The sequence below is a fragment of the Thalia democratica genome, chromosome 5, assembly GCF_965202585.1.
Source record: "Thalia democratica chromosome 5, ktThaDemo2.hap1.1, whole genome shotgun sequence".
NCBI lineage: Eukaryota > Metazoa > Chordata > Thaliacea > Salpida > Salpidae > Thalia > Thalia democratica.
In genome coordinates, this window is record NC_139169.1 from 48352985 (window position 1) to 48497163 (window position 144179).

General features: G+C 25.9%; 5 protein-coding genes across 5 annotated transcripts in view; 2 read left to right on the plus strand and 3 right to left on the minus strand.

Moving 5' to 3' along the window:
• The window catches only part of LOC145835731 (PACRG-like protein), a 9224-nt gene extending 7229 nt beyond the window's left edge, over window positions 1-1995 (minus strand). Inside the window, exon 1 of the mRNA XM_082943437.1 lies at window positions 1905-1995. Coding sequence (XP_082799563.1) covers window positions 1905-1982 — 78 coding nt within the window. The 5' untranslated portion in view covers window positions 1983-1995. The remainder of the gene's footprint in view (window positions 1-1904) is intronic.
• A 16283-nt stretch (window positions 1996-18278) lies between these two features.
• LOC145835867 (uncharacterized) lies at window positions 18279-26233 on the plus strand. The gene is made up of 5 exons (XM_082943610.1): window positions 18279-18433; window positions 21221-22060; window positions 23651-23755; window positions 24071-24242; window positions 25712-26233. Exons 2-5 carry the CDS (start codon window positions 21238-21240, stop codon window positions 25926-25928), a joined length of 1317 nt encoding a protein of 438 aa, XP_082799736.1. The 5' UTR covers window positions 18279-18433; window positions 21221-21237; the 3' UTR covers window positions 25929-26233.
• Window positions 26234-50216: 23983 nt separating this feature from the next.
• LOC145835382 (ethanolamine-phosphate phospho-lyase-like) lies at window positions 50217-68157 on the plus strand. The gene is made up of 12 exons (XM_082942944.1): window positions 50217-50314; window positions 51036-51154; window positions 51799-51958; window positions 52260-52425; window positions 54020-54133; window positions 55506-55588; window positions 57025-57118; window positions 57927-58052; window positions 59941-60095; window positions 66249-66338; window positions 67580-67688; window positions 67950-68157. Exons 1-12 carry the CDS (start codon window positions 50262-50264, stop codon window positions 68031-68033), a joined length of 1353 nt encoding a protein of 450 aa, XP_082799070.1. The 5' UTR covers window positions 50217-50261; the 3' UTR covers window positions 68034-68157.
• A 3369-nt stretch (window positions 68158-71526) lies between these two features.
• Window positions 71527-87790, minus strand: LOC145835588 (syntaxin-6-like). Its single transcript, XM_082943254.1, has 7 exons — window positions 87719-87790; window positions 84976-85145; window positions 82617-82774; window positions 80082-80207; window positions 77674-77747; window positions 74776-74903; window positions 71527-72403 (listed from the first exon to the last, which is right to left on the minus strand). Exons 1-7 carry the CDS (start codon window positions 87751-87753, stop codon window positions 72327-72329), a joined length of 768 nt encoding a protein of 255 aa, XP_082799380.1. The 5' UTR covers window positions 87754-87790; the 3' UTR covers window positions 71527-72326.
• An 18616-nt stretch (window positions 87791-106406) lies between these two features.
• LOC145836203 (coatomer subunit alpha-like) lies at window positions 106407-130769 on the minus strand. Its single transcript, XM_082944020.1, has 26 exons — window positions 130710-130769; window positions 128806-128869; window positions 127380-127493; window positions 123379-123452; window positions 122404-122520; window positions 122086-122236; window positions 121277-121395; window positions 120231-120361; window positions 119961-120101; window positions 119512-119709; window positions 117809-117951; window positions 115794-116010; window positions 115424-115648; window positions 113227-113359; window positions 111704-111880; window positions 111317-111506; window positions 111072-111145; window positions 110528-110723; window positions 110233-110381; window positions 110008-110146; window positions 109854-109939; window positions 109124-109345; window positions 108715-108828; window positions 108080-108280; window positions 107341-107516; window positions 106407-106950 (listed from the first exon to the last, which is right to left on the minus strand). Exons 2-26 carry the CDS (start codon window positions 128843-128845, stop codon window positions 106809-106811), a joined length of 3669 nt encoding a protein of 1222 aa, XP_082800146.1. The 5' UTR covers window positions 128846-128869; window positions 130710-130769; the 3' UTR covers window positions 106407-106808.
• Between the last annotated feature and the right edge of the window lie 13410 nt (window positions 130770-144179).

Here is a 144179-nt window from a genome sequence, read left to right on the forward strand (position 1 = left end):
AAAATGTACAGATAAATAAAGTTCCAAGCGGAGTAAAAAATGAAACTTTAGAAAAAAAACCTTAAATTTTGACTTTTTCAAGGAGTGAATAAACAATTAAAAAATATATCTAATAGAAGCTTTTAAACATGTCTACATAATGTTTTTTACTTTAATGAAGTTCAAATGTTGAAGCTTGCACAGTGGACTGAGAAAAAGGGGTCAAGCAGCAATTGACTACAAAAAAATTGGTGACTTAAATAAAAACAAGAAGTTATACATACTTGGATAGAACTGGACTTCTAGTTTTTAATACTGGTGTTGTTTAATTATTGCATCAAATAATTTAGAATTTTAAAAATTCGAATGCAATCACTTTTTGATATTTTCCAGTAGAAAGTTATATAAATTTCATCATAAATTTGTTAACTTGCAAATACCACATAACAATACATAAAATACTTAATTATTTATATTTTTATTTATTTTTTGTTAAATATGGTATAATGTTGTTTTTCATCATTTTTTTTTATTATAGTAAGTCTTTAAAATACTGCTTACAAAAACAATTTAATTTCTTAGCCTAAAATCTAAAACTACTGTGTACGTTCTTTATCATGTATGCCTTAGTCTGATTAAAAAAAAAAAGTTTTTCTCTAGGTTTTTGACTCATAAGACCTTTAGTATGTATTATTTATTATTCCTTAAAATTGCCAAAAAAATAAAAAAATAAAATATCTTGAGTTATCTTATTACTCAAGTAGTTTTCAAAAGATACCACATTAGATAAAAAAGGCAAAATATTAGATGTATTTCAAATGTTTCATGTATTTTTTGCAGGCTTTAATTTTGACTTAACATATTTTGGGTAAGTTTTTAACAAAAAATTAGCCACATTTAAACTTGCATAACTTCTGAAATACTTAAAGCAGAAAAGAAACAAAACCAGTTTTGAAAAGAAAAAAACAGGTTCTACTTAATAATGTATAACACTAAATTTAGTTTTTTAGTCACCAAAAAAGTCAATTACCGCTTGCCAGCTCACTGTGGCTTGTTAGTTTTTATAATTTTTGTATAATTTACTTTTTAGTTTTAAGTTATATTTAATCAAGTTTTATTTGATTTTTTAATAAAACATGAATTAACTAATTTTTAGTATTTTAAAACTTCAGACAGAAAAATCTTTTAAAATATTATCTTCTTACAAAATCACTTCTAAAAATGATCACTTTAATAATCAAGAAAATATAATAGAAAGTACTAATATAGTTGTTTTGATTTTTTGAATAAAATACAACCATATGCTTTATTTATTGTACAGGTACTAAACAAAATGATTGTTTAGTTAATATTAAAATTGAAGGTAGATGTACTAAATGCAACCTAAATTTTCAACTTAAATTAAAACAATAATAAATTAATTAACCAATTTTATGGCTTTAAATATAAATTCATAATAATACTATAGACTGTTTCAATGCAAGAGTAGTATTAATATTTTAGAACATTACTTGTTATACTTAGACAAAAAAGAAACTACATTTAAAGCTTACTTTATTTTAAAATTTTAATTACTACTTTAGATAAGTAAATAAAATATACAACTATAGTTTTTTTTTTTTGTAAACAAGAAATTTAGAGACTTTTTTAAAATTTATTAAGTTACAACTAAAGTTATGTTTAACTGAAGAATAATTAAGATTTTATACAATAAAAATTTTTAAATGATTTTAAAGAAACTTTTATCTGAATTTATCTGATTAAGGATAAACATGGTAATCAAGGGTATAACTACCACTCTAAATAACAAATCGAAAAACAACTCTGATCAAAAAAATTGAAAAATAAAGTAAAAGGATAGTTTTAAAAATTAATTTTAGATGGTAACTTTCTTATAAATAATTAATTTTAGGAAAAAAAATTACTGGATTTATAGTTTTAGGATTAAGCTTTGCAGATGGCATTAACTTCTTTCCATTTGATTGCTTTGTTTTGTTATTCATATCAAATTTAAACTTAGATCCTGTAAAAATACACCAAATATTATTTATAAGCAATACTTTTCTTATAAATAATTTATTCTTAAAATGCTTGGACTAAACACTATAGTACATAATGGTTAAGTGTTAAAATAAAAACTGTATTACATTTTAAAAATGTTTAGAAACTGTACACACATAATTTTTTTAAATTTATTTATGGTGGTCATTGGTTTTAAAGAAATTTATTCATGACTAAAAAATAATTTTTGTTGTCCCTTTTTACTAAAAGATAAACTAAAGGTTAAAAATGTTTGTAAAAATAAAATATTACAGAAATGATACTAAAACCTATTAATTTTGTTGACATAATTTTTATTATATTCTTAGAATATAAGATCTTTTCAAAGTAAAACTATGTTAATGTCACCCAATATACAGATGTCCTTATTTTGAAGTTTATTGATTTTAATACAAACTCTAAAAATTGGTTTAAAAGTCTCTTATAGAGAGTCTGTTATAGATTTTAAAAGTCTGATTCTACTAACACTTTTTACTATTTACTATCACTGATAACTCTAACTAAATTCATTCATCACTAGTACTAGATCTGTTCTTTGTGAACATATTATTATTTTTTTATTTTACACATAGTCCATCTCCTCCTGCTCTTGACATAGAGTCTGTAAAATGAAATGTGTATCCATTTAACAATATATAACATGTTATTTAACTTTGTCGAAGTAACCCTTTTTATATCAGGTAAAATTGTATAAGATATCATTAGTTCTTTAAGAAAAGATATATTTATTGATCAGCTTCTAATATTCACATTTTAATATATCTAGTGCAGGGTTTCCCAAAGTGGTCCATGACAGATACTCAGGGGCCAAGAGCAGTAAAGGAGCCACAGGGGGGCCATGAGGCCATAACTTGAAACTTACACAAGATATAAAAAAAAGGTATTATGTGTATTTTAGAAACTTACACTAGATATTCTTTAGATATGAGAGCAAAAAAAAAAGGTCTTTGGTGTTTTTTATTGTAGTTTATGAGTAATCTTGTTGAAGGGGGCCATTGTTTTTTCAATTTCTTTAAAGGGGGCCATTTGCAAAAAAGTTTGGGAAACCCTGATCTAGTGTATCCATTGTAAATTTCAAAAATTTGGTTTACCTGTCCTAACACATTAACTATACAAGCTGGACAATATTAAAATTACTGACACATGTTTGACAAAATCTAATGGACTATTCGTTTGAAATTATTAGTTTAAAATAATATTCTTAAACATAAAAAAAAACTATCCTATAACTGTTTTCAAATGATATCCCTTCTACTAATGATGCTATTCTTCATAATGAGTTAATTTAGCCACATAAATCTGAAATGCTATATAATCAAGAACTTTTTAAGTAAATGGAGATATCTATGACAAAATACTTCTTAACTTAGGTGCTCTTGTTGAAGAAGTTTGTGAGTACTCTCTGTTTCCTTTACTAACAAACCCTGATGCATTACTGATTGTAGGGGCTTCTTCCTCTAACATTCACAAAAAATGTGTTGTGGTAGGGCATTATTATGCCACATTAATTAGTGAAGGACTATCAGACAAATGGTAGATTGCTACTCGAGAAGGTGAAAACAATGATAAGACTTACAAGATAAACCAAATCATGAGAGTTAAAAGAATTTTCAAGTGGAAACCGTACCTAAACGTGATTTGCTGAACTTTCATTTAGCTTCTATTGTTAATTGTAAATGTGATAGGGATTAGAATGCTGCTAAAAAAAACATCTTACAAATTTTTACTTAAAAATCATACCCAAAGAGCATGATTAGAAGAAGGGTTTGAAAAACTGTTAACGAATAGTTTTTTTTTTATGTATAACTATTCACTAAAAAAGTAGTCTGTTAGATTCTATCAAACATGTATGAGTTAGTAATATTTAAAAAAGTATTAGTCATTTTGCACCACTGTTGAGTGCTAAAACTAAATGATTCAGTGCAATGTTCATTTTATTTTGCAATATTCTTTAATATAGTTTTTATTTTGCAATCAATAACTTAGTGTTTAATACAATACAGTATTATCTTGCCAATAAAAAAATATTAATTTTAAACATTTTGTTAATGTATTGTAATTCATATTGAAAAATTGTTTTAGGTTTTTTTAAACATAGAGTTGCCACTGGTTTTAATTTTCTCCAAGTATTCATAACTTCCCCAGGTTTTTAAAAGTAAACTTTGTGGGTCTATTTTTTGTTTTAATATAAGTTAAAGGTGAAAAACTGTGTTAAATATTATATCAACATTTAATGTTACTGTTAAGCTACTTTAGATGAGTTTTTTAATCAAAAATATTTTTGATGATGACAATTTTTTTTACCTATATGATAGATTTATTGTTTTAAATCATAATTTTAATACTTAAGTTGTAAAAATTGTTCAAAATTCTAAGTTTTATTAGTAATTTTGTTCAAAATTTCTCACAATTCCAGGATTTTAGATTTTGTGGAAGCCCTGTAAACATTTAAAGCGCAATAAATTATCACATCAAACATCCCACTAAATACATAACACATCACCTAAAGGTAAGTAAATATAACTATGAAGTTTAATTTTACAATAAAAATAATAAATTGACCTTGACCACAACAAATCATCTGTTTAAAAAACTGGTGTGCTAAAGTTAAATGATGTGTATAAATGGCAAATTTGTAAGTTGATGCGTATTAATGTAACAGGGTTTGATGTAAAGCACAATAGATTTACACTTGCTAGTTCTGTTCACTCACACAACACAAGGTTTTAAAAGAAAATGAATTGTGTAAACAAAAGACCTAGGACGAGACTTGGCCTAAACTGATTTGGGTTAAAAGTTTTGGTCTAGTGTCCCTGAAAAAAAGATTGTTTTAAACTTAATTATTTTTTTTTTGTAAAATAACTACAAGGAGTAGATCTAGCATGCTTTTGTATGTATGTTTTATTTGTGTTGAAATTTGATTCATGTTATATGAGCAGCAGATTGTGATGGGTCTTAAAAAATATATATATTAAACAACTAGAAATTTAAACAAGTACTTTTAATCTTTTCAAAATGTACTCTTTTACAGATTTTTTTTGCACATTTTGTGTGATTATGATGTCATAATACACCAAAAGTAGTTAAAATGTCTTAAAATGTAAGTATAAGCTTTAAAATAAGATTTTAGTCACATGTTTAGGACATGTATAAGTGATTAAAATACTGTTTAAGTAGAAAAATCAAAAAATTTGTGATTTTTGGGGGTCAAATCTGTTTTTTGGGTAGCAATTTTTGTTTTGCATTTTTTTTTTTTTCAGATGCTTTTCAATGAAGCCAAAACACATACAAATCATAAAGTATCATGTCAAATTAAAAAAACGATCAAAAAATGTGCTGTACTCACTACCCCTACTTGTTAGCTACAGTTTTACCTTTTGCAGACCAGATCCTACTTAAATAAAGACCTCAATTTTTGAAAAATAAACATTGTTATAGAAAACTTGAACATTTTTTATTTTCAGACTTGAAATTTGTTTAAATAACCAATTACTTTATTACAGATTTAATTAAAATTTCATATTTTTATAATTCCCTGCTTAATAAATTACTTCTCTGTTTGTATTAAGGAAAAAAAACAGTGTTATACTTAACCTTTTGCAAAAATAAACTTTTTTTTTTGGCAAAGTAGTAGTTTTACTAGCCCCGTTAATATTTAAATTAACTAAAATAAAGAAAAAAATAAAAACTATCTTTTAGAGAAATAAAAAACCCTTGGTGGCACTCAATTTAGAGAAGACTCAAAAGGCTTAAATAACAAAATTAAACTTTGAAGTGTGGGAAAATCATTAAGCTCTAATCCCCAATCAAGTGTTCACTGGCAGTGCTACAATAAAAATCACACTAACAATCCAAAAATGTGTTTCCTGATTTTTGGATTGGGTAATTCACATAATAAAACTTTAAACAGGATTGCCACTTGTTTTTTCAAAAATTTTTCCAGGTTTTCCAAATTTCCTCCAGGTTTTTAAAAGTACACATTTTTGGGTATATTTTTAGTTTAAAGTTAAGTATAAGGTAAAAAACTGTGTTAAATAGTACAAAAACATTGAAAAGATACTGTAAAGCTACTTTAAATGTGTTTTTGAAAAAAAAAAAAATTGATGATGACCAAAAAAAATTCTATTTGCTAAACTTTTTGTGTCATGTCAAAAACTTTACTACTTAACATGTAAAAATTATTTAAAATTTCAAGTTAAGCTTGACTTTAGGTGAGCACGCTTTGTTTCAATATACAGGAATTTTCAGCTTTATTTTCAACGATTTTCAATTTTATTTTGAAATCTATTTATATTTATTTATATTTCTGAATGCAATTTTAGCTGGCACCTTAGGTGACTCTCCAACTGTATATAACAGTGTCATTTCAACAATGCAACTTTTATTCTTTTAATATTATGGTTTATGTATGTTACATATTGGTGTGAACTTAGTATAAAATTAACTCGTTTTGTCAGGCTTTATATAACTCTAACACTAGTGTCATTTCAACTTCGTGTCATTTCAAATTTTACTTTACATTATTATAAAAATTAAACAAAGGTTTTTATAACAAAACAAGTTAATACTAAAATACTAAAAGAATACAAAATGCTTTAAAACATGGATTGTTGAAATGACACTGTTATATACAGTTGAAGAGTCACCTAAGGTGCCAGCTAAAACTACATTCAGTAATATTTATTCTTATAATAAAACTAAAAATTATTGAAAATAAAGCTGAAAAATTCCCGTATATTGAACCAGAGCTTGCTCACTCAAAGTTAAGCCTAACCAAATTTCAGGTTTTTTAGTGATTTTTGTTCCATGTTTTTTTTGCCAAAATTGTCAAATTCCAGGTTTTTCCAAGTAAAGTGGCAACCCTGTTTAAACTTTAAAGACTGTCTTAACAAAGATAGTTATTTTTTTCTTAGGACGAAATAAGACAGGACAAATATAGGTGTTTTGAAGGTGAATTTCAGATGGTCAGAAATTTTTAATAGAATAGTATTAAAATCTTTTTTGCATTTTTTTTTTTTGTTTTTGATAACTACAAATAAAGTAAGTAAGAACTTTAAACTGTTTAAAAATAAAGTTAAAAAATAATAGAGAAAATTTATGGTTGATTGGTAAAAATAAAAGCTTAATTTTTTTAGCATTAGTAAGCAATTTTAATAACTCCAAAACAGTTCAAAAATTGCTTAAAAAGTAGCATCTGGTAGCTATGTTAAATATAAAAGTTAAAAGAGATTTTTAAAATCAAGGTAGATCCCCTAACAAAAATTGTATTTCACAACGGTAAAAGTTAAATTATTTCTTTATATGCAAATTTTAGTAAAGATCTTTTTTGATAACCTTGACACTTATACACTTTAAATTTAAATTTTTTTTTTTATTGTAATGCAATTTTTTTTAATATCTTGCTCAAGTAATTTTTAGGGTAGGGATTCTAATGACGACATATAAACTGTAAAATAAGAAAAACTTAATTAGTATTTGCCGAATAACAACAATTTGTCATTCTTATCAACAATTGAATGTTATAGAATCAAAGCCCGCTAGTCAAAATATATAATTTCACAGACAAACTGTTTTATTTTTCAAAAACACAGGTCATTGTATAAAAAAAATATGAAGCTGTTAATAACTTTTAATTTAATTCGGTAAAACAAAACACATAAGTTAAATTTCGAATATGATTTAACTAATTTTGTAAAGTATAAACATAAAATTATCAAGCTTAAAGGTAACTGATCAAAATTAAAGTAAACAAGCTTAAAATAGTTAACTTTTGAATGGTAAAGTTTAAAATAAAGTTAAGGATAACAATAATAGTTGTTTGTTTGTTAAAAGTAAACATAATTTGTAAAAAATATTTTTTTATTATTTTTAACTGATGTTTGAGCACATTCTCCATACATTGCTGTATTTAAGACGAGCGTCATTTCATTTACGGTTTTTACTAAGGTTCTTTAGCTTTGACGCTCATCCGCATCCTAATCGTTACTTCTACAATATCGTTACTTCTACAAATACATCATCTTTTAGCTTAGAGCAGGGGTCGGCAGGCAGTTGGTGGTCGCGGGCCAAATTTCAAGTTAACGAAGTCCTCGCGGGCCGCAGTTTTAGTTTTGGTGACATTTGAATAATCTTTTGGTTTTAGTTTTAGTCACACGAGAGAAAAGTTTTACTTTTATTCACCTTATCATTTTAAATGACTTTTAGTTATACATAGAATGCTTATTTTAATAAACATTTATTAGAATAAAATTTACATTGACTAATATACTTAAGTGTTAATAACTATGTACTTTCATAAGCATTAATAAGTTAAACTTAATACTTTTGTAACTTTATTAACAACCTAACTCTTTATAAAAAACAAATTTGATAGACAATTTATGGGTTACTTTTATATATTTGTTATACTATTAACCCCTTTTTTCATATTTCTAAGAATATTTACTTCAAAAAAATGTTTTTGCGTGTTAAATAGTTTACATTCATTAAAAAATTTAGTAATTAGTTTACTTAATAAAATTAATACCTGTTTGTATTCCAGAAAGCTAGAACAAATTCTTTAACATAATTAATTTTCGAATACTTAAATAAAATATCTTATTAGTAACTAGTATTTTACATAGTTGCCACTTAAAACGCAAAAATGTCTGAGTTGTATCAAACCAGCCTAAGTTTATTAAAAGTTGAAAAAACTAATAAATCGTTGTTAATTAAGCTTAAATACCTAGTAAAAATATCATCATCATCAAAAAGTACACATAGTGTAAGAAAACAAAAAAAAACTACAATTAGTAAACTACACTACAATCATAAAAACTATTCTGGAAATTAAAAGATTTCTTTAAAGTGTTTGAAATAAAAGTTTCACACAAACCTAAGCTTTTAAGCTTTGGAAATAGCCTGTTTGTGTAGCAACCCAGTTAAAACAAAGTTCACAGCATAAAGAAATAACGAAGGTTATTAACAGTAAATAAATTACATGCCAAAAAAACTTACAAGTCAGCTGGAATGGACAATTAAGTTTCTTAAACAATTTTAACAAAAGTATTAAACTTTATTGAGTCATTAGCGAAATAGAAAAACTTGTTTTTTATTAAGCATTATAGCAATTCTTTATCTGCAATAAGAATATTTCATTTAAAAATATTAATTGCAAAATATAAGACGAGCTACAAAAATAAAAAAAAAGTTAGTTAGGAGTTATTGCGAGAAATGATAAAAAAACAAATCACCAAAATCAGTTCCAACAAAGCACAAGATTATCTTTAGTAACTACAGAAAAAACAGAAAAAATTGTTAAGGAAAGTTATAAAGTAGCAAAATTTATTTTTTTAAATGAGATACCGTTTATAATTGAAATTTTTTTTTAAGAATTTATATTGGTAGTAATGAAAAACTTTTGTTTATTTCTTCAATGACAACAAAAGGTCGTATTTAGGAAATGCATTAAGGTTATAAAGTCGCATAAATCAAATTAAGACTTTAATCAATATGTTAACAAGAGAACACTGATAGAAAAACTATTGCTCATCTGAGAATTTTTATTAGAGATGTTTATACTAACTTTGACATTTTAGTAGAATTTCTTGGTTTAGTTCCAACACGAAGCACAACAATCGGTGAAATTTTACAAGTAAAGCTGCAATGCACCAATACAAAGGTTTTAGAAGTACAATTCCTTCTTTTTATTTTAGTATAAAGTTTAATTAAAGTTTATAATATGTTTTAAAAATATATCAATATTAAAAAACACTGTTAAGCTACTTAAGTATATTTTTTAATAAAGAAATGTTTATTTGCTAAATTTTTTGTGTCAAATCGAAATTTCATTACTTTACATTGAAAAATTGTTTGAAATTCCAGGTTTATTCAAAAAATCTCAAATTCAAGTTTTTTTCCAGAACTTTTAAGCATTAATTTTCAAGTTCAAAGCTTTTCCGGGATTCAAGTTTTTTTGGCAACACTGATTGTTCACACTTAAATGTACACAATAATATAAATAAAATATTGAATTATATCAGCTGCAAGACTTAAAATTTAACATATATTATAACTCAAACTAACACTGTGGATTGAGCAAAACATACATCATAAGTTTAATTTGCCACTTTTTCAAGCAAAAAGCCAGCCTAAGTCAACAAAAACATTTATGATTTTTTTGTATACAAAAAACAGTTCTAGGCAAAAACTTATAAAATGACTTAGTTAGCTTGAGATTTGAAGTCTACAAATAGCGCTAGTCTAAGTGTGTGTCAATGATTAGTTGTTTATTAGCTTAAATTTGAACTATTTTGATTAACAGTGTACAACCTTGATAAATTTACCATCCCTAAGTCTAGTTTATATTAATTAGGTAGCTCCAAAAATCAGCAAATGTGTGTATTGATATGCAAGGCATAAAAGTTAACTTAGTTCTACAAAAACAATGTTTGAAAAATGAAAATGTATACGTAACAAAAACTATATTAATTTATATCATATATACTGTTTTAAATATGACTGTATAAATTTAGATGATACATGTAGAAACAACAATGTTAGAGAATTTTGTATAAACTAAACTTAGACTAACTAAAGCATTAAATAAAAAGTGGTTTAAAATATGAGCATCTTTTTAAGTTGGTGTGCATATAAATTAATTTAAGTGCAAAACTTCTAAAAAATTAAAATGTGTCAAAAGAAAAATTAAAAAAACCTTATTTCTTATTACTATGTTATTTTAAATGTTTTTACATTAAAATATAACATTTACAAATTAAAAAATCTATAAAAGAAACTTAGGTATAAAAAACAGTGAAAAAGAATATCTAAGCTATAAAGAAATGACACTTTAGTTAATTACTGTGAATTACTTTTGTACAAAAAAAGGAAAACACTTGCATTTAGTTTATTTAATAAATAGATATTATATAACTAACTTATTAAGTTCAAGCACTCTTTACACTCTTTTTTCAGATAATTACTTGCTGTTTTAAAAAAGAAGTTATTATGAAACTCAGAAAAATATCCTGTTAAAATGCTAATTTGTTTTTTTCATATTTTTAAACTAAAGCAGTAATTTCTTCTAATTATTTTTAAATATTATGCAGACTTAAAACCAAACTAATCAAATTAAATCGAGTTACCAAAAAAAAATTTAACTTGAAACATATTTTTGCTCAGCGGGCCACATTTACATGCTCGCGGGCCACCAAATTTTCTTTCGCGGGCTGCATTTCATTCAAAAAAATAACGTGCTCGCGGGCCGCAGTTTGCCGACCCCTGCTTTAGAACAATTATCGTTGATTTGAATTTAGTTAGACAATTCTAATTTCAAATTCAAACTTAGAATTATTTTATAAAAGTTCTTAATAAGTGATTATACAATTAATAATACAATTTATTTGTTTAATAACAAATTAAGTTTAATCAACAAAAATTAGCAAAAAACTTATAAAATAGTTAAAAGTTAATACTTTATTACATTTTTGTAACTACTGTACTGATTAATTGATCGAGTTAGTTAACGTCAAATACTTTTTTTGGTAAAAAATTTACTTTAAATTACAAAGTTTGCTTAAGAACAATTATCGTTGATTTATAAATATCAAAACGATTACGACTTTACTTTCTGTATCAAAAATATTAATTAAGATTTTAATAATGTTTAGTTATTATTAAATTAAACTAGTTCTAAAAAATTAACAAAAAAGTCAAAAAATTGTTAAGAGTTAAGATTTTATTATAATTATATAATAATCAATTATTTGATCAATTATGTTAAAATTAACTTAAAGATTCATAACACATACATTGATTAGATAAAAAATAGAATTATTTTATTTTTTGTGGTACTTCTTTTAGTCTATTAATGGTTTGTTTAAAGTTTATTAAAATTAAAACCTTTACTACTTATTTATGTTTTTAAGCCCTGTTTTTAATATTCACAACTATCGTTGTGAACAGTGAGTTCTGATATAAGTGAAATATACAAACCGAGGGTTAGAATCTTTCCCTTATATTACTTGTAAAAGGTGTACTTCCATAGTTATAAACTATACTTTAGCTGTTATGTTGATAAAAAATAGCATTAAGTTATGTAATAAATTAGTTTAATATCTTTAGCGCCACTTATTAAAATATTTTTAAACTAATCATTTACATTTGTTTTGTACTACAAAGACTAAGCAGCTCACAGTTACTTAAAAAAGAATTCAGTACTCAATATTTCTGAAAATATTTATTTGCTAAATAAAAAACTGTGCATGGGCATAATGCAGAATAAATAGTTTTGTGTGGATTTTTTAACAATTTTTTTAAAGTTCAATATTTAGTGAGATATTACACAATATACTGAAAACAGTAAATCGACGATATCTTTAAAAATAATTTGTTTTATAAAAAATCGTACATAGGGAATGAGCAGAATATTGTTTTATACGTATAAAAAAAAATATCAAGTCAAAACTATTTGTTTATCGTTAGATTTTCTAAAAAAAACTAAAAAAAGCCATAATGTACCAAAAGGGTCCGATTGTAGATGTTCCGGAATTCCCATTTTTTTGCTAACTCAGCAAGTATGTAATTTTAAAACTGTCAAGAAATTGTTCTTAGTAACAACAAAATAATATTAACAAAAATAAAAAACAAGGAGTATTAACTAGTTATTCTAGTGACAACAGGGTGATATAATGTGAGATTGACCCTCATACTATTTATCTTCTATACAAGATTATACATTTATGTTTTTAAGCTATGATTAATTAGAAAATTTTATCATAGCTATTTATTTTCAGATTTTGTTTAGAATTTAAAAATGGCCAACAACTTCATTAAATTTATTGTTGAAATTAAAGAAAAATTTCCAGAAGGTATTTCAAATAATGATTTTGAAAAATTATTGTTAAAAAATAAAGGGATGGTACCAAATTTGCCAACCTCTTCTAAAGTTTTTTAGCCACTGAATATCCTAGGTAAGAGGGTTCTAGGTACATCAAATAGTCAAATAAATGTCCCAGGTCCAATTTCGGTTAAGAAAGGGTTGATACCAAATTTATTCAACTCTTCTAATGTCTTTGAGCCACTGAATGCTTTAGGTAGGAGCGGTCTAGGTCCAATTAAAATGAATGTCTCAGGTCCAGTTTTGGTCTAAGGAAGGTTTGGTACCTAATTTAGCTAATTCCACTGAAGTCTGTGGGCCACTGTCACCTTGTCATAATAGAACAACTAGGTTAGTGTCTTCTCCTGAGCCATCAACTAATACTGCTTCTAATGGTATTGGTGTAACAGTGTTTAAATTTAATGAAGTAGATTTGAAAAAAGATATAAATTCTCTTGCTAAAAATATAAACTAGATAATATTTTTGTAGCTAGTATGTAAACTAATTCTGATATACCTAATGCACAAATTAATAATATAATTGCTAGTAACTGTTATTTTAAATTGGATGATATTAATAAATTTAAAAAAAAATTTAAAAAAAAATTTGTTGTATAAGTAATTTTATTTTGAAAAAAAAAATTTTGCATGCATAAGCAAGTCAAAAAAAAAAAAAAAAAAGTTGTTTAAGCAATTTTTTGTTAAAAAGTGTAATTTTTTTCAAGACATACAGTTTAAATCTTTATTGAAATAGCTAGCTTTTATATTAGTCAACTTTATTTTATTTTGTTTTTAGATTATTTAGGATAAATTTGCAGATTACCTTTTTTAAAATAGTTTAAGAAAAATTCTCCTGTGATTTTTTTGTAAGAGTTTTTTATTTCTTATATTTATTTGTTAAAAATAAAAATAAATGTTGATTTTTGTTAGTATTTTATAATTTAAAAATATTTTTGTAGAGTTTTTAATAGTTTTAGTTAGATATTTGTTGGTTTAAAATTGCAACAGCTGATTGTGAGTTCACATTGGTGGCAGTGACCACACAATTGGATTGTTGTGTATTTTTTGTTTCAGCGTCGGCATATACTTGCTTGGGAATTTAATCTTCATGATTTTCCCACACTTTGTGGTTTTAATGTTGAGTTTATAACCTTGTGAGTCTTTGCCAAATGACGTGTCACCAAGGGATTTTTATTTCAGTTAAATAGATAGTTTTTTTTTGGTTAGTTTAATGTTATTTTAAAGGGGAAGGTAGAATTACCGGTGATGACAACTCACTTAAAAATACGTTTATCGTTGTAGGAGGAACAATGAGACTGATGTTTTTCTACTAAAATTCTATTTTGACTTTTAGTTTTGGGCTTATTGATTTTCCCACACTTAGTAGATTTTAATTTTGAAATTTTAACCAAGGATTATCTACAGAATAACGTTCCCACCATGGGATTTTTCAAAAAAAAGTAATAACTTTAATAACAGACATGCACCATATTTTATACTAATTAATTGTAGTATAAACAAATGGACATGACTAAAACGCCAGAGCAAGTTATGGAAACAGAGTACAGACAGCATTTGCCATCACAATTTGGGAGCCTATAGAATCAAATCTTTGACCATCTCTAATGGTTACTCCTACTTGTAGCGGCGAAACAACTAAAGTACAAAAGACTAGAGAAGGATGATGAGCCTTGGAACTTGCCCAATCAGTACCAGTTAACTGCAGATGGTTGACACATACAGAGGATCAAAAATAGCTATATTCATTGACAATGATACAAAAAGTATTAAGTTTAAAAAGTTTAAGAATTATAATTCTGTTTATTTATGTTTTATTTTGAAAAATTTACTACGTTGTAGTTCATCAAATATATATTTTTATAATTTATTGTTATTTTTCTGAACAAATGAACAGTTGAGATTACTTAACAAAAATATTTCATTCATTTTGTAAATACAATTTTGTTTTAACATAATTTTAATCAAAACAATGGTCTTGATTAATTTTTTTTTTATCAAAAAATTATATTTATTTGAAAAGACTATGCATGTTAATTATTTTCTAGAAAGTTTTCTCGTATACTTGATTAATAACTTACAATATTTAATTAAAATTTTTGTCTTCATTTTTAAACTTGTAAAGCAAGCTTTTCTTATGGTCATAGAGTAGTCTAACATTTTTTATAATATAAAAAATATTGGTTATAATATGCAAAATTCAACTATAAACTACAGTGCATATTTATTTAACTAAAAAGATTTTCTGTATTTTTTTAATATGAATTACTTTTTTTTTAAGTCATTATGTTTGTGATTTTGTTATATTTTTTCTTGAATCGGAGTACTACTTTTTTTCATTAATTTAAAGTTTTATAAGGTATAGTATTAACTCCATTAGAACCTATTGAGTTCACTAACTTTGATCGCTCATAATTCAAAAGTTACTTTGAATTTTCTTAAGCCTTTAAAAACTTCTGGTAGCTAAGTTGAAACTCTTAAAATTTGATTAACTAATGGTGGATCCCCAACCCCTACTGTTTTAATTTATAAAATATGATTTACATTTTTAAAGGGTCGCTTTTCAACCTTGTTACATTTTTATGTTAAACAAAACCGAATTGTATAATAGACTCATAGAATTAAAATATATTATCAAATTTTTTATAAATTTTCCAATAAACTAATTTAAGGGCATAGGGGGACTAAATTTTTTTTTTTCAAATTTTGTCTGTTTTTGTTTATAATCAGATAATATACTTGTTACACTTTACCGCTTGTTAGATATAAAAGTAGCTAAGAAGATATAAGGGACCAAAGTTAGATTCAGAGTAGTTGTTTATAAATTTTAAACAACATGTTAGAAACAGATTTTTAATTTTTTTTTTAATAAAAAATATTTCATTTTTTAATAATTTCTATTATAAAATTTTTGATGCCATTTTGTTTTAAACAAAAAAAGTTAGAAATTTAAATTATGAGCTAAAATCACTAATAAAATTTAAACTAGCAATAGGTTGACTTATTTTATGATTATTAGTATTTTTTATCTTAATATTATTGTTATTTATTTATTTTTACTATTTATTTATTTTTTTCAAAAAGAAAAAAATTATTTACTATTTTCAGTGTTTTTTGTGGTTGTTTACATTATTATTTTGGTATAGTTAAACTCATACATTTAAACATTTATTCAAGTTTGTAAAAAAAAAAAAAGATAGTTTTATACTATTTTTTAGTTTAAGCATTTATTTTTATGGAAACAGCTTTATTTTACTTTTTTTTTAATATTGCAGCTTTTTTTCTTTAATTTTTTTTTTCAATGTTATAGCTTTATTTTACTGTTAATTATTTTTGGATAATTTAAAATAAGTTGGTAGTAGAGTCGAAATTCTTAAACACACATAAAAAAAAAAAAAAAATATTTTTTTTTTTGAGAAAAATATTAAATGTTGGTTGTAAAGTTTAATAATCTCATTTTGCATAGAGCTCTTCGTTTTAGAGTTTAAATTTCTTTTTCATTTTTAGCCCATTATAGTTTTTATTAAGTTTGGGTATGCAACTCGATGACCGAGAGGTATTTTTGCTATCCAGGTCATTAAACCAAAAAAATTATTGATCAAATTTTAACCAAGTTTGTTCTAAAATACATTTCATGATATTTTAAATTATTTTGCTTTTAAAATGAAGGACGAGATAGGTTTTCAATGAATTTGTTTTATTTATGAGAAAATTGCCCTTAAAATTTTCAATTCTTTATAGTTGTATCCGAATTATTTTACAAAAATTGTTATATCTCAAAAGTAATTAGTTATTAGTTTTGTAAAAACTATCTTATAGTATATAACTTAAGCTTTGAAATGTAAGGCTTATTTATTTATTTATTTATTTAAAATGTTAGTACCCCTTATGCCCTTAACATTTAAAAAATTTAATAATTAATATTTGCTAGTTACTTCTTTCAAAATTAATGTTATAAATTTTTCATGTTAACAAAAAACTAGCTTTTGAAAAAAGGAAGACAGAATTTTAACCTTTTACAATGTAAATCGTTCGATAACCTTTAATCTTGGTGTCAAAATTCCAAAAAAAAAAACCGGTTAGGACTATTTAAAAATTAAATGCTTTTCTTTCTATCAAGCTGCAAGCTATAAATTAAAGTTTTTAATCATTATACATTTATTACGGCCAAAATGAAACCTAAATTTTTCTTTTTATTAATATATTAAAATTAACTTTATATAAAGTTGTTTATGTAAAAAATATTAAGTATAGTGTAAAAAGTGTAAATGTTAAGTATAGTTAAAGTATTATAATGATTTTGAAAATAATTAAAACAAATTTTACAAATTCAATAAAAAAAATACTAAAAATTTGTAGTTTTATGATAATTTTTATGTTCAATAGTTAGCCTGGCTTGTATCTTATATGCTTAAGTTGACTAGGCTATTTATTTCATAAACTATACAGTTTTAGTTTAGAAAATAAGTAAAATAATAATAAAAGTCTAAATTTTAGACTGTATATTAAATTTTAAGATTTTTGTTTAATTTAGTACAAACTTGATTTAATTAGCTTTATAATTAAAAATAAACTTAATCTTAATTCTTAAGTTCTTACTACAAAAGAGTTCTTATTGATGAAAATCGATTTTAAAATGTAAATACCAATAATTTTCTTCTAAATTTTGTACTATAACCGAAATTTTAATTTCTAAACGTCAGTTTATTTCTTAAATAAAAATGTTAAGTCTATGTCATAACATTTGCTTTAAAAAAAATATCGTTGATTTAAAATTTGTTTGTCAATTGTAATTTTACTTTAAAACTCAAATTTAATTTTTACTCATTTTTATTATCTGATCAAACTATTAATATTTAATTTTGTTTAGTTATATATTTATTTTTCTAAATTTAAGTTAAACTTATTTAAAAAATTTAACCCTAAAAAATAATGAATATTTATGTTTCATAGTATGAACTTGATATTAGTGAAATATGCAAACTGAGTGTATTATCGGTTTGTATATTTAACCTTTCGAATTTATTTTTTTCTTCATTTAACCCTCAATAAGCGGTTTTCAGATTAGATTTTGCGATATGATGATAAATATTACAATAGATAATAATTATATTTTGTCTCTGATTGTTCAGTTATAATTTACTATTTAAACATTTGAAGTTTTGTCACTGATTTGAATTTTTTGAGCTTGTGTTTGTCCCTGATATTAAATTTTAATAAACTAATGATAGTAGGGGATTTCCGGAATTTCTACAAAATGACTCTTTTTTCTATGGATTACAGCACCATTTATACCAACCCAATATAAAAATAAAATAATATTTCATAAACTAGATACTCTAAGCTAAAAGATAATGTATAAAACATTATTGTAGAAGTAACGATTAGGATGCGGATGAGCGTCAAAGCTACAGAACTTTAGTAAAAACCGTAAAAGTTGTACCTTAAATGGAATGCTGCACTTGAGGTTTTGCTTACAAAATCCCCTTCTATAAAAGTTAATGTGAAACAACTGGGGTGAGTTAATTAATTTTCAAAATATTGGGTAAAGTGGGTTAGGGATAAGGAAATGGATTTACAAACTTAAATGAGTTAAATAATTATAAAATAAATCTAGTTTTGATAAATGTAAATTATATGCATGTTTTTCAATGCACCCAAACAGTATAGCATAGCAGTTAACTACTTATTGCTTTTCATTTCAAACTCCAAAATAGCTAGTATAAAATTGAAGTTGTGGCCCACTTTGGGAAGCCCTGGTCATGTGTAAGTTTCAAACTTTCCTGTCATACTTTGTGTTTCAGAACTACCCTTAAATTTGCCAAAGATCATCTTTTTTTGCTCTTCATTATGAACTCAAGAATATCTAGTGTAAATTTAAAATGATAGCATTATGGCCCCTGTAGCCCCTTTGCAACTTATGTTTGCTAAATTTTTTAAATGGCCCTAATAATTAAACCCTTGTATAGATAGACTTTGTTTAATTTAGATTTTAGTACCACACTGAACATGACATTATTCAAACATTAAAAAAATTTTAAATATATATATTTTTAAAATTTAATTTTACAATTTACATATAAAACAAACTGAAATTTTTAAATTGCTAGTGTTACAAAAAAAAAGATATATTTTTTTGCAAACTTTTAACATACAATGTGGTACATTTAAGATGCATCCACTTAAAGCAGCTCTCACAAAATGGTAAGCTATCTAGACAAGTAAGTTTTTTAAAACAAGTTTTGAAATAATAATCATTGTAACAGGTTTTAAATCTAGTTCATTTACATAAATGATACAAAAAAGATTTTCATTGTTAGCATACAAATTAAACTAGGGCCAAGATAATCCACAACTATTTAAATTAACTTAACTATACATTTATTAGTATAAGTAGAATCCACATGTAGAGTTTTTAAGTTTTTATGATATACTTTACAGACATTATCAACATCAATAAAGGCAGAACTAATTGCCTCATGTTTTAAACAACTCATGTAAAAAAAAACACTTTTTATTTAAAAACAATGAAATAAATAACTATTTATCTATTTTGAGAACTTTTTAAGACTTTCAATAAAGTTAAATACAAAAGCTTGTGAATCATCAGATTTATAGTTCATAGTACATTTTTCACCCAAGCATACTTCCAACTATTTTCCTTTTATAACTTCCTAGCATGACCGATTAAATTCCTACTAGCTATTGTCAGACTCTCATTAACAAAACCATACTAGCATTTACACCCCTAAAAGAAGATTAGCCAAATTTTTTGTTCTTCATGATATTTTCCTTTAGGTCCCCTAATAAATACCACTTTAATAGGTTTAAGCCTAAGGGGTGGATCCAACAGTTTTATTCACAAAATTAACATTGACTCTTATGAAAACCTTAAGTATGAACTACAAGCCAGTTTATTTAGAATTTTAATTTAACTTTTGAGACATTGTAATTTTCATAGAATGTTTCCAATACAAATGTATAAACCACAAAATTTTTGTTGTTAATTTTGTCAAAAGTTTTGAAATTCATAAAAAATTTATCTTCCCTGTTATTTTTTGAGCTAATTCCTCAAACTTTTAGGAAACATTTCTTTTCAAATTTTAAAAGATTTTCAGTGTTTAGATTACGAAATAAAATAAAAAACTTTTAGATGAAAAAAAAGGTAGTTGTTTTAGTGAAACTTTTATTTTTAAAAGTTATGTAAATTCCTGCATTGAAAACCATTAAATACTAGTACAGGACTTGATGTAAAAATTTGAAAAATGTTGGTTAAAAAGTGAAAAAGAAAATAGGTTTTTAGTGAAGTAGTTTTTTTTTTGCTTTACAGTTCACTGACTTTGATCTCTTATATCTCAAAAGTTGCTTTAAATTTTATTAAGCGATTATAACATCTGATTGCTAAGATGAAATTCTAAAAATAAGACTAACTTTAAGAAATAAAAGTAAACCCTTTATGGCCTTAAACATCCCACATCCCATCCTTCTTTTTTTGTTTGGTAACAGCTTTGATTGATCTCATTCTCCTTAAGCTACCAACTTTGTTTGTCTCCACCTTTGCATCAACTTTCTTAAGTAAACTCATTAGTACACAATTTATTCATTATGTTAGCTTATTATGGCTGGTTAAATTAAGTGTAAAAATTGTGAGTGTGTACATTTTTTCTTTCTATACAAAAGAAATAAGTAAGACAAATCTTTTTTTTGTTTTTGAATATCAGCAATTTTTTAATTTTCTTTTTACCACTTTTGAATAAAGCATATAGAAAAAGAATTTCAAAAGTTTAATCATCTACATCTGGAATGATTTATATTTTTTTTTTGCATTTCAATATTTTTTAATATTCTAAAATTTAGTTATCTTTTTCCTGAAAGTTTAATATTTTACAAAACTTATATTAAATAAACTACTAATAATTACAAGGTTGGCATTCAACCTGAAATTTGAAAACTAATGTATAAAAAACTTGGTAAACCACAAATTTTGAAGATTTTTTAGAGTTTCACTTCAAAAAATTTTTAGATTATATTTAATAAAAAATACAAAAAAAAAAGTTATTTTTTGACACAAAAGTTTAAAAGTAGCAATTTAGTATTTTTTTAGTAATTTGTATACAATTTTTAACTTTAAAAGTATATTTGTACTAAAAAGAAACAAGAAAACTTGTTACTTTAATAGTCTATAAGAAATTTATAAAAAAAAACAATCTTCCTCCTGCAAATTTTTTATTGTTAATTATATTGGTTTAAACCAATTCATCAAATGTTCTTCAGTTGAATAAATATTTTTTTATTTGTATACAGGTAAAAAAATAGTAAATATGATGACTGCTAGGCCTCTTCAGAAAGTTTTTTTACCTTTAAGGAAAAACACAAAGAAAAATCAGAGTCATCAGCCTTATGTTCAAAACAGAATGAGTTACAATTATGAAGAGGAAGATGACTATGGGGAGATTTCTTTTCCCCAGTTTAGATTTCCACAGAATTGTGTTGAAGGATCCAGCTCAGAGGCCACTTGTTCTAAAGTATACCAAAAAAGATATTTTTCTCCTCACTATGACGACAGAAAATCTAAATTAGTCCAAAAAAATTCTAAAAATGTTGTAGAGAAAAACAAAATGTCATCTAATATTGAACCTATGTCTAAATGCCCTTTTTTGTTAAATACATCTAAAACATCAAATCAATGTAAAGCATTGTTAAACATGAACAATAAGCCCCCACCAATTCCTAAGAAGCCTCACCATTTGAGGTATGCTTACAATGCAACAGTGGCACCCCCTTTACCACCACGTATTGTCAACCTAAATGCTATCCAACAAAGGAGACAATTAAATGATGAGTATTTTGAAAATATAAGAAAGGAGGTAAAAGAAAAACCAAATAGTACCATTAGACAAGAATATGTAAGTGTTAGAATTCCTGGAACAGAGAGAAGACCTTACTGGACAATTGAAGATTCCCAATCAGCTATGGGATCTTCTAAAGTTTCTTCCACCCAAAAAAGAAGTTCCAAGACAGTTACAACTTCATCAAAAAGTGAACTTTTAGAAAGCTTGACTCAATTAAAGTATGCTGCTTGGTACTGGGCTGACTTATCATGGGAAGAAGCTGAAATTTTGCTTTCTTGTCAATCTGAACCAGGTTTTTATTTTTTCAAGATAATTTTTATAAAATTGTTATATAGTTATTAGAATAAAAAATAAAAGACTGTTACATAATTCATTAAGTATAACTAAAACATTAAAAAAAAAATATTGTAAGTTTAAATTAAGCCCATTTAATGATATAGTTAGTAAGTTTTTTAATTGAATCTAAAATTTAAGTAAAATCTCAAAAAAGTTTACTATGTATAAAAAATTTTCAGCAAAATTTATTCTTTATATTTCTAATACATCTGTAAAAAAATAATTACAGATATTTAAAAAGCAAAGTTAAAATGTAAGGTAATATTTTATGATTAAATTAAGTTTTGTACAACACAAATTTTAGACTTATAAAAACTCAAGATGTTTTAAACATTTGAATATGATTTTGTTTCAAACAAGTAAAGTACAATATGTATAAATATTTGAGTATGTCAATATTGGATTAATCAATTGTTTCTCAGAATAATTAAAGATTTTTTCATGTAAATAAACATAACTAAAATAAAGTTTTTTAAGCAATACCATCTTTTAGCAATCTTAAAAAAATAATTTATTTAAAAAATATAACAAAACACATTTTATGTTTTCTTAAACTTATTTGAGTATAATCGTAACAATTCTTGTTAAAAATTGTATAATACTAAGTTAAACTGAATAGAAATTGAAGTAAAATTATACTGTAGTTTAAAGTTTTGAAATATTAAATGAAGAAATAATCAAATATAAAAATTAACTAAATGCTTATTCTATAGAGCTTTGCTGTACTAATAAAATAGCTCTATAGAATAAGCATTTAGTTAATTTTTACACTTGATTATTACCTCATTTTAAAATTTTGAACTACAGTATAATTTTATTTTATTTTGAATTCAGTTTAATTTAGTAAGATATAATTTTTGACAAGACTTACTACGAAAATACTCAAATAAATTTAAGAAAAAATTAAATGTGTTTTGTTATATTTTTTAAAATAAATTATGCACCGGAAAAAAGCTGTTCAAAAAAAAAGAACTATAAGTAAAGTTTGTTTTCTTTATAATTTTTAAAATATTTGTTATATTTTGAAACTTAACTTAGTAATTGAAAATTTTTTGAAAATAGTATCTTCCTTAACTTTATCTTTGAAAATACTAAAAACTAAATTATTAAATAAAACTAATAAATACCTAAATAATTATATAAATAAGTACAAAGCATCCTTGCTAATCCAGCAATGTTGGATAAGCCTTTGACTGAGTATGAACAAAGAATCAATTTTTAAATATTGTACCATTTTTTATTTTATGCAATTCATTTAATGGATACACACACTAAATTTTTGACTAACTGATTTTAATTCTTTTTAAAAAACAAAAAACTAGCGTTTAGCTTTATGACACATATGTACTTGTATTTTAAAATCTTATTTTTGTAATAAACTATTTAAAAGCCCTTTAAGTGGGCTTTGTAGAAGGTGTTCAAGTTTGAATAGCCACCTTGTTTTGATAATATATATATATATATATATATAATAATTTTGTAATATTTGTTACATAATTAAAGATTATTTTTTAATTAAATTTAAAAACTTCAAACTAAATAACAGGTTCATTTGTGGTTAGAGACAGTAATGATTCACATCATATTCTTGCACTGACAGTAAAATCTACTGATTCAACATACCATCACATTAGAGTTCAGCATACTGAAGGTTTTTTATACTTTTCTAAACAATTTTTTCCATTAAAATAGTATGGTGTTTTACTTAAAACATATGAAGATCTATAAATTTTAATCTACTTTTTCAGCAGTTGTATAAATGTTAAGTTCTGAAGTATATCAGTCATAAAATGTTTTAGGTTGTTTTTTTTTTCATATTATTGTAGGAATTTTTTTAATAAGTTTTAAATATAGTTTGCAGCTTAATCTAAATAAAGAAAAACTACTTATTTTATTTTTATTCTTCACAACACTTTTCAACACAACCTTCTACCAGTAACTTAAAGCTAACTTATCAAAACTACAGGTAAGTTTCAATTGACTGAACCCAAATATAACCAGAACAGTGCAGCTACTATGTTCTGCAGGCATGCCAACATAATCAAGTTTATAGAATTGGCATGTGAACAATCTAAATCAGGGACATTTAATTATTTTGTAAGACCAACTACTCTTGGTCAAGCTCCAATTCCTATTAAGTTAGTTGTATTTTTTGAAACCTTTCATATGATTTACTTATTCTTTTGTATATTATTTAAGAATTTAAAAAAGTAGTCTAATACTGTTACAAAACGTTTTAAACCTGTGTCAGAATATAACTAGAATCTATTGATGTATCTAACTATTTTTCAAAACAAAGCTTTTAAACTAATTTAAATATTTCCTTATAAAACGAAAGTTTGTGAATAATATTGTTTTTTTTAATCTAAATAAAGTTAAACAATTAGAATTGAAAAAATAACGTAGAGGTAAAATTTAAAACAAAAAATTGTTCTCATACTTAAAAATATTAGTTTATAATTTACATTTATAACTCTTAATAGTTTAATTAGTTTTTTATAAAATTAGTTTTGGGTGCATGGCAATTTAAGTTATGACAATTCAAATTTCCGACAATTAAAGTTCTAATAAATCTGAGTTGTTGTATGTTATTTATTTTAATAAATTTATTTTTAGTTTTTTTTTTTTAACTTTATTATTTAGTGATCTAACTGGATCAAGATCCAGTTAATTTAGAAATTTCATGATTCTGATTTTGGCAAAAAATAGCCAGATCCAGCTGGAATTAGACCATCATAAAATTTTAATTTTTTTCAATTTAAAATAATTTTTATTTAGCCCCCTTAAATTTTTTGTAAGAATTTCAATGGTCATGTAACCAATAGATTTATAACAAGTTGACTTTTTTTATGAAAATTCATTTGAGAAAAAAAAAAAATGTTATAAATGTTTTAGATTAAGAATTTTGTCTATTTAATTTTATTCCGTTTACTTAAGCTTAAGTCTTGATCGATCAATAGATTCGAATGTAAAATAGAATGTTTTAGAACCATTAGTAAACTTTATCTATTTATAATGACGGTCAAGTTCAAATTAAATAAGAAAATGTATTTTATTGCTTTAGATTGTGATACATACTCTAAAAAATCACTTTGAAATCTTATTTTAAAACAGTTCCCTATTTTTTAAGTTTATTTAATATTTTAATAAAACTAAGTTTTTCATAAATTATTAAGAGACTTAACAATATTCAATTTACTTAATACCTTTCTTTGGTATAAACATCTTTTAGTTTAGATATAAAAGGTAATTGTTATACGTCCTAGTTATCTAGCTTTTTCTTCTTGTTAACTTGTTTTACTGATAATTTATTGTTTTTAGATATCTAAAGTATTTATTTGTCTTAAAAGACGTACCTAAACTAGTAAAATGAGTTAGTTCTACTAGTTTAAATTTATAAAAACTGAATTTTAGTTTTAATCAACTATAAACAACATTTAACTAAAAATTTTTAAAAGGTGGTATTTATTAGTAAACTTTTTAACAACTACTTACTAAAATTTTGTTTTATTCGAGTTAAAGTTAAACAGTGAAAAATTTTAATTTAAAATATCTTTTCAACATAATCATAAAAAGTAAGACTTACTAAAGATTCAATTGCTAACAGGTTACTAAATCCAGTTTCAAGGTTTTCAAAAGTAAAGTCTCTTCAGCATATGTGCCGGCTTGCTATTAGAAATTTGGTAGCAAGACATCGCATCTGCGAATTAAATGTCCCTTATGTAATTGCCAACTACATCAGTAAGTCACCTTATTTCGATCCTGTTGAAGATCTTTCAACAGAGGCTAGAAATAAGCTAAATCCAAAAAAGCCTATATTTTGAATGTCTTTATAAGTTTTTAATTATTTTGATACTAAATAACACTTTCTGCTTTCAAAACTTTATTTATAAGAATTTTAACGAAGTAAAAATAAAGTATATTATCAACTTTTTTTGTTTTATCTAAGTATATTTTTAGTATATTTAAAAGAAATAATAATATGATTATACAAAATACTCATTATAAAATTTTTGAATTAATTTATATTACAGTGTTAAAAAATATATATATATATAGTATTAGAGTTAGTTAAAACTTCAAAAACTTTTTTGTAAAAACCTTATAAGGTAAAAATTCTTTAATAAAAACCCAAATAAATTAGTCTTTAAGTTAAGTAGAAAATTAAAAGCCACTTTTTTTCAATTTATACTTGTTTTATATTTTTATTTGACAATTATGAAATTTTTATTTAATTAGATAACATCTATTTGTTTGTGTAATAGTTATGATATTGTTGAAATTTTTTTAATAGTAAGTTAAATTCAAAAAAAATTCGATTTTATTTCCAAATTAACAGCTATATAATGATTTTTTTTACCAACACAAAGTACATTATGCATAAATTCTTTTTAATATGATATCTAATTTTAAAATGTAGAAATTTGTTAAAACTTTTCAATAATTTTTATCTTTCAAATAATAATGTTTTTTGTAATGGTTAAGTTTTAGTTAGATTTTATTGTACTTTATTTAACTCCCTAAGTTTTCAAATAAATGTTTGTGCTCTTTTCTTACTGACTTTACAAAAAATGTTTAAGAAGAGGCTATAACATTTTTTGCAGATCTTCTTGAATTTATTTTTAAATTAAAACGTTGTTTGCAATTCTTCTTGAATTGTTTATTTATAGTTTCTATAAAATTATTTATTTGGTTTTTATATTCAAACAAAACAATTCATATGTGTTTTGTCTTTTAACAACAAAAAAATTATAGACCTCTTAAGTTTACATTAGCTTTGAACTGGTTTGTTTTGATAGTTTTTTTTAATAAGCTGTATGTATTTTTTTTGTACTTAGCTATATAACATTTACAATGTTTTTGATGTTGTATAAATTTTTCATAAAGGTTTTATTAATAAAACAGAAAATTTTTCCAAGCAAAATTTTTATTTGACATTATTTTGCAATATTTTCAAAGTGTTTACTTGCTGGTTACGAGTACTATTTTGAAGTTTTTTATCAACAACAAATTTTTAAGCGAGTATCATGGAATTTAAAGGTGCTTTGAGGTGTATTTATGCTTTTATTTCAATTTAACTAAAAAAAAAGTTTTTAGTAAAAGTAATTGTTATTTTGTTGTATCTCAATTTAAAAATTTTAAAAACTTTTATTTTAAAATAATTTAATAGATATTGATTTTCAAATAATTTTTAAAACTATATCCATGTTTTTATTGACTTTCTATATATTGTCACATATTTTGTAAATAAAACATGCAAGGTTTGTAACTTAAATAAAATACGTTTAACAAAACTAACGTAACGACTACGTAATACTTGTATTATGTTTATTTTTATTAACACTTTAACGTATGTTGTATGTAAAACGATTTTGAATAATACAATTAGTTATTACATAATAGAAATAGTTGTTAAAATAACAACTAATATTGGTAGAAGCATCTTAATATTTTTAAGAACATTTTCTTTTATTTGTTATACTAAAATAACTTAGAAAAGGAATTAACTTTAGTATGTTTAAATTGTTTTGAATTTTTCTGTTTTAAGTTGTTTTGAATTTTTTATATTAAAAATCTATAGACTTGTAAAGGTAAATGTTATAATTATAAACCTTTAAAGTTATTAAGATAATCTGAGTCTATAGTGTTAAGTAGTATAAAGAATATTGATTTTTAACGAAGTCTTTCTTTCTCTTATGTCAGTGTTCTTTTTAATTTGATAAATAGTAATTATAGTTAATAAATACTCACACAACTATATTGTATGACATTGGTCAATTTTTTAACACTATTTATCTGTAAGAAAAAGAAAGTTAAGGTTTAATACTACAAGTAAAAGTACTTTAAGCTTTTTTACTGATTAGCTTTAGCAAAATATTTTTAAAACGGTTTGAAAGCAAATATCAATTGTGAATAGTTCCTATTTCCATCTATAAATTTATAATTTAAACTTTTTTAAAACGCCACAAATATATTGTAGAAATGTAAAAAATTATATTTTATTTAAAATCTATCACTTAATTCTTTAACGGTTATTAACTGTTTTATTTTACTTAAGCAGTTAACGGAAGTCAACATTGGTTAAATAGAAATAAAGCTGTTTAGGCTTTATAGATTGTTAAATTTTTTGGAAGTAAATTTTTAGTTTTAAGAAAATAAGGTGTACCCTGATTGTTTTTTTTTATTTCTTAAAAAATAAATTCAATTTAAAAGTTTTTTTTGATTGATTCTCTTTACTAAAAAAGAATGCTCAATTTACTGGGATGTAAAAAGCTTATTAAAATAGATTTATGCAAATTTTATATTTTATTCGCGACCAGTTTCGGTGGCAAGAGATTGCGACCTTTTCAAGCAAAAATAAAATATGAAACTGCATATAACAATGTTAGTTAATTATACTGTTGTTTAAAAACTTATTCATGCGTGAAGAATATAAACAAAAATAAAATGTTGCATATTCGAAAATTCAAGCATATCAGAGTATTTTTAGGTAAAATTGGTTTTAGTTTTTTAAAAAACGGATTGATTTAATATTAATATAATGAGTCAAATAAAAAAACTGAATCCAGAGCTTTTTTTTTTTTTTTTAAATAATAAAATATTTATACCTTGAAATTTATCTAAATGAAATTAAGAATTGTCTAAAATTGTGTATTTAAGCCAAGGGTCAACAAAACATTAATAAAACTCAAAGTCGCTGAAGATTTCAAAATCTAATTTGTGTTAAGTTAACATAACAGTCAAAATTTAAACGGATTTAAGAACTATCTAAAAAAAATTCTAAAAATTTATCGAAGTTGAATTAAGAACTGTTTAGAAAAACTTTTTTTCAATTTAAGCCAAATGTCAACAGAAACTCAATGAAAAAATTAAGAAAAATAACCTATTTTTTTACTTTAATTATGATTTGGTTTAAGTTTTGTCTGCTTTCAAGTTTATTAATAAAAATCTGTTTCTGTGTATGCATGAGTTCATTAATTCCGTTCTTTTGTTGATGCAATTTGTACCGGATTCAAGTATAAGTAGAGCTTCTTTTAAGCACAACCTGCATGTCATAATTCCTGGTTTTGGTTTTTTCTCCCTTTGTAATATTTTCCAATTTATTTTGTATTTCTTATTTTGATTTTTTTATTTATGGGTTAGTTTTGAGAGCTCAGTTGCTTGTTTATACTGGAGGTAGTTTTTGTCATTTGGATTGCTTTTTATTGTTGTTTTGTGTGTAGATATGCGTTTTTTTAGTTGATTAGCACTTAGTCCAATGTATATTTTTGTTAAACTATCTGTTTCTATTGTTGCCTGGTAGATTACATTTTCTGCCCTACATTCTCCTCCTTCAAGGGGGCAAGTTTCTTTCTTTCTGCAGTTGCATGATTCATCTTTTTTTACTTTATTGTTGTTTATTACTTTTTTGTTGTGGTTTTTTATTATTGTTTCAATGTTTGACATGCAGCTGTAGCTTAATTTTATATTGTTTTTATTTAAATATTTTTTTAACTTACTATTTTCTCCAAAGTGCTTGTTTACTATTTTTAGAAACTTTTTACCTATGTTTGTTTTTACTGATTTGCAATATGGGGATTGAACCATATAATTTTTCTTTTCCTGTTTCTTTTTTTATCTTTAAATTCTTCTGTATAGTTAATTTCATAATTATGTCCGTTTACCTTTAAAGCATCATTATAGTCTTTTTTTATGTTGTTGAATAGGTTTTTGTTACTTGAATTATTAGAAAGTCTGGTCTCTACCATTTTTGGGATCTGTTTGAGTATTGTTGGTGGGTGGTTTGATTTCGAATTTATGTAACTTATTTTGTTGTTGTCTTTTCTATATGGGTAGAATGTATGGTTCAGTTGAAATTTCATTGAAATTTAGGTCTAAGTAGTCAATCTTCCAAGAGGGGTTTTCTATAATTATATTTATGCCTATGCTTTTAGTGAATTTGTGTAATTTTTTCTTAATTTTTTTCTATTTCTACATTGCTTAATTTTTTTTCTACAGCTATAAGTCCATCATCTCTATATAATCCAATTATTAAGTTTGGTAAGATATCTTTTAATCCCTGCAAAATGTATAGCCCAATTAGTTCACAAATTTCTGCCCCATGCTTTCCACCCATTGTGATGTCAAAAAGTTTGTTTTCATCTTTGTTATTTTTCTTTTTATCCATGTTTCTTCTTGGTTATATAAGACAGATTTTGTTGCATTAAAGATTATCTTTTTTTCTTGTGTTGTAATTTGTGTGGTTTTGTTAGCAAAATTTAGAGCATCTTTTAATAATTTTTCTGTTATTGATGGGTAAAAGTTTTCTATATCAAATTTCAATAATTTGTATTTGTGCATTTCTAGGTTTTTGTACCATTTGATTACTTCTTGTGTACTTTTCCATTGGTTGTATTGGTTTGTTTTTCTTAAGTTGTTGTTGATTTTGTCTATGATAATTTTACTTATTTGTCCTATTTCAGAATAACATGGATTTATTAGTCTTGATTGATTCTCGAAAATGTTTAAGAGAAACTAGAGTTTGATAGCTAGTGATGTAAAAACGAGCTTTAAATTGAAAGTAGCAATGTCAAAGGAGACATAAAGTCGTGACAATATTTAGTTGTGTAATTTTTTCGACTGACCCATAAAGGGACGTTTCAGTTCAAAAGCAAGTTTAGTTAGACTAATACAACGGTGTATTGTGACTGTCTACCTATTATGATCGTGAAAATTCAGTGTATTAAAACTGTTAGATAATTTTAGTTTTTAAAGAATCTTCAGACATTAAAGGTATTCACAAAATTAAAAAAATTAAAGGACCTCTGAATAAATTCACTAAAAAACAAGTATATACTATTTTACAATAGAACTTATGATTAAATGTTAACTAGTTTTGAACGAAAATAATGTAAAACACATTGTGACACAGTTCTTATATACAGTGTTGCCACTTTACCTGGAATCCTTGAAAAACCTGGAATTTGAAAATTTAGGCAAAAAAAAAAACCTGGAATTTTAAACAAAAGTCACTAAAAAAAACCTGAAACTTTAACAATTTTCACATGTTCAGTAGTAAAATTTCGATTTGACTCAAAAATCTATCATACAAATAAAAAAACTTTGTCATCATCAATTTTTTTTTATTAAAAAACATGTTTAAAGTAGCTTTAAGATATCTTTTTAATGTTTTTATACTATTTAACACAGTTTCTTACCTTAAGTTAACTTCAAACTAAAAATAGACCCAAAAATGTGTACTTTTAAAAACCTAAAAGAAATTTAGAAAAAAATTTTGAAAAAAAGAGGAGCAACCCTGTATATACAAAATAACCAAAAATGTCTATGAATTAATTTTGACTATAAGGTTATGAACTTTGCTTGATAAAAATTGTGCTGTTGTAAACTAAAAACATAATGTTAAACAATACTATAACTAATGTTAAAAATTTGTTAATGAACTTTTTTAGTTGTTTTAGAAAGTATGAATTTACAAAACTACCATTATATTTTAGTTACAAATATAATTCTATGCTTTCTGTAGGTAATTTATCTTTGGTAAGTTTTCACTTATATTACGGTAAAAAAATTCATTAACTCAAGTAAAACTACTGTTTTTCTATAGTTAATTCACTGCAAAGTTAGGTCACACTAAACCACTACTAATTGGTTTTCAATGATTCTATGTTTTAATATAAGAATGAAAAACGTAAATTTTTCAATTAAGTTAAAAGAATTAACAACACATTTTAAATAAAATTTTACAACACATATATGAAAAATTACGAAAAAGTTTAGATGTTGGCATTTTTTCAGTACATGAAGTATATTTTTTAGATTTGAATAAAATACTTATACTATACTAACAAAAAAACGAGTAGCCAACAAGCTGGTGAAAATTTTATAAACCATGGCTGCTGTAGCAATAACTCTTGTATACAATTGTGGAACTTACGACAAATGTATTTAGCTCAAGTTGAATCAATTTGACGCTATCATATAAAACTGTACTCCTTTTAGATAAAATAACTTAGATATAGTAGTAAGTTTTTATTAGTTTTGTAATAGCAAGTGAAAAATATAAGTTTTAATAATTATATTACAACTAAGGGAGGAATGCTTCATTTGTGATGTTAGAAAAATGTTAAAATGATGTTCGGTAAAATTTAAACACAACAAGCTTACGACAAATTTTAAAAGTGTCTTAGTAAAAGTATATAATTAAAAAGGTTTAACTAAATGATGTATGAATCTAGGTTTAGTACCTGTCAGGTTTCGTTCAAATTTGTTTAATGTGGCAAAAAAATAGATATTTGTATGAGCATAAAAAAGTTTAATTAACGTAAATACGAAATATCTTCATTTTTTAAATTATAAAAAAAAAATTATATAGTTTTTTATTGAAACTTATTTATAGTAAATATTCATTCACAGCCCAACGTCTCAGACATCGTCAGCTTATTGTGAAATTATAGTTTGTGCTCATTTGATCAGTTTTAAGCAGTATTTATTACGGTTATCATCTACAAAACTGAGATGCTTCTCGCCATCCTGGTAGGTTTTCTCGGATACAGTTTTTGATGGTCGTGTGGTAAAGTTCATTATTTATTATTTTAAAATATATTAATGTGTGACTATAATCTCACAATAAGCTGACAATGTATGAGACCGTTGGGCTTGAATGATTTAGCTGTGTCAGTTTTTTCAACTTTAACCACAAACGGTCGCTACAGTACTTTGTACTTAATCTTGCTTTGTAAGATCTCAATAGCGGTTTATCGCGACTATGTCTATCTGATGAGCCGTAATCAGGACAAAGCCGTTTGTAGGTTGTCTTGGATACTGTTGTTGATGTTCGTGTGATAAAGTTCATTTTTTATTGAAATACTACTTAGTACTTAAAAAAGTATTATTTAAAAAAATCAACTATAACTGTTTATCGAAGTGTATTTTAAAACTATACTCTGTACGGTAGCCGATCATTTCTAACCCGCTATCATTTCTAATCCGATCACTTCTAACCCGATCATTTCTAACCTGATCACTTCTAACACGATCACTTTTAACACGATCATTTCTAACTTAATCATATCTAACCCAATCACTTCCAACCCGATCTTTTCAAACCTGATCATTTCTAACATGATAATTTCTAACCCGATCATATCTAACCCAGTCTTTTCAAACCCGATCATATCTAAACCAATCAGAAAAATTTGTTTGTTATTTGATATTTTCAACTAGTATTTATTATAGAAACAAAATAATGTTAAGAAATTTGTTTTTGTATTAAAATTTAGTTTATTGTCTCAAAAAAGACTAAAAATTTTTGATATTTTTTTTACATTTACTTTATCAAAAAGAATTTAAACAATAAAAACACAAACAAAACAACAACAAATAAAAATATAACTTTAAAAAATAAATTACTCATTGTTAAATTAAATGTTATTACGAGCAATTGCTCGTAAAAACTCCCTCGCAATTGCTTAATCCCATCCATAAATTATTTTTTTAACGAAAATCTAAGGCAATACATTCGGTCTTTTATTTTACAGAAAAGTAAGTTTAATTTTTTTTGACTTTGTTAATTTTAATAATAAACTTTATAAAAAAATCTAAAGTCAACAAATTTCTGCTTATCGGCTTAGATATGATCGGGTAAATTGGGTTTGAAATGATCGGGTTAAAAATGATCGGAATAGGTATAACCGCGTTAGAAGTAATCGGACTAGAAATGATTAGGTCAGATATGATCGGGTTAGAAATGGTCGCTGGTTAGAAATGATAGTAAACCACTTTGTACATCACTACTTATTTTTAGCTTTAATTTTATAACTTGTAGTTCTTATCTAAATATAATACAACTTAAATAAACAAATTATGCTTATTTAATGCAGTAAAATTGATTGTTGGATTGGAATACAATTAGAAGTCTCTACTTCACAAAAGGAGAAAAAATAAAAGTAATCCTAGAAAGAATAGTTAATGACATAAGAAGGAAATAAATTTAGCTTATCAGAAAAACTCGTATGAAGTAATAGATTAGTTTAACATAACCGATAAAATAAATAATAAACGCTTTATAAACTTTGACACAGTTAATTTTAGTTCAAGCATTAAACGAAAACACTTTACAAAAACTCTAAAATTTACTCAAAATTACACTGAATAATAAAATAAAACGTGCAAAACTATAATGACATATAACAACAAACCATGAATAAAAAAGAAAACAATAACCGATTTGACCTACCTACTGTTTCATTCTTTTGCGCAGAACTTTGTGATCTTATAGAAATGTATGCCTTAAGTAGTCATAGACATTTATGTAAGAACTATAAAATCGGACTTAACCGAAATGACGCTTTACCAATCAATAACAGAAAAAAACGATGAAGAATTAAAAAGATCAAAAAATTATAAGATAAAAACTTTTAAAGATCTCGAATTTTAAATAATGATTGATAAAGGCAAAATTAAATGCAATTTCTTAGTTATATCTCTAGAAACTTCAAAAAACATCTACAGACCACACTAAAAGGAAAATTTAAACATGAAGTACATTAATCAAACATTAGATATCAAAAAAAAATCAAAGAGACGACCGAAAAAAGGTTCAACAGACTGCCAAAAAACAACGAGATTTTTAAGGAAACAACAGTCAAATACTCAAACGTATCAAACAAATCTGATTTAAAATATTAACGAAGTAGATAAATGATAAAGACACACAAGAAAAAAAGAAAACAGCACAACCAAAAAAAAAAAAACTACTTCAATCTAATGCTAGTCAGTTAAAACCAACATCAGAAATGCTCCTGTACAACTTATAGACAAACATTTCAAACACAATCTTCACTAAACAAAAAAAAAAATAGAGGCAATTACATGATAGCTTACTGTTGCATAAATAACACTAAAAGAAATACTCCAAAAACACAACCAAAAATACTTAAATAATAAAACTGATGAAGAAAACAAGACACTTTGCAACTGCCGAAAAAACAATAAATGTCCCTCAATAACAAATGCTTGGTCGAAAACGTCATATATAAAGTAATAATCAACTCAGCAAACGAATTAAAAAATGTTTCGGATCAACAGGTGGCTCATTCAAAAATACATGGTATAGCTACAACAGTGACTTCAAAACTTATAAGAAAAATGATCACAACTATAAAAATACACATGGAAACTTTAGAACAGATAAACTTTAAATTAGACTGGAAAATCACTTATCACATTGGAAAGATTTAAACTCACACAATATATGTAGCACCTGCATGCTTGAGAAAATAGCGATCACCAATACAATTTTGCGAGACTTTCTACACATGTCCACATTTATAACTTGAATTTTGTCTGAACTGCTTGTATGCTGTATTAAAAAGATTTTTTTTTTCTATAGGATATAATTTCAAATGAGATTCGGATCTATATCCGGCCGAATTTTAATTTTGAAATAAAATTCTGATTCGGATCCTGATAAACCCTAATTTCAAAATAAGATTCGGATTTCGATCCGGCCGGATCCGGTAGATCACTTTAAGCTTTTTGAATTATACTCAGTTATTTTTTAAAAGTTAAATAAAACTTAAACCTGATTGGAAGAATAAATAAATTAAAAAAGAATAAGAGGTAAAACATACAAAGTTATAAAAAAGCAAGCAGTTTAAAGTTTGAAACGAATGTAAGTTAATAAAACGTCATTAAAGTTATATTTTTAATTCGGCTACTTGTGTGCTTAACTTCGGTTTTTCTTTTTTGATTACCATTGATTCTATGTTATAAGGTCACTTCAAACAGACATCTAAAAACTTACTTAATTTCAATGTTTGAGTTTTATCACGGTATACACTCATGCAAGTGATCAAAAACGGAACTAAAAAACAGCAACTCTTCAAAACTTTTTCCCTGATGTCTTTTCTGTGTAAAGATGCTCTGGCCTACAAAGCAGGTGTATTTGTTTATGACACCTCAGTCTAATATTTCTGAAAATACGAATCAAAAATGGTATTCGAAATTTTTTATAGTAATAATGCTTGTATTATTTTTCTTTGTGTTTTTAAAAACAGTTATGATTCGTTTTAAGAATCTTAACTAACAATTACCTAAGTAGATAGTTGTAGAACACGAACATTGTTGGATTTGAGAGTTTTCACCAGTATTTTTTTTTATCGTTCGAAAGTAAAATTATCAACTTTGTGGGTTTCAAGAAAACTCTTTAATTCAATTCGTATATTAATTTTTTAATTTATTCATGACTTTTTAACACAAGTTACTATTTTATAACTTATAAAACTCTAAAGTGTAAAATTCTTTACCGGTTTATAGCATCTTAATAGTTAAAAACAATCTTTTTGGTTGTTGTATCTTACAGTTTAAAATTAATAAAAATTTGTAATAATGTCGTTAAAGAAAAATGCACATGCCATACGAAAACAAACTTCACAGTTTTCATATGAATATGAAAGAAAGAAATTTTCAGCAATAATGTAAATGTTATTGATTGTTTATTTTTAATGAATAGTGAATGACTCGTTACCAATATTTAAAAAATTTGTTTTTTATATGTTTTTAACAACTTTATAAAGCTTATCTTGTTAATGTTTTTATTTTGGAGACCCTGTTAGTAGAACTTAAAAATATATCATTTATACTTTAGTTTTTTTACTTAATGTCAAAAATTTATACTTAAAATAAACAAAAAATTAGAAGTTAAAAGTAAGAAAAGAATAAGTTATATTAAAACAGACTCCCGCATACTTTTAGTTCTATATTATTAGGTTGATATATAATTACTTAATTTTTGTATTGTTAGGATTATAATATACATACAAATACTAAAATACAGTGTGTTTCAATGGTAAATTTCATAAAAAAAATTTGACACAATAGGTCAATATAAAAAAGCATGAGATTTTTAATCGCATAAGCTTAATGATTATTTAAAGATACATTGATTTCTATTTTGTAGTATTATGTTTTGCTTAATAGTTTAAAATACAGATAAGGTTTCTTTTGTATTCATGAAGTGTTTGATTTAACTGAAAACATAATTGAATAACAAAATTATTACGACTTATTTTAACAGCTTTATAAAAGTATAATTCACACAACAGAGAAATTAAATTAATACTTAGAACTAAGATTAAGTTCATTTTAATGCTAGTGCTACTATACTATTATTCTATAGTTATTTTATTTTGTAGCATAAGTATGTCTTCAAGTCTACCAATATTCTCATATAAGTATTAAAGATATGCAGTATCTGCGGAACTAGGATCAAAAGAGGAAATGATCCCAAGTCCAATACTACCACTTCCATGCGTTTCAAAACTCAACACAGCGACAGTTACAAAAAGTCTCAAACAGCATTATTAATCAAAAATGGAAGTTGTTGTACGCCTTTAGCTCCAAAGAAAAAAATATTGAAGCTATCAGGTAAACTAGTCTTGATTATTATAAGTTTATCATACCCTGGGACATTAATGATTCATAAGCAATTAAAGATCATCAAAATATTATAAGTATGATTGCTACAGACATTCAACCTTTTTCAACTGTATATGATCAAGGGCTCATAGAGCTCTTGGCCGAATTAGAGCCAAGATACTTAATTCCGAGTATTAATTACTATATTGAAACAATGCTTCCACAGGCTTATGATAGTCTAAAGCTGAAAATATCTAATGAGCTGTCACATGGTTCGTCTTTGTCATTTACAAGTGATATATGGAAAAAATTCGAGGATAAATGTATCATATATTTCTTTAACAGCGCATTGATTGAATAAAAATTTCGAGTATAAACATCGTGTTTTGCATTGCCGATAAATTGAAGGCGATCACACTGGACAAAATATTTAATTTTCATTCAGGGTATGCTTAGTAGTTAGAAGATTACCTTTGATTCTGATCATCTTTTTTGCGAGACAATGCAAGAAACATTTAGCTGGCAATAACTTTGTTAAAGTCCTCTTCAGTACCTTGTTTTATCCATACGCTTAAACTAGTCATCAAAGAAAAATTGCTTATGGACGATCGTATAAATTAGCTATTAGCAAAGGCACTTCAGCGTGTGAAATACTAAAAAAATCCGGATAAATTTTGACCCCGCACTAAAAAAGCAAAAAGCCTTGCTTCTTGTTCAAGATGTTGATACAAGGTGAAGCTCAACTTACCTTATGCTAAAGAGACTTAAAAAGTTATATCAAGTATCCAGCATTATGAGGAAAACTATAAATTTGATTCCGATTTGATTATTACAGCTGAAGAATGGCACTTATTAATCACATTATTCGACGGCTCGAACCTTTTTTCATTGTAACAAAGAAGTGTACTAAAAAAGATGCATTGCTCTCAAGTGTGATCCCGCATGCACGATCACTGATGAAGTTTGTTAACTTTTATGAAAATTTAGAAGGAGTAAAAAAATTTTGTAGAAATTTAGCCAAAATAAAAAGGAGAGGCTTGCGAAAGAAGGTTCTAGAACAATACGACAATTTAGACCTGAATGAAAACAAATTACTTTTGACACAACAACTATTTATCCACGATATCGACTTTCCACTTTCCTTTCTTATCTCAAAAATAGTTTGAAAGAGCTGCTAAAATTGAATTTATAAAAGTATATTTGTTGTTAGGCTAATCAAAGTGGTGAATCTCCGATATTGCCACCAGAGAAACTAAAATCACATCCCTCTGAAAATTTTGATCAGAAGAAGTTTTTAACTTATTATTCTTTGTTTAAAGCAGAATGAAACACAGCTACACATTTGAACTTGCAACAGAATTATAATGCAGAAATTAAAGCAGAAATCAAGGGCTTTTTTGCTATAGAAAATTTGACTGCAGAGACTGAAGAGGGTAAAGTCTTGAATTGTCGTAATTTGAACAAAACAAAATACCCACACTTTGCCAGCTTTGCAAGGAAATACTTTTCTGCACCATCATCTTTTATGTATTTTGCAATACTATTTCCTGAAGCTGGTAACTTTTACAAGCAAAAGCGTAATAGATTGCTTTTAAAGACCGGCGAAAAGTCTCAACCACAATTTAAAAAAAATGTAGTATAAGAGTGTAGAAAAATCTTTTGCAATTGTAGTTTGTTATATACTTTAAACAGTTGCTCAAGTTAATTTATATTTATTCTTTGTAATTTTAAAAGCGTAATCCTAAGTTGAATTTAAAACTTTTTATTAGAATTGTAAATTCTATTCTTTTTTTTAGGCCTTTACTATAGTTGATACTATGTTTCAATATAATATGTCTCTATGTTATTTTCAATTGTACTTTGTTACATAACTATAAACACTTGCGAAAGTTAATGTTCTATTCTAATTATTTTATAAGAACAGTAAAAATTTAATCTTAAATTAAATTCAAAATATTTTAACTTTGTTTGACATTTGTTTTCTGCTTAAGAACTTATTATCGTCGATTTATTAATTTTTTTACATAACACAAATAACAAAAATACAAGTTAATTGTTAATGTTGCTTTCATGCATATCAAAATATTTAAACAAAGTTCTTGTGTATGTAGCTTGATTTTTTGTTCTTTTTAGCGTTTTTTGTTCACTTTTAAAATAAGTTAATATTATAATAAAAATATATTTATTAACACGTTAAAAGTATTGTTCAAACATTTTTACTAAACAAATAATAATATAATACATAATTATTGTTGGTAAACTTGAACAGTATTTACGTTACAAGCAACTTCAATTTCTAGGGTTCAATTTCAAATTAGGAACTAAATATTCAGATTCGGTAGATTATCATGTACGAAAAATTTTAAATTTTTATTTTATCTATTTTCAACAGTAAAGTATTAGCACATTCGTGTTTATTTTTAATTTTTATAACGATCTTAAATGAAAAAGTTGCAACAGCTAGATTTTTTTACTTGTCCTGGACAAGATGTTAAAAGGTATCCAACAGGTGTGCGACTCGATAACCGAAAGTGAACCAGGTCCCAGGATTAAATATTTTGAGCTATTTTATTTTTGTCGTTCAATAAACAATATATATATTTTTTTATCTATTTATTTATAACTTATTTAGTAGTTTACAAAGGTAACAAACCAACAGAAAGGTATCAAACTTTAAAGCTAAACTTTTAGATTCTATTTTTTAAATTACTTAGTGTATGCTATCTAACCAGACCAATTATACTGAAACTTTTAAACCAAGAGAGCAGGGACGGACGTAGCTTGGTACGTTTCTGCAAATCTACAGAAACGTATACTTATGTGCGAAAAAACTTCTTAGCTTTTAGTATTCATTTATGCTTAGTTATGCACTTGCACTCCTGAGAGATAATTTTGACATATATGTATTCTTTTTTAGTGTCGTAAAAAATTGAACGAATTAAATACATCCAAATTGTAACATTTAGCGCGTTAAAGCTTTGTTTTTTCAAAAAGCTACAATGCAAAATTGAATCTAAAGGAAGCTGTAGCTTCAAAAATCGAAATCATACAATTTTATGCTACAAAAATTTGCATAACTTGTTGTTACTATTGACTACGTTAAATGTTAGATTTTATACGTTTTAATGTTTGAATGAAAACAATATTAATGTTTTTGAGTTAAATTGTGATTTTTTTATACTTATTTTTAATGAATGTTTTCTGGGTTTACACAAGTGGCATGACATAAAGAGTCATATGGGGTGTGGAGCAAAATAAATTGCCTTGTATACAGTTATCACTCGTGCTTCAACATTCCATTTTTGATGTATTAACATAACTGCATATTTTCAGATTAAATTTAATAATATTAGAGGTAGTTTAAATTGCTGTGTTCCCGCTAGGACGTGTTATTTCAGATGTTTTAGTTTTTGCAGATTCGTAACTTTTTTGAGCTAGCTACGTCCCTGCAAGAGAGTATGCAAGTCTAACAAAGGTGAATTAATTGTAGGGTTTTATAGGTTCTAATTTATAGTTCTTGCTTAAAAACTATGTATTATTTAATTAGGCACTTATTTTTTTGATAAAGTTAAAGTTTAAGTTATATACATTACATGCAAAATAGCTTGATTCACTTTTAGTACAGCGGCATTAAGCGTAGGTAAGAAAAACAAAAAAATAGTGTAGATAAAATATCGAATACAAAATAAAACTAAAAAAAAACGAGTTCACTGTTATTTTTGTTACAGCAAACTAAATATTTTTAAAGCAACATAACAAAGCTTTAAAATTTTTGATAAATAATAAAGTTTGCATAATAGTTTTTGATTTGAACATAAAAGTTTAAACTTTCGGTATAATAATATGTTTAATTCAAAAACTTAGCTAGTGGCTAAGCTGATAACGATAAGTCTTAATTATTAAATTAAACAAGTCCAGTTAACATTAAATTCTTTGCTGTAAGCTGTTAAATTTACTTATTAAAAAGTCTTTTACATCTACAAAATCTCGTTATTTTTTAGTTGTATTTGTTATATTGAATAAAGTAGAGCTTTGTTGTCAAACATTTTTCTAATACGACTTTGAAAAACAAAATTCAAGTAAAACAAAATTTTGAATTTTTTAAAAATTTAACCATAAATTAAAATACACGAGTTTATTTTAATTAAAAATACTATTGTAATTTACTATAATTTTAGTTTTAGTAATTTTTCTTCGCTTATGAATTTTGTTTTAGCACTTAACTTAAACATTGTTAACAATAAAACAGCTTATCGGAATTCTAATTTCAACTATTTTTAAGCAAATTTTTAAAACAAACAAAAGTGAAGTTTATGCCTTTAAGTATTAAAAAAATTATTACTGATAATTATATGTAGTGTTATGTAAATTAACTTAATAGAATAAAGTAAGTAAAATTACAGAAAGTAAACTTTAGAACTGTACCTAACTTAAAGCTTCATACAGATGTAAAAGTATTTTAAATAAAAAAAAGCTTGTTGGATTTGTAATGTAGACAGTTTTAAAGCAAAATTTTTAAAACAAAAGTAAAGTGTATTTATTTAATAAATACAAAAAATATCAAGTAATTTGAATTAAGTAAACTACAAAATAGTAAACAAAAAGCATTTAGCTTTTTATTTATTAATATATTTTTTTGTTTGCAAAACTTAACTTAAAATAAACATTATGCTTTAATTATTATAAATAAGTTTTGCTATAAATACAAAGTAAAAACATATGCAGTCAAACTTTAATGACCAATCAAGTTATTTAAAATAAAGGTGTTTCAAAAGTCCACCAATAAAATTAGCCTAAATTAAATCACCTGTTTATTTTCATTGCATTAAATCAAAATCTAAGAATAAACAAATATTTACTTACTAAGTGTTGGCTTTGTGTTATGTAGAAAATATGTTCTATTATCTAATTGAGCTAAGTAACATTATTGTGTGGTCAGTTCAGAGCAAATTAAGTTAGTTGTTTTATTAACAAACTAAATAAAAAACATATATAAAGATTTTTTAGAAAACTTATTGTAATATAAATGGATTACGGATTTTTAAAAGCTTAAAAGTTAAAGCCTATAAAAAATAACATTAAACTAAGACATTTCTCTAGTGCTTTAATTACTGTAGTATTAGTCAACAACTTCAAGTTTTTTTCCTATTTCATAAGCTGCAAAAACACATTTTACTTTTGCAAAAAGTTTAGTCATACGCATAACGTAAAAAAGTACAGCTATAATTTTTTTTGTTTAGCTTTAGCTATTTATGGTTCAACAACTTAAGTAATTAAAGTAATATTTTAAATTAAACTTAAATTTGATTAATATACAATTTTTATGTTTTCAAAACTAACTGTATATAAAAAAATAACTATTAGGTGTGCAAAACATTTTAAACTATAGGATCTAAAACGACGTCAAACTTTAAAAGGGCATCTAGTTTTTTTTTAATACTACTTAAAAATACTTCTTTGTTTAGTTTTAAAATATTTTTTTCTTTTATTCAGATATAATGTTTTTGTTTTTTCAAAAAGAGATTTTTTTCTTTGATCTTTGATATTTGTAGTTTTATTTTAGTCAGCTAGTTATTCTTAACGTGTTAGTTGAATTTTAATAAATATTTTGCGGACCAGACTTGCTGGTAAAAAATCTTGAGAGCCACATAATTTTGAAGTTTCTACTATAAAAGACACTTCTAAGAAAATCTCTAACGAAACAATAATTTAATAAGCATTCACAAGTAATGAAAATCTAGTTAAGGTAATATTGAAGAATATTGTTATAAAGTAGCTTAAATTTATTTGTCTTGCTAAGTTGTTTTGAAGCTAAAAATGGTCACCTTGCTAGAAATTTTAATTTGCTGGCCGATTCCGGCCCGCGAGCTGTACGTTTCCACCCGTACTGTTAAAGGATAAGATTGCAGGTAGAAAAATCATCAATGAGACTAGAATAAAAGCGAGCAATGAAATCAAAACTTTTATTCAACCAAGCTAAAGCATAACGTATTATTTACTTCAAAAGCTCCTAATAATAAAAACTTTAATGAATAAGCTATAATTAAGAAGAATTTTATATATTTACTTAAGATATTAAAGTTTAAAATTCGTATAACTTGTTGTTAAGTTCAAATCATACCGTTTGAAGAAAAAAAACTTTGATTTTAAAATAAAATTTTAGACTAAAATATTTGTAAACTTATAAATAATAAGTAAAATGTTTTATTCATAAATAAATAATTTTAACCAACTCTAAACAACTGATGAATGATACTATTAATTTTTACTTAGAAATGCCTTAACTTAGTACATGTTGAGTCAATAGGCCAAGAATGTTTACCTTTAGTAAATTGTGTGAATCAGTTAAAAAACTGATATGAGATTTAAAAGTTTAACTATTGATTTTTTTTAGTACAGTCATACAACCGGTATACTATCAAAATCCACCCGCGTTCAAAACCAACCCAATATTTTTTAATGTTTTCTTGATTTGTAAATTTATTTTATATATTTTTTGCATTTTTTATTTATATTATTTTTTTTTCACTATCAGTGTTACCCCTAACTCTTACCCTCAATCGGTATGCGGTTCTCGTATTTGATCGGGTGGATTTTGAACGCGGGTTGATTTTGATCGCGGATGGATTTTGAACGTGTCCCCATACAACCGTGTCAGAAAGTACTTTTCTTTTAGTCAGATACTTTTATATTGTATACTACATTATTATAGCATATATTGTTGTTGGTATGTAAACTACTTTTACACACATGATTATATACACGTACAGTTTATTAAATCTTAAACAACTTTTAACAAAAACAGTAGGCTCTAGTACTGTATTTTTGTTCCAGAAAATGTTTCAGACATCAGTGAAAAATATCAAGGGAGAAAACTCATTTAATGCTGTAAATATCGTAGTTATATAGCAGTTATACACTGCTTTTCAATTCATTTAATCGTCTTATGATCTACTTATATAAGTTATTTTTATTTACAATATCTATCTAACATAAATACTACCTGCTATAAGATTTTAAAGGCTTTAAGGTCTTGATAAACTAATTTTTTGTGATAAAATCTATCTTTTCGCTTGCGTGAAAAACTATACTTTTTACTTTATAAAATTAAGTTTAAATACAATCCGCAAAACAGTTGTCTTTGAATATATTTTGAAAAAACCTTTTATTAGGTTTTTAGAAACTTTTATAAGACTGTAAATAAAAAAATGTTTCACTTAGTTTAATGTAAAGAGCGTTAAAAACAGCTTGACTTTAAAGAAAATCGTCAAAACTTTTGTTTACAAATTTTAGTCTAAATTTTTTTATTAATTATATTTGCCGAACTTAAAATATTTGTTAGCTTTATATATTTTAAAACAGTTTTAACCTTTTGTAAAATTAAGGAAATAAAAAATTAATGTATACAGTTTAATAATACATTAAATAACATTAGTATATTTCGATAAATAAATTAAGTTAAAATAATTGTTTAAACTTCTAAACAGCTATTTTTTTACATAAAAGAAAGTAGCTTTAGTTTAGGCAATTATAAGATTGTGAGTTTCAACATTTACACTAAAAACTTAGTTTTATTTTAACGTAGATCATACTCAACTGGTGTTTATTCTTGAGATTTAACCTTAATCAAACCTTTAATAAGATATTTGAGTTAAAATACTAGTTTCATCGAAAAAAGTTAATTTTTTTACGAATTGGTTATATTTATGATGAAGCGCAGTCACTGTACTTTTTTGATATACAATTTGCTCACTTATCAAAGTCTTGTTTTGATTACACACTTGTACTATAGCTACACCACTTGAACATGTTATATAAAACTCTTGTTATTTGTACTTTTTGAAATTTTTCTTGTAGTATAATTTAATATTTTGAATAGTAAAATAACATTTTAGTTGCTATTAAGGGTGATAATGGAAGAAAAATTGCTTGAAGTTCTAAAATTGCAATTATAACAATTATTAGTTTTTAAAATCTTATTGTGTTATACATTTCAACATTAAACACATCATACAAAAGTAATATACTTGATTTTAGCTCTAGTTGTTCTAGACGGGACAATTTTCTATATGTGAAACAATTAATTTGAAAATATTATTTTTTTCAATTTATACAGCTGTAAAGTTTATAAGGTACTTTAAGATTTATTTTATTATTCATATTTTATTACAGAAAAAGTTTAAATAACTAAGTTATTTTGTTGTTTTTATCTATAAATTTGTTAACCGTAGACAAAATACTATATTTTATACTTAGTTCTGTCCTATCTAAATATCATAACTAGTTTGTTTTTACATACACTCTGATACCTTTTTAGTTGGTCTTAGTTTGTGTTTTTAGATGCTTTATATGGTTGTTAAAAGATAAAATATGGTAACTATTTTTCTAGCATAAATAAACTGGTCTCGATTGTATAGTAACGTTTAGTTTGTGTATGTTATTCATAGCTAAAATCATAAACTATATGTATTTAATAAAAATGTAATCAGAGTGTGATAGCTTTCTCTGTTTTATAACTATGCTCAACAAATTGTCCTGGTCAAGACATAAACTAAATCCAAGTAGTTTTTTACTTGATAACCTAAAGATTTTTTGTACACTTTAGGTCCTTGGATCAAATTTTTTTGAGCTTTTTTTTTGCGTTTAATAAGCTATTGTTTATTTTATTACATAAAAGCAACGTTTTTATAACACAAAAACTAAGAAACAGTTTGTATACTTTGATAATATATTCAAATTAAAGAAAAACTGCAAGTTATGTAGATAAAATTGACCAGCAAAATTTCATTAACATTTATTTGTCACAGACACATGTATATGAATATATATATATATGTTTATTTATTTGGTTATATAACAAACAATAGATTTATACGACCGTTTCGTATATGAGATATATTATCCCATATATTACTCAGTAAAGCTAAAGTTTGTTAAAAATATATAACGGAAACTTAAAATTTTTAAATTTTATAAGTATTATGACGTAGTAATAATGAAGGTTTTTGTTCAGCAAATAAATTTTGAAAAATACGCTGATTTTAGTTTTGTTATTGGTTTAAGAATTTTATTTGCAAATTTTATATTAGAAAAATGTTTTAAACTAATCGTGTTCGCGGGAGGCGCTTCCTAGAGATTGTGGACAATAACTTTACTGAAAACCATCCTTATTGTAAAGTTTTTAACAGGAAGACACTAATAGTGTCCTACTCCTGCATGCCAAACATGAAACAACTTATAATGGCACACAATCGAAAGATGTTAGACACGCAGGACAAAGAGAGGCGAATGTGTGACTGCAAAAAACAAGAATGACCGGTAAATGGAAGTTGCCTAATGGAAAATATTATATATAAAGCGACAGTCATAACTGAAAACCAGACCAAGTTTTATGTTGGCTCGACTGGACTATCGTTCAAGAATCGCTACACAAAGCACAAGTACAGCTTCAAACACGAAAACATAAAAATACGACAACATTATCGCAGTACATTTGGAAACTAAAAAATTACAAAGTCTATTTTAAAACTCAATGGGAAATATTAACAAGAACGAAAAATAAGTATAATTTAAAAAAACGGATGTAAATTGTGCAATGCGGAAAAAATCAAAATTTTAAAAGTAAAAAAATCTGAATCTCTAAACAAAAGAAACGAATTACAAACTGGCTGTATACATTATCGTAAACAATTTATATAAAAACTTTGTTAATAATTTTGTTAATAATCTATTTTATTATTACGTAATACCTAATTTTGTATAATTTTATTGCTGTACTTACAAGTTTGCTTTTCATTAAATAAAACTTGGCCGAAGACGCGTATTAAACGCAGAAACAGCTGTCCCAAGCAAAAGTTTATTTTGTATATTTTAGTTCTATATATAAATATACATATATATGTATATATTCAAATGGCGATTTTAAAAATTCTGGAACATATGTTTCACAAAGCTTTAATTTTTCATAAAGCTTTGATCATCAGCCAGTTAAATTCAAAATACAAAGCACTGTACTAAACAAAGATACAAAAGTTAACTTTTTTTAACTTTTTTTTAACTTTGTTTAGTACAGTGCTTTGTATTTTGAATTTAACTGGCTGATGATCAAAGCTTTATGAAAAATTAAAGCTTTGTGAAACATATGTTCCAGAATTTTTAAAATCGCCATTTGAATAAATTATTTAAAAGCCCTTCAAGTGGGCTCAGTTGAAAGTGTTTACGTTTAAACATTAACCTTATTTTATATATGTATATATATATATATATACAAATAAATATAAAATTAGGTGATTATTCAGACTTGAACACCATCTACAGAACCCACTTGAAGAGCTTTTAAATAAAGCATTTAGCTTAATGAAACATATGACTAGAATTTTTAAAATCGTATTTTTCTAATAAACTATACATATATATATATATAAGATGTAACGTTAAAAGGCGTTAAATCCTGGAGATCCTGATAACCTAAGCTTATCTGAATAAATACCACAGATGTTCTTGTGCTAAAACGTTGAAATAAAGTTTTAGCACAAGAACATCTGTGGCATATATATATATATATATATGGTCAAAAAAGCATAACAAGAACAGCTTTGATGTACCAATGGGAAGCTTTCATGGCGCAGAAATTTGCGAACTGGTTGGCCTATACATTTTAGATAAATTGAAGAAGGAAAAGATCTTTAGAGATGGTAATTTTGGTATATACCGTGACGATGGTTTAGCAGTGGTGGACATCCTACCGGGACCAGATATGGAGAGAAAAGTCAAACATCTAAGAAAAGTCTTTAAAAACATTGGTTTTGATGTCACCATCGAAGCCAATCTGTTTGTAACAGACTTCTTAGATGTAACATTAGATCTTCAAAATGAAAGCCATAAGCCGTACAGAAAACCAAATGCGCATACGGTTTATGTGAATAGCAAGTCAAACCATCCAGAGCATGTGTTAAAACACATACCGGTTGCAGTGAACAACCGCCTCCAGAAGATTTCTAGCAGTCAAAGCATTTTTAAGGAAACAACCCAACAATATGAGGAAGCTATAAGAGAAAGTGGATACGATCACGAGTTAGCCTATAGCCACAAAAACGAGAAGGGTAACAACAAGAAAAGAAGGAGAAGAAGTATTTTATATTTCAACGCTCCATTCTGCAAAAGTGTGGCAACACGGGTTGGGAAGCGCTTCCTAGAGATTGTGGACAATAACTTTACTGAAAACCATCCATATTGTAAAGTTTTTAACAGGAAGACACTAAAAGTGTCCTACTCCTGCATGCCAAACATGAAACAACTTATAATGGCACACAATCGAAAGATGTTAGACACGCAGTACAAAGAGAGGCGAATGTGTGACTGCAAAAAACAAGAATGCCCGGTAAATGGAAGTTGCCTGATGGAAAATGTTATATATAAAGCGACAGTCATAACTGATAACCAGACCAAGTTTTATGTAGGCTCGACTGGACTATCGTTCAAGAATCGCTACACAAAGCACAAGTACAGCTTCAAACACGAAAAACATAAAAATACAACAACTTTATCGCAATACATTTGGAAACTAAAAAATAACGAAGTTAATTTTTAAATTCAGTGGGAAATATTAACAAAAACGAAAAATAAATACAGTTTAAAAAACGGATGTAAATTGTGCAATGCGGAAAAAATCGAAATTTTAAAAGTTAAGAAATCTGAATCTCTAAACAAAAGAAACGAATTACAAACTGGCTGCATACATTATCGTAAACAATTTATCTAAAAACTCTGTTAATAATTTTGTCTAAAATCAACAATCTATTATTACGTAATACCTAATTTTGTATAATTTTATTGCTGTACTTACAAGTTTGCTTTTCATTGAATAAAACCTGGCTGAGGACGCGTATTAAACGCAGAAACAGCTGTACCAAGCAAAAGTTTATTTTGTGTATGTTATTTCTATATATATATATATATATATATAGAAATAAGTTGATCAATTTAATAAATTAAATTTTTCTACATGGAGCCCACCTTAAAGGCTTTTTTAGTAAAAAGCTTATTACAAGATGTAAAAACTTGCAGAACTCAAGTTTCGTGCCTACGTCCTCAACTTTATTCAAAAATAAGTTCAAACTAAAGCACAAAACAAAACACTCAAACGAAAGTTTAAAACTAAGCATAAATACAACATGACGTAATTTTAACTAATCTAATTTTAACGATTAATGTTAAAATCGTTTAAAATGGTTTGTGCAAAAGTTAACTTACACATGGACAATAAACTGGCAAAAACAAACTTATATAAACACTTCACATCATTTAAATGTAATTAAAAATTAGTGATTGAAAAAACATTAAGATTTTATCTGATTGAGCTCGTTTATATTTTAAAAGTATTTTGCTACTTTACTTAAAAAGTAATGTACTTTTGTTGTTGTTTAACAAAAAATTAAATAACAACTGACGTAAGTTCTAGTCATATGTTTTAACAAGTTTTTAAATACAGTTTAAACTATTAATAAGAAAGTTAATAACTATTCTAAAACCGTAAGTACTCAAAAGTTTACTTAGTTTGTGTTCGTTATTAATTTTAGTTTAAATATGTATGCATTAGAAAAAATAATACAAAAATTAACTGTTACAAGTTTTAATTTATTAAAATTACAGTTTTTTTACTAAACAAAAGTAACTTGTAGCAATATATTAAGCAGGTTTGTTTTAAAAAATAAAGAAATTAAGTAACTTAAAGTCGTGATATGAAAACTATTACAAGAAAGGATGCTTACACCCTAAGAAGCAAACATTTTTCGTAAGTTTAAATTTATTATATAAAGTTTTTGATATACAAAGTTAAATTACTTCAAATTGTTATACGCAAAAGGAATTGTAGTTATAGTGATTGTAATATAAACGTTATTTTTGTTTTTATATGTATAATATTTTACGAAAACATCGGCGAAAGTCTACAGAGCCTAAGCCTGGACTTTCGTATGCCGTGAGGCAAGCTCAAGTTAAGGTAAGGTTTGATCATACCAATTCGATCATCAGACCTCAAGCTTTCGGTAGACTGTATGGTGTTCTCAAACATTTATGATTATTATTAAGTTTAAATTATGGACTATTTTTATCAAAAACTTCTATAGGCAAGTTAAATTAATTCAAAATAAAATTAGTATTGTTAAGTTTATTTTGCTGAGTACTCCTGTTTTTTTGAAAAAAATTAAAACAAAGTAAAACTATTTTAAGTTTTGCAGATAAATAAAAACCGACTAAGATATGAATTTAGTATAACTATAGAAACCTAAAAAAATAACAAATTTAAACTTTTTTCTTAAATTAGTTTTTGTACCTTGTAATTTACTTAATTATTTTTATTTAGTTTTTATGTATCTAAATAGTTTTGTTTGGTGTGCAGCTTGATGACCAAAAGTTCTTACTACATATTAGGTCATTTGACCAAAATTTTTGAGCGTTAACTTTTTTTCATGTTCAATAAACTAGTAACTAAAAAGTAATTTGTTTTTTTATAGACCTTCTTGTGGATTATTTTTCGAAGAAGACCCATTGAAAATTGTTAGAGGTAGGAAACATTTTCTTTATGACGAAAGTGGTAACAAGTATTTGGATTGTATTAACAATGTTGCACATGGTTCGTAGTAAGATTTAGTTTGATTTCCTCTGATTAGCTCATAGTATATATTTCATGCTTGACTTACATGTTATTTTACAAGTAGCTATACTTTATAAACCACAGTTGTATTTTTAGTGCATAATATCTACCGAAACCTAAATTAAATAAAACCTGTTAATATTTCTCTGCAGTTATATTTAAGATCTAAAACAACCTATGTTCTATATGAAGTATATGTTATAGAAAAAACATAAAAAACTTCGTTAAAGTTTGCTTTGCTTAACGTAATTAATTGATTTCTATGAAACTTTATACAAATTCACTTATGTAGATTTAAACTAACTAATGTAAACTAAAGTGTTGTGATGTACGACTCGATAACTAAAAGGTTCTTTCGTGCACCAGGTCCTTGGACCAAACTTTTTGAGAGTATAATGTTAACTTTAAAATTTTCATAAGTCTACCAACAATTAAAATTAGCTATAAGAAAAAATGTGTGGAAACTGTTATTTTTTACTTAAATAAATTTAGAACAAGCTAAAAGCGAGGATTAGATAATGAAAATATTTTTAAAGTGTTGAAAAAATATATTTTTTAGCAAAATAAAACATCATTGTGTGCCTATTCATAATAAATTTTTTTTTGTTTAAATTTTATTATAGTGGGTCATTGTCACGACTATGTAACACAAGCTGGATGTCGTCAAATGGAGCAGTTGTATACAAACAGCAGATACCTTCACGATGGACTTTCAACTTATGTTGCAAGATTAGCTTCACTTTTTCCTAAAAATCTAGATGTTGTTTTTCTTGTTAATTCAGGGTGAGTATTGAATAGTGAAAACATTAACTAAATCGAGTCAAAAACTTTCTTAGTTTCTTTTCAAAAGAATTGTTCTGTTTCAATTAATAATTTGCTAATTTTGAGTGGTACATAGCTTTACAAAATACATACTTAATGTACTGATAGATAAATATTCGCATAGATAAAACATGGCTAATCTTTTATTTAATGAATACAGTAACGGTAAAAACAAGACAAGGTGAAAAACCTATGAAATAGAAATAAGTTTTAAGAATTTTTGAAAATTTTCTAACAAGTGAGTGATAACTAACAAAAATAGGTCAGAAGCAAATGATATGGCACTGCAGTTAGCACATAACTTTACTGGAGGGGATCAAGTGTTGGCACTAGAACACGCTTACCACGGAACTGTAATCTCAACAGTGGGAATTTCTCAGCACAAATGGAAAGTAGACGATAAGATGAGGAGTAAAAACTTGCATCTGGTGAAAATTTTAATACTAAAAGCAATAATTAAAAATATGTGCTGAATTTTTACAAAGATAAGTTTAAATTTATAAACTTTGTTACTTTCTGTCAAACAATTTTTAAAAGAAACTACGATGTTAGTTGTTTGTTTTTTAAGTTTTTTGTTTTTACTTTTCAAGTATAATATTTGGAAAGTTTTAAAATTTACAGTATTTTTATATTTAAATTTTGCTATGTAAGCTATTTCTATTTTTTATTGAATATTTTGATCCTTACAAAGTTAAAAAACTTTATAAGAAGTTAAGCTAAACTTTATAGTAAAAACTACTAATACTTTTTTTAACGTAGTGAACGAACTAAAGAGTCTAAAATAATAGTAATTAATTTACATTACATTATTTTATCAGCAAATAATTCAAAAGTTTATTTTCAGCTTTGACTAAGCTTAATTCTTAAAAGCTCTCTTATAAAAAGCGATACCAAAGTCTAACAAACATCAGGTTACATTAATAAGGTGTAATTAATTATAGTAGTTCATACTTGAAAACATAAAACTCGTTAGTTAAAACTTTAAAAATTATTACTGCTGCTGCGAAACTTTACAAAAATCATCAAAAGCAAAAGAGAAAAAGTAATAAAAAAAGTTTAAGCTAATTTCAACAGACTTTTAGTATTAAAATGTTATAAAAAAAAAAAAAACAAAGTAGGTAGTTTTTGTTTAGTTTCAAAAAAAACTCAAGTCACTAAATCGAGCAAAAGGTGTCAAAATTTGATATTATTGCCTACCTTATCTTAACACTAAAACTTAATTAAATAAAAAAACAAGTCTAACAATTTATATCAATGAGATTAAAAAGTCTCTTTTTAAACAGCAACACTGGATTAAACAAGGGCGCAAGCATGTGTCGGCGCATTTTGCCAATATTAAACGCAGTGCATGACACTATAAACCTAAATAGTTTACTCTTCTATAAGTTCTTAAGAAACTTAATGATATTTTTAGACTAATAAATATTTGTTATTATCATTATCATTATTGCAAGTTTATTGTTCATACGATGGACCTAGGCATCAAAATCTAGGCCACTAAAACAGAAAGATACATAACTTAAACATATTTTAATATGAAAGTTATTGATTAGAAATCTTAAATTAAAAAAAAAAAAAAATTTTTATTGTTGCAAAAGTTTTTCAAAGACTTTTTTAGAAAACTTTAGTATCAAACTTCGAGCTTTTCAGTATGTAACGTTAAAACAACAAAGCTCTATTTTGTAAATTTTAAAAGTTTTCTGTTACTATTTAGTTAAGACCTATAATCATTTTACTTCTTAATGTTAGTGATAATATGTTTTTTAGTAATTATTAATATCTAAATTAAAATTGTATGAAAAGCACTTGTATTGTTATTTACAAACAATTATAGATTTTTTTAAGATATTTTTAAAGTTTTTATTAAAATTAAAATTTTATTTAAAGATTATTTTGTAGTAAACATTGATACAAAAATAATTATGATTTGTATAGGTTATTAAGCAGTAAATAACAGTGATCTTCAAGATATTTTTTATTTTCACTTTTGTAGTGAAAACTTAAATTTAATTTTCTTTTTAGTGTTCAGTACCTGATGTTTACAGAGGGAAACACAGCTCAAAAGAAGACCCATGTCAAGAGTATGCAAATGAAATAAAAGCTACATTAGAAGCAATAAAGAAAGAAGGTAAAAAGGTAAATGATAACTAATTTGTGTTCAAAAATTTTTTTTAATAAATATTAACTAAAACTTAGTATATAAGCTAAAAAAAAAGTATTGGTTAAGTAAATTTTTTGGTAAGAATTTAACAAAATGTCGAAGTTTAAATAAAGTATGATCTTTTTAAGTTAAAAGATGTATAAATATTATGCGAATAGAAATAAGTCGTGCTGTAGTCAACGACAAACGTTTTCGATAAAGTTCATTGCACTAACTGCCCAATTTTGGTTAAATGATCAGCTAATAATTTTATATTCCCCATTTGTTTTGTTTAAATATGATTCTGTTCGTTGTATTTTTAATTTCCCTATATGTTTACTTATTATCTTCTATACCTTTGTATGATTTTTCCACACCAGAAATCTATGGCATGTATTTTAAATACGTTATAATTGTTTTTACAAGTCTTTGGTAGACTAAGATCGTTTTAGTCCTTAATAAGACTTATCAGTCAGCCACAACCGTAAAACTTGCAGTCATCAATATGATGATCAAACTGGATTGATCAAACCTTATGTTAAGTTGAGCTTGTACGGCATACGAAAATACAGGCTAAGGCTCTGTAGACTTTTACTGATATTTAGTTGATTGTTTTTCAATTATTTCTAAATTCAATTATTGGTACCGTTTTGTTCTTCCATCCATTTTGTAACTTTTTACAGATGAAAATTTCAAAAAATTAGTTGTCCAACACCTTGATAAATGTCTTGCTAAAAATCTAAGACAGTTATTTAGACGATGAATATCCACAATAGTATATCAAATTCTAAATAGAATTATCCCATAAGAGACCAGAACATGCCACTTGATTGAGAAAATAAGCTTTATGTAAAGACAATTTTTTTTATGTATAAAATCTAATACTTGAATCTGTCCAGGACAGAGTCAACGTTTTTTTTTCACTGGCATCACATAAATAAACAACCGAATAAATCTTATTTAATAAAATCTACAAATTTTTATCACATTCAAAGTTCTTAGCTCTTTCAAGAGTTTTAATTTTATTTTCATGAAACTTAAACAAAGTCTAAACCTTTAAGTAAATAGTTTGACGGGTTGTAATATTTCAAAAATACTATTTGTGGTTAAAGCCATAAAAACTCATTTTAAAGTTTTTTTTATTAACATAGAATTTCTAATTTCTAATTTTTTTGAATAAGCACAACTGAAAATAAATAACTAACTTTAGTTCTTTTTTAAAGTGTTTTGTTTTCAGAACTGAAAAATCTTTAAATATTTTTTTAACATAAGCTTTAACTTATTAGAAAATTAGTTTAAATAAATAGTTTCAGAAAAACAAAATATTAAATTTTTACTAAACTTAATTCTAATAGTGAACTTATACAGACTTCAGCATTCATAATGGAGTCTATGATAAGTTGTGGAGGTCAAGTAGTACCACCTGATGGTTACATGAAAAAAGTTTTTGAGTTAGTAATTGATTTTGAAATATATAAGTTTTTTTATGAAACTTTAAAACAAAAAATGTATCTGTTACCCGACTTAATATTTTTAAGAGAAGCTAACTTTGTTTTTGACAACTTATTAAGTTACTTTTTTATTTAAATACTAAGTCATTAAAACTTAATGTTTAATTTTTCTAATCTCTTTTATGTTTTAAATTTTTATCAAGTGATAAAAATAAAGGTTTCAATACACCATAACTTAACAATTGACCCTTTTCTCAGCTAATTATGAATTTCAGTTTAACAATTTTATTCTAAACTATTTTTTTTTAATTATCATCGTTCTATTTATACCAGACCTTTTAAGACAGTCAACTTTTAACACGCTGAGAAAGTTTCAAAAATAGTAAAATTTGAAATATTATAAGATTTTTTTTGATATAAATACGGACCTTAATTGTCTGATTCTTTATCATATAGAATCTAGTACGTTATAATTGCTATTCAATGTTTACTAAGATATTTAAACACATTTCAATCGTTTTAAACAGTTTGAGAAATTTGATAGCTATATATTTGTTTAGCAGATCGTTTTTAAAAACTTAGCTTTATAGAAGAAATAATACTTATGAAAACTTGTTAAAATTTCTAATCCGAAAGAAACAAATTTAAAACATTTAGTTTGAAACAAAAAAAAGTTGAGTTTTATTGTATGAGGTTTTAAAGTTGAGTTTAAAATTAGAAACTAAGAGAATAAATCCTGGTAGATTATAGAAAAGCACATTAAAACTTAATTAAACAATAAAACATCGAAACTAAACATAAAAACATTACGATTATTTCTTAATTTTTAAGGTATAAACGTCTTGTTTAAAAGAATAATTTAGCTCACAAGTTTAAATCAATTGCGATTCCAGAGAAAAGGTAGTATGTATTTATAGCTCTTCATAAAACTTTTAATAGGCTATCAATGTAAATCTCTGCTTACCATAAGTTTTATAAACAACTAACTAATAAATCGGTCTTATTTTTAGAGGATTATTAGTTATATTAGTTACTTTAATTTTGTAGACATTTTTATAGCAATGAAAATAATTACAGCCATACCTAGATTTAAAAAGACTTATATTTTGTTACAATGAAGAAAGCAATTTTACAACAAATTAAAGTAAAACAAGTCAATAATCTACATTAATATACAAAAGTCAAAGTTAACTTAACTATCAACTATTTAAAACAATTATTTAATGATCTATAAGACATTCCTAAACAAAAAAAAAACCTTTTTGTTTGTACTTACTTTTGTGTTGAATATTTATTTTCGATTTTGTCAGTTTATTATACATAGTTTTAACTACAAATGTAATCTTTTATCTATTATTAATATGTTTCAATAAAGATGAGTTATATTTGAAGTAAATACTTTCTTCAGAACTGTGTAAAACAGAACTAACTAACAGGTATGTAAAGTCATATGGAGGTGTTTGTATTGCTGATGAGGTACAAGTTGGATTTGGTAGAGTTGGAACCCACATGTGGTCTTTTGAACAGCAGGTTATTATTGAAAATGCTTATAATTTTCAAAAACTTCTTTTAATAACTGACTTTTACAACAAGTAATTCTTTTAATTAAAATAAATAGTTTCAGTTCATATGTTTTTATTAAATATTTTTTTGTCTTTTCTCATGTTATGTATGTATACAACTGATGAATATAGCTTAAATTATAACTTTTTTACTGAATTTGTGTGTCTTTTAATTAGTAGCTAGCAAATAGACTAGAATTCATAAAAATAAAGATAAATATTTATTTAGACTAAGCGAACAGAAAACATAAGTACAAGCTAGTACTTTTAGCCTAAACTTTCCAAACGTTACAAAACAATTTTTTAGTTTCAATACTTTTTTAGTATTTATAGACCAAGGGTCGGAATCCTTAGACAAATTCTTCTGCTCACCGCCGTATTAAAAAACTAAGTTGGACAAAATGCGTTTCAAAAGAAATTTTTAAACGAACTAGTTAACCTCTGCATGCTCACAATAAAGCAAAAATGATATTTGTATACTTTTATTATGAAATACACATTTTAATTTTTGAATACTTAAAGATACGTCGTAGGCCGTAGTTGACCGACCTTGTTTTAAGCTAAGGGTTTTTTATAAAACAACAAAAAAATATAATTAATTTTTAAATTAAAAAGTTTTTTTTTTATCTAACCTCCACATTTAGCTGCTGCAACAACTCAGTTAAATCGAGGCAATCTGCACCAATGTATTTTAGAAAAGCTGTTTATTAATATAAGCAAATACAATTATACATTGCTTTTAACTGTTCTATACTTTATTTTGAACGTATACAAAGGGAGCAGAGCCTGACATAGTGACCGTTGGCAAACCTATAGGAAATGGACATCCAATGTCTGCCATTATTACAACTAGAGAAATCGCAGACTCTTTTCTTAAAGGAAGAGGCAGCTACTTTAATACTGTTGGTTAAAAATTATTGTTTTTAAAATATATGTATAACAAACAACTACATAGTAAATTAAAATCTGTAATTGAAGTGTTTTGGTAAAATAATTTTTGATTATTTTATTTAGTTAAATACCTATAAAATAAAAAAAACAAGCGGTACATATAAAATGTACAAAGTTTTTAACTAGAGTTTTGCTTCAGTTTAAAAAATTAAACAAAAACATTAAAATGAAATCTATTAACATAAAACTAAATTTTTAATCTAAAAAATAGCTGATAAACTTTATAAGTTGTCGTGTTACTAGAACATCAAAACTTAAGTTCTTTTAAATAGCTAGCTAGGTAAAGCTAAATAATAAATTTAGTTACACTAGTCTACTAACTTCTAATTAACGTTATAAATTTCCTTATACCAAATTTTAATAAAATCTGTTCTTCTAAAAAGCACAAATTTTCTTTCTTCATGACTTTACAAGTTTTTGAACATGCAATATAAAATTAACCTACTTTTTGTAAACACGCAATTAGTCATATATTATTTTATACTTTAAAATAAAAATAGTTTTAATTTGTGTTCAAGCCGATTATTTTATTGATAACACAGTGATTTCTTATTATCGCTTGATATTTTTCATAAAAAATAGTAAAACCATGATTAATACCACAATAACTATTATTACAGTACATAATTTAGTAAATTACTAGCTTGCTCATTATAAATTCGTTTAAAGTTATATTTATACGTTCAGCTAAGTTTCTAAAATATAAGTTTAGGGATAAATTTGTCACTTGTTTTTAAAATCCAAGTATAGTTACTCAAACTGAAAGTTCCTAAAATTAGTTTTAAATTTTTTATTCTGTAAGCGAATTTAAATCAAATAAATAGTTTCTGGTTTACTATTTGCTATCTTAAGCATCTTTATTTTAAACTACAAGTGTTTAATTATTCAAAATCATTTAAAGTCTTTACTCTAAAAAGTTTTCTCAAAGCTGAGCTAGTTTTTTTAGCATCATTTAAGTTATGTTGACACTTTTGCACGACCTTAACTTTTTCAAGAGTCATCGGTTTAGAAATAATGCTCTTTTTTTGTTTGGAGCATTGGTTTTAAAGATATATAAACCTTAGCATTAACTGGTTGTCTTGCCAGTGGTATAATGTTTTATTGTCGCTAAATTCTTTTGAAACACTTTTCTAAAAATAACTTTTTTTATGCTGTTTAGAAATCTAAACTTTTTTATGACACTTTATAATATTAAAGTGCTTCCTCTCTAATCCGGTTTCTTAATAATCAAGCCAGAAAGTTAATTTAGTTAATTCCACAAAATTAATGCTTTCACTTTAAATCTTGAAATCGATATAATTTAGATTGTTTACGATGTGATTCGACTTCATTTAATTGATTTCAGACTTTAAAAAAGTTATGTTTTGTCAATTTTTTATCATTTTATTGTTTAGCTCGTAAACAAAAATAACATTAACAAAAATATAGTGCCTGTTTTTAAAAATGCATTGCAAAAAAGATTATTTCTTTAAAACAAAAACGATGGTTTTTCATTATCCGGCTAAAGGCTAATCCGGCTACAATTCCAAAAAAGGATGCCCAACAAGGCCAGATTAACGAGGAAGTACTGTTCTATTAAAACAAGTTCTGCTTTGAGAATATTTCAAAATAAAATTAACTACACAAAATAATGTATATTAGCTATACAAAAAACAAAAACAACTAAAACAGTACTTATAAGTCATTTTTAAAGTATGTTCCACTGTTAATATTTAAGTTTCGCAAGTTTTAACTTAACCAATTACAATAAAGTAACTTTTTAAAGTATAATAACTAAATTTTATTACACGACTATCGGTCCAACTATTTTTGAATTAGTTTTAAGCAATTAAACTACAGTTTGGTGGAAACCCAGTGTCTTGTGCGATAGGACACGCAGTATTAGATGTTTTAGAAAATGAAAACATGATGAAAAATGCACAAAGTGTTGGAACTTATGCTAAAGATCAACTAAACATACTTAAACAACGACATAAAATTATCGGAGATGTCAGGTATTTTTTTGTTAAACTATTCAAAAATTCATTTTTAAAGTATTTATTGCAAAATTGTTTTTCTCGTAGTACTCTTTAAAATAACAAAAACTGACTTTAAACTAGTTTTATTGTGCTAAATAAACTAAGCGATATACAAAACAGCAAAATTTGTACATAATACGACGATAATAACTTGCACCGAATAGAATATATCAAAACTATATATACATTTCAAAATAAGTTTCAGTGGTTTAAACTATTAAAGTTGTAAGTATTATAATTTTTGTTATTAAACAGTAATTTAAGAATAAAATTAAACTAGCTAACTTTCACACAAAAATGTTTTCAAATTTTTTCAATCTGACTTAAGTTTTTCACTATAATTATAGTAATATTAGAATGTTTTGTCAAGTATTAGTTAACATTATTAAAGATAATAATAGTTTAAATCTTTATTAGTTTTTATGGTTTTTTTTAAGGTTTTTGTAGCTTAATAGCGTAAGCTAAATATTGCTCAATTGCTAAGCTTTACAACGTAACTCTATGATACCTTATAACTTTTGCCACTTTTTATGGGTACGGGTCAGAAAAGCACGACGTCACTTCAGCACAGAGTGACACTTAAGCACGTAATTAATTTTGCAGTATTTTGCATATAAGCGTAGCAATACATACAAGCTCTAGATTTTTTAAAACTAAAAAAAAAGTTTTAATTAACCTTAATAAGTTTAAACTTTAAGAGTTAATTTGAAATAAAAGGTGATATATGTAAAGGTTAAAAAATATTGATAAACTGTTTTCCTTTGTTTTTTACAAGCTCTTATAACTAAAAGCCTATAAAAAATTAACTTATTACATTTTAAAATATATAAAGCTTTTAATACTATATAACAAAATAATGTTATTTGCCTCTTATTTCTTTTCTAGCGTCTCGCAACTTTTTTCTATATTTCTATGTCTAAAAAAAGTATATAAAGACAACTACAAAAGTAATAAACTTCATTCAACAATTTTTCTACCTATCAATTTTTTTTAATATTACTATTGTTTTGAAACTTTAATAAACAGCTTGATTTAAAGTTCTTCTAGTAAAAACTTCTTTTTTTTTACAACGATACTTCAAAAGTTTTAAAACTTACTTTTAAAATTACTTGCTTGTTAACTTAATATTTATTAGGTAGTTAAACATCATTTGAATGAACATCAGAAGTCTAAAAATATTTCGTGCTAAAATGTCACTTCGTGCTAAAGTGACGACCCGTGCTAAAGTGACGCTGTGCTTTTTTGGCACCTTCCCTTTTTTTATATACTCAATTTTTTCTTTTTTTAATTTTTTTTGAGATTCAGAAAAAGTGAATATAGGTACAAAAATAAATAAAAATCGAAACACCATTTTTATCTATCCGTTGTCATAAAAATTTTAACATCAATTAATTAAAAAAGAAAGTGTTTTTTACAAAATATTTTAAACAATAACAAATTCTACTACAACTTTAAGTATTTAAATATAAGAAACTAGTATCCGAAATATATGCTTACTATAAAAATGTTCTAATTTAAAAAATAAGTTTTATTTATAAACAACAAACACTAAACTGCACCGCACGACAACTAGCAACAATTTCCGCGACAATCCAAACTGCAAAAACTGCTGAATCAATCCTATCCAACGTAATTCAATACTCTTGTACTGAAATAATAACTTTGTTGAATAATTTAATAAATGTCGTAATAAAATTTTTAAGTTTTCATCGTCTAACTTAGGATGTGCAACATTTTTAATTGGTGGGCTAGATGTAAAAAAGTTTAGTCATTGGAGGGTCAAAGCATTTTAATTTATGTTAATTCACGGAAATTACAAAATTATCTAGTTCATTTCGAAAAAATAATAACTCTATGTCATTTATTTTTACTATGTCTCGTGTAAGTTTTAACTTTCCCGTAAATTGTATTAATTTTTTACTGGTTTTTCATTTCAAGTTTTATAATATATAGCAGGGTTTCCCAAACTCATTTACTAAATCGCCCCCTTTTCAGTAAGTTGAAAAAAAATCGCCCCCCCCCCTGATTTCACAAAGTAGTTTTTCTTTTGAGTACAAACTTTTGAGCTAAAAAAAGTTGTGTTCGAAATGTAATTTAGTCTGGTACTTCTTATGCACGCACTTTTGTGTTTAAAGTAGTTTACAGAGCTTGAGAAAACAATTTACAGTTATTTTCTTAGAAGCCCAGTAAAGTGTATTAAAATACTTAATTATTTAAAAGCCTTGTGTTATCTGTAATCATATCCTGTTTAAAAATGAACTGTTTTGAAACTAATGAAACTTTTAGGTCAGTGGTGGACAATTTTTGTAGTCAGCAATTCATATTTACTAAAAAAATCTTTTCTAGTTTCAACTGGTTAAAAATATGTAATAGCGGGCTGCATGATTTAAAAAAATAACAAATAAGAAAATTAAAAAACTCGAGCAAAATTTTAATAAACTCATGTACTATTATTGTGATCTAAGAAATAATATTGTGAACTGAAAACGAAATAAAAGCGCATTTCAAAATATTAAGTATCAAAAAACTAAATTTTATTTATTATGTTCAAGTAGTTTTCAATTTACTTAGCGGGTCGAAATTCGACTGGACCTGCGACTGGATCTGAGCCTTACGTTGCCTATCTGAAATCTTAACTGAAACCTGACATTATAATAATATCTCATATAACAAATTTCGGACATTTAGAAGTTAATACTAAGTAACTTATTTAAGCCGCACAAAATACTTAAATTATTTTATAAATAGGCATATTCTAAAATAACTATACCAGAGATTAAAAAAACTAAAAAATGAACAGTTTATTATACACATAATAAAATTAAAATTAAAAATTAATTTCTGATCTAGTTTGAGGAAGTTTGACCAACTGGTTGATTTTCTCACATGAAAAGTGGTTTCATCAACAGCTTTAGTTAATGCAGTTAATTTATTAATTTCAATACTAAGATGTATTGTAAGCAAGTTAGTTGTAATATTAAAAATTTTATTTTAAACTTTTTAAACTATTTGTATCGTAGTAGAATACCATGAAATAGTACTTGACTTGGAATAATCTTTAGGGAACTAAACCTTAATTCTAACATTTTTTTTTTTTTTTAATTTAAAAAAAAAATTCAATGTTCTACACTTAATTCTGTGAACAGAAAGTAATCAATTAAAAAAAACTTTTAACTTGGTTAAAATTTTGTTTTGTAACTGTAGCAGTCTTTTTGATGGCTTATTAAATTTTGTTTAAAAAGTTTTTTTTTTCTAGCTATTAGCCTATAATAATTTAAAAGAGGAAAATAGTGAAAAACTAAAAGCTAGTGTTGAAGTATTGAAATAAACTAAGTATATTCTAATTGCTAATATAATTGAATTAAGAAAAAACAAAAAACAGTTGTACTAATAGTCTAAAACTCCTTATATAAAAATAACTTTTTTAACAATAATAAATCAAGTTAGAAATTAAAATTGAGTTTAAGAAACTTTTAAATGAAAGAGTAGAAGTCATATAAAATAGAGATCTCAAATTTATACTCTTTAAAACCAAAAAAATCATTTTACAATTTAAAACTTTAATGGTTATCAAAATTTTACAATCAGATAATAGTTATATAGTTATATAAGTTATATACAGATTAAACAAGTAATAACAAAAACCTGTCAAATAAAGGTCTTTTAAACAAATATATTAATCACTATGCTATAAAAACTTTTAGTGTAATGTAAAACGACGAATATGAACTACAAAATTAACCAGGTCAAAATAAATTTGTTAACAACTTTAAAACATAAATCATTAAATAAACATAGTAGACTTCCGCTTAAGTTGGCACTTTGAAAAAAATAAAAAAGTGCAAACTAAAAAAATTATTACCATAGTTTTTTTTACAAAATGACAAATTTCAATATGTTATATGCAATAATGTAATGAATATACACGAAATCCACTAAAACATAAAACAAACTTTCATCAAAATAAAACAAATCTATATAAGCTAACAAATACTATATATATTTTGTTTTATTAACATTTGGTTAGTAATAGACTTTACTTTAGTTATATATAAGAAAATATAAATTTGCTCTTTTTGTTTGGGTAAAAAGTGCGAACTCAATAGGAAGTCCACCGTAATTAAGATTTATTAGGCATTATGCAAACCTGTTGTAGAATAATTAGCTTAATAAAGTTGTTATTACAAAACGACTAATTAAGTACAATACAAACCAGGTTAAATAAGATATTTTCAAAAGATCAAATCAAATTAAAAAACTTTCATAAAATAATGTCTGCTACTGAAGTCTAATATAATGTGAAGGATGAGGTTCATGACTGCTTGCAAGTTTTTCTAATCTGATTCTTAATCAGTAAAATAGAGCCTTAAGTCACCTCCTTTATAAATATCTAGATTAGATCTTTTGCTCAAGATGTTGATAACTGAACTGAAAGCTTTCTCAACAACATAGCTAGAAGGAAAAGCTATAAACAACAATCTAAATTCCTCTTAAATGATTGGATACTTTTGCCTTAGTTTTTGTTGAGTTTAAAAGCTTTCATATCGTTCTTTGGAAGAATATACTTTAAGTTTAAGGTCAGTTTGTAAGTCTGAGAAGGTTTCCTGTATGTCGTTTATTTCAAAAGTATCTGCCTCGAAGGGATCCATATTTTAATCTATATGATAGCTTTTTTGTGTCAAATCTAAATTTTACTACTTAATATGTTAAAATCGTTAAAAATTCTAGATTTTTTCCAGGTTTTTTTTTTGCCGAACTTGTCAAGTTCCAGGTTTTTCCAGATTTCTAGGTAAATTGGCAACCCTGTACAGTTTTATTTCTTAGTCTAACTTGGTGACATTTCAAAAAACAACTGGAAATATCATGAGGTGATAGTTAATAAAAAATAAACAAACCATTTATGATCCCAAATAACATATATGTCAGGTTATAAAATAGTGAGAGGGATTTCAATCATCTATGATATATGTAATTGTTAAACAAGGAAATATTTGAATGAAAATACAGTATTTACTTGCAAGTAAGAGTCATAAGGACTTGATTTTTTTCTATTTTTTACATTAATGAAATAAACTTTTTTGTTCAAGTTTTACCTCATGGTCAAATAATTATTAGCAAGCTAAAATTAGTAAAACAGCAAGAAAAAAAGTAAAAATCTCATAACAGCCCAAAATTTTAAAATCGCCCCCTTTTCGCCCACTTACTAGTTATCGCCCACCCTTTCGCCCCCTTACTAATTATCGCCCCCCAAATTACTAAAATCGCCCCCAGGGGGGCGATATCGCCCACTTTGGGAAACCCTGATATATAGTGTAAATTTTTCTTAATTAAACACCCCAGAATATCCAGTTTAAGTTTATAATTTATCTGTTATTGTGTCTCAGAAGTTTTTTTTTTCTCTTAATTTTATATCCAGAATCTTTGAATATCTACTGTAAGATTTATAAGCTCGCGGGCCGAATTCTTCTTCAGTTTGTAAAAATTGGTAGGACGGATCAGGCTGAATTTCAATTGATTGACTGATACAGTGATTTGTATTTATTGCTTTTAAATGATTAAAAATTTAAGAGGGAAAAAGCCTATATATGACATTTCAATCAGATAAAAACTAAATAAAAATTAAGTCGTATATAAATGATAGAAAAGAATTGTTTACAGTCATAAACTTGGGCATATAACATGTTATAATTGTCGCATTTAGTTTAGTTCGTGAATTTATTTTTTAGAGTCTAAATTTAGATTCTTGAGTATTTTTTTAGCTCATTATAATTTTAGATTAAGTATTGTGTACAACTTGATGACTGAAAGGTATATTCGTACACACAGGTCCTTACACCAAAAAATTTTGAGCATCTTCGTTTTTCGTTTTTGTTCAATAACCTCAGTACTTATAAACTCTATAAATTGATAAAATTAAAAAATTATGTAAATGGTAACCCCATGTAACCTGTTTATACTTGTTGCATTTATTTTTGAGTAATTCACTTGATTACTCGTACAAGTATTTTCTTAATTTATAAACAACTTAACGTATATAACATAAGTTTTAAAGAATGCTATACTATATTATTACATGTACTTTTTTCATTAGCAATCGTTTAAACTGATTTTTAAATCGAAACTTTACAGAGGCGTTGGTCTTTTTATCGGAATTGAGTTTGTGAAAGACAAAAAGACAAAAACACCTGCTTCAGCAGAATGCACTGAGCTTCAAAAACTGTTAGTTTAATCATCTTTAAATATCTGAAGTACTACTAATAGTAGTAATAGTGGTACTTTTTTAGTGTTAACTGTTATAATAATTGTAAATCATTATCAACACCTATTTTTTTTATTAAAATACACTTTTATTTCTTTAAATTAAGGTTTAGCCTTGAGTATGAAAAAAAGTTAAAAATGTAGTTATATTAAAAAAATACTTTGACTTAAATGAAAACTGGACTGGCTGTTAGTTTATCTAAAATAAAATAGTTTTACACTATCTTAACTTTTTACTTAATCTTTGTTGCCTTATTTTAGCAAAATAAAAAACAAACAGTAAAATAATATACTATAGTTATGTTATATTGTAGGAAGACATGGGTTTGGTTTAAGTAATTTTTGGACCTTAAAATTTTTAGTGAAAAGTTTTGAAAACTCTTGCTGTTTTAATTTTTTTAGTTTCACTAAGCTTTTTAGATTAGTCTTTGTTTCCTTATCTAGAAAAAGTTGATACATACAACTTTGTGACTAAATTTGATTACACAATCGGATTGCATAAAATGGAAGGCAAAACTTTCAAATATTAAATCATATGCAACTTTTGCTCACAATAGGATTGGGCACACTAGTATTTTGCTTTTTATGTAGATTTTAATAAAAGTTTATAAACAAACACATCATTATATCTTAGGCATAATACAAATTTTAAAGCAAAACTTAATTTAGTTATTAATTGATAAGGGTAACAAGAAAGTGTGGAAAAGCTTTGTAAAATCTATAAAACTAAAGTAACGATAAAATGACTAATATTTTTAAATAATATAAGCTGAAATTGTTACTTAATTAAACTAAATAATTACTGCAACGACCATTTTGTACTCGTTCAGACCTTTTTAGTTTTAAAGCCAATGTTAAATACTTTTTAAACTTATTTGTGAAGTGACACATGACCTAAAAAAGATCCTTTAAAAGATTCATTTCAGTGTTACTTCATAAAAACCTTAAAAAGTTTAAAACTTTTCACATGTATAAATAATAAAATTCTTATTTACCAAATAGAACAGCTTAAAGTTTTAATACTAGTAAAGTGATGTTTTGAAGAAAAATGTTAGTTAGTTTGTTACATTTTGTTTCGCTTTGTGTTTTGAGTGCTATATTTATATCTTTATTTTAATCTAGTTAAAAACTTTTTTTTAAATTCTATATACGCTAATTTTTTTATTAAAACAGAAAAAAAAATCATTTTATTGATAAAACAGACTGAAAAAAAGGTTTGTAATAATCAGTATAGAAGGACCGTACTACAATGTTCTAAAGTTTAAACCTCCAATGACTTTTGGCGAAGAGGATGTTGACTATCTGATTAAAGTTTGATTTTTTGTTTAAAAAAGTATTACTTTTATAACTAGGCTGTTTTGTTTTTTACTTAAAACATAATCAAAAAGGATAAAAGTTGTTTTATTAGTATATGCAAGTAACGGAACACTATATTTTTAAAGTATTTATAGGCCTTGCTTATAGTACAACTTTGCAAGTTTCAAATTTTTTAAAGTTTTGTTGTTGTTTTTATTTTTATAATATATTTAAAATTTATTAAATACTGTTTTTAACCTTTTTGTTGTTTTAAAGGCATTGGAAGAATCTATAACAGAAGTAGAAGCTATGGTACCAGAAAAATTATTAAATGATCTAGACAAAATTAGACTGACATAGGTTTACTAAATATAAAAGTATTGTCTTCTAAAGATTAAATCACTCTTTTAAAAACAGTACTAAACATTAATGATAATGTTCTAAACTCTGCTCATAAAAAAAATTATTTCAAGTTTAATACTGTTTAAATATCTCATGATGAATTACTATTTCTTAGAGCAATAACTTTTGATTTTTATTGTTCAATTTAGTTAATATTTTACGTAATTTAAGTAAGAATTTCAAAATTTATATGCAGGTTTTAGCTATAGAACATGTTATCTTATTTTGTTGATTTAAGTTTTAAACACAATCTTAATTATTTGATAAGCATATTTATGAAAGTAAAATCTTGTCAGAAATATTAGTTTAAATTTTTTAAATTTCAATTAGTAAAGTTTACTTAATTTTCAAAGTTGTACAACGTTTTTATAGCTTTAATAAAATAATTTTTTATTGTACATATGTGTTGTTTAATACTATTTAAGCTAAGTTATGTTCCTGCATTTTGTTTTTACGTGTTTGTATATTTTAATATGTAAAAAGAACTTATTAGTTTACAAACTATATTTTTATAGAACCATCAACCTTATATGTTTTTACCTTAAAAAGTAAATTTTGTCAATGTTTAAAAAAAAAGTTATTAAAAATTTAAAGTTCTTAGAAATAAAATTAGAAGTTCATTGACTTGTTTTGCTTATTCTTTAGTAAAAATTTATATCTTATTGCATTACGTGAATGCATTAGATTTCTTAAGGATTAATTTACAAACTTATTGATACTTATAACTTACTGATAAATCTAAACAAGTCAATAAAAAGTCTAATAACATTAGTATTATAAGAAAATGACATAATAAATTAATTTGTAAATGTGACAAATTTTGTTCTATTTAACTTATTTTAATAAAATGAAAATTAAACACTTTTTAAATTGTTACTGTAGTGTTGTTTTAAAATTAAAAGAATAAAAACTTTAAATATTTTCTTAAAGTTAATTAGTTTAGTAACTATAAATTTAAAAAAAAAGTTTAAGCCTGAAGAACTTTTTTAAATAAAACTTACTTATTAAACTATTTATCATCATAAAAATAGTTCAAAAGTATATTAAATTTATTACTTAACTTGTTAGCGAAGTAAAACAAAATTCTTCAAAAATGTTGGTTGTTTAGTTATAATCATAACTATGTGCAGATACTTTTTCAGTTACACTAGTCAACGCTTTCGTTAATTTGTTTTTACAAAAATCCCTGAAGTTCTATCCCTGAAATCGTATAATAAAACTATTTTCTGCTCTTAGTGACTACTTGATTATAAATTACGCTATTAGCATATTATACCATTAGTTACTTGTGTTTTTATTGGTATAAGTTCGTAGGAAAAAAACATAACATCATAGTAACTTATTGAAGCATACTTCTCACAACTTTCATTTATAGTTTTCTAAAATTTTATTCGTCTAAAATAAAATCGCACAAAATGAAACAAACAAAAATCTTGTTTATTCTAAAGTCGATGGGCTTCTTGTAGATTCCCCTGATTCGGAGTCTTTTAGCCTTTTTTTAAGTGTTGTTACGTCTTCAAACTTACTGTTTTTAAGTAGACACATTTTTAGTTATAGTTTATTAAACGACATAAACAACGTTCAAAGTATTTGGTCCTAGGACCAGATGCACTAAAAACCTTTCTGTTATCAAGTCGCAAACCAGGAATAAATATCTTGACCACGACCAATTGATTACTATAATGTTTTAAATTACTTAAAATAACAGTTAGAAAAACGATTCTACTACTGAAAAATTGTATTAGTTAAAGCTAAACTTTTATTTAAATTTGCAGTATCAACTTTATTTATTTTACAAAGAATACAGTAATGTTTTAAGTTAGTTTATTAATTATTCGTTTTGAAATTTCCCAACTCTTGCTAAATCCTACATGTATACTTCTCATATCTGAAACATACTTTGAAAATTTAAGTTTTTATTTTCTGTTTAAAAACACCTATTCCTTGTTCTTTTAATGTTTATTTTTATGACTAACCATTTTTTTTTAATGTTCTCACATCTAGCTATTATCAACACCGCGAGATGAAATTTTAAGGGATGTTTCGAAATGTCAGCCTAATTCGTAGCACTTAATCATATATATATGCATTTTTTACTAAACCAGTGAAACCCTGCGCTGGCTGAGAGTAAAAAAAACAAAGCCGTAGTACCAGTACGTATTAATACTTCCTCGTTGAGGATCTTTAATTGCCATCCAATTCTAAGGGCACGATGAAAGCATCGTAGGCAGAAAAATGTGATTTTCTTCTCCTGCATACTTGACAAGATGTTTTTTTAACAATAGTTTTATACATCTAGTAAATTTTACTTTTTTAGATTAGTAGGAATCTTTGATTTTAGTGCTTATCATTTACCTTAAGCGTAAATTTGTAGAGCCTCTGAATTTTTTTGTTAAAGTTTTTATATTTAACAGAAATAAAAGTAAAATAAAAAAAAATATAATTGTTAATTTAAGTAAAAGAAAATAAAAACGTTTAATTTATTATGCTTAAATATATCATGTGTCTATTTCCATATGAGTTATAACATAAATGTTTCTTATAACTAAATTAAAACTTACAATTATGTAACTAAGTTTTATACTGCAAAAATTAAAATAAAGTTCTTGATAAAATCTTTACTTTTATACGTCAGAATTAGCAAAGTGTTAGATAAGTTTTAAAGCTACAAATAGTTTTATTTTACAAACCATGTACGTTATGAAAATCTTAAGAGACCTAAAAATGTCAGATGTTTAAAATAACTAAAGTATACGGTAATTATTTTCTAAATTTAGATAATAAATTGGTAAAAAAGTCATCAGAAATATCTGTCTCAATTCTTTAACATAAAACACACAATAAAAGATCTGTCGTTTAAAAAAACAATTTCAATTCATTTTGAAATAGAATTCTAATCTAGATATTTATAATGGTTTTTTAACCAATTTCTGTTTAATCAAATTAAATCTGTTTAATTTGTCCGATTCTTATATAAAAAAGGTAGACTAACTACTTTCCATTCATCCAATTTATAACTTAGATTTATAATTATAAATTTAACTATTTAAAATATAAAATTAAGCGTTTGTTTACAAAAGATCCTAGCGAAACAAGTTCACTGGAATATTTAATAATAACAAATTATACAGTATCCTTTCTCTATTACACTAACACACAGAAACATGTGTTAGTGTAATAAAGTAAGTGTACTGTATAATTTGTTATTATTTCTTATAAATTTATTTATATCTAGACTAAGCTCGTTGTAAATGTTCTGATGTATAACTTTAGGCTCAAATAAAATAAAGTTTTAACTTTTAGAATTTTTAAGGTACACATAAACTTTAAGCTAAACCAATAAGATAGTAAAAATAGTTATATATATTAAAATAAACAATAAGGTCGTTGTAATATTCATTTATATTGGTGTGCAATAGTATTTTTAACGATTTGAAATATTCATAAAATAAAGTTATTAAAATCTTAGATGTGTTTAATAATATGTTTTGTTTGAAATTGAGTTAAGCAAACCTCATTTAAATTTTTTTCATAAAAATGCACCATAATTTAAAAAGTAATTCAATATATAATAGAAAACCAGGAAAACAATAAGTCCAAAATTAAATTTAGCAGCAAAAACCATTAATTTGACAAAGTTTAATATTTTTTATTTCTAATTTGAAAAAGATTATTGTATTAAATTTACTAGCACATTACATCATCTTATTTTAGTAAAAATTTAGCACCCTTAATAAACGACGACACAAATAAAACTTGATCAGTATAACTATAAAAAATAACTTACAAATTGTATTTTATACGGAATGGGGTTAACCAAAATACAAAAGTTGATCAAAAGAGGCTGCTGTTTGGCAGGCAAGTCATAGCGGAATACAAAAATTTTTGTAATAAAAACACGAGCATGTGCCTTGTGTTTGAAACAAACAATAAGCTGATTTAAAACACAAATAAAAATTCTATTATTATATGATATAAATAAAAACAAAATTTTTCAATTTTGAAACAAATAGCGATTTAGTATTAAGAACGACTAAATAAAATAAAAAAATACAAATGTGCTAAAAATTACAACACTAAACACTAGTATATAAATCAAACTCAATTATATATACATACAGTTTTCGTAATATCATCATTTTTAACATGAAAATTTTAAACCTCGTAATACAAGAAAACCTTCCAAAACTTTTCTTTCAGTTTTATCAACTATCTCAACAGTGTTTGATTATTTGAAATATACTTCTTATATCAGATTATGAAAAAGAGGATAAAAACGACGAAAATCGATGATCCAAGCACTCCAATCGCACACCATTGTCGCCGATCTGAAATACAAAGAATTTATACACAATCTTTAAAAAAACTATATTAGTTTAAAAATAAAATAGTTTGTATATTAAATATTATTAATCTACCTTTTGGAGTAGTTTTTACCCACAAAGTCAAAGTTACATAAATTTAACAAAAACTAAATAAAAAATACTCTTTAAAGTTTTATTAAAACTAAAGACAAATTATATTTTACAAAATAAAAGTAAAATTAGACTGAGGTTTTATAAAATTTGAAAACTGTCCTGAACGAGTTGGCAACTCGGTTTTAAAACTAATTAATATCGTAATAATCGTTAAGTTTAATCTAAATGTATTTTTATGTAACAAAACTTACGCAACGAATGTATTGTAAATAAATACATACAAAGTATGAAACATTTAAAAAAATTCAATAGTTTAATTAATTTTATTTTTAAAGAAAAAAACTAGTACAAATATTTTATTAAATACTAAAAGTAAATAAAAATGTAAATAAAAACTGTTGTTTATAATAAGACATAACAAAAAAAAATTTAAAGAACGACACAACATAAAGATTTCTTTGAACTGTTTATTATAGAACTTTTTTTTTTAATCTTTATTGTACATAAAACTAAATAGTAGTTAATGAATTATTTTAAATTAATTCTTCTCTACTTATTTATTTTTTACACTTTTTAGATAAATCACTGAAACAGAATAAAACTTTTGACTATTAGTAGTAATAAACATTGTACACAAATGTCACTTTAATACCATACTAGTATATTTTTTCACATTTAAAACATACTGTTGAGCAAAAATAACTAACGGTTATGTTAATACCTAACCAAACTAAATATTCTCATCAATCTTACTTAAATATAATAATTTTACTTTTTGCTTTATCAAGTTTTATATATCATTCTCTAAAACTCTATTTTTAAAAACAACTTGGTCTACCTGCCTTTTTGCACCTTTAGCTTTGATTATTCGTGAAGCATTTTGAAATGTACAATAATTTTAAAAAGTCTATTAAAAATTAGTAATAAACTTTAAAACTATACTGATGAGTCTTATATTTATGATTTAACTTATATTGTTTGCCTGTGAATTAAACTTGAGATTAAAAAAAGAAGTTTGAGGACTCTATCATTATTATTTTTAACTAAAAATCAGTTATTTTTATAGCTTACCAGATAATTTTTTTAAACCAAAAAACAACTACAACAGTTAGACAAAGCTATATGTAAAACATTTAGTTGTTGATACAAGGTGACACTTTACACAGTTGAGAAAATTTAATGTTTTTATTACAAAAAAGATCACCGACCATATAATTTAAAAAAAAAAAATACTATTGATAATTTTCGAAATACTTACTGACTGGCTTTACTATTAAACTGTTTACTAAGCAAAAACTATTCCAAGTTGATGTATTTGTCATAATTGTTTAGTATTTAATTTGTAAACAGATGATGCGCTAACAGGGTTTGCTTTGGGAAATTTAAGGTAAAACTTATAACTGTTATCACTCATAACCAGAATCAATTTCACATTTTTAATTTTACCCGTATACAGTAAACTTCATTTTGATATATCAATAAATAACTATACTTAATTAAAATTCGTGACTAAACTTTTTACTGTAAGCAGTTGTTTTTATTTGCAACATTTCAATCAATTTATTTATACAATATTTTATTTCGCAATGGTTTTTACTGACTCTTTAAAACTATAAATAAATAGCTCTAGAACTATTTGTTTATGTTAAAATGTTTAATATGTTTTTTATATAAAACTATTCTAGTATAATTTTATTTTTAACGGGGTTTTACAAGGGTTGCCGTAGTTTTTTTTTTAACCGTTTAGACTTATTTTTCATTCAAAAATAAGTTTAAAAATGAAGTATTTAAAAAAAACTCATTTTATTTAGTTATTAAATTTGACTCAAAGCTTATATTTTGTATAAGGCCAATGTATAAATTTTATGCTTTCGATAATAAACAATGAACTTTACCGCAAGATCAACAACAACGGCATGCGAGACAATCCTACGACCGGTTTCGTCCTTATTAGGACGTCCTAATGTTTTTTAATCTTCTCTTCTTTTATTAAATTAATAAAAAGTTCCGAAACTTTTAAAAACCTCAAAACCAAAATACGTTTCTATATACAGTTTTAAATAATTGTTATATATTAGGTAAAAAAAGATAATGTAAAACATAATACAATGAAATCTATTTTAACTCGAGTGCAAAAAAAAATACGAAAAAATACTTTAAGGTTTTACTGATAGGTGATTTACCTGAAATTATATATAAAGTTAAAAGAATAGAATTTTTTAAAACTTAACAAATCACTAAAACAATATTTTAAAGTTTTAACAAAAACATTAGAGACTAACCATTAGACATATGTGTGACTTTTGCCATCTTTCTTAAAACTGCATCCATTTTGTTCTGTGTATTTTCAATATCGTTACCAAGATTGTTCAATATAACAGCTTGCTCATCCAATTCATTACCTATCGACCTATGATGATTAACTTTTAAACGATGATATTTAGGTTTTTTATCAATTAAACTCAAAAAAGCTTGAACAGTTATAGTTTCCTTGATAAACATTTTTTACTTCAACAATTATTTTAAAAATTTGCTAAGAACATACTTTTAGTCCTTGCTAAAAGAAGTAAAATAAAACAGTATTACTAAAATATATAAAACAATTTTTTATATAAAACTGTTTTTGTTTCTGTTCTCGAAAAAATACTATTAAGTTATTTAAAGAAACCTCATAAAACATAGATTTTATTCTCTAGTATTTTAATTTTAAATACAGACTTTAATAGCAGGTAGCTGTAGTTTTTTTTTTTTGTTTATATAACAAGCAATTATGATCTAAATTTAGATTAGTTTTAAAATTATATGGATAAACTAGAGAACAGCAATAATTATTTCTTACCAATATTTTACCAATAATGTATATAATTCGACCGACAGTTTATCAGACGAAATATCATGACAACAAAAGAACTTAACTGAAAGTTAATGCTATCTAATACACACTAATAGTTGAACTTTTTACAAGGTTATAAATATTTTTATTTAAGCAGTTATAACTTTTATCTAGTTTTTTAAGCTAATAGTCAAATAATTTACTAAATCTAATCCTTGTGTTTAATGCTTATTATTGTTTATTTTGTTTATATATTAACTATTTAGTTAATTGTATATTAAAATATTCCCTAGCAGTAACAGCAAGATATGTTTCAAAATGAACAGAGCATAAACAGTCTATTACTTTCAAAAAAAAGTATAGATTGTTATCGAATTTTTTGTATTCACGTAGATAATGTATACATATACACATAAGCATAAAAAATTTGTACCTTGGTAGGAAAATTTTCGTTTAAACAATCATTAAAAGTTAAATTTTACAAATATCGATATACATTTATTATACATATTATTTAAGTCTATGAAACACTATAAGGTTTTTGTTTTAATTTTGTTATTTTTAAGTTAGCTAATAATCTAAATACTTACTTTGAACTATAAGTATGTATTAATAACATTTAGTGTTTTTTTTTTTGCTAGGCGTATACCAATTTCTTATTTATTAATCATAACTAATTGAAAGTTAACTAATTTGTTTTACTATAATAGCCTAATATTAAAACTTAATACTTCAACTAAAAAAGCCTTAAAGTATAACATACATAGTTAAAAAATTGTAATGTAATATTAATATCAATGTTAACAAAAGATTATAAAATGTGAATAAAAAAAAATATGATTTAACATTTATCGTCACAAAATTTTAAGGTAAAAAGATTTTAATAAAACAAACGAGCAAACGTTGGTATTAATAACTCATGCGTTAATAATTAAATGTTCAAAAGTTTTGGAAGTTATTTAAAGAGAGAAAACAGAGTTACTTCTAGATGTGAGAGAATGTTATCATTTGCTAATTTGATGTACTTTTATGAATAAATTCTCTCATGAATTAATAAAAGGGTAAAAAAATTATTTGGTGGTTGTTGTTTTTAGACCGGATTGCGATTATAAGCGATTGTAGAACTTAACAAAAAATATATAGGAAACTACTTATATTTAAAGCTTACTTTGGAGCTCATAGACTTGAAACTCCTAAATTTATTTAAACATTAAAACTTCTGAATCCGTTAAAGTTTATGTAGCGAAGCACGCTGATCAAGAAAGAAGTGAAAAATTTGAATGTAAAAATTTTGTTTATTTGTAAACAACTTAATTAGTCAAATAATGATTGATTTATTTAAAATTTCAAACAAATATAATATTAATACATATCTTAATGTTTTGTACTTTTGCGAGCCATTCAAAATTGCACACAGCAAAGTAAACAACAAAATTGTGCACAACAAATGGTCAAATTTAAACGAAAAATGCGTTTTAGCAGCTCTTGAGTGAAACATATCAATAAAACACTTCATTGAGAGGATTTCAGGTCAAAGTCAAGAGCTTTTTTAGAATAAGCTGTCATACTCCTAAAATAATATTTATTAGTCTAAAATATGGGAGAACACACTCAAGAGCCTGAATGTTTGTTCAGTAGTTGAGTATAGTGTAGTTATAAATATTTCAAACATTTCAAACTTATTCTGAAAATCTTTTCAGTACTGCTATTGATTTAATTGATTAACTTTGTTTTTTACATTATCTAAAACATAAATTTTTATTGGTTTTTAATAAGTATAAAATTTGAACCAATGAAAAACAAAAAGAGCTTCAACAATTCTTTTATTAAAAAACACAACAAATTATAAAGTAAGAAAAATTTTCAATATCAAGTAACTTCAAAAATTAACACTGATGTATAAAGTTAAAATACTATAATTTGTACAAGAGTTACTAGAATAGGGTTTCCTAAAGTCAGAATAGCTAAAAAAAAATTTACCATAATACAGTTAGCATTGCAAGTGCTAAATAAATGATGATGAAAAAATCTCAGCTATATCGACCCTAGCAAAAAATACTTTTACGAACTAGTTGATCAAGGTTAAGATGTACAATCTCATTTTAAAAGTGATAACTTCTTCTTGATAGCCGCTTTTTTTTAATTTAAACCTTTTTAAACGTTTCCATATTTAACTCTTATGTTTTTAATTTTTACTATTCCAAGTTGTATCTTTTAAACCATCATCCTATATCTAAACCTTTTTCGAATCAATTCATGATTACTTCTTTATAACAAGAACCTATTTATATAGAATAATCTTTACAAATTATGTTATAAAAGCTAAAACTTAAAATTTATTACCAACCTACTCATATCCTTAAGGACACCTACACTTCCTGCGACAAGGTCTAACTGTTCGTCCTGGTCTCTCATTATCATCTATACAAAAACAAAAACATATTAGTTTTTTGTAAATTTTTTTAGTGAACAGTATACAGTGAGAAAAACTATTGGTAAATAGACTTAATTTACAGATAAATTTCAACATATAACTACTTCAGATAAAATTAAAAACACAATCAAACACAAAACGTGTAAAGTATGAACTTTTTAAATTTTTCAACAGAAAAAAAAAACAACTTTAATGAGTATAGATCTTTTAAAACGTAATAATTAAAACTTATATTTTCAAAAAGTATTCATAAACTTAATAATAGTGTGACTAAGTTTAAAGTATAGTTTTCGCTTTAGATTATATTTATTATATAAAAACTTACTTTCAAATTTATTAAACCTCATAAGTTGGTTTTTTGATTTAAGTTTTAACATTTTATATTTATAGCATTCAGAAAAAAATTACTAAGTTTCAAAAAATTGTTGTTGAAAAATAAATATACCTAGTACAAACTGTTTAGGAAAGATTTATTATATCAAAACTAAAACTAACTTGATTCTACACAAATTAATTTAATTTGTAGATTGAAACATTTTTACTCTGGCGTAGTTTATTTATTTAAAGTTTCCATTGAATTTAAACTTATTAAGGATTAAAAAGATATCCAAACTCAAAAGAAAAAAATATTTGCATTAAATTTTAAACGCTCTACTTACATACTGTTCATAACAAATTTAACTACTGCTTACTATTTAAAATTTGGTATCAACAATAATCATTAAGTTAATAGGTCTAGTTTACTACAACCTGTTATAATTAAGTTTATTATGATAAGTTATGAAGTTTCATTTAGAAATAATTTATGTAACTTGTAAATGTGTACTATTATACAAATATTATGCAAGGTTGCTAGAAAATTTTCTTAGAAAAGCTAGTTATATCTTAATAGAGCTTAAAAGCTCTCACTGACTCAAAACTAATGAGTCCAAAATAACATAAATAATAATATCATTAAATTGAAAAAAAAAAGTTTTTTATTGAATTAAAAACTGCATAGGAAATATTTACAGTAACCTGTGCACATCAAGAAATCATAAAAATGAATAACAAAAAGAATGCTAAATAACAAACTAAATACCTTTAAGTTTAAATATTCAAAACCCAATACAGAAAATTAAAAAATAAACATGTAAAAAGCCTATAAATTAGTTTGATTCTTTTTTGTAGGAGTATATCATAACAATAAAAATTAATAGTTTCTAAAAAATCTATAAATGAGGACTTAAGGAAAGGTTACAAAACTTGCTTATTTAAATAATATATATTTTTGCAGTAAAAAATTATTTATCTTTTTAAAATTGATCAGAAACAAATTCTAAAACAAATACGTCGTAAGTCAAAAACTGGTAGTAATCGTATAAAAAAATATGAAGTAAAAAATCAAATGAAATGTATAGTTTAAAAATCGTCTACGGGTGCAAAATTTTTGCTCTGCGATGAAAGCATGTTAAATAAAGTAATGAGAAATATTACATTAAATTTACCTGCTTAAATTACAAATACTTAGATTTTACGTTTAACGTAAGTGTTTGAAACAATTAGTAGTTTTCTACAAGGTCAAAACAACAAAAAAAAACAATTTTCTGAGTTTTAACGTTTAAACTTGTATTGTACGTATAATTAATAAACAATGATAATTTGTTTTAACTAATAAAGTCAAAAACATATGTATCTCTACAATGTAAACTGATGCGTAGAATTTTATGAAAAGAATATTTAAACCTTGTTAAAATAGTTGTGTTAAAAACATTTGACCCTTTATTGTTTATATAAGTGATTTAAATGTTTATAGTACAAGCTTGAGTAACATTTAAATGCAATTTCACACATTAGTTTAAATTTTAAAAAATAAACAAATTAAAATACTGTGGTGTGGCTTATTGACTAAAGAACTTTAACTAATAAATTTAACAATAACTTTAAAGTATTTTAAAATTGTACAAAAAATTTTTTTACAAAATTTATAATAAAATCTATTAGGCAATTTATATTTAATTTTTTTTACAATAAAATAAAGCAACTTTTTTTAACTAAACTTAAAAGAACTACCTTTTTCCACTGATTAAAATGCTTTACAACTAATAGGCAAGTTAAAAAGTATAATAATATCTAAAAAAATAATTGTATCAGTTTGAAAGTGAATCGTACACAATCAGTTTTTTAAAGAAAACCTCACTATAATATACAGTTATTTATGAAATGCTTTATTTTTAAAATTAACCTTTTTTTTAACACTATACTAATGCTATTTTCATATTAAAATCAAACTAAACCTGCAGCAAGTAATTATAAAAAAAATAGTTTGTGTTGTAAACTACCTGCTGTCTTTGTTGTTGGTCTCCAATGAAAGCAGCATTTTCATTCTCGTATCTGAATTTACTTTTATTTTTATCGATCAAATTAGTTCTGGAACTGGATTTTTGTATACTAGTTTCCATAAGACTCTGTTGTTTAATAGTTGCAGATGTATGAATGTTCAACACAAACTTGATATGAGTACTTAATAAAAATGTATATGATGTATTTTGTGAGTAACTTAGGTAAACTTAAAGCAAAAACATTATTTTCTTTAAACTTTCATAATTTATTTAATTTAAAACTTTTAATTTTCTGCAAACAATTTAAAATATTAGGTATTAATAATGTTTGCCAGTTTGAAACTTGAACAACTTAAATAATTACACTAACTAATAATGTTAAAAATTATCAATTTATTAATATTAACTACGTTTCTTAATGATATTAATAGCACAGTTTGATTGAAATCTTATAAAGATGGGATTTATGTAGTAAAATAATTAATATTATCTTAACTAATAACATTTTTATTCCATATTAAGTGCTTTAATACTTTAAAACATAGATAGTTTTTTTTTTCTTAAATATGATTAACTTCAAAAATTTTCAAATAATATACTTCCAAATAACCCTCAAAGTTTTGTACTAGCTTGACTAAAAATCACTATTTTAACTTATAGATAAACATATAGGAATATTATTTTACTTAATTGTAATAGGCTTCACAAAATACTAACATTCAAAAATTAATAACTTAAAGTGCATATCTAACTACTTTCTATACTGTCTAAGTAACGTTTAGAATAATCAAACTATCAAAAAATGTTAGTAAATGTTAATAAAAATTTAAATAGTTAAATATGAATGTTTGGAGAATACGGAACATATATATATTTATTTAAAAAAAAAATTTATACGTGAAAAGTTTAAATATATTTCAGATAGATGCAATTTTTAAGATAATCAATTAAAGTTAAATTAAGGAAATTTTTAGCTCAAGTTGATTTTATTGGTCTCTTTCAAATACAATCAGTAATTTTGAAACATATTTTTTTTAATAAACAAATAAGAATGATTAACATTAACTAAATACTAATTGAAACTCTAAAACAATAGTTATACTTGCGTCTATCAAATATTAACTTTATGTATAAAGAACAGAGAAATCATTTGTTCATTTATGCTTTAGAATTTTGAAATAAAATAGAAACAATGCATTGAAGTATGCAGCATTTGTTAAGGGTAATTGGGCAATTACAAGAAGGTACAATTTTTTTTTAAACCAAGCTGAAACAAGTTAAACGAGCTAAAGTAACTTTTGCAAAAAATAATTCTGCTCAATATAACTTGCTTGAATCAACTTATCTAAAAGACATTTAGTTTAAATCATTTATTTGCTTATAAAACACACATTTGATAACATTTTAGAATCATTTAAATTTTTTTACTTAATTAATATTTTAATTAGATATTTTTTTATTTTGTTACATTTTTTTTTTGTAAAGAAAAAACATCAACAAATATAAGCAGTAAATAAAACATTTAGTTTAAATATTTGATAATTTTAAAAGGTATGGTGTATACTTAATTAGTTTCACCATAATAAGCACTAAACTGCACCGCACGACCATCAAATGCTGTTTAGTACTTATTGATTGATGGCATTACATCTAAGCTATGCTGAAGATAGCCGAAATAATTGCTTGTTAGTTTTGTTATAAAAAATAGAATTAATTTTAGCTTTATTCTAAGTTTTTTTAATCACACAAAACTATAACAGTTAGAATTCAAATACTTAAAGTTTGTTATGTAGACAGGGTCGCCAATTTTTTTTGAGAAATTTCTTCCAGGTTTTCTGATATTCTTCCAGGTTCTTAAAAGTACACGTTTTTGGGTCTATTTTTAAAGTAAAGCTAAGTTTAACGTTTAAAACTGTGTAAAGTAGTATAACAACATTTAAAAGATACTGTAAAGCCACATTAATTGTGTCTTTTAGTAAGAAAAAAACTTGATCATAACAAAAATATTTATTTATATATTAGATATTTCGTGTCAATATAAAATTTTACTATTTAAGATGTAAAATTTGTTTAAAATTCCAGGTTTTTTTAGCCTAAATTTTCAAGTTCCAGGATCTTTAGCACCCCTGTGTAGATTGAAAAATTTATAAAACAAAAAATTTAAAAAAAGGAATTGATAATCTCTGCCATTGGTCTTCACGGTATGAACAAAACTACTTAATTTTTTTTTTTGCAAATAGTTTAAGGTATTCTTAGCCTAGTTACTACCATAATAAAATCAATAAACTAAAGTCTATTTTAATTTTTCCCTAATTTCAAAGCAATTACATTAAATAAGAAACACTTGATTTTTTAAGAAAATTAATACAAAATATTGTTTTTAAAGCATTTAAATAAAATTTTTAAAAGCATTATGTTAAAATTTTGAGTTTATATGAGTAGCATTCAATTTCAAAACATTGATATTAATACTTTTTGTTTTTTCAATTCTACCAAAGCTTGTTTTAAAAAATACATATTAAAAAAAATAATAACCTTTCTAAATATTTTATCAGCCTTCATTTTTGTAGACGGATCATTGAGTTCATTAACAACTGATTGTACAGATACCCTAGTCTGCGTTATAAACTGTTTTCTTGATTCTAACTCACTATTGGTTATATAAAACTTCTGTGGATTCAATTCAACTATAGCTGTGGAGAAAAACATACTTTAGTATATAATTTATTTTTGCTACCCACAAAAACTTTTTGATGTTTTTTCTTTACAAAAAAAATTGTAACAAAATAAAAAAATATCTAATTAAAATATTAATTAAGTAAAAAAATTTAAATGATTCTAAAATGTTATCAAATGTGTGTATTATAAACAAATAAATGATTTAAACTAAATGTCTTTTAGATAAGTTGATTAAAGCAAGTTATATTGAGCACAATTATTTTTTGCAAAAGTTACTTTATCTCGTTTAACCTGTTTCAGCTTAGTTTAAAAAAAAAAATTTACTTTCTTGTAATTGCCCAATTAACATTAATCACTCATTTTCATAAAAAGTTTACTAATTAATTTCGTTTAGCGCATCCTCAGAATAATATTACTAAAAACTAAAAACATTATAGTGTAATTTTAGTTATATACAATAAATTTGAAAAGTCTGGCTAAAAATAGTTACGTCATAAAGTACAAAAGTCTGTTTAAAAAGTTTAAATCTCTACTATTTTAAATATTTTAGTTTTAACAATTTTGTCTTATAAATTACTTCAAATTAGCTTAGTACAACTCAATTCTAATTTAAACTTTTTAAACAGACTTTTATACTTTTTGACGTAACTATTTTTATGAAAATGAGTGATTTATGTTTAATTCTTCTTAGATTTAAGTAAAAAATAGAATATATTGAAGTATTGTAGTTATTTTAAAAACCTAAACAAAAACATTTATTAAAATCTAAAATAAAATGCATAAATATATTACAAAAATAATATTTGAAAATTTTATTTTTATCAGGGTTGCCACTCTTTGAGCCAAAAAATCTTCCCTGAGTGACCAAAAATTTCCCTGAGTAACCTTAAATTTTCCTGAGTTTCCCTGGGTATTTTTGAAATCTTAAAATTTCTTTTTTCTCTTCTAACACAAATTATTAATACCTCATTCTCATTTTTCTTCTTTAATAATAAAAGGAAGGTTGTATGTGTATGCTTCTGCATTAAATTTGGCTTTGGTACACTTGAGAGCCCAATAAATTTCAGCAGCTGTTAAAGAAGTTGCAGCTGATATACTAGCTGAACTATTAGCCCCACCAAAATAAGAAGTAATTGCATTTTTTTTACTCTTAGAGGCTTTCATTTTAAGATGTTTTTTCGACATACTGTGCGATTTCAATGCCCTTATACCCATGTTGGATAAGGACATTGGTGTATCATCACCACACCACTTACATTTAAACTTCTCTTTGTCTACATTCTTAAGTAACCAATCTTTGAAGTCTTCATGGTTAAGCCAACTTTTTTTAAACAAGGTTTTAAACTGTACTTTACTCATAATACTTAAAAAAGCTTTTAAATTAAATTTGCAAAAAAGTTGTAAAGTATATTAAAACATTCACACTAAAAAATTTATTACCATTACTGCTACTACTTTTGAAATTATTATTTATAAACAAAAATTTAACATCTATTTTTTTAACAAAAGTAATACAACACTAATCTGTATTCTTTTAAATTTTTTTTACTGAAAACAAGTAGTTGTAAACAAATAACAAATAACTTTATTATTTAAAAAATAAGAACTAATAGTACAACATAGTGTTTTTTAAACTACATAAGTAACTAAAAATAAAAAGTTTATTAGAACTTTTCAATGAATAGTTAACAACAACTTTCATTTCTCTAAACTGTTTGATTTTACTTAAGTAAATATAAATTTAAAACTTAAAAAAAACTACAATGTTAATACTAAGAATATTGAAGAACTAGCCGCAAGGCTAAAAAAATTCTAAATAACCACTTAAATAATAAAAATTACTACTTTTGAACAAAATATTGAAACTGGATTAACTAAACCTCATTCTAGATCTAGAAAAAAATTTCCCTGAGATTTTCAAAAACTTCCCTGAAATTTAGAGAAAAAATCAAAACTTCCCTGAGTTTCTCTGAGTTAAAAAAAAAATGCCAAAATTCCCTGAGTTTCCCTGAGATTTTCTACAGTTTGAAAATTCCCTGAGATTCCCTGAGTTCCCTGAGTGTGTGGCAACCCTGTTTTATGAGTTAAATTTTAATTCATAATTCATTTTATATTTTTATACTAACTAAAGAAAAACATCGTAAATCAAATAAATTAAACAAATAGTAAAAATATACTTTTTTCAACTATCTTAACTACAACTAAAATTTCTAACAAATAGTTTCATCAAGGTCTTCAAGATCCCATTCTATAGATCTTATAGAATTACGAAGCTCATTTGAAATACGATCATAGTCATCCCTTTTAGAAACTGTAACATCATTTAAAATGTCTTGCCAATCAGACCTTAGTATCATGCATCTTTTAACGGCATTCTCCACTTCCCTAATAATTATAAACCATATTAATATTCAATACTAAGCTTTTAGTTCACACTTGAAAAACAGTATGTATTTAGTAAGTAAAATAATACAAATTTATAGTATGATTTTAAAAAAACAGTTATGTATAATACTAGTTATGCAAAAACAATTGTAATCTTTATATATTAACGGCACACGTAGTTTGAAGGTAGTACTGTTAACCAGTGGTCTTCACAAGGTGCATCTATGCACTATACAATAGTGTGCACGAAATTTATTTTAAGGTGCACAATAATTTAAGGGAGCTCAAATTTAATTTCAAAAGGTACTAAGCATGTTTAAGATGAGTTTTGAAATTTTAAGTAGGTATTCTAAAAAATATTTGATACTTACACTAGATCAGTGGTCTTTAAGGTTTGCACCTATGTATACAAAATTCATTTTTTGGTGCCTGAGTTCAGAATTTTAAGGTGGCCAAAATATACTTAGAAACTTACATAAAATATTCTGGAGTTAATAATGAAGAGCAAAAAAGTCTCAGGCATGTTTGAGAGGTGTTTGAAAACTTACAATATATATTATGGGTAAATTTTGAATTACTCCAATATACTACACTTTTGGGGAGTTTTGAGCTTAAGGCGCACAGCATTTTAAAATTCTAGCTTGGTGTACACAAATTTCAGTTAATGTGAAGATCACTGCAACTAGTTCTTAATTTATGTGTTAATGAAAACAATAACAATAACTTGTGAATTTTTTACAACAAATTATCATTATAAAAAATTAACGAAAATTTTGAAATACCTATCATTTTTATCTTTAAAAAAAGAAATCAGCCAGAGTTAGTTTAAAATATGCTAGGTAACTTCCTTTTTGAATAAATTTAGTACCTTACTGACTAAAAATAAACTTAGATATTCTCAATCAGTAAACATTAAATTAAGTATAATTCTGTATTTAAAATATTAACAATAAATGAACAAAATAGTATTTTTAACATCTTCTTTTATATGCTGTATTACAACATTTTCTTTTATATAATAAGCATTACAGTATTATATATATAAATAAATATATAAGCTTTTTAAAATGTTTTAAAATACAAAAATAATGCAACAAAATCTATGGTTTCATTATATACTTTAATTTAACAATTTTGAGATAGTATTCAATTTTTTTTAACAAAAGCAACTTAAAAATTTACCAAATTCATAAACTATACTAATAACAAGAAAAAAGTAATTAATATAATATAAATTATTCTTGATATTTTGTGAGGAACAAGTTGATTACTCATTTTTTGTTGACTTTTTTAATAAAGTAACATTCTACAGTAAACAAACTGTTATAAATTTTAATTTTGATCAGTTGTAGATGTTATCATCATTTCTACATTAATCACAATTCTCAAAGTATTGAAAAACTACACTGTTTGTTGGAGGAATATGCTCTTTTTTCTAACCAACAGTTGTCGTTCAGCCCCACCAATATACTAGTTAACAAAAACACCTGGAAATGTGAATTTGTACACTACACAACTTTTGGAGAACTGATTGGCTGAATCCTTTAGAAAGACACGTCTATAATTTTTTGCTGTTTTGTAAGCTACATGTATCTTTACTGCTATTGCTATACCCTCAAATATTTTAGTGATGTTTAAGATAAACTTTTCTATACTTTTTTCACATATTGTCAAAAACTGTTTGTTTTGTGTAATATTCGGGTTATCATAAGCTCAACTCAATTTTTCTGTTTTTTTCATTAATCATTTTTAATAGAGTTCTATATTGAAATTTGCTCTGTTTAACACCATTTATTAAGTTTTATACTTTCTGGAACTAGTTTTTTATTTCTATAATATAAGCTTTTTATCTAATTTCTTTTCCAAGATTGTGGTACACCTGGATTGTAGTTTAGAAGTATGTCTGTACATATTGGTTTTCTGTGATTTGAGGTGATATTTGTTTTATTTTTTATTTTTATATGTGAATCAACATAAGGTAGCTTACCGCCCTGACAGGTTTGTAATTCAAACGTCCTAGTGCCTCTTATTAGGCTGTTAATGAAGTTGTAGTACATGTACTGTGTTCTTAAAAACACAAAACAAAATGTCAATGGATCATCTACAAAAAATTTTAGGTGTCTGATAGTTAAGCAAGAATTTTATTACTACTTGAATGGTTTTTTGAAGATTTTGAAAACAATAGACTCATTTTAGATTTAGCAAATATTGAATTAGAGTTGTCAGTGCAAATAACTTTTGTGACTTTGTTTTTGGTTTATTTTTAAGGGTTGTTTGTTTATTTACTTTAATAGTAATTTAGTTTTACACATATTAATAATAGTTTTACATATTTGGTGAGTTGTTATTGTTTAAAGAATTAAGTTAATTTTGAAGGCTAGTTCAAAACTGTGAAAAAATTTATCATGAAGTCAAAGTTATTCATTGTAGTATATAAGGAGTTCTTTGAAAAATAAAAAAATCTAATATAGCTTTTATTTAAGTAAATTTATTGATTGTAAAACTAAAAGTTATTCAAATAAAGTGTTAAATAAAAATTGTTATGTTGTAAAATAACAAAAATTAAAACTCACCCTTTCACTACATAAAATGGATCTTCAACAGACATTTTGAAAAATATTTACAGTTAAGTTGTTAAAAACTCTGAAAAATATTAGTATGAAGAAAACTGTTCTTATAATTTTAGTGTAGTAAAAGTAAGTCTAAAACTGTAAAAATTGTATATTAACACTCTTGATAGAATATACTAATAAGTCAAAAAGTTTTCATCAGCTGGGCCAGAGATCACTAAAGAAATACATCTGCACATACTAGCTTATTAAGAGTATACTTTTTGTTATAAAAAAATGTCTTTTTGATAGTTTAATAGCTTTAATTGGTGAATTTTATTAACTAGCTAAAGTACAATTTAAAATCATTTTTTTAAGTTAATTTAAAAAAAAAACTTTGTTTATACTTACTCTATTTTAAATAGGAAGAGTCATTTTTACACAAGAAACTGATGAGGTTAATCATCAAAGTTTTTCATATTACTCTACAACTAGTAGTTATACAAGCTTGTATTTTTTTAATTTACAATAAAAAGAATTATAACACTTTGTAAAGATGTAAAAAGTTAAAAATACGTTATTGTTTAAGAGTTTTTTAAATATATTACTGTTCACATTATTTAAAGTTCTAAAGCAGGGTTTCCCAAACTTTTTTGCTAATGGCCCCCTTTAAAGAGTTTGAAAAAGTAATGGCCCCCTTCTACATATAGATCACTCATAAACTACGATAAAATACACATAAGACCTTTTTTTTTTTTTTTGCTCTTCATCTGTAACTCAAGAATACCTAGTGTAAGTTTCTAAACTACCATGAAATACACATCAGACCTTTTTTTTTTTTTTTTTTGCTCTTCATCTGCAACTCAAGAATATCTAGTGTAAGTTTCAAGTTATGGCCTCATGGCCCCCCCTCTTCCCCCTTTGCTGCTCATGGCCCCCTGAGTATCTGTCATGGCCCCCTAGGGGGCCACTTGGCCCACTTTGGGAAACCCTGTTCTAAAGTGTGTGTATCAATTACAATTAAATTGTTATTGAGTTTTAATTATTCTCAAGTGATTTTAAAAAATAAATTATATTTTTGAAATAGAGCTATTTATAATTGTGTTTTGTAGTTCTTTCAACAACAGCTACATTGCTCACATTTTACTGTCTGATTTGTATAAAGTAGACTAAAATGGCATATAGTAATTATAAGATAGTAATTAAACAAGGTAGTATTAATTATGACTAGCACAATTTCTGTGTGCTTACAAAACAAAATATATATAAAGTGAATGTATGTAAAACATTAAAGCTGTAATCTTAACAGATGTAATCTTGAGCTAAACTAAGATTTTATTTGAAAAGATTTAAAACGTTGATTTAATGTAAAATTTAATCCTAATTTCAAGTAAAATGGGATTTAGGCCCACTGTGTTTCAAGTATTCAAGTATATTAAACACCACTTGCTTGATTAAAGTACAAACTCAAAACATATAAATCAGCTATTTTAAAGCTAAATTATTTAATGTTGTTTACAAACAAAGCAAATGATATTTACTTACCCCATGATTAAAAAATAAATATGAAATAGGGTAGAAAGAATACCTAAAATTCTGGAAAATCTTATATTTTGAAAACTTAAACAAAAAGTATAGAACAATTTTTATTTTAATAGATTAAATAAATCATTAAACAAGTTATTTTAAATAACTTTTTTATGAAAAACATTGATACTTCAGTTTTTATCTATGTTTAACAATGTTAAACATTTTCTTATGCATAGTTGTGACCTATAAAATTAAGTTCTTCAAAAATAATGAATAAACAGCAATTTTTATAAAAAACAAACATTTTTTTGAATTAAAATTTTTCTCAAGTTTACAAAATGCATAATGTTAATATAATATTATTTATATTAATGTATTCTATAGTACTAATAACAAATTTTAATTTCTTTAATTGTTTTTTTAATTTCAACTTGATGTTGCTAGGAATCAAAATATTTTATGAAGAAAGAAGTATATGAAAAAAATAATTTGACCTCCATGAAGATGTTTGGTGGTATTATGTATCAAATACAAAATACCACCAAACATCTTCATTGAGGTCAAATTGTCTGAAATGACATTATTGTTTTTGGAAAAAAAATCATAACGTTATAAAACTTAATTATATAAGTCTGTTAAAAACAAAATTTATTAAAAAAATAATTTACTTTTGCTATAAAACCATGTAAAAAAAAAACAAAACTATTCAAATTTGGAACTTTTATGAAAAATTTATTTAAGCATATGTTATAAAAAAAAAATCATAAAAAAATAATAATGTCTTAAAACTCAATTTAGTAAGAATGTTAATAACAAAAAAAATTAAAAAATAAATTTTTGAAGTAAAACGTTGCAAAATTAAAAAATGCAAAAAAAAAACATTATACTTTTAAAGGGGCCCCACTACAAAAGTAAAACCCCAATTTGATGGAAATTATTGTGAAAAGCAAAACAAAAGAATTCTTTAGAATAAAAAAAAATTCCAAGTAAGCATTAGAGAAATTGGAAATAATTGGTTTTAAAGCTTGCTTTAAAAAAAACTGCAAAAAAAAGCCATTCAAGCCAAGTTAATGCTTGTAAGTTCAGAAGATTGTAAACTTTTTACAATGTAATTGTAAATTAATCAATTAATCAATTTAAGTTCTGTAAAACAATGTAATACATAAGTTTAAACAAAAAGAAACAAACAAGTCCATTTTTGTATATTAAACAATCAAAAAGTCTGAGAAATTTGAACTGTTTCTATAAATAATTAGGGTCCCAATGAAGGCTTTAAAAAATCTCTGATGTGAACGTTGCAGGATTAAAACCCATGATAGACATATAAACAAAAGAAATTGTTTGTGAGACTGATTTGTCTGATTTTGCCAGTGTAAAAGTTATTATCACTCTGTATTTATTTTTGGTAATTACCTAGCATTATGTTGCACCAATATCAAGCTGAGATTAGATCATATTTTATATCTTTTTAAAACATAATTTTAGACTAGAAATCAATGTTTTATAAATACAGTTTTATGAATTAGCTGATCAAATTATTTTAACAACTAGTTTTTGTATGGACACATTACTACTGTAATGTGATTTCAACTCTCTTTTTTAATCCCACCTACTAGTTATAACTTTTTTGTTTTTTGGAGATTATTAAACACTATTTTTTTTAAGGTAGAAAAACATCAGAACTCACTTTCCTCTCTGCAACAATAAACCCTATTGAAGGTCAAACAAGTGAGTTTGAGCTCATCATGTGTTACTCCACCTGCAAAAACTCCACTTGACTAAAACTTAAAATATATCAGATACATTCAAATTAACCAAGGAAAAGCTATGTTTTGTTTTATAAATATGAAAAATTACTTTGGTTTTAACTGCAACTATTATTTTTTTACATTTTTTTTATCTAACCAGAGTCATTAAAAACTAGCATGAATCAGTCTAGGATTATGAGTAGAGCTTTAAATATAACTGCATTTATTTTTATTTTTTCAAAACACTTTATATAAAAGGTTCAATGTTAAATTTACTTAAAGATTATTTAAAAGATAGAAGTCAATCAACGGTCATATATAATGTTGTATCTGAGCGTGAAATTGTGAATGTTGGAATACCACAAGGTTCTTGTTTGGGTCCTTTGTTGTTTCTTGTGTATATTTATGATATTTTTTCCTCTACTGAGATAAATATGAGATTGTTTGCTGATGATGCCTGCTTGAGCTACCAACACAATGATCCTGAGTATTTAAACGAAACTATTAATAAGGATTTGGTTAAAGTTGATAAATGGTTGCGTGCTAATAAACTTTTTATTAATTATTCAAAAACTAAATTTTTGCTTTTTAATAAAACTTCAAAAAATTGTGAATTTAGTGTTAAGGTAAATGGTTTTCTTATTGAGTAGAGTGATAGTATAAAATACTTAGGTGTGGTTTTGGATGATAAGCTGAATTGGAAGAAACATTTGAGTTCTCTGAAATCGAAATTGTCTAGGAGTTGTTATGTTTTGTCAAAATTGAGATATTACTTGGACACATTTACACTTAAAATGGTATATTATAGTTTGTTTTATTCGCATATCCAATATTGTATATCTGTTTGGGGTAGTGCTGCTGACTGTTACTTAAAACCAATTGTTTGTATGCAAAAAAGAGTGATCAGGTATGTTTGTTGTGTGCCTGCTTTGACCACAACAAACCCTTTGTTTAAAAAAACTGGTGTGCTAAAATTAAAGGATGTGTATAAATTGCAAATTTGTAAATTGATGCGTAATACTATAACAGGGTTTGATGTAGAACACAATAGCTTTACACTTGCTAGCTCTGTTCACTCACACAATACAAGATTTTCAAAGAAAATTAATTATATAACTGAAAGACTTAGAACAGGACTTGGCCTAAACTACTTTAGGTATTTGGGTCCCAAGTTTTGGTCTAGTGTCCCTGAAACTTTTAAAAACTTAAAAAAAGATCCTTTTAAATTTAGATATAAAACTTTTTGTTGAATAACTACATGGAGTAGATCTAGAGTGCTTCTACATGTATGTTTGGTTGTGTTGAAATTTGATTCATGTTATTTGGGACCAGATTGTAATGTGTGGATCTTTATTTTTATGAATGTTCTGGTAATGAAAGAGTGATTGTTATAAATTATTGTAATAAATTTTGTTTATTGCTAAGTTGTTTTACTTGTTTTAATTTTGTTATTGTGTTAGATTTAAGATAATTCATTTTATTTATATTTTTATTAGAAATTAGAAGTAAAAGTATAAATTTAATACAAATTTTTTTTTTTTTTTTTGATTATTTATTTTAAAAGTTTTAGTTTTTTTATTTATTTAGTATTTATTTTATTTATTTTTTTTTTTTTACTTGTTTTTTTATTTATTTTTTTTTTTTTTTTTGACCATGTCTTGTACAAAGTTAATACTAACAAATTTTAAAAACTCTTATTATTTATTGACTTTATTGTAGATATATATATATATATATATATGTTATTTTTTTCAATACAAATAGTATCTTTTTTTCCTACTTACAGTATTTCTTTATTCTAGTTAGTTTTTATTTTTTAGAACTAAATACTTAAAATTAGATATTGGTTTATTTGAGTTTACAACAGCTGATTGTGAGTTCACACTGGTGACAGTGATCACATGATTGGATTGTTGGTGTGTTTTTTGTTGTAGGGTCGGCAAATACTTACTTGGGGATTTGAGCTTCATGATTTTCCCACACTTTGTGGTTTTTAGTGTTGAGATTTTAACCTTGTGAGTGTTTGTCAAATGACGTGTCACCAGAGGTTTTTTCAATAAAGGGTTAGGATTAGTTTTTATTCCAGTTAGCTAAAATTTTTTTTTTGTTACATAGACATTTTTAGTTTGTTTATAGTTAAAAGGTATTTTTTTTTAGTAAATTTAAAGATAGGGCAGGTGGAATAACATGTGATGAGCTCAAACTCACTTGCTTGACCTTCAGAAAACGTTTATTGTTGCAGAGAGGAGAGTGAGTATTTTCTGATGTTTTTCTACCTTAAAAAAAAAATGTTAGAAGAAAGAGAGTAGGAACTGAGAACACATGATTTTTCAATAAAAGTAATTGTGTTATGCCTCTATAATTTTTATATTTTCACACAAACACTTACTACAAATCTAATATTATGTGATTAATTTTGTAGAGTAGCTTTGAAACCCTAAATCTGTAAAATTACTAGAAACATGACAAAGCCAAAAATTATAATAGGTAATATGTAATTACAAGGTGTGTTAGTTTAAAGTTTATTTGTCACCTGTCTTTATGTAACTGCAGACATATATATAAAATTTAATTGGTGTTCAGTATTCTGGAAATTCTAGATATTGACAAATAACTTATTTAATTTGTTTTTTGATAAGTTTTATTGAAAATAGTTAGTCATAAAAGTAGAAGCTAAAAAATTATATTAATAATATTAGTATAGATATTGAAGTACTTTAATAAAAAAACAATAAGTTTATAAAGAAAACAAGCTTTTTTTAATTAAGTAACTTTAAGTCTTTAACAGTAAACTTCTATCCTACTATTTTAGCAATAACATTATTTTGTTAGCAGAAAATATGTCCAATAAACGTTTGAAATAACTTGATAAAAAAATATTAATACAACTTTTTCATTCTATTTTTTTTAAGTTAAGAAATAGTCAAAACCTAAGCAACACGAACATAAAGACTTTGTATAGAACATAATTTTATAGCAGATAACTAGGCTCTTGTTAGGCAATTAAACTAAATAGTTACAAAAGCATTAAACTAGTTAAGAATAAAATACAGTAGTTTAACTATATTTTTTTTACGAAAAAACCGTAAGTTTGAAACAAGCATGTTATAAAAAAATTGAGTAAAAGTCATTTAAAGTTCAAGAAACAAAGTACAAAATTTACTATTTTTTGTCATTTATCACTACTATAGATTTTATTAAGATCATCAGTTTTTAATTACTTCAGGTTAAAAATACGAAGATATTGTAAATAAAATATATTAAAGTAATACAAAAGGCTAAAAATCGTTATCACGGTTGGTAAAAACATACTGTAAGTTAGTTATATTGGTTTGTATTTAATATCTAAAACCTTATAAGATAATCAAGCTAATTCAAACTAACGACATTCTAAAATGTAGTATACGATAATTGTATATATTTTATGGTACACAGAAATAGAGAATTCACAAAAAAAAGAGTCTAAAAGTAGGCTAAAAGTTATATATTTATGTATATTATAAAATGATAACTGTATACAGTGTATACACTTTAAAGTGGGAACGGGTCAGAAAAGTACGGCTACGGCGTCATTTTAGCACAGAGTGAAACTTTAGCACGAGTGATACTTTATCACAGATTCACTTTAGCACAAAGAATTACTTTAGCACAAAAGTTATTTTGCACAATTCTTTTTTTATGCTTGTATGATATTTTTATTATTATGTTAAAATGTCTAAAAACGAACTATGCAAAATGTAGACTAAAAGATAACTAGCTTTAAATGTATTACAAATTAAAGCTGTGACTAAAACTTTTTGGTTGAATTGTACAGCAAAACAAGTTTATACTTTTTACTAATAATACATAAGTAAATTTACAAATATTATTCTCACATTTTATCAAAAAACTTTAAAGAAGATATATTGAAAATTGCACATTTATTTTTTCAACATAGAACTACTGTTTTTTATTAACCTAGCAATTTATATTCTTACAATTTCTTCTTTACTTAAATTTAGTTTTAAATAAAAATTATTTTGGTAATTTTTCTTCCCCTTGAATTCACACAGTGTCTAAAATGCGTACCCAACAGGATAAAGACTATATTAAATTCAATTTTAGAGTTTTTTTGAACATGTTTTTTACTAGTATTTAATTTATTAACTCAAAAGTATCGATCGTGCTTAAGTGAAGCTACATGCAAAAGTGACACTCCTTGCTAAAATGACGCCGTGCTAGAGTGTCACTCTTGCTGAAGTGACGCCGTGCTAAAGTTACGACCCGTGCTAAAGTGACGCTGTGTTTTTCTGATACCTACCCCTTTAGAGTATACATAAATAGAGAATAAACAAGAAAATAAGAACTTGAAAGTAGTTTTATGTATTTATTTATACCACAAAACATAAAAATATATTATATTTCAGTATATTCTCACTTTATATCAGTTTCATTAATTTAAATAACTTTAAATATTAGATACAAACCAATTAAACTAACTTATGATTTGCTTTTATCCACAATACTAAAGATTTTTAGACGTTAGTTTTATTTTTGACTTACACATCTTTTAATATTTTGTTTAAATACTTTATAGATTTAATTAACAACTGACGAGCTTTAAAGAACCATAAGTGAAAAATGGTTTTGTTTTGATAATCTGTTTAACAAATTCTTTCAAATTGTATACTTATCTGTACATAAGATAAGAACTTAACTTTTTATTATTCGATTTTGATATAAATAGCAGTATTTATCACTACATTAAATATGTTTTTCTAATTATCTTCAGGAATGCACTAAGTAGAAGAATAGTAACATTTCAGTTGTCATTAAAATATATAAACAACTTATAAGAAACCAAAAAATAAAATAAAAACTATATAGGGCTAAAAAAATTAAAACCAAAAGATAACGACAACATTTATAATCAAAAATGAAAGTTTTTTTTTTTGTTTAAACAGAGCAACTACGTTATCAAGTAGACAATTCTTTGTTTTATTTTATATAAATTTATTTGGACACTCTGAATATCTTTTATAATCAGACTATAATATTTACTAAAACAGTTTATGTTATAACGCTTATTTACTGATTTATAAATGTCTAAAAAACATTTTATTTATAGATACTTTTGTTTTGTCTTGAAACCTGTCAGCTGCAAAATCTTGGCCCATCCAATAAATTAAAATTTACTTTTGTTTATGTAAAATTTAATTAACAAAACTTATTTTATTAATTCATTGGTTATATGTTTTGTTACGGTGGATTAGGGTTAAACATTTTGGATAAATTTGTTTAGAATTAAAAATTTAGATGTCATTAATACGGGTAGCTGTCAAATTTGCACGAGACACTTTTGCACGAGGGGATAAAATTGTACAAAGATACTTTTGCACGAAGGGTCACTTTTGCATGAGCAGACAATTTTGCACGGAGGCATTTTTGCACGGGTTGATTTTTTTAATTTTTTTATCAGTTTTGATTTTTTTTAAATTATTTACTTACTATTTTTTTTCACTTTCACTGTTACTCCTAACCCTTACCCTCGGTCGATAACTTAATATATTGTTTTTTATTGTTACCCCTAACCCTTACCCTCGGTCGGTAGCTTTTTTTTGTTAAATAGATATATTTTTTCAGTAACAATTTTTGTTACTTATATTTTTTTTTACTATCACTCTTACCCCTGATTCTTACTTTCGATCAGTAACTTTTTTTTCTTTTTGTATTTTATTAGTTTATCTTTTAGTTTTTTTCTGTTTTTTTTTACTCTCGTGAAAAATTGACCCTTCGTACAAAATTGTTTTCGTGCAATTTTCTTCCCTTGTGCAATTTTGTGTCCTCGTGCAAATTTGTTTTCGTGCAATCTTGTTCTCGTGCAATTTTGACACGTTCCCCATAATTGTAGTGGTGTATTATTCCAAAATCTTACTACTGCAGCCGCCCTTTTTTAAAACTTTGAAAGGTTCGAATAAAAACTTTTTTGCCCGTAACGGTTTCTGCTAGAACAGCCAATTATCAAGCAACCATAACCCCCTGAATTTTCATTGAAGAGTTCATGTCGAATTTTATATAACGCTGCCATTTTTTTAACAATTTTATTTACGATTTTTCAGTTCCAAACGGTTAAACCCTACTTAAAAATTAAACGCGCAGTTTTTTTTGTACTTTTCAAAGCGTATTTCTATCAGTAAATCCGGTCCTCTTGTATTTCCTATCTAGAATTCTGAGGGAATTCTTTGCACGCGAACTATGAGCTTAACCTTTTTATCATAATAATAAATAATTTCCAAAGCTATTAGTATTATTTTCTCTCTAATAACTGTGCTAGATATATAGTTATATGTATGATGTACAATATGTACTATGAGTTTTCAAGAGCACTTTTTTAATTTTAGCTTGTAAAATAGGTATCTTTACGCATTAAGGCATTTATCTTAACACTTTTTACTGATGCGATGACCAATAAACTTTTAATTATTTGTTTATAATTTTAATTTAATTTCGTTCTTTTGTCACGATCGATGCTAATAACTTTATAGTTTTTAGAAAGTAATATATTCCACAGCTTTATAAACTTCTAGTAGCAAACATTATACGTAGAGTTTTAAACTTTTAGCAAATATAAACAAATTTAATTGTTATTTTAAGGAGTTAAAAATCGTTGAATGCGTATATATCGGCGTTTGTTCTTAAAAGGTCGTTAGTTAAAAAAAAAAGCCAGTTGTATTCGAGTCGATCATTACGTTGCAGCCGATTTTTGCTGAATTAAATACAATTATCTTTATTTTATTTTTTGATCGTCAAGAGTAGTTTGGGGAAATTACTGATCAATTCAATTTGCGTAGCTGTCGATTATCCGCGAAGAAAAATCGAAGTTTATAGAACACGATTTTGATCGTATTAACATTTGGATGTAAGACGTTACTTTTATCAAAACTCTTAGTTAAACCTTTTTGTTCAATTTCACTTTTCTAAGTTAGGATGTATGTGCACTTTTTATTTCACTTTTAAAAAGAATTATCAAATCAAAACAGAATTTAGAACGTTAATGACAAAAGTAGAAAAAACTAAGCCAACAAAAATAGGAAGAAAAACTTATCAGTACAAAAAGTATCTTGGCTAGCTCAGCCGGTAAGTATAAGGTACGTATACAAAAAATAATGAGTAACGTCGTAGACGATACTTTGCAATCTAATTTTATTATTAAACATATTTTAAATTTTAAATTTAATTTTTCAATATCTCCTTTCATAATTTACCTGATTTTGAAGTTTTATGTAATTCTTCTACAACCTTGAGAGCATTTAAAAAAAAATCGATTTTGGTTATTATATGAAGTACTTAAAGTTAATCAAACTTTAAAAGGAAATATATAAAAATAGAAATTAGAGATGATACACAATATTTAGTTACAGAGACACAACTTTACACAACAGCATAATAATAAATATAAAATAAAAGTTACGTTTTTTAATGACTTTTTAAGCTATATTACTAAAGATAAAAGGAAACATCTAGGCATGTAGTTATAACAAATAAAACACGTCTCGGCCACAATTAAATTGGAAGCTTAAGTTTCGCAGATATCAAAATCAGATTTTTGCATTTTCGAACACTTATTCGCAATAAACAAGTTTTCGTAAAAAATTAATGGAGCTTACAATTCTTATTCAATTTAGACAAAAAACATCTTAAACGAATTGTCTTGCTTTGTAGACATGAAATTTTTTGTTTAGATTAAATAAAAACATCAAAAAAAAAAATTTTTGTAACTCAAAGTTCAACTTTTTTTTTTGTTAATTCTATATAGAACAACTAAGTTTCGTAAAAATTTAATGGATCTTACAGTTCTTATTCAATTTAGACATTCTTCTTGCTTTTTTAACTATCGACCGACGGAAAGTTAATACTTATATTACGCGAATCTGGTTATTATCTGACTCCTAGCGCGTTATAAATATATCGGTGATGTTATTTAAATGTTTAGAATTGACCTAGCTAATGTTGTTTAGCTAAGTCGACTTAATGATTTGTGACTTAAACTTAGACTATCTTCTTTTAAGCTTAGCCTAATTAAATAGTTAGATTGTTAGAATGCTTAACTAATTGTATATAAGGAAATCCAGTTCTAGAAATGAAAGCTGTATTATGATGAATATAAACTGCGATAAACACATTAACAAAACATAGCAAACTTTACAATTAACTACTTCAATTCAAAGTAAATATAAAAAACATTCGCCTTCGCACAAGAAGTACGAGGCGAACACAACCTTTCAAGCACGATATGATGTTATTACAAAGCTAAAACTAACTGGCCAAAAAAAGGCGCTTTTTCTGAATATAAGCGATTTTAAACTTTGAGAGAAAAGGGAGAAAAAGAACACCGCTTTCGACTTTTAGCAAAACAGTGCTAACACTGTTACATTCTCTCAACTTAAACCCGCTATTTTGGACTTTACGCTTATCTCTAAGAACATACTGTCTTTAATTATTTTTGAATTTGTAAAAAACATTAAAAAAACTTATAATATAGAAGCATAAATGAAATATGACCGTCGACTATCGTCGACTTAAATCTTGTTATTTGTAAAAAAATATAATTTTACTTTCTAAATGCTTTAAATTCCGTAAATGACGCACAGAATTAAAATTTTTTAACAGTTTACAAAATGAAAAAAAACTGATAAAATTTTAGAATTTTTCGCTAATTATGCTCGCCTTCCGTTGTTTCCCGTAGACGCTCCTCGTACATGCTCGGTCTCCTCATCTGCACTCCAACTCGGCCACCTTTCTGATGGTACATCAGATCTCTTTGTCACCTTCGCCGACTTGTTGATGACTTTCGATTCTCGAGCCGTTTTTGTGCAAAGTTCAAAAAACAGTTTAAGCAAAAATATAAAGAAGATACTATTTCAAGTATGTTTATAAGAATCTTGAAAAAAAATTATAGCTTCAGTTTAAACGAATTATTTGTTATATAAACTTTTAGTGTATTAAAAACATTTCACATTTAACACGAGTTAATTGACAAAACAAGCAATTACATGCATTTCAAAAGTTTAGACTTGTTTTCGTAAAAATACATAGCTCTTGAAGTTTATACTAATGTATAAAACTTTAGTATTCTAGGAAAGTTAAAAAACAAAGTAGTTTTTTAGCGTTTAAATGTTGAATAAGGTTTTTAATAGCTCGAATGATCTTATTAAAATTGTGTTTTTATAAGTAAGCTGAAGTGTATAACAACAAAAAAACATGGTTATAAAGTTTTTTATCTGCAATCATTAAGGTTATTATGGTATAACTGTAGATTTTATAGTTCAAAGTTCTAAAATAAAGTTGATGTTAAAAGACAAATTTAAATCAAGTTTAACAAATTAAGGCAATTTTTCATATTAGTAAGAGCTCAAAATAAAGTTTTAAGTTAAAGAATAAACTTTAAAAATACTCCTTTAATTTCTTATCACCCAATTTTGTCCTAAGCTTTGTTCATAAAGCTTCTTAGACTAGTTGTCTGCCATAATTAACAAATTTACTCTTTTGGTGATCTTAACTTTGCGTTCTAAAAGTTCATTACTCTTTTGGTGGTCTTAACGTTTTACTGTAAGAGTTAATTAACCGTAAAGTTTCAATAACATCTTAGTTTAATTTTACAGCGGTGAAAAATAGCGTCTGAACAAAAACTCAAAGTTTTACAACGGTTTATGACAAGTATTTCGGTTTTAAATATGTTTAAAACGCCATCGGTGAAAAATGAACCAAAATAATTCTCGATTAGTTTTAAAAATGCGTGCGGATAGTGTTTAAAGAATTTTCGATTTTAAAATTTTTAATGCGCCATCGATGGAAAATGAACCAAAATAATTCGCGATTGTTTTTAAAAATACGTGCATTGTTTAAAGATATCTTGGTTTTAAAACGCCATTTGTGAAATATAAACCAAACTAATTCGTGGTTTGTTTTAAAAATCTGCTGTAAGCTAATTTCTAAAGGTTTTTTGTTATTCGCAATCGTTTTGCGTTTCAAGTAAGAAATGTGTTTTTTTGTTAAGATTCCGATCGGGCCTAACATTTTTAGTTTCGTCGTTGTTTGGCATCGCTGATGTGCTTTTGCTTAGAGAAAGGGGCAAATTTCGTGGTTTTGTCGCTTTGCCGGCCGAAGTAATGCTGGAAGAAGTGTTTTTAGTCGCTGCTGTGCTTCCGGTCGTAGTCGAGAATAATTTCCGTGCGTTTTCCGGTTTGACGGAAGGTATTTCTGAACCAGCCGTTGGCTCTAATTGTTCTGGTGCTGGCTGCGGTTGTCCTGACTGTTGGGACTGCCCGTTTTGGCGCTGGTAGCATAGGTGCTGGCTTCGGTGGCGCTGACCGTTGACTCTGGCCCTGGTGATTCTGGCTGCGATTGCGCTGACCGTTGGGACTGCCCGTTGTGGTGCTGGTTGGCATGGCTCTGATCTTTGACTCCGGTCGTTGACTCTGGCCTTGGCGATTCTGGCCGTGATTGCTCAGAACGTTGGCCGTGGTTGTGACGTCATAATTCGGTATGGCGACAGCGCGATTGCGTTTTGATTCTATAGCAGCTTTCCTGCGATTGAGTTCGGCTAATTCGGTTTCTAATTTGCGTCTTTCTTGCATAGATTGGCTAGCAATTGCTCTGCGTAGAAGTTCGGCGTATTAGGCTTGTAATTCGCGAAATTCTTGATTAAGATTCTCACTATTTCTCGTATGAGAGTTACGTAAAAATAACTTTAAGTTAGCAAGATTTCTATGTTCAGTTGTGTTTGATTTTCAGTCTGATTTTCAGTTGTGTGAAACAAATAAACATCTCATCAGGAGGTAAAATATTGGACCATAAGATAAATTTTATTCTTTCGCTGTTGTCAAGTTCGTCGATACGGTTGTACCTACAAAAATTTTCGAATATGTTAATTATCGTCTCAACATCATATATTTCATGGACTACGCCTAATAAAGGGAGATATTTCAAAGCATTCTTTATAATGTTAAGGTGCTTAAAGGTTTCTCTTAATACAACTTGGTACCGTTCGTTGCTAAAACCTTAGTATTCGAACCATACATTTTTATCAAACTGCGTTTTCTCGAATCTATCGCGCCTACTTTGTCTTTTGTTAATTTCTGCTCTTAACAAATCAATTTCAACTTAAAATCTATAATTTCGTTACAGGCTGTTATAATATCTTCAAGATTTTCGCGGACTTAATCGATTACTTCGATGCTCCTATACTTAGGCCAATCGTAAAGAAAGTTGTCATCCAAGAACCACGGAAGATTTGTTAAGCGGTTAGCTACGCACCCATCCCATAAAATAAGTTGGTAGAGGTCGTTATCTAGACATAACATTAACCAATGCAAATGGGTTTTTTGTAAGCGGTCCGTCAGATTGTGATTGTTCGTAACGTTTGAATACCTGTAGGGTACTGGTTCGGGTGGGTCAGAGAAGGGACACTCTGATATCAATGTATTATATTTGTCATTTTTAAATTTCTCCGAGTCCCTGTAAAGTTGGCAGCTATTAGGCCTAAAATAAAGTATATCCATGATACTAGTAGATTTTGTTAATAATATAATATAATACTGTTTACTGAAAGTAGGTATAGTGTTTATTGAACTAATTTTGGGTCACCACTACGAAACGTAGAAAATAAAAAGAAGAAGTTACGGACTTAAATAAGGTGCGTGTTGAACAACTAGGATTCACCATTTAACTATCGATCGCCGGAAGTTATTACTTATATTACGCGAATCTGGTTATTATTTGACTCCTAGCGCGTTATAAATATATCGGTGATGTTATTTAAATGTTTAGAATTGACTTAGCTAATGTTATAGCTAAGTCGGCTTAATGATTTGTGACTTAAACTTAGACTATCTTCTTTTAAGCTTAGCCTAATTAAATAGTTAGATTGTTAGAATGCTTAAGTAATTGTATATAAAGAAATCCAGTTCTAGAAATGAAAGCTGTATTATGATGAATATAAACTGCGATAAACACATTAACAAAACATAGCAAACTTTACAATTAACTACTTCAATTCAAAGTAAATATAAAAAATAGTCGCCTTCGTACAAGAAGTACGAGGCGAACACAACCTTTCAAGCACGATATGATATTATTACAAAGCTAAAACTAACTGGTCAAAAAAAAAGCGCTTTTTCTGAATATAAGCAATTTGAAACTTTGAGAGAAAAGGGAGAAAAAGAACACCGCTTTCGACTTTTAGCAAAACAGTGCTAACACTGTTACACTTTGTAGATTTATACCCTCTAAACCAAAAATGTCATACAGTAACCTCTCGCTTATTTACGCACATTGTGTCCACAGAAGAACTGCGTAAAGATACGAGAGATATATCTAAAATAATAAGTAGATTTTATCTCTATCTATATTTAAATGTCACTTATTTGATACTTAACATTCATATTCTATTCTACTTAGCAAATTCAATTTATAATAAAGTATTTGATAACAATTAAAAAATGGTGTGGTGTCTATATTAAAATTTGTGTTGCATTATTCATATATAGTGCAAGAGTGCTGTATTATATTTTTTGTGTTTTTAACTCTCATAATTTCATTATACTTTCATTATTTAACGCAGTCATATTTCTTTCAGAGTTTTTATTTAATCTCTTATTGCTAACATAATTAATCTAAATGTTTATCAATTAGTCAAGGAACATAAGTTTACTAAGTCTAAAGATATAGAGAGGTGAGATAGCATTTAACAACATATTTTAAATTAAAAATATACAACAAATTTCTATTTTTTGAATTTTTTAGAATTCTAAAATGCGTAACTAAACAAGAGTGCGTAACGTCACGAGTGCGTAAAGATGCGAGAGGTTACTGTATCTACAAAGCAAGACGAATCGTTTAAGATGTTTTTTATCTAAATTGAATAAGAATTGTAAGATCCATTAATTTCTTACGAAAGCTTGTTTATAGCGAATAAATGTTCAAAAATGCAAATATCTGATTTTGAATATCTGCGAAACTTCAGTTTGCTCAATTAAATTGAAATCGAAAGTCAAAAAATGTCACAGGAAATACAAACTAAACTACCAAAAAAACTTTTGAGCGTTGAATCAAAATAAAAAAGCAAAAGTTAACCTTTTTTTAAAGCGAGCTTGTTTTAAAAATAAAACCTAACATATTTTGACGTTTATTTTATTTTAAAGACATATGTAAGTTCTGTAAAAATTAATATCTATACATCTAAAAAAGTTAGGGAAAAGCATAATGTTAAAGTTGAAAATTTTTAAACAATATTTTTGCAGTAGTTTTATTTCCGTGAAATAAAGTGCTTGAGATAAAATTCAAAGAAAAAAGTTTTTAGCATAAAACTAAGTTTCAAATAAAATACAGGTTATCAGACAAAACTAGCTGACAACAATCGACATAGATTTATTATTGGATTGTCAACAAAAAACAATATGATAACTCAATTATTGGTCCAATACCCGATTTAAACAATCAGCATAAAAAAAAACGTTTATTTGTATGAATTCAAACTTTAATAAAGTTATAAAAATGTTTTATTTTATGACAATATGATATGATAAAAACAATATGATAACTCAATTATTGGTCCAATACCCGATTTAAACAATCAGCATAAAAAAAACGTTTATTTGTATGAATTCAAACTTTCATAAAGTTATAAAAATGTTCATAACAAATCGTCATAGAATATTTTTTGACAGTTCTAACATACTTATTATTCCGATATACCCTACACAGAACTTATTTTTAAAAGTTTCTTTTATTAATTTAAATGAAAAATCTTCATTTTCATTATCAAAATTATATACTTGACATTTACTAAACAATTAAAAGCTGTTTAATAGAAAATTTAATAAGACTTTAGTGTAACTTAACTATAGAGTTTAGAAAAAATAAATAGGACACAGTAATCTATCCACTAATAGGAGATTGATAATTAATAATTTATCATTTTTACCATTATTTTTTTACTAGATTCACAATTTGAAAATCCGCACTGCAGTAAAACTGAGTAATTGTTTTTTTCTCAAAAATAATAAATTATTAATTTAGTGAAAGTTGATTTATTTAAAAACATATCACTTTTATTATTACAAAAACGCAAGTTAATTTTTCAATTAAAAAAATATCAATTAGTACGAGCTACATTAAATTAAGACGTAAAAAGTATTTGCAATATGTATTCGATACAAAATTTCATTCAATTTGTCAAGATCAGCGCGATTTTGACCCTTTGTGTATTGTAAACCAGATATATAAATAGCAAGAGAATGTTTTTTTAATATAGCAAATAGTTTTAAGGTCCACTTATCTAGCAAAAATTGTGTGCACAGATTTATTTAGTAATTCCAAATAAAACTAGAAGAGAATCGAGTTTTATTGATAAAACTGTTAACAGAAAAGTACAAAAGGCTTGGTGTTAAATAATCTTTTTAGAAGGACTCAACTCCTCTGAAATCAGAAACCTTTAAATATGCTTGCAGAAATGTTAGCGATAGTTAAAATTGGAACCGCTCAGTTCCAAACCGATCGGATCTGTAGCCGCTTACGACCAAGGGTAACGGTGATAGAAAAAAAAAACGGGTTAAACTGTGAGTAAACCAGATAAATGCGATTTAAACTCTTTAGTGAAACTTCGGGGGTTTGTTGCCTGTTCAAGCTGTAATGCTGACAAGCAAAAAACTGTTTCCTTTGAATTTCATACTAAGACAAAAACTTAATTATTAAAAACCAATAAATAAGTGTTTCATAAAGTAAACTGAACTAATAAGTACTATATTTCAAAAATTATCCAAATAAATTAAAATTAGATGTAAGCAATAGTTATCTATCAAAAACCAGAACTTGATTGTGTTGTTGCTTTAAAAAAAACATTGTTCTGTTTTAACTAGTTGTTCTTTTGTTTTATAATTTTTTATGTGTATGTAATCATTTTTTTATTATTACTCTACTTCGTACATTTAGGGTAAATGCAGAGAAATATATTTGCCGAAGTTTCAAATAAAAATTGTATTTTGTTTCCAAGCTATTAGGACTTGTGTTTGATTTCATGAAAATACAGTTAATTATAAATTCATAACTTTAAAAAACTATGTTTATATTACTGCATTTAATTTTTAATAAGCTAACTGTTTTTTTGTAATTATTTAGTTCAGTTGCCTTCCAATAGCAAGAGACTAGTTATCCAGTATACAAATTTTTGAAGTCTAGAAATTTTGTTATGCTCAAATTTCTTAGCAAAGATAAGATTTATCTAAAATATTATTCATTAAATAAATAATTTAAAGATTAGAATAGTTCCTGTGAGTCAATAACACAAAATAACATACAAGTAAAACTTATGGTGTCTTAGAGATTTTTTTACTACTACTTTTATGTATAAAAAAAAATCAAGAAAATTTATTAGTAAAAAACCATAAGTATGAGCTAAAAATATTACAACGAAAAATATCACATATATAAAATCGAAATGGGAATACCATTGCACATATATTAATTAAACCATAACTAGAAAACCTTTAAATTAAAAAAATATTTTTTACTTTCTTTTTAAAAATTCAAGTCTAATTCTTAAAATCAGTAGCTATTAAAATTTAAAAACATTCAAGACTTATTGACCGTAAAACTGTTTTTAATTAAAGTTTTGCCAATATATTAGATACAATTAAAGTGTTAAAAAATGTTAATAGCTATTAACTAAGTTGTAAAAAACATTACATTTTTTTCTTTTATATTAGCATTTTTCTTGCAATCAAGTATTACAAGTTACAACTACACGAAAGCGAAGTAATAAATTTTTTAAACGTCAACAAGTAAAGCAAGAATCACAATTATCTAAATTGCCTCAGACTGATTTTGATACCACTGCACTCCATACCCACTTGCGTGCAATTCGTCACAGTTGAAACGCTTCCGCTGTATTCAGGCTTGAAACATGCGCCACTCAGCGGACATTTTACTAACGGTCGTCCCCTGTTTTATTTACCAGTTGAAGTTTTTCTACAAGGTTAACAAACATACTTTGTTGATACTTAATTTTATAATGAATTATAAAAACTCATGTATTATTTTCGTCTATCAACTCTAATTAGGTTAAACAGATTTTAGAGAACACCGTATAGTCAACTTTTACTGATTACAATACTTAACGCCTCACATAGTTTTACTTTAAGTACATACTTTAACACATTTTGCTTCGATGGAACAAAACAACTACATAAGCTAAGCTGCTTATGCAATAAAATTACAGTCAGCAATTAAAACTTAATATCCTTATTTTAATATTTTGAAAAGCTTTACTGGCTATATATTCGTATTAAATACTTTATCGTAGGTTAAAAATTATTAAATTAGGCAAAATACTTGTAGATAGGAGTGTATGAGGCAGCACATATATCAAACGGATTGTGAGCATCGTAGTTCATTTCCACCTTATTACTCGCGTTTGACTCACAATGCCTCAGTATTTTTTTTGCTTGTTCATATACTTTTCCAGATGATTCAAGCTGCAAAAATCTCCTCACCAACAACATCGTCGTCTGTACAAAATATAACGATTTTGAAAAAAAATAGTTAAAAGCTTATAAACTTGAACTTTGATTCTACAAACCAATTAAAATTTCATTTAGTTTGAAAATATTTTAAAGTTTTAAAACTAATCAAAATCAAAACTAAAATGATGGTTTGAATAGCTATATTTATCTATTATTTATTGGTTTTTGCATAATTTATTTATATATTTTTAAGTTAAATGATTTTTGGCAAAAAAAAAGGTAACAACTAACTATGTTTACTGCTTAAAATTAAAAAGAAGTATAGTATGCATTCATGGTAGCTTTTAACCTTATAACTGCAAAACAACTATTACGTTTAAATTTAATAAAATCAACAATTTGCACTAAATACTTTGAGACAGGATGTTAAAAAAAAGTTAAAACGAAAATCAGTTGAGTCTTTTTTTTTATTGAAAATATTGTTATAAGCCTAGAATAGTAAAAACTAAACTTTCTTGTGTTTTTTATATGTGTTTAACCTAAATTTAAATTTTGGTATTTTATCAAGAGCCTTTTAATCAAACAGTAACAAATAGAAACATTTTTACCTTGAAATTTTTAAGTTTAAAGGTAGAGCTGTAGGCAGTCCTCAATGCAAGTTTAAGATGCTGGGGATCCCAATTACAATGGGTGAGGTAACAGGCCATTTCAGCTTGTCTAACGTCTTCGCTCTTACTTAATGACTTTCTTTTCTGTTCCATCATCAAGCCAACTATGTACTCTTTGCATGTTACTATCAGTTGCTGCGCCTATCAAATGTTTTTAATGTAAGTCTGATTAAATTTTAAAAGCAATAAATCATGTCAGTAATATAATTTCTATTAAAATGTAATATATTTCCTTACTTCGATTTACAATTAACTCAAAAATTTTTATTTAAAACCAATAAAAAGTAATTTTCGAGATAAAAAAGTAAAAAAAAACAATGAATAAAAGTGAAGTCATTTTATGAGGGTAGCAACGTGTATTTTTAAATTGAAAAAAAAAAAAAAAACTCTATATAATTTTAAAGTCCATAGTTTTCGTACTTATTTTAATTCACTGTGATGAATAAGTTAATTCATCTTATAAAAAACGTAATATTTTAGAAAAACTATTTAATTAAACCTTTGAAATTAAAAGTTAAAAAAAATTAAAACATTGTGTTTAAGCTTAAAAAAACAAGTTGCTAAAGTTAACATACATTAGTAACATCTTGTCTACTGTCAACAACCAGAAGAGGAACAGAGAGAAGTATATTTCTAAACGTGTTAGTAGCATCTTCAAACTTTCCTTTCAATGTTAATGAATATGCTTCCTGTTAAAAGAGTAAAACTTTATTTATAACTTTTTTTGATGTTCAAACTTTAAAGTCAATATACTATTAAATTAGATTATTATACAATAAATGTAAAACCAAGTTTGAGAAGTTATTTGACTTCCAGGATTTAAGAATATATATACAACTTTCTATTTTTATATAGTGTTTTTACAAAAACTTTAAAACTGAAAAAGTTACCGAGAAACAATAAAAAACTTGGGTAAAAAAGATAAACTGTTTAGTTTTCATATCAAACAAATTTTAATTGATATGATCTTGTTCGTAACAAAACCTGTATTTTTTCTTTAAGCTGTGACAAAGTAACGGCAATAGCAGGAAGATGAGGATTTTTGCCGTTTTCACAGACAGACTCCCTCCAATTTCGATGTAATGGAATGTAAAGGGGTGGCAGAGGCGATATTGCCTGGTACGCTGCGCTGTTACGCTGGTATGACGTCATGAATAGACTTTTGTAAGGAGAAAAATCAACTACACCAATTTGATCATGCATCAACTGAAATTGATGTAAAAATATTGAAATCAAAAACGACTTCTTTATAGTACAAAGAATGTTACACTTATTAAAATTGTAATATTTAATAACCAAAATTATCAAAAATAGTTAAGCTAAAGATTAAAAAAAAAATTTTTGCGAATTCATTGTAAAATACTAGATTGAAAAAAAAATCGTTAATTTGTTTGCACTGCAAATGTTACTTATCCAAATATATATATGTATATGAGACGCGTATTGAACACAGAAACAGCTGTCCCGAGCAAAAATTTATTTTGTGTATCTTAATTTTGTATATATATATATATATTATATATACTAATAAAACATTAAGTTAACATATACAATTGTTTCATTGTTCTGTTGAAAGAAGAGCTGTTCTGTTTAACAGAACAGTTAAACAATTGTATTTGAAAACTTGGTGCTTTATTAACAAAAAATATATATAAACTGAGCAACTTTGATTCAATTATTTTTAATACCTTTCTTATACTAATCTTAAACAAACCCTACAAGCAGTTTCAAAAGAGCCAGCAAGAATGTGATCAACAGCAAGTTGTGAGTTTGTACACCAATAATCTTGTGTTGCTTTTCCTGCACATAGATATATTAATACTATTCTATAGAACTCGCCAGCTTATATACTTTTGTTATTCACAAACCTTTACTTGGGGGAACAAAGTAACCATCTGCAGCTGTATCAACAGCATCAGAAAATTCAGTATCAGGACCTAAATCAAGCTCGCCAATATCATCAACGGCCCAACCATTATCTCCTTCATCACTACCACCTTCTAACAACTGTGGTAGAAGTTGCAGTAAACAACAATATGTCTAAACTTTTAAGTCTATTTTTTATGTCTAAATTAAGAAAAAAGTAAACAAACATCTTCATCGGATGGAGTTTGCTTATCGATGATGTTACCGTCTTCATCAATCTCAATATCGTCATCATTGTCTCCCCATCCACCTTCATTCATGTCTTCATTGTCATCTTCTGCTCCTGCTGAAGACAATGTTGCGCCGCTGAAGAAACCTTAAATATTTTTTTTACTTAAAGATTAAAAATAAACAATTTTTAAAATCTCTTTGTATAAACTTAAAGCGCTTTACTTACAACACAACTTATTCGTATCAAAATCTTTTTCAACCCATAAAAACATTTTTAAGAATACAACACACCTCTGCTCTGATTAAGCATGGGCCAATTCTCATTACTTTTGTTTACGGGCACTAGTGGCTGCAAAAGTGAAGCATTTTCAGAAACTTTAGGCAACTCTTCAGTTTGTCCTTCCGCCAAAGCTTCTGCATGTTCTTCCAATTTGTGAGTTGCTGCGGTCAGATAAGCCAGTGAATTTTGTCCAGCTTCATTCAGTACCTGGTTGTTATTATTAGAAAATATTAAATGAGGAAAGCATATAAGTAAATTAAATTTATAATAAAATCTATCCTGTTACCTGATTTATTAGTACAAAACTATTATGTTTTAAAAATATTATGAATTCGTTTGTATATAAAAAATACGTGTGTACGTTTCAAAAACTTGAGTAATTACTTTTAAATAACTAGTGGACTAAAACAACTTAACATTGTTATTTGTTTTAATAAGCTTTACTTTGAACAAATATGTGAAGAAAAAATCAAAAGATATTTGGCCATACTACTTAAAGAACTTAAACTAATAATAAATAAATAAACAGTTTAGATTAATATTTATTTAAGTAACCTTGACCCGTTCTTCTGCATCACCTAAGTACAAAGCGGCTTGAAACCTTCCAGAAACATCCTTACGGACTTCAGCTATTTATAATAATTCAAATTAAGTACAGCTACAAGTATTATTAAAAATAAATTATTATTAGTTAAACTATAGGTTATTACTTTTTTAAGCACTTATATTTAGTGAACATTATACTTATAACGTATATTTAATTATAAACTTTGCATTTACGCAAAATAAAACAAACTTACCAATTTTCATCATTTTTCTTAATTTTTCAAGGTTTCCAGTTAACAAATACAGGAATGAAAGCTTATCAAAATTTTTGGTACGCTGGTAACACTTTTCAACAACCTGGTGATTTCCCGTTGCCAGAGCAATCTCTCCTAGAGCCTCCCAACACTTTTTGTTGTCAAGCGATTCTGCAGCTTTCAACGCCGTCTAAGAAGTGTTTTAGTATTACCGAGTACTATAAAGCAAAAATTATAAAACGTTGAAACTAAATATACATTAAACTAAACAATTTGTAATAAGTTACAATAAGTTCAATAAAAAATTATTTTATACATTATAACAGCTAAAAACGTTTTAGTTATACAACATTAACATAATTCAAAGATTTAACAAGCAAAAGTTACCTCTATATCACCACATTCGAGTGCAAGCGAAAACTTAGTGTTATCGTCTTTAACAAAATGTAGTGCAACTTCAGGGTAGCCCTTTTGTTGCAAGTAAGCGATGATTGATTGACCAACCAACTTGGTATTTCGCACCATCTTTAAAACTTCTCCGTAGTTTCGCTTCACTAAAGCCATCTAATGAAGTAATAACTAGATTATCAATTTCATTCATTTCATAAAGTAGTTATTGCTACGTACGACAGATTCGAATAAGCTTTGTACTAGGTGATATAATTTTTATATTTATTTAGCCTAATTTTTTTGTAAAACTTAAACAGTATTGCAGAAAAACAATTCAAATTAAATTTTTATATAAATTTTACAAAATCAAGCAAATTATAAGCAAATAGGATCTAGATATTTAAAGTTAACTTTTTAATTTTGATGACTTTTGATCTAGAACAGCTTTTTTAATTGGTTTTAAAAATTATTTTGGTATAATATAAGGCTAAATACCATTATTTTAAAAGTTTAAAAACGATTTAGGTTTCCAAATGTTTTATTTTATTTTATTGTTTCCCGGTTTTTTTTTATTTCCTCAAGGTTAAAAAAAACAAGTTTGTAGGTTCAATTTTAGTATAAATTAATTTCAAAGTAAAATACTGTCTTAAATATTATAAAAAATTTGAAAACATACTGTAAAGCTTCTTAAAATGTACTTTTTAATATTTTTTCTACATGGTAGATTATTCGTATTTAATTCGAAATTTCCTTACTTTACATGTAAAAATTCTTTGAAATTCCAGGTTTTTTACCTAAATTGTCAAATTCAATAAAATTAATAAAACTAAATTTAAGCTATCTTAAAATTACCTTTCATAGAAAAATAACAACAAAATTTAAATTAAAAACAAACATAAACTAAAATAAAACTGATTTAAAATTAAATTGGGTCGGCTGCAGTATTAAGGTTTTGGAAACTTATTCATACATAGTTGTATGCGAATAAGATTATGTAACAAAACAATAGTACATTACAACATTTAAACTCATATCCCTAACATAACGTACCGAAAATGTTTAACCTAAACCATTACTCCTCACCCACCTTACCAAAACATATAACAACAAAAATAAAAAAAGTTATAAAATATTTGAAATAAACAGAAATAAGATATTAGCCAAATATAAGCGCTTTGATTTTGAAGCCGGATAACGAGTTATAAATGTAAAAATGCTCATGTTAGGAAAGAAAAGATTAAAATTGAAGCCAGTTAGAAATGATAGTAAACTAAAATTTGCATACTGCGTAGAACTGCTCATTTTAAAAAGATAGACTACCGTTAATTAATCAAAGTGAAATTAACAGTTATTTTGATTTTCAAAAAGCCTTGTTTATCTGGATATTTAGAAATCAAGTTTTTTTTTAAGCTATCACTGGCATGTTAAAATCTGTGAGTTTATCATATTTAATAACACGTTAAGTAATCACCTCAGTTCAACTTTTAAACAAGAAAATACTTTTATTTATTAATATAAACCTTGAACTTAAATTCAGTAGGGTCAATTCCGAGCACTCTAGTTTTAATTTCTCTGTCCAAACAATAAACACTGGTACCTTTCACTTTTGTGATATAAATAGGAAGTTCCAACGTTCTTATTATTCCATGATCACTGAAAAAAAATTAATGTCAATTTAGAGAGGTTTTGTAAAATATATATTGTTTACTAATTATAATAAATCAAATAAGCTTGAAAGAACTCAAAAGCAGACTCGTTCAAACATACACTATAAAAACTGTATTCAGAGTGGCCATAGGGTTTAAAAAATTATTAAGATTTTTTTATTTTCTTCAAGGATTTTAAAAGTACAAGTTTTTTTTCCTCTTTTTAGTAGAATAATACTTTCATTTTAGAAAATTAATAAAAAAAATACAGTAGATACTATTTTAAACTTGCTTTATAATAGTTTCTACTAGTTTTAAAACCCTGAATTAAATAGATTTTTTTTATTAGCTAACATCTTATTTAAATATCTATAACATTTTATAAATAAAAATTGTTCAAAATTCAAGTTTTTTGACGATTTTTGTTCAAAATTAAAGTTTTTATTTTTAAGAGTATTAATTTAAAGGCTCTTCGTCTAAATTTTCAAATTACAGGTTATTTAAGAATTCCAAGTAAATGACCACCCTGTTTATTTTTACAACAATGATTTAAAACAAAGTAATCAGATTATTATTGAATTAAAGCAAAAAAAAACTTATTTAAATACGATTTAATTAATAATTTTCTTAAAGCTTAAACAAATTTGGATTTTTAAAATATTTTATCTGAATAAAGAAATATAAGACAAAAACAAACTATTAGCCCATTTAAAAATAATTGTTATGAAAAAGTTCAATTTTTATTGTTTTGCATAAATTGTTTTACCAGGATCTGGTATATGTAACAACTCACTAAACAAATTATTTACCAGAAAAAAACCTTAAAAGCAATCCATATTCTGAGACCAAAAAATTTACTTTGACATAATTAATCACAAAACCATGCATTACATTCTCATTTCCTAATATTTTTGCGCTTTATAAAGTATCAATTATAAATGTGTTTATAACTTTTGTCGATTTAATTTTAATCTTATTCTGCAGAAAAGTACAAACTAAATTTAACTTTCTCGCTATATTTAACGTCTTGTTTTATTAACTTTTATTGAATATTTGTAGCAATGGTACATAGTTATTAAATACAGGGTGACCCCTTGTTTTTCAAATACTTCTTCCAGGTTTTTAAAAGTACACGTTTTCAGGTCTATTTTTAGTTTAAATTAAATTTAAGGTAAGAAATTGTTTTATATAGTATAACAACATAAAAAGATACTGTAAGGCTATGCTAAATGTGTTTTTTAATAAGAAAACTTTTTGGTGATGACAAGTTTTTTTATCTATATGGTAGATTTTTTGTGACAAATCGAAATTTTAATACTATTTATTAAATAAAATATATTTATAACTCTAGTTTTTTCCAGATGTTTTTCAAAATTTCCTATAATTCCAGGTTTGTTTAGCTTAAATTTCAAATTTCAGATTTAGTAGCCACCCTGTAAATATCTAAAATTTTGTTTGATAGTACTTTAAAAGATCATTTAAAAAAAATAGTTAAAAATACACTTTCATTACTGCTTAAAAATACTTATAAATACGCAGTAAATAAATACAACTAAAAGTAAAGTTGTTCATAAAAAAATAGTGTCACTTAAAATTAAGCTTATTTATTTCACTTTTTTACCCCAAATAAAAATAAGTTTAAAAGTTTAATTTATCATTTGCAAAAGTTAATAACTGTTTCTTAAATTTATATACCGACGTAGCAATGTTATAATGTTTAGCATTTATATAAAAAATAACTTCATTACTTGTTGAAAAGTCTTAATTATCAAAACCATATTTAATAAATGCTTCAACAAATTACAGAATGTAAATCATCTATACTTAGTTTTAAAAGTAACTTAAAAAACTAAAATTAGAAAAACATGAACATGTTTGTTTTTACTCACTACTAATAAAAAAAACTATAAGATGAATGAAAGAATTATGAATCTAGAAGTATTTAAAACTTTTTATTTGTAGTTAGAAATTATAATTATTTTTAGAAGTAGAAAATATAAAATAATGAAATATATAAATTTAAAAATTGCTTAAGCATAAACTAACTAATATTTTCAACAAATATAATTACCCGTTGGTGAGTGCATATTTAATATGATTTGAAGTTGTGTAGATGAACACGCCATTTTCATCCCAAGCACCACTTTTTACTCGAACACTTTCATGGATCTGGCACAACTGTTGCAGCTTTCTATTGCAAACAGTGATGTTGTGCTTGGATAACAAAGCCACGTGTGACATGTCACTGCTCCATACAACATATTTCACCTTTGGTGCTTGCACAGATTCCATTTGACTGTTTTTTGATAAGAGTGCTTAAAAACTAAACTTTTAACAAAGTGTTGTTTATAAGTTACAATGTTGCAAACAGGCTTTTTATTGGTAGAAAAGATTAGTTAAAATATTTCTTAAAACAATTGTGGAAATAATTAAAACCTAACCGTTTTTGCTGCACATCGTAAAGTGTAACACCGTCAGGAGTCCTTAGAAGAAGAAATCCGGTCCCTGCATAGAATATCTGATCAACAGAGGACACCTGAACTTTCTTTGTCACTTCATTTTGCATGTTCTTAATAACAATCGTGTGTGTTCTATCGAGTACTGCTAATCTGTTCCTAGCCACCCAAATAGCTGTGATTCCTGATGAACGCTTTGGATCTGTTGACATTGTGATAGCTAATCAATTATAATAACAATATCTGTTGCGAGCTTTATCTAGCTGCAATTTTATAAAATTGTTTATGTGACGCCTAGTTTAAAAAAAATGTGTGTAATATTTCATAGGGCTGATGCAATTCGCTATCCAAAATTTAATGAATAATATAATTAATTTCAATTAACAGCTACATAGCTGAGTAACTTTTGACAAACTTTAAAACTGCATTTACAGCAAAAATCTCAACTAAACAAGTTTAAGAGGAAACTTAATAATATTGGTAATAAATCAACAATTTGACAGACTTCTAATATCTAATCTAAAACTGGTCTAAAATCATTTGTGTTAAAATGCTGTATTAAACTTATTTATAAAAGACATAAGCAGGACAAAAAAAGTAAAACAGTTTTTGTTAATCTATATAAATGCAAAACAATGCTGATATTTTATTTAATTTTTTTTCATTTTACAAAAATTTAGAGACTTATTGATATTTAAACTCTTTTAATTGTATATTTTAGTATTTAAACCATTGTTAAGGTTATACCTATGCTTGTTTTATAACAAGAAAGGTAAAAATTTAATATTAGAAAAAATGGTCATGGTAATTAACAGTATATCGTTTTTTTTATGTTCTTAAAAATTTTAAATTTCGTAGAAACATGTATAAAGTACACAAAAGAAGACTTATTAGTTTAAAATTTAAAAGTTAAAACAAGTGTAAAACGTAACAACTTAATTAGTACTTAATTTATGTTTGTGTACATTTTACTTTAGAAATCACAACAAAAGTTCTCGACTTAATAATAAGGAGACTTAACAACTCTCTAAATAACTGGCAACGAACTGTCCAAATATATTTGGAAATTTAAAAACAATAATACTGGTTACAACATTAACTGGAACATTTTATATCGCATCGGAGTAACAAGGAATTCGCAGAGAATCTGCATGACCTGTACCTATGAGAAGATGGAAATAGCGAACGCTGACGGGAGAGCTTCATTAAATAAAAGAGGCCAGTTAATTTGTTCGTGTGTTTATTTCAAAAAACTTTATTTTAAAACTTAAATAATTTTGACAAATTTATTCCTATTTTTTCTTGTACATATAAATATTAAAGCTGATAAAAGTAACAACAAATATAAAATACCATTAGAATTTTTAAGCAAAACTTATAATTACGTCACGATATGATAGTTGATTTTTTTAAACAGTAAAAGTAGTAACTCATTCTAGTGTTTTAGTTATAAGAGATTTGTTTGTTTACAAATTTTACAAGCCTACAAATTGTAAGTACGTTCATTTGTTTTAAGTTTTAAACCTTATAATATTATTAAGTAGCTTATAATTTTCTAACATTAGCATGAACTCACCTGTTAATTTTATGATTATGCTAAATTGATAGTTTTAAACTATAAGTTCTATTTTGTTTGTTTTTTACACATAAATGCCAGTTTTATTTCAAATTTAGCCAAATGTATTCTTGCATGAATATTTTTAGAAAAAATATAGATTTTATTATTACTAATTATTATTATTATCAATGAGGATCTCGTTTGATTTGTTTCAAACGAGTGAAACATTATTTTGACAATAAAATTTAAACATTTGAGTTGTTTAATTTATTTTTGATTAATTACAACAAATTCTAGTCTATACAAACATTCTCTTAATTAAATAAACTATTTAAATTTTCAGGATAAAACTATTTTTGAAATCCTATAAAACTAATTTATACAATTAGTACCGCTTACTTATATAATTAGTTAAACTTTTTGAGGTCAATAAACCACTCACCTTCATGATGATTGGAGTCTGAGTTTTTAGAAATTTTGTATAGATCATAATAAGAATTTTCAACGTTTGATGCTCTTGAAGTGACCAGTACTGCATTTTCAGCAGGATTGTAAGAAAGCGAATACACGCTTGCTTTTGATCCGCTGTTAAAAAATATTTAAGCAAAATTATTCAAATATAATTCTAAAAGTTTGCACAAGATTACATTGGTATGCTTATAATTATTTTTTATGTAAATAGTATTGTTAGTAAGTGCTAACTTCCAAAATAAGTTAATCTTAAACTTTATGATTAGAAATAGTTTTTTGTTTGTTAACTTTAAGCTGGTTATTTTAAAACTGTATAACAAGAAAAATGGTGGCACTATTTTAAACAATGTTTAAAATAAATAAACGATTAGTACCTTCATGTGCTTCAGCTATTTCTTATTCAATAAACATAAAAAAAAAAAGTTTTATTTTTTAAGTTTTCTACCCCTGCTTTCATATAAAAATATACAATACACATAATACTTTGAAATAATTTTTTTTAAGTACGTTTGAGTTTTCGTTACACAGTTTTTCTGTCTACAATAATACACGAGCTAAATAAATTACCAGAAAATTTACTATTTTATATACAAAAAAATATGTAAAAAAGTTGCAAGTTTGTGTATTTTAACTAAAATCTAAATCTAATAAAAATTCGAAAAAATAACTGTTACAACAACTTTAAAATGATCGGATGGATCGTAAGTAGTAGTAGTGAATAATCAGTATGAAATTTTAACAAAAACAGATTACCAGTTTAAACCTTTATGTTACATATAATTTTAAAAAGTTTTTATACTATGTTTCGAGTTCTTCATATAGTTTATATTACAACAGTTATGGTAACAAAATCTAAAAAAAAAAGTTTGTTTGAAGGCTTTTTTTAATAGTTTATTGACAAAGGTTTTCGGTACACTATAATACTATAGTGTACTAACGGTACACTATAAGGTTAACGAACAATTTAAGGATGTATCAAACGGTTTAGTGTAAGATTTACTACTTTTGAAACAAACAACGTCTAAAACAATTCAGAAAATATTTTTAAAACCAAAATTTCTTGTTTTATAAAAATTATAGCTTATTATATTTCAACAATGTTTTTTTAAGTTGCATAGAATTAGGTATAAGTTTGTATTTTAACGATAAGCAATTATTAAACTACATTCTGCAGAAATAGTTTCAATGAAACTAATTGGATGCAGAAGCTTAAATAACGTAATTAAAATAAAAACAACGGAATTTCAAACGCTATCAACAGCTTCATTGCTTAAAGAACTTATTAATGCGTCAAAAACTTCCACAAACAAAACAATTTACAAAGTTTACGAAGTTAATAAAGATATGGATTTTGGAAGTAAGTTAGAGAAAAAAGTATTTTACAAAAACCACAGTAACTCATTTAAATATATACTGGCAATTACAGAAACATTGATCAAGCTCACTAGGTCATATTTACTAGTTAAAATAAAACATATATTTATTTATAAATTCAAAAGAAAACTTTAAGATATTTCATGAAATTTTCAAAAGTTTGTTATTAACTTTTTGGGTTTAAAAAAAATAAACCGTTTGCACGATCAATTATTGTATTAAAGCTTATTTTCTCGACTAAAATTGAATTTTGTCTTTTACTTTGGAAAAATAATATATTACTACCTAAAAAATACAAACCTTCTGAGAGACATGACAGCATTATCTTTGCTAGTAGTGAGATCTAATTTTCTAAGATAATTTTCTTTTACGTAATAAAGCAAATTGTTGTGAGTAGCATGAGCTGGTCTCTCCCTCTCAAGTTTAAAAACTTGCAATCCAGTATCATGTCCGGCAGCAAAAAGGTTTAGTGATGGATGGCACGAAAGTATCCAGTGTCTTTATTTAAGTAATAAGTATTAAATACTTTAATAATTTAACAAGTAAAATGTCATTACAAAAATTTTAAAATGAAAAAGCTTACAAAACAAAACATTAGTAAGTTCTTTAAAAATATTTTCAAATCTAACAAAATTCATTCTTTGTTTTTTTTTATTAAAATAAACATTTTTTAACCAAGTTAAAGTATATAATTTTAAAAACACTATCAATAAATTTATATTTATATATATGAATTAATATATACAAACCGATCATGATCTCTCCTGTGTGTCTTGATACATGTCCTTTTGTTCATATCCCAAACCCTTATAGACTTGTCCTCAGATACTGATAATATAAGATCTTTACGAGGATGAAATGCACAACAGGAAACATTGTTGTAGTGACCTCTGTTAATTTATTACTAAAGAATATAATTTTTCAGTAAAACACTACATTTTTATCACAATGGTTTTATATTTAGTAACGAAAGAAAAAATTAAGTATCATAATTTTATTTGAAATCATGTTTTTCATACCTGCAAGAGTCGACTTCCCAAACTTTTGTGTCGTTCATTTTCCAAATTTTTACCAATCTATCGTCAGCTGCTGTTACAATAAGAGGCTGAGTTGGGTGGAAGCATGCCCAATTCACTCCTCTATCGTGACCCTAAAACAATTTAAACTATATAAAATGGTTCTTTGCTTTTCTTGGTTAAAAATTACATTCATAAGAAAAATAATAAGCAGTTTTAAATTAATTCTACTATTAGTTAGTTATTTGAAAAATCAAATGTTTACAATAAATGGGTGAGAACTTTTAAGGGTCCTTCTTTTACAACAACGTAAAACTTAAAATAAAATAAATTATTACCTAAAATCATTTCTTTAAACCTTGGTGCTAAAAGTATTCATTTCCACAAACTATGAATAATAAAAACTTTTATCATACTTAATAAAAATACCCTTTTCTAATTAGTCTTTATTTAATTATAAATTTGATTTTTTTTTATTTACCAAAATTTAAGGTTTTTCAGTTTCTAATATTCGTCTAATAGAATATTATTTTACTTTATAAAGTAGAAGTTACTGTCAGTGATAAACAAGTAGAGTTCTAATTATGGATTAAGTAACTACTATTAACTTTATTACAAATGCTTACAGACAGTTTAGTAAAAATTAAGATTATAACTATGTATAAGTAAAGCTACAAAAAGTAAACATAAAGTAGCAACTAAAAAAAAATATAAAAACCTAATAGTTAGACAATAAGTATATTGTAAAGAACTGAAATAGCCTTTAAAAATAAAGAAAAACTACTAGCTATAGAAACTAATTATTTTTTTTAACTCAAGTTACTTTTAAAATAAACATTTTGGAATTAAGTTTGAAATGTTTAACAACTTTTTTTTTGTGATAATCTTAAAATTTACTTAGGTTTGATATTTAGTTTTAAATTAATACTATACTTTACGTTAATAATTCTAATTTAACTTTAAATATTTATTATCTATTACGTAATTTATTTATTAAAACTGTGATTAACATAAAAGCCTAAATTTGCTTGATAAAAAATTATATTAACCTCAAGTACATGCTTGACAATTACATCGGTACCTCCAAAAAGTTCAATAGCTGAAGGATTAGTAGAGTTACGAGGTTCGTCAACAGAACTTCCAGGTGAAAACTGCTTTTTACGAAGTCCTGTTAGAAAAAAATATAAATATTTCTTATTAGTTCAAACTAGTTGTAATTTAAACTAAAACTCATTTTCAAAATTTAATAAAATAACTTTTAAGCAAGTTTCTCTATAATAACATGAAAGTAAAAGATTTATTATTCTACACTAAACTTGAAAACTCAGCTAATTGATATAATTTTTACAACGACATTAAAATATAATTTGTCTACTATTATTATGCTTCAAAGTTTTTAAAAATGCCATTAGCATAAGCTCAATATAGATATAATATTAATGAATTTCAGAAAAAAAATAAAATTTCAGTGATTTTGTCTGCTTTAGCCAGTCACTTTTATAAAACAGACTCAAGCTCATAAATTATTATCATACGTTTATCATCAAAAGTTTAGGTTGGAATTAATTCATAATGTTACTGTTTAGAATACGAAACTATGTTCCTTAAGACTTTAACATTAAATAATATAAATAACAATAAAGAAAAATTATGTAAAAGAAAAAAAAACTATATTTATCAAAATTAAAAGTGCTTTTACAAAATCTAAGTTTTAAAAAAGTTTTTAAATGTTGTTCAAGTTGAGACTACATCACTTACAAACAATATCATAAAAAATAAAAAACATCTAAATGTTTTATGTGAAAAAAAAAATTTTCAAAAATTCTTTAAAACTTCGATACAAACACTATAAGCTAACCAGAAATATCCCACACCCTAGCAGTTTGGTCGAGTGATGCTGATACAACAAGGTCTTCAGTAGGATGAAACTGAGCACACATAACATAATGATTATGACCAGTAAGAACAGCTATTGAGGTACGGGATTGCCAATTCCATATACGTATTGTCTGTTGTTGTATAAAACTAAGACACCTAGCTAGTATTTTTATGACTTACAATACATAGCTTTGGGAGGCAAAAGTAACACATAGTTCCACTATTTCGTTTAATGATATTATTATAAAAAATAAACTAATTAACACTTAGCTTAATATAAATTTCTTTAGAAACATACTTGATCGTCTGAAGCACTTAAAATCCATGCATACTCATGATGGAAGAAAGTAGATCTTATGTAATCAAGATGACCTAACAAAGTGAACATGCATCTTTTTAGCTTGTAGTTCCACAACTGTAAGTATATATTATTATACTCAGTTAAACAATTCTTTTTTGAATTTAGCCAAAGAAAACGCTAAAAAGAGGTAAAATTACAGAGTTAGACACCAATTTAAATATAATCATAACGATAATGCATATACGATTTTTATCGTAAGCTAAATTTTTATACATGTTACGGAGAAAAATAAAATATATATATCCTGTTTCTGTAAAACTTTTTTTATTTATATAGGAAAATGTACATACTCATGTAGAAAAACAGCAAGTTTTCTTCTAAATATTATATAAATATAATTTTTATGTTATATCATAATATAACATAAAAAAAGTCTTATGTTTTTTTTTTTGGAAAATTATAAATAATAATAAAATAGACTCAAAACAAACATTTATTAACTTTTGTTAGTACTCTGATTTTATATTGTACAAATCTATATTGAAAACATATAACTTAGTATACAATAAGTTGTAAAAACAAATGGTAACATCTTGATTTTTAGATTTATCGGCTATAAATTTGTTTTAAAAGTAAGTTAAAAAAAATTGAGACTTAAACAATAAATTGCTAGAGCTTCACACTTAAGGAGCCTTTATATAATTACAAAATTATAATTTAAAACTTATATAATTAAAACAAAAGTTCTATTGAATTCTTTGCTTTACAATTGTTTCTCGCTAACGCGATGATCACAAATAAATAAGCTTATTTAATAAAAACTTTGTTTTGATTATAAATTAAAAATATGCTTTTTTGAGTTATTACTTTGATAATAACTGGCTTAAGATTAAGTAATTTTATTAAAAAGATAAAAAAAAATGAAAATTTTGTTTTTAATAAGATATTTTAACAACTATGATGTTTCCAAACTTTTATTTTGTAGTCATCACCTCCAGAAACAAAAAGAGGCTGCTCACAGTGGAAAGATACACCTCTTACTGGTCCTATATTATAAAAAGTAAAATATGTTAAGATAATAGGATATATTATTTTCTAAAACAAAAAGTTTAACATATTTGTTTTTATCAAAGATTATCATGTTTATCTAGCCAAGTAAAAAGTAAACAACAATTCTAAACTTCAGAGGTAAGTAAAATAGGGTGCTATAGGTTTTTTGATTACAAGATATTGTTAAACTTAAAGCTACATGATTAGAATGTTTATACTACTCAAACTTACTGAAAACATATTGCTTTGGTATTTAACATTCTCTATTTTCTATGTTCACGTATACTCTTAAAGTGTTTTAATATTTAAACATTTAGTTACTTAAAAAACTAACTAAAAAAACAGTTTCAACAAAACATAATTTGTAAAACTTATAAGGTATCCATGTGAAACTTGTACACTACTCACCACATTAAAACCAATTGCAAAAAAAAAACATATTTAAAAGCAGTTATAAACAAAAAAGCTTAAAAAAATGGTTGAATATCATAGATAAAATGTTATGACAGTAAATGCTGAAGACCCTAATAATAATACTTAGGTTTTAACGATCTGTAGAAAGGTTTACTTTTAATCCACAGAGTAACATTATTTGTAGAAACAAGTACTTGGGTAAAAAAAAATTGTCTTAGAAAAGCTAAGGTTAGACTTTATTAAAACTATACGTGTGTTTAGTATATACATGGTTTATAAACAAAACTTTGCACTTTTAGACTGACATTTTCGATTTAGAATCATAATCAAATTTAGAATGACATTTAGAATTTAGAAGATTAGAATACCAAATATTTTCCTAAATCTTAATTGTTGGCACCCAATTGGTTTATAACTAGATGAAACAATATAGCCTCTTAATTAGGTTGTAATCTCAAAGCTTATTAGTAATTAAACATTGTTTATGTTTATTTCATTAGATATAGCACCTGGAAAGTGTCATAAGTTTGAGTTTTCTAAACTTAAATTGTTATGTAACTGCTACAAAAATATTTAGCATTCTACTTTCAGAGTTCTGGAATACAAAAACCAAATGGTTATCTAGAAAAAATCCACAACTTAAATATCTATTCAAAATAAAACAAAATGATACTTGAACTTATTCTAAAGTTGAGAAATTTTTGTATTGAAAAATCCCAACATTTTGTCAATATTGCAATGATTTTGATAAATAGAGTTTTCGAAGACTAAGACAAAAATATTTCAATGAAGAAACTGATTCTCAAACTTCTTATAGAATCAAATAAATGTTTAAACATTTGTACTGACAAATCCTAAAATTTTGCCAATATTGCCTCAAGTTTAGCAAAAATAAAGCTAAAAATCATAATTTTATAAAAAACAAAGTTGAAATTGGCTCAAACAAACTTATTATTAATTTTCTTTTAACAATTCATAAATTTTAAGTATTTAAACTGACAAAAACTGACACTTTGGCAATAATGACAATAAAAACTGATTTGGCCTGCTTTCGCCTGAGTAGTATGAACTCTATTTATAACTTTTAAAATTAAAATAACCAATTTTAAGAAACAGAGTTAAACTCTTTTAAAAACTATGAATTTTACTGTTACTTTTTTTTTATATAAATTTTGTAATTATAATTTTACAAGATTTATTATTAAAAGAAAACTTATAATCAGTATTTCTTTTATCTACAGCTTTTCTGTTAGAAATATAACTAAACATTAGGAATTACAATTAATAAATATATTTTCCACAAGGTTAATTTATATAAAAAATACGAAAACTCTACATATGAATAAATCAATATTAATATTATATTTACAAAACATTTAACTGTCTTTTAAATAGTATGATTATTACAGACAAGAGTTGTGCAAATATATAGCTGTGTTATGTTGACCAGTAATGTTAAATTAAAAAAGAAAACGTTTATTATAAGATGTATAATATAATGAATTTTTAAAACAAAATAATATTATTAAAAAAAATCTAATAAGTCATTAAACTCTACAACTACTTTATTGTAAGCTGATTTTGTATATCTTACAAAAACTATTCTGAGGATAATTATTTTGTAAACTAACTCATACAGGAATCCTATTTTAAATTTCAAAAAAAAAAATCCAGGAAAAAATAATAAAAATCTAATAAAATTATTAAAAAAATTGTCTGCTTGATGGTTTAGAAAACAATTGTAACAAACTACTGTTCATCTTTATTATTGACTTCTTTTTAAACCAATATATAAGCTTTTATTTCTGTACGTTTTTGATAAGATGTTATTAGATTACTTTTATAAAATAAAGTTTGCTATTTAACAGTTTTTAAGTGTAATCTATTTAGCTTATAGCATATACAGAATTGCCAAATGTTTTAAAAAATTTCCTCCAGATTTTCTATATTTCTTCCAGGCTTTCTAAAGTACAAGTTTTTGGTATATTTTTAGTAAAAAATTAAGTTTTAGGTAAAAAACTGTCTTAAACAATCTAACAAAATTGAAAAGAAATTGTAGAGCTACTATAAATGTGTTTTTTAATGATTTTTTTACAATAACAAATAATATCACCTATGGCTATATGATAGATTTTTTGTTTAAATTCAAAATTTTATTACTTTACATGCAAAAACTTCTTAAAATTCCACGCTTTTTCAGGATTTTAGTGACTTTGGTTCGAAATTCTTGGTTTTTCTAGGTTTTTTTTCAAATTTCTGAAAAGAATCTTAAGAAAATTTATGGTTTATTTGAACTAATTTTTTTTAAAACAGGTTTTTCAAGGATTCCAGGTTTTTTGGCAAACCTGCATATATTGAAAACTATATGCTAGGGACAGTATTAAACTTAGTGCAGGATCAGCATTCTAGTATATCAATACAATAAGCTAAGATATCATAGGCATTTTCAATAGTTTTCAAAGGCCTAATTTATTTTTAAGTAACATAAAAATTAAAAACATTTTATTTTGTTAACACTGAAAATAAATATAGTGGATGTCTACACTCAAAAACTTTAAATTTAATTTCTAATTATACTTAGAAAAATACAATTTACTTTTGATAATGCATCACCTGATAAAAACTTAAAACTAAAATAAAGGCTTTAAAAAACATACTTTAATCTTAACAAAATCTAAGAAATAAACATACTTTATATCTAATCTTGTAAATAAGTATTGAACTTACTATCCCTTCAGCTTGTTCTGATGAATGGTGTACTGTACAAAATCTAGCACTTAAATATTCAAGAGTATAGCTTTAACTTAATCTTAAAAAGATCACATTTTTAAAGGAAAAAAATAATAATGGAATAACAAAATAGTATCAGTAATTTAATGCATAGCACACAAATTTACTTATTCTTTATTTCCTTAACATAAAATAACCTTTTTCAAACTTAAAACTTTAAAATATAAATGAACTTTATTAAACAAAAAAAAATTGATATATTATAAAAACTTTGACCACTACTCAAGTAAAATCCAGGAAAATATCAGGTTATTCCGCTTTTAAGATTTTATCAGGAAAATTACAAGAGAATCTAGGTAAATCAAGAGAAGTGGGAACCCTGTTAATATATAAAAGAGTTTTTACTCCAGAAAATTTTATCCAAACATTTTTTTTTTTATTAATTAGTATTATACATGTTAATTTACTATTTTATTTGGGACCAGTTTTGGTGATTAAAAATCTGACCTTGTCAAACTATAAACAGTAAAACTAATAATTTAATTTTTTTATTAAAAATTCATACAATGTTAAATTTTCTACAACAGTATAATCAAATAAAAATAAAACTATACATTCAGTAATTTTAACTTAAGTGCACTCTAAACTAAAATAAAACTAAATGAGCACTAAATTTTCAAAGCAAAACCTACAACATAAAACCAACTTCAGACGCCCTTATATAATTGAAGCAATAAAAGCTAATAGTACAAGCATTTTTTCTAGAAAAATTATCTAACCATCGTGCTCATCAAACTTGTCAATTATAGTACACATTCTGTAATCCCAAAGTTGAATGCTTCCAGTATGAAGAGAACATAACACCCATGGTCTCTTTGGGTGGAATGAAATTCCTAAAACAATACATTCTTTATAGAAATTAAAATTTAATGGTACATATTTATAACAAATTAAAATACTTATACTGTATTGGTGATTTAAACTTTAAAAGCCCTAACTTTTGAATTTAAATCAACAACTAAAGCTTATTTTATTAGTAAAGATCAATAGAACATTGTGATAATTCAGATTTTACTTAAGGCCACAGGGGGGGGGGGGGGGTAGGCCATGTTTTTTACAAGCTGATCTTATTTTATAGAGTTTTTACTAAGCTTCAAGTTGCTTTTTACCGTTTTTAAAAATTCGAATTAGTTTTTGAGATATGACCGGCCAAAGTCGGGCCGCATAACAGGTTTCTTATGGGGAAGGAAAAACTAAAACGGCAAAAAAAGACTAATGCATTCAAAATCTATCTCCTCCTTCATTTTTTAAGCAATCTTCATCAAGCTTTCACAGTCTATTCTTTATACAATAACAAAAAAACGTTATTTGTGACTTTAAAAAATTTTTAAGTAAAAATACCTTTTTTTTGAAAAAAAAAAATTTTTTTGATAAAGAATCACTTTTTTTTTTTTTTTTGTCATAAAATTTTTATTTTTTTAAATTATTAAAATTCACAAATAACGTTTTTTTCTCATAATGTAAGGAACATTTGCTAAAAATTTTAAGAAGATTGCTTGAAAAATGAAGGAGAAGATAGATTTTAAAGCCCGTTTTTAAAAACTCATGAAAAACGGCTTTAAAGTTACCCTTTATATACCCTTTATAAAGTCAACCCTTTATATAACCGGTCATAAAAAAAAAGTTACTTAATATTTTTAAAATCTAAAAAGAGCATCTGAAAGATTATGAAATTTACTATAATGTAAGTCTATATGTTATTTTTGGTCAAAAATGGCTTCTACCCCCCCCCCCCCCATGGCCTTAAACAATAAACATCAATAATGTGTCCTTTTTATTTAAGGATGACAATCAAAGTTCTCAACTTAAATATAAGGAGAATGATCAATTATAAATTTTAAATATTTCTACTTGAATAAGATTTATTCAACTAATGATCTTGTTTGACTAGTTTCAAGCGAGTGAAACATTGTATTGTTAAAAATATTTATAATTTATAATTAAACATCAATAATAAAAAACTAACAAAACTTTTTTCATAAGCCAAATATATGTTTTTATTTATTCATAAAAAAGAAAACATATGTTTTAAGCAAAACTTGGAAAATAATTAATTCAAAATAAAAAGTCATTATAGTTTCATAGGAGGTGTAAGAATAATCTAAATTTGTTTTATAGAACTAAAAATTACAAAAACAATCTTACCTTTAACTCTAGCAGACTTTGTGTCAAATTTAATTAGCATTTAAATGTTTTTGTGTTGCTATACCTGTTAAGAAACCTATATTAAGTTTACTTTTTTATGTTCTGATATAAACTATTTAATTGTAAAATACTTTAATATAAACACAAACGTTGTGTTCAAAAAAGACTTAAATAACAATTTTAGAACAAATATTTAATTCTCATAGTGATTAACAATTTGCAGTGGTCTGATCACTTCTAAATTTACAATGTTTTTTAATAACTATACTGAAAAATAAGTTAATTTTAAATGATGATGTAAAACTTTAAAACAGATTTTTTTAAAATACAGCGGTTTAATGTTGCAAAAAATATTGCACTGCAAACTTACAAATATAGTCAAAGTTGAAACTACAAAATAATAGACTTAAGAAATTAAAAAAATCAGTGAAAGTTTATGTGTTTCTAAATAGTTTTAAAATTCATATTGATTTAGAAAGCTATATTTTTACTTTCAAAATTCAATTAACAGTATACAAAAGCATGGAAATGTATTATTATAAGAGTTATTTCTGTATTCTAAGTCTAGAAGTATTAAATAAGTATTCTAAGTAGGTATTACCAAGAAAAAAATCTATTAATGAATTAAATTTTTGAATAGTTTTCAAACTATACAAAATCAGAGATTTGAAAGTATAATTTTGAAACCTAGAAATGTAAAAAAAAAAGTTTTATTCAAAATACATACTATTATAACTAAAAGTGACTTAAGTTGTTTTTTAATTGACTTCAATAACTTTTTTAGTGTCCTAAGTTTAGTTTAGATATAAAGAGGACTGTAAGGATAAAATGAAATTTTTAATAATGCATGCATGATTAAAACTAAAAAACTTTTTTGTCACAGAATTATTTGATTTAGTAGTAATGAAATCATACGAGTGAGAATTATTAAGTACTACAAAAAGCTAATAACAAAATGAAAATATTAAGATGAAAAGTGTGTACAAATCTTCTGTAATCCTTGAAAAAATTAAACTAGTCTGAGTTATCCTGAGATTTTTAGAAATTTCAAACTGTGTTGACTTATACTCAGTATACTGAGTATCCTAAGTGTGTGGCAACTCTCATTAATACAATAAAAAATAGCTTAGGTACAAATTTAAGTTAAAATAGATGGGACAAGGATTATGGCAACAAAAAAAATTACAGAAATCAACATTTTTTAAATATGATTCAAGTGATATAACAGGAACAACTCAAGAACTGTACTTTAAGTTCTCTAACATCATTTTGAAAAGAAGACTATAAAGTTAATGACTTTAAAAAATATCATGTGTCAAATAAATTAAGCATCAATATAGATAATATGTATAAAAAATTAAAAGGTTCTTGTAAAAACTATCAAGAAATATTAATCATATGAATGAAGGTTTAATCTATTAGTATCTCTACAGTTTAAAAGTGTGGAATCTTGTATAAGTAAACTGTAAATAGAAAGTAATAAAATGGTGTTAAAACCAATAAATAAAAATTAAACAAGGTGCCACTCTTTGGGTCAAAAAACTATCCTGAGTGACTTTTTTTTCTTTTTTTCTTTTTTAAGTAGAAAAAAATCAGAAGAACTCACTCTATACTCTTCAACAATAAACATTTTCTGAAGGTCAAGCGAGTGAGTTTAAGTTTATCATGTGTTGTTCCACCTGCCATATCTTATAAATTCATTTTAACTTAACTTGCCTGACTTTAAAAGATAAACTCAAAATATCCTGAGTTATCCTGAGTGTGTGAAAATCCTGATTAAAGTAAACAAATGAAATGATATAAACTATTTGTAGAAAAAGCAAAATATTTAACAATCTAAATTGTAATGTTGTTGTGATATTTTAATTGATTCATAAGAAAGAAAGAAAAATGTGAACACTCACAACTAAAGTCAATGGATTGGTGTGGAGAAATACCTTTTGGTCATCGAGCTGCACACCATTTACTTGTAACTAATACTTCGAGCTAACTTTAAAACAATTAAAAAAAAATAAAAACAAAAAACTTAAAAAGTAATTATATGTACATTAAAATTTTTCTTTTTTTTTACTCTTTACTTTTTAAGTTTAAAATGGTAAGCACCCTTTTTTAACCCATTGCTGCCAATATTGATCATGGAAACTATAGTCTACAGTGGGCTCCACACCGTCTCCTCCCCTAGATTTTGATTTTATGATCATGTACATTCACATTTTTCTTGTTGCCCTTTCTACAAGATTATTACCACTATATTATATGGTAAAGATTTAAGGGCATAGGGGGGTAAACACCCTTTTTTTGGTTTTTGATCTTATTTTATATAGTTTTTGCTAAGCTACAAAATTCTTTTTACAGATTAAAAGTATTCAAAACATTTTTTGAGATATAGCTGGTCAAAGTCAGAGGCAACAATAGCTTCCTTATGGGAGGCAAAAACTAAAAGAGCAAAAATAGACTATTTCACTAAAAATATATCTTCTCCTGCGTTTTTTGAGATAACTACCTGAAATTGAAAATAGCTGTTGGAACAGAATTTTTAAAAAATTTTAAATTAAAACTTTATATAAAAAATAAATAAAAAAACAGTTTATTTTAGTTTTTTTGTTATAATTTTTCTTTTTTTTAAATTGTGTTCAGACAGAATTTTTTAAATATTGCAAGGAATATTTCCTAAAAATTTGAGGTAGTTATCTCAAAAAATGTAGGAGGAGATAGATTTTTAGTGATTTCTAGTTATTTGCCGTTTTAGTTTGCGCCTCCCATAAGGTTCCTATTGTTGCCTCCAACTTTGACCGGCTATATCTCAAAAATTATTTTGAATTTTTAAAATCTGTAAAAAGCATCTTGTAGCTTAGTAAAAACTATATAAAATAAGATAAAAAACCAAAAAAGGGTGTTTACCTGCCCCTATGCCCTTAATTGAAATGAAACAACGAAAAGTTCTTAATTTATGTAAACACAAGGAGACATAATAGAATTTATAACAAAAACATTGTAATGTTTCACTTCTATAAAGACTTATAATAGATCTTCAGTTGTTAATTAAATTTGAAAAAAAATGTTTTAACTAATAAATGGAAGATATTGTAAATCATGGTTAATTAATAAAAATTAAAAAAATATATATATAATAAGTATACAAAGAGTAGGATGAAAATAACAAGAATTTTAAAGTGGACTGAAAATCTTATGGGTTAATATCTAATGTCTAAAAAAAATAATGTTTTATTTTAATATTTCTTACATCAGTCCATCATGAGAGTTAAGTTTTTTTTTATATATTTTAATACTTTTAGAATGCACGTATATATAAAAAAATCAAAATAACTAAACTAATTGCAACTTACAACTAAAATTCAAAACTTTTTTTTTGGATTTTCATTTAAGTTTAACTTTATAAAGTTTCTATACTTAAAACATAAGACTTTTTTTTATTTTATAAATTTATTAAGCTTTCAACTTGTAAGATTTTCTAACTTTTTTTAACTCTTTCATTGTACATCCTATTCATATGTTTATTTTTAGTTATTTTTTATCATTTTTTTTTCTTTAACTTTGACTTACATTATCTTCATTTATCTACTGAAAAATGCATTAGAAAAAAAATACAGATTTAATTAACAACTGAAGATCTCTTAAGATCATTGTAGAAGTGAAACGTTGTATTGCTTTCAATAATTTGTGAAATAAAATTTAATCTTGCTATTTTGTAGTAATATTGAGTTAAGAGTAGCTCTGAATGTATTTACATCTGAATACTTTACTGCTTTTGAAGCAAGATGATGTAAAATATGAATACGTATATAAAAACAGCATCGTACTACATTATGGACATTTAGTTGAAATGGTCCATGATGATGAAGCATAAAGATAGAAATATTCGCTTAAAATTTTATCTAATCTTTTATCGCATAATTCTCTTATAAAAAATTTCAGTTATTTTTTCAATTATATTAACTTAAAACTTCTTAAGTTTTTGTTTTCACAATTCTTTATTTTATTTAAGATATTTTTTTTTTATAAATTACAACAACAGTTGAAACGATTTTTTTGTTAAGTATGTTTATTTTTAGAAAATTCTCCTACAATGAACTAAAATTAGTTTAAAATCTTTAGATTTTTTCAAAGTTTTTTCGTTTATTTTTTTTTTCAATTTTTGTTCGTAAACTTTTTCAAAAACTAGTCAAAAACAACTGTTGTTGAAGATTTCTTAAAAATAAATGTTTATAGATTTTAGTGTTGTTGATTATACTGAAATTAACACAAGTAAAAAGGTATATTTTTATATTTAACCATAACAAAAAAAGACGGTAAAGATAAAAAACACTTAGCATGTTTGATTATCGATGAGCAAAATTATAAACAATAGTTTTAAAGTAATTTATACTTAAATTACTAACTATAATTTTATCAAATAATTAATAACTTTACTGTATCCTTTGGATCAATATTTGTATTTTTTATATTTTAACGCTGTATAAAACCCTTTTAAAATTGGTATCAACGTAAAGTTATAATAGATTTTTTAGAAATCGTCTCAACTTTATAATTTGTTTAGTATCTGATAATTTAGTCTTGTATTGTAAAGTTTTTCATTAATAGTATCAAAATTACTTTGTAATAGTGTAACGCCTCTGGCTATAAATTAAATTCAGCAAAAGAGTTTTCTCTAATTAGGGTTTTTTTAATTTGTTTACTTTCTAAATTGCCGCCTTATAAATAAAAAATGAGATGTTGTGGCAGCTCAAGCTTGACTTTTCTATGTGCTAAATTGTGAGTACTGTAATTAATCTCTTATTTTTAGTTCTGTCTCTTAAATTGATATATATTTCTAATAAAGTTAAATTGAAGTTAATTTTACTTTGGTTTTGCATAAATTTGAATAAATAAACTTTGCTGTTAATAAAATTAAATTGAAGTTATTTGTACTTTGGTTTTACATAAATTTGAATAAATAAACTTTGGTGTTAATACTTAATTATATTGAAATTATCTGTAATTTGGTTTTACATAAAATTGAATAAATAAGCTTTGTTGTTTATAATTAATTTAATTAGCAAGCAGCTTCTTGTACTCTTATAAATCTCTGTAAATTACAAACCAACTTTAAGTAATTTAAAATAAACTAGTGGGCCACACCTAACTCTTGGTATAGCACAATGAGTAACAGATCCAAGCCCACCAAAAAGGATAGTATGTTCTCTAAAGAGAACATACATCATACTTTAAACAAGGTCATCAACCCCGAAACTCGCTGTAGCCAACGTAATATAAACAGAGGGATTAACAAAAGGGTGTTGACTCACAACTGGTGTCCTGGTGGTGTCCTGGTGACCCAACTAACATTGAACATGCTTTAATTGAGACACGGGGTATAGAAATCAGTGCCGAGATTGACATGAACGTAGGGGGGATCAGTCAGGAGGTAACCAGGAGGAGGAACAACCCCAGGCAGCAATGGGCAGTTATCAACAACCTAGAGACCAGCCTAATCCAAGTGGTCTGCCAAGACAAAGCTACCCACCCCAACAAAATTCTACACCTAGCAACTATGGGCCTCCACCAAGGGTGACAGGACCGCCTAGCAACAGCTCCATTCCTCCAGCAAGAACCTCACCTATGCCATTCCAACAACAACTCCAACCTAACAACTTAAACATGGAATATTCCCTCCAAAACAACAGGAGACCCCCTATTCAAGTGCCACCTCAAGAACTGAGTGCCGAGGAGATAGTACAGGGGATCAAAGATTTGAAGGAACAAATTCGACAGGCTAAACTTCAAGAGGAATTTCGAAAATTACAAGAAGAATTACATGAAATGAGAAGTCCAAATCCACCCACAAGGACAAATCACGACATCTCAACTCAGGGTAGACAGAATACATACATGGATCCTCAAATCCAGGTTCCTCACCAGATTTCACACACCTCAAAGGCTCAAGACCTACCAAGGAGCCAGGTGACCAGTCGCTCTCCTCCGAACTATAGAGGACCTTCAGTAGAGCAAGGAGGGTCAGGTGTGAAAGAAAACTTCGAACCATGTGTTCGCAGTCCGTCTTACGACTGCCAACCCCAGCCAGAAGATAGTAGGTATGACGTCACGGTAGACATAGGTGGCAGTACGCCCCGCACAACAACAAGCCAGCTGTATAAACTAATGCAGAAAAAGGGCGATCTTGTCAGTCAAATTGGATATTTAAAGCGCGATACAGAGCAGTTAAAAATAAAGCTAAAACACTTTGAGAAGATCGCCAACGATTATGACATTCGATCGGATCAAGATCTTTACAGGCTGCTTGAAACATTAGTGACCTGGAAAGAGAGAGAGAGCTACTACAACAGATATAAACCAGAAGATAGGAACTACGACACGTTGAAAGAGTTCCTAATGAGTGGGCAAGCGCGAGTAAGCAACGTGCTATTGGCAAGAACTGACAGGCACTCCATGTCAAGTAGGGAACTAGGTGATGAGATTAATCATTGGTTAGCTGAGTTCAGAAATGAAGGTGCATTAACAAAATTTCTCACAATACACTTAGCACCTCCTCGTTTGAAAAATCGTTTACGGAAGAAGCTTCATCTGAAAGACAAAGACTTTCAAATTGCTTGGAAAGTAATGCTCGACACAAATGAGCAAGAGGCAAAGGGACGAGCCAGAAATATAAACTATAGCAATGCCCCGCGCTCAAATCAAAACAGACCAGCCCAAGCACAACAGCAATGGACAGCCATTAATAACAATGAAATTATATGCAGAAACCATCAGAGATTTGGTGTAAATACCCATACCTGTTTAGACAGGAGATGTAGTATGCGCCATCAAACCATATCTCCGCCTCATGCAAAAAACGAGCTCCCAAACTCTCCGCAGTGAGAGGGGGAGTGATTGGGACTACACTATCTCACACCAAAGCTGTCCAAATTGTAAATAAAACCGCCCCTCGACAGCAACCCCCATCTCAACCGAGACCAACCAGAAATGCCTCAAACTGCACTATAAGTCATCCAGGAAATGAAGTGTCCACACCTTCAAACAAACCGAAGATGACTTTTCATATAAAGCAAACAGCCTCAAGTAGTGCAGCAGAAACACCTGGTGAGAACCAAAGTTCTGAGCAACCGCAACCAGCATCACCAGGGCCAGCGTCAACGGTCAGCGCCGCCAAAGCCAGCACCTCCACGACCAGCGCCAACGATCTGAGCCACCTTAGCCAGCACCACAATGGGCAGTCCCAACGGTCTGCGCAAACACAGCCAGCATCACTAGGGCCAGCGTCAACGGTCAGCATCACCGAAGCCAGCACCTCCACGACCAGCGCCAACATCTGAGCCACCTTAGCCAGCATCACCAGGGCCAGCGTCAACGGTCAGCGCCACCGAAGCCAGCACCTCCACGACCAGCGCCAACGATCTGAGCCACCTTAGCCGGCACCACAATGGGCAGTCCCAACGGTCTGCGCAAACACAGCCAGCATCACTAGGGCCAGCGTCAACGGTCAGCGCCACCGAAGCCAGCACCTCCACGACCAGCGCCAACGATCTGAGCCACCTTAGCCAGCACCACAATGGGCAGTCCCAACGGTCTGCGCAAACACAGCCAGCATCAACGGTCAGCGCCACCGAAGCCAGCACCTCCACGACCAGCGCCAACGATCTGAGCCACCTTAGCCAGCACCACAATGGGCAGTCCCAACGGTCTGCGCAAACACAGCCAGCATCACCAGGGCCAGCGTCAACGGTCAGCGCCACCGAAGCCAGCACCTCCACGACCAGCGCCAACGATCTGAGCCACCTTAGCCAGCACCACAACGGGCAGTCCCAACGGTCTGCGCAAACACAGCCAGCATCACCAGGGCCAGCGTCAACGGTCAGCGCCACTGAAGCCAGCACCTCCACGACCAGCGCCAACGATCCGAGCTACCTTAGCCAGCACCACAACGGGCAGTCCCAACGGTCAGCGCAACCGCAGCCAGAACCACAACAAAAATCTCTCGACACTACCAATCACAACAAAGATAAAAGTGTAGAAAAATGGACATTTCAACTGAATAAATTCCCTGCACCCAAACTGAAGAACCTCCCTCAGGGCCTACTATTTGTAGCAGATTCAAACACAAATGTTATCTTTTTGGTTGACAGGGGATCCTAAATTTCAATCCTGCCGAAGGAATTGACTAACGGTATAGACAAATATTTTCCTAAACAAAGTAGAACCATCCAAGGGTTTGGTAACAAAACAACCCACCCCATTGGTAGCGCGGATGTCGAACTTCAATTGGGGAATTTAGAACCCATCAACCACTCGTTCTGGGTTACTCAAGAATCACGCCACTTTGGCATTATTGGCATGGACCTGTTAAGAAAGAACGAACTAGCGATCCTGCCATCTACCTCTCAACTATGCAAGATTTATTCCTTTTTTGTACAAGCATAAAAAGATATTTGGTACTTTTTAGATAAATACTACTTAGGGGCTTATTCAAATAAGCAACAGTTGATTTTCACTGATTATTTTGTACAACACCTAGAAGCTGCTTGCATTTTTTATATTACTATTAAATGACTTAACTTTAAGATTTTTTTAATTTTAAAATTAATGGGGTTTTTGATTTTATATTTATTTGTACAACCATTAAAAATTAGTATCTTATAGACATGTATTTTTTTTTTGTAATTATCTTAGCTAAAATAGGTACTGTGTGATATTTTATATAAAAATCTAAAATTTTCTATATTGCATTGAGTTTTAGTTGTCTCCTGTTTAATGGAACTAATTTTTTTTTTCCAAACACAAAAAAACTTTTTAAGAAAACCTGTTATTTTACAGTTTAAATTTATAGTTTTAAATTTAAAAAGCATGTTTCTGTTAATTTTTAAATCTAAGCTTTTCTAATATTCACTTTTTATGTGTGTATGACAACATGTAATGGTGAACTTTGTGGACCATATTAAATGCTCATTATTCATTCGAAAATGCACTGGGAAAGCTTGCCAAGGTTTAATACTGGCAAATTGTAAAAATCATGGCTCAGTAACCTTCACTCATCTAGTTTGGTGGGGTAAGTCGAACTGCCACACCCCAGAGACCTCAGAATGAACCATTCTAATAAGAACAGGCTGCCACTACGAACAGCAGAATTGTAGTGACGATGTCGATTCGTCTGGAAATATCATGGCAGCACACCTATGGATGCTATGGGGGCAATGCCAACCCGTCTGCTGATGATGCCAAGCAGACCCTCGAATCCGTTGGCGTTGATGACGATGGTGAACAACGCCAGGTCGCCAGCGATTAATTCGCGGAGAAGGACGTCAGTGGAGCCAAACTTCCCGCCAGAGTTCCGGGGGAACCACTACAAGAAGAGCGGCCTCAGCTGGAGCAACCAGAGAAGAGGAGGAGAAGGCGAGTAAGAAGAGGCCGAGCCTCAACCTCCAGTGGAAGAGTAAGGAACCATCATCATGAACGGTAAACATTGACTTAAAAAAAAATTTTGACTCATGATTGTAATTAGGAATCTGTAAATTTATATTTTAAAAAAGTCTTTTCTTTTCAATTTCTTTAGAACTTCTTTTTTATTTTGTTAAAAAAAGGATTTTTAACACACTTAAAAAGTGTCTTAAGCATTTACTACATTTAAATACTTATAGTTTTGTTTTGACTTTAAAAATAGCTAGTAGAGTGTTTAAATCCAGATTTTGAATTAGCTCATAAATGTTGTTATATGCAAGTACCTTCTAGCACATAAAGTTGATGATCTTAAGTATCTCTTAAAATATTATTTCTGATTATTACATGTAAATTACAAAAAGAAAGTTATATACTTATGTTGCATGCTTATATATCTCTAAGTTGAGTGCTCTAGTGTATAATGGTTTTCACCTTGACTATATTTAAAGTTTTTTTTCAGTTTAACAAACGTTTAACACCTTAAAACTAATGTTTTTCTAAAAAAACCCAAGTTAAAATTCTAAAAATATTTAATAAGAGGGGAAAATGTAACGCCTCTGGCTATAAATTAAATTCAGCAAAAGAGTTTTCTCTAATTAGGGTTTTTTTAATTTGTTTACTCTCTAAATTGCCGCCTTATAAATAAAAAATGAGATGTTGTGGCAGCTCAAGCTTGACTTTTCTATGTGCTAAATTGTGAGTACTGTTATTAATCTCTTATTTTTAGTTCTGTCTCTTAAATTGATATATATTTCTAATAAAGTTAAATTGAAGTTAATTTTACTTTGGTTTTGCATAAATTTGAATAAATAAACTTTGCTGTTAATAAAATTAAATTGAAGTTATTTTTACTTTGGTTTTGCATAAATTTGAATAAATAAACTTTGCTGTTAATAAAATTAAATTGAAGTTATTTGTACTTTGGTTTTACATAAATTTGAATAAATAAACTTTGGTGTTAATACTTAATTATATTGAAATTATCTGTAATTTGGTTTTACATAAAATTGAATAAATAAGCTTTGTTGTTGATAATTAATTTAATTAGCAAGCAGCTTCTTGTACTCTTATAAATCTCTGTAAATTACAAACCAACTTTAAGTAATTTAAAATAAACTAGTGGGCCACACCTAACTCTTGGTATAGCACAATGAGTAACAGATCCAAGCCCACCAAAAAGGATAGTATGTTCTCTAAAGAGAACATACATCATACTTTAAACAAGGTCATCAACCCCGAAACTCGCTGTAGCCAACGTAATATAAACAGAGGGATTAACAAAAGGGGTGTTGACTCACACTCTTCGCGCCGTAGCCAACCTGGTCCATCAGACCAACCACAAGCAACGTGCGAAAGATAATAGCATTGCATTGTACATATAATTTTATTAACCTATTGTGACGCATAATCTTACAATTTTATTAAGTTTACTGTTTTACACAAATATGCTAAGTTATCTACAAGAACTTTTGACAAGCGTAGATCAAAAAAAAAAATTTAATAAAAGGTTAAAATACTATTATGCTTATATCGTGGTTGAGTAATTAAAGTGTCCTGGTCAGTTTTTGTGAAATTAAAAAAAAAAATTAATAAAAAAATAAAACAGTAGAGACTTTTGAAAGTTTGCTTTAATACAATCAACATTTAATTGCTTTTTAATAAATACTTATAAAAACTTTTTCAGATAATTTACTTTATATAAGTATGTAATTAGTATAATTAATTTTTAGTAGTTAACATTGAAGTAAAATAATATTTAGTTTTTAGTTCGAAAATAGTGCTTATACTTCATTCAATGCTCAAAAATTAAAGATTATTATCTTCGTAAGCTAAGTTAGGAGAAATTCCTGAGTGAAGTAATTCGTTTTTTCTAATCCTATCAGACTAGTTTAAACAGATTTGACACAGAGAAATGATCAAGCTAACTAAGCTAGTTTAAACCTTTTAATAGTCTGCTAGTAAAACGAGGCTGTTTTTTTATTAGAAGTTATACTATTTTGTTATTTTTAATAGTTGGGTTCTGTCTTTTTTTTTCTAGTGTTTATTTTAACTACATGATGAAGTACTCTCCTTTGTGCTGGCTTTACTATAAGTGATTTTTATGTTGATTAATACGTAAAATAAAAGATCTATTAGTATAACAAAAAGTTTAGTTAACAACTAATACAAGTCTTACATTCATTCTAATTTTAGTTTTTTCGCAATGGTAAAGTATATAAACATAATTCCTTGTTCAAAAAAATGACGCTAAAAATACTTGGTCATAGGACATGGTGCACGACAAACCTTTTGTCTTGTCCATGATAGTATTCAGTGTTAATAATAGTTTAAAAATTTTTTTTCAGCTTGACACTTTAAAAAGATAAAATCAAAAACATCCAACTATAAAAATAACAAAATTAAAGTACTTTTTCTTTATTACACTAAACATGTTTTTGTTAAAACCCATCAAAGGAGCTATGAAATTCAAGAAATTCTTAACTTGACAAAATATTAAACATAAACATCCTCATTAGACTTTGACCGTTTACTAGCTAATTGGAAGTATACTTTTTCTACCTTTTACTAGTTATTTTAATGATAGCCAAAATCGCCTCTAAGAGTATAAACTTTTCGAGTACTGGAAACCCTGGATTAAATTAAGGCTAACTATTAGTAACAGTGACTAATTTCAGTTTAAAGGAAAGTTTATTTTACCCAATAAGGGCAACCCTGTAATATACCTTTATTTAAATCTTTAAGATTAGGTTCTATGAAAAAAATTATAAGTAAACTTTATTTCGACTATCTTTAATTTTTTGGCTATAACATTTGAGTCAAAAAAAATTTAAGCCAAATTATTATAAGGTGTGGATTGTTGTACATTCATTTTATTGGTACTACTCATCATAATTATATTCTACCTTATTTAATTATTATCTAACAAATACTAAATTCTCATTGAGACTACTTTATATAATTAGACAAGACAGTTTTAGAAATGTATCTATTATATAACGAACCAGAAAACAATACAAACACTATACTTTAAAAATACAAATTACTTTTAAAACTTGGCAAAAGTGCAACTTAATAATTAACCACGTTTTAGTTTAGTTCAGTAAATTGTAAAACAGTTAAAGAACTGGTAACTATTTAAATCTATTTCAAAAGACTTAAAGCATTTAACTAACATATAAATAAAAAAATTTAATGAAAAATAAACTATAAAAAGCTTAATAAACTTATAATTAAACATTTAAATGTATCTCAAATAATTTAAAGCAGTTAACATACAGTTTAAATATTTATATTATATCTAAACAGTACTTACAATTATAAACTAAAATACTCAATTAGGCTACTTCAGTAGTTCAAATGTCAGTAGTTCCTTTTCCCAGCTGCACAAAAACACACTAACTACATACATAAAAATGTATCTTGGGTAGGTGTCAAATTTGCACGAGCGTAAAAAATTGCACAAGGGAATAAGATTGCACGAAGGGTCACTTTTGCACGAAGACACTTTTGCACGAGCAGACAATTTTGCACGGAGACATTTTGCACTTATTACAAAATTATTTTTTATTAACACTTTTTTTTTACTGTCACTGACACCTCTAACCCTTACCCTCAGTCAGTAACTTATTACTTTTAATTTTGTTTTTTTATTTATGTATATATTTGTTTTTAAAAACAAATTGTATAGTAGTCTTCCTTTATTGTACCAACATATGTTTCTTTGTGTTAACGAATCAACACACTTCAACTGGGTTCTGTTGTGTAATTTAGCTTACTTTACTTATTTTAGATTTAATAATCACAAATATCATATAGTTTAATAACAGTCGGTTTCAATATTAAGTATTTTACCTATTATTAACTATTATCTGTAAAATATTTTATTCTAATGAAAACATGTATACACCTACTTTATTCTATGCTTCTATTCTCTCATTACAGTAATTATTTTTTTACAGAACCCAGTTGAAGTGTGTTGATTCGTTAACACACAGAAACATATGTTGGTACAATAAAGGAAGATTACTGTACAATTTGTTTTTATTTATATTCCAGTGAAGTTACTTCACTAAGATCTTTTGTTAGCAAACGATTAAACCTATATTTTTGAACAGTTATATTTGTTTTTATCATTATTATACTTTTTTAATTAGTTGCTTTTTTTTTTATAATAATTTTTTTTGCTGTTTTAATTTTTATATTTTTACTATCACTGTTACGGGAACGGGTCTAAATTGCACGAGGTCACTAAATTGCACGAGTGCACAAAATTAGACGAAGACGATTTTGCACAAAGAGTCAATTTTGCACGAGAGTATAAAAAAAAAACAGAAAAAAAAGTTACTGACCGAGGGTAAGAGTTAGGGGTAACAGTGATAGTAAAAATAAAAAAATAACTAATAAAAATTATTATTATAAGAAAATTAAATTAATGTTTAAAAAAAACAAAAAAAGCTTCTGGTCGAGTGTAAGGGTTAGGGGTAACAGTGATATTAAAAATAAAATAAAAAAATAGCTAATAAAAATTATGTATCTTCGTGCAGCTTTGTGGACTCATGCAATTTTGTTCTTGTGCAGTTTAGTAACCTCGTGCAATTTTGACCCGTTCCCATGTATTTGTTATGTATTTTATGAAATCTTTTATCAGTAATTAACCCTAGTTGCTCATAGGCTTATTTTGGCGCTTAAAGAGTTCGCTTTCACATATGGTCATTGTTGTCTAGCTGCAAGTAACTGCGTTCTATAATGGATAACGCAAATCATTGCAGCAGTTCATTACATTGTTAATAAACTAAATTTTTAAACTAGTAAATTCTTTGTTCCTATAAAAATATTACTAAAACTTAAAAAGGGATTACTTTTTATATAATTCATACTTATAGCTGAAATATAAACAGAAGCGTTTTCTATTACAGTATGAAGTTCTTGTTTACCATAAGCGTGGATTATGTTGTATCTAATTTTAATGGGTAAGTTTCAAATATTCATTAAAGGACACTTTTGCACGAAGGGACACTTTTTCACGGCGTCAAATTTGTACGAGGTGTCACTGTTGCACGAAGGGTCACTTTTGCTCGGGTTGATTTTAATTTCATTTGCTTTATTCTTACTATTAATGTTTACCCTTACCCTCGGTCGGTTACTTTTTTTTTTTTTTTAGCAATAGTTTTTATTAGTTAAATTTTCTTCTCTCTTTTTTGTTTCTACTATTACTGTTACCCCTATTCCTTACCCTCGGTCGGTAACTTTTTTTTTCTTTTTATCAATAAATGTTTTTTTTTCCAACTTTTTTGTAATAATTTTATTAGTTGTTTTACTATCACTGTTACCCTAAGCCTTACCTTTTTAATTTTATATATATTTTTTTTAATAATTTTTCTATGTTTTAGTCTCGTGCAAGAATGATCTTTCGTTAAAAGGTGTTTCTTCGTGCGATAATATCTTTGTGCATATTTGACCCGTTCTCAATTTTGATTTACCTAAATATTAACGACGCTTAATTTATAGATGAAAGTTAAAAAGAAAACATTTGCATAATTTAAGTATTAATACTTACATTTAAAGATAAATATAACTATAAAGAATTGTTTTTAAGAAAACAAAAACTAAATCTTTCACAAGATTTTTGAAAATCATGTCACTAGTAAAAACAAAAAAGTTCTGTCATTTTACAGTTTCATTAATTTTTGACAAAGAAAAAAACAGTGAACTGTTATAGATTTTTTTATCATATAGTTACTTGTCCTAACAAAAAATCATTACTCAATTTACTGTAATATAAAGAGCTCATTTAGATACAATAATAAATGTGCAAATCAACAATTCTATTTACTACCCGGATTCTGTGGAAATAAATCCGATCTTGTCACATGTATTAAAAACCTTTTATCATAAATGTTTTATTGTTAATAGTTTTTGTTATG

What these genes read in the sequence shown, in the direction of transcription:
- LOC145835867 (XM_082943610.1), top strand. Translation starts at nt 21,238, where the DNA reads ATGATGACTGCTAGGCCTCTTCAGAAAGTTTTTTTACCTTTAAGGAAA. An exon ending in TTCTTGTCAATCTGAACCAG is followed by an intron (nt 22,061 to 23,650) that starts GTTTTTATTTTT and finishes ACTAAATAACAG; the next exon opens with GTTCATTTGTGGTTAGAGAC. An exon ending in TAGAGTTCAGCATACTGAAG is followed by an intron (nt 23,756 to 24,070) that starts GTTTTTTATACT and finishes TCAAAACTACAG; the next exon opens with GTAAGTTTCAATTGACTGAA.
- LOC145835382 (XM_082942944.1), top strand. Translation starts at nt 50,262, where the DNA reads ATGAAAACTATTACAAGAAAGGATGCTTACACCCTAAGAAGCAAACAT. An exon ending in CTAAGAAGCAAACATTTTTC is followed by an intron (nt 50,315 to 51,035) that starts GTAAGTTTAAAT and finishes GTTTTTTTATAG; the next exon opens with ACCTTCTTGTGGATTATTTT. An exon ending in ATGTTGACTATCTGATTAAA is followed by an intron (nt 67,689 to 67,949) that starts GTTTGATTTTTT and finishes GTTGTTTTAAAG; the next exon opens with GCATTGGAAGAATCTATAAC.
- LOC145835588 (XM_082943254.1), bottom strand. Translation starts at nt 87,753, where the DNA reads ATGTCTGTTGAAGATCCATTTTATGTAGTGAAAGG. An exon ending in CTGATAAAATATTTAGAAAG is followed by an intron (nt 80,208 to 82,616) that starts GTTATTATTTTT and finishes ATTAAACAACAG; the next exon opens with AGTCTTATGGAAACTAGTAT. An exon ending in AGTCACACATATGTCTAATG is followed by an intron (nt 72,404 to 74,775) that starts GTTAGTCTCTAA and finishes TTTGTATTTCAG; the next exon opens with ATCGGCGACAATGGTGTGCG.
- LOC145836203 (XM_082944020.1), bottom strand. Translation starts at nt 128,845, where the DNA reads ATGCTAATTAAATTTGACACAAAGTCTGCTAGAGTTAAAG. An exon ending in TAAGTGCTTCAGACGATCAA is followed by an intron (nt 122,237 to 122,403) that starts GTATGTTTCTAA and finishes ATACAACAACAG; the next exon opens with ACAATACGTATATGGAATTG. An exon ending in AAGAAAAATGATGAAAATTG is followed by an intron (nt 111,146 to 111,316) that starts GTAAGTTTGTTT and finishes TATTATAAATAG; the next exon opens with CTGAAGTCCGTAAGGATGTT.